The sequence below is a fragment of the Dermacentor andersoni genome, chromosome 7, assembly GCF_023375885.2.
Source record: "Dermacentor andersoni chromosome 7, qqDerAnde1_hic_scaffold, whole genome shotgun sequence".
Taxonomy (NCBI): Eukaryota; Metazoa; Arthropoda; class Arachnida; order Ixodida; family Ixodidae; genus Dermacentor; species Dermacentor andersoni.
This window is the reverse complement of record NC_092820.1, coordinates 135,558,667-135,702,845: the sequence shown is the minus strand read 5'-3', so window position 1 is coordinate 135,702,845 and position 144,179 is coordinate 135,558,667. Positions and strand designations below refer to the sequence as shown.

At 45.4% G+C, this 144,179-nt stretch overlaps 4 protein-coding genes across 10 annotated transcripts; 3 read left to right on the top strand and 1 right to left on the bottom strand.

The window, feature by feature from the left end:
* The first annotated feature begins 43,257 nt into the window (after positions 1 to 43,257).
* On the top strand, positions 43,258 to 45,355 carry LOC126534615 (ubiquitin-conjugating enzyme E2-17 kDa-like). The gene has a single exon (XM_050181887.3). It carries the CDS (start codon positions 43,579 to 43,581, stop codon positions 44,020 to 44,022), a length of 444 nt encoding a protein of 147 aa, XP_050037844.1. The 5' UTR covers positions 43,258 to 43,578; the 3' UTR covers positions 44,023 to 45,355.
* An 11,833-nt stretch (positions 45,356 to 57,188) lies between these two features.
* Positions 57,189 to 59,385, bottom strand: LOC126534558 (KIF-binding protein). Its single transcript, XM_050181820.3, has one exon. It carries the CDS (start codon positions 59,360 to 59,362, stop codon positions 57,593 to 57,595), a length of 1,770 nt encoding a protein of 589 aa, XP_050037777.1. The 5' UTR covers positions 59,363 to 59,385; the 3' UTR covers positions 57,189 to 57,592.
* A 74-nt stretch (positions 59,386 to 59,459) lies between these two features.
* LOC126534566 (cytoplasmic dynein 2 light intermediate chain 1) lies at positions 59,460 to 81,373 on the top strand. Of its 4 annotated transcripts, XM_050181832.3 has the most exons (13): positions 59,460 to 59,584; positions 59,888 to 59,940; positions 60,209 to 60,261; positions 61,250 to 61,354; positions 63,561 to 63,649; positions 65,468 to 65,654; positions 68,474 to 68,542; positions 69,093 to 69,256; positions 70,361 to 70,431; positions 71,209 to 71,245; positions 72,926 to 72,974; positions 76,693 to 76,782; positions 78,854 to 81,373. In XM_050181832.3, exons 1-13 carry the CDS (start codon positions 59,577 to 59,579, stop codon positions 78,920 to 78,922), a joined length of 1,044 nt encoding a protein of 347 aa, XP_050037789.1. In that variant the 5' UTR covers positions 59,460 to 59,576; the 3' UTR covers positions 78,923 to 81,373. The 4 variants fall into 4 exon arrangements, with proteins under 4 accessions (XP_050037789.1, XP_050037791.1, XP_050037790.1 ...); XM_050181834.3 differs by lacking the exon at positions 59,888 to 59,940; XM_050181833.3 differs by lacking the exon at positions 60,209 to 60,261.
* Positions 81,374 to 81,463: 90 nt separating this feature from the next.
* Positions 81,464 to 128,550, top strand: Gnpat (dihydroxyacetone phosphate acyltransferase). Of its 4 annotated transcripts, XM_055072346.2 has the most exons (14): positions 81,464 to 82,287; positions 83,592 to 83,855; positions 88,007 to 88,183; positions 89,682 to 89,811; positions 92,267 to 92,470; positions 95,976 to 96,127; positions 98,368 to 98,498; positions 108,938 to 109,188; positions 111,000 to 111,311; positions 114,852 to 114,931; positions 116,197 to 116,334; positions 116,887 to 117,086; positions 119,223 to 119,284; positions 125,430 to 128,550. In XM_055072346.2, the coding sequence occupies exons 2-14, from the start codon at positions 83,661 to 83,663 to the stop codon at positions 125,492 to 125,494; spliced, it is 2,097 nt and encodes a 698-aa protein (XP_054928321.1). In that variant the 5' UTR covers positions 81,464 to 82,287; positions 83,592 to 83,660; the 3' UTR covers positions 125,495 to 128,550. The 4 variants fall into 4 exon arrangements, with proteins under 4 accessions (XP_054928321.1, XP_054928320.1, XP_054928318.1 ...); XM_055072345.2 differs by lacking the exon at positions 125,430 to 128,550 and having other exon boundaries at positions 83,604 to 83,855; positions 119,223 to 120,159; XM_055072343.2 differs by lacking the exon at positions 125,430 to 128,550 and having other exon boundaries at positions 119,223 to 120,159.
* The last annotated feature ends 15,629 nt before the right edge of the window (positions 128,551 to 144,179 follow it).

Sequence of the window (144,179 nt, the reverse complement as noted above, 5' to 3'; positions counted from 1 at the left end):
ACCGAGCCACAAGGTCGGGATCGAGTGTCACCTGTACAGATGACGGCGCAGAACACTGCGGAAAGCTCACGCTATCTCCAGGTGTCGAATCTTGGGCACAGGTGAGTAAGGGTGCGATCTTGTACGCGTTCCAAAATAGAAGGGAGGCCGTTCGTTCCACCGAGTCAAATACTATTCGTCAATTTGAACCATGCCGAACGCCATGACGTCAATTGTGACGTGATATCTGCTGTCAATCATTCCGTTTCGTCTGCTATCGGACGAGCGGAACGGAACATACCGCCTATTTCGTGACGTAAAGAACGAACCGCCTCCGTTCTATTTTGGAACGCGTACAAGATCGCACCCTAAATGTGCATCTAGAGAGGGACACTTTCTCCGCCCGAGAAAGATAACGGGGAAGTGAGCTGACACACTACTGATTTCAGGCGCAAGAAAAAGTTTTTTTTTTTTTTTGGGCTATAAGTATGGAGCACGGGTCAGAAGAAATGAAGATAGGCAAAATTTCGGGCATTGTTGTTCTCTATAGGCCGGTGCATGCGTTCTAAATATATCCCTTCCTGTACCCGCCTTCTCTTCCTTCGACCATCTGCATTACAATGTGTCGCGTCTGCTAATCGGCAATCAAAACTTGTACTAAAACCGGAATGCCTGTTCGTTTTGAGCCGATGAACCGTCCATTTCCAACCCAAGGATTAGCGTTGCATTGATTCTCGCGATAGGTAGTTTTTGGCGCACAGCACAGCGTTCATGAGGAGAAGTACAGTACACGTAAAGTATGGTGTTTAAAAATCGGGTAGCGCAATCTAAGGCAGTTGTGCACGAGCGATGCAGCAGTCCATGGAATGTTGTTCTAGGACTGTAAAGTTTACTTTAGAGCGTGCCATCGTGCGCAGTCGAGCGGCAATATGTAAATTATGCCGCTACTTCTTTCGCGAGATCGCGCGAAAGTATAACTCAGACCAACCCGTGACGACAGAGTGACTCAGTCCGCTCGTACCATCGCTTCTCTCTCTCTCTCTCTCTGTGTGTGTGTGTGTGTTTGTTTGTTTGTGTGTTCATATCGCGTGCTTGGGAAAGGGGGCAAATACTATTGGCGGAGAGACTATAATCCTCATCAGCATCCTTTATGCCCAATTCGGAAACAAGGCCCCCTCTCCCAGCGATCTCTAGTTTCCGCTTACGTAAGCCAACTGCATCGATGTCTGGAGATTTCCTAATCCGAGCGCACCTCGTAATCATCTGCCGACCTCGACTGCGTGTACTTTCCCTTGGCGCCCATTCTATCGTCGTCTTTCGCATTGGCCACTAACGACACAAAAGCCAACGTACTATTTCTGCGTTATTACTCGCTATCTCGCATTATCTCCCTCTCTTTTTATGTGTGTGCATTTCTTTCCTTTATCTTCGTGTCTCCCCTTACTCCTTCCACAGTGCAGGTTAGCAGGCTGCATATATATCTTCTGGTTAAACTCCCTTCCTTTCACAACTCATTTTGTCTCTCTCTCTCTCTTCTCTTCTGATACGCTGAGTTCGAACCCCTGCACCACTTCTGCCCTTCCCATTCCTCCGCACGAGGTTGGAAGCGTTCCGTTGATGAAATATAGATTATCTCCGAGCACAGAAAATTACCACCACCGTCATATTGACGCATCAAAGCTTTTCGTGGAGAAAGGCGAAACGATGACTGTGTATTGAAACTGTAGCTCCCTTGATTTTAAAGCAAAGCTGCTCCCTGGTTTGGTGCGATGCCTCTTAACGGGACGTACGCGCGCAGGCTGTTTACTTTCCATTTCGCATTGCTTCAGATTAACTATTTTCCTGCAGTAAATAAAATTGCCGCTTTTTCATAAGTTTCAATATTTCCTTTCTCTCTTTTTTTTTTCTCTGTAAAAACCATGTTGCTCTCGAAAGTTTGTGCTATACACAAAACAGTGTATATGCTCTTTCAAGACATAAACAATTAAAGAACGAGTTCCATGCTTCAACGCAAGAACTTTAATTAGCAGCAGCAGGACTTTTCAAGAAGATTGAGCAATACTTGTAAAGAAGATATCTAAAAAAAAATGCGATTTTTCATACAAAAAAAGTTCACATAATACGCGAATGGCCTCTGTCTATTGAAAAGTAAAAATTTTCTCTTGAATAGCACTCCGGCTACAAAACTATAGCTGGAAACGCTAAACGGGGTGATCGCATATTTAAGTTTTACAGAATTCTTAAATATCGCTTGTGGGAGATAGCTTAAGTCTAGTCATGGAGCTGGATTATTCAAAGAAGTGGAGATTACTAGCACGAGAAATCGAAACACATATTAAACTAATTAACAAAAAATCACTATTAACTACTTAACGAATCACTTCACGGCACATATTGCAATTTACGAATTGTTACCCGTGAGTTCGCAAGGCGTATCCACTTAAACAAATTTTCAGGGCGACGCAAGTTTCGATACATTCATTGCCAAAGTATGTTACTTCCAAAGTGTGTGTCGGTTCCAGTTACTTTTGTGCTTCAATGCATAAAAGAGCATTACGTTAAGAAAGTAAGTATAACAAGAGTGCGCTTTTACCGCGACTATGATGGCGCATATATCAAAACCCGTGCCATCCTCAAAATTTGTTTCAAGTAGATATGTCTTGCAAACTCACCGGCTACAATTCGTAAGCTGCAATGTGTGCCGCAAATTAATTAATTAGGAGGTTAACTAGTGTATTTTCGTCAATTAGTTGATTACGCGTGTTGGCTTTTCGTACAAGTAATGTCCGCCTGTTTGAATAATCCAGCTAAAGGACTAGAGTTACGCTATTTGCTACGGACGATATTTAAAAATTCTGTAAAACTTAAAATTGGTCACCTCGTGTATAGTCGGACGTCCCTGCAGCGAACTAGGCTATTGGAGTAAAAACACAGGGGGACGAATTGAGGGCTCGGTTTCTGATGGATTTTGCTGTCGTTGTAGCAGAGAGAGAAACAGAACAATTTTATTTAAAACAAATCCAAGTCCGGGTATTTCTTGCAGTCTGGGTGTGTATCCATTTTAACAGGCTGGCGCTTAACGCCTTGATGTGACAGAGACCCGAAGGTGCAAACGAAACTAACCGGGGCGGGTTCCACTGATGTTCCGGGCTGCTCTCAATTCTTTCTTTCTCTCTTTTTTCTTTAAATTTTTATTATGGGGTTTTACCTGCCAAAAGCGCGATATGATAATGAGGCACGCCGTAGTGGGGGAGCCGTATTAATTATGTCCACCTGGGGTTTAACGTGCACCTAATGCATAAGGTACGCAGGCGTTTTTTTTTTTCTCTTTCTTTTTGCATTTCGCCCCCATTGCCGATCGAGGCCGGGGATTTGAACCCGCGCCCTAGGGTTTCGGGTTGGTTTCCGTCGTCTATGCTCTCCGAGTTGAATGCCCACAAAAAAGGCAGCGTCCTCAAACTCGCGGCTGTTCGAGCCGTCGAAAAAAAAAATGAACCGCAGACGCAGCGGAATCGCGAGGTTTTACGAGTTCTCGAAGCGCGCACGCCACGAAGGAAGGAATTGCGGAAGCGGCCATTTCTCGTTTTCAATTGTGTGATGCAATCCCGCGTCCTCGGTCACTGATTGTTTATAGACTTTCTACGGAAGAAATTCCCCAAAGCAGTAGGCATCCTTCACCGCAAGACGGACCTGTTACGCGACAAAACATGACTGCACCGCTTTTATGCGCAGACCAAATTTAAAGTTCGCGCTGGACTTAGAATGCACCCGCAAGTACCGAGTGCGAGCTGTGGCTACACGAACCCGCTGGAGAAATTCTTTAAGCGCCAATGTATCGCACTTCTTTGTGCATACCACTATCCTCACTATTCTTTCCTTGGCAAGCATTAAATTCCGCCTCAGTCCTTGTGTCAACGCTGAGTCAATGTTTCGCACTGCGAATCCGCCTGAATTGGCGGTAAAATTTCTGCGTAGTACGTGAATGGTGTAGTCCGTAAACTATTCACGAAATTAACGGTGCACCCTTTCCGGTGCATAAACATTGCAAGAAACTTACTTTGCATAGAACTGCAACAAAGACGAGTGAAGGCATCACATTTAGCTTTGTATCATAGTAACGGCTTCAAGAAAGCTCCGTTTCACATATAGAACCCACCATGTTTCAAGTTTCAAGTTTCAAGTTTATTCATCAGCGATGTGAGTTTTACAAAGAATTGTATACAGAATTAGCACTACACAGAGAGTCCCAAAGTTAGAGACTGTCAGGGGGACTCCCATACATGTGCGTTGAATATGAATAATTCTGTATATATAGTCATGTAATTGCAGTTTTTCGCTTTATGTATTAACTTGTACTTATTCGCACTTCACAATTCTCCACATTTATTGGGGCTAGAAATGAATGAGACACGATGCACAGACTTCTGACCTGATCTGTTGCCTGCGCTTAAAATTTTGATAGTTTATATATATATATATATATATATATATATATATATATATATATATATATATATATATAGCAGGGTTAACGTAATGGATGAATGGATGAATAACTTCCTTGAGGTACGTCGGTGCACGTGATTAGTGCACATGCAGCGGGCCGCTCCCACGTCGGGAAAGAGAGGCCATGCCGCTCCGCCGCGCCGCGGGCCCGATGGACAGCCCAGAGCTGTGCTTCAAGGTCCGAGCTGCGTAGAGGTCGATCCCACCCTTCCTTGGTGGTCCTGGCCCCCGGCGCCAGGGGGCAACACCAGAGCATGTGAGCAAGGCTAGCTATATCCTCACAGTAGCGACACGCACTGTGAGGGTGCGCGTCCGGAAAGACCTTGTGCGGGAAGGCCGGGCATGGGTAGGTGCCCGTCTGAAGCCGCCTGTACGTGACTTCTTGTGCTTTATTGAGTGCTTTGTGCGGTAGCGACATGGTTCTCTTGACTAACTTATAGTGCTGGGTGAGATCGTTGTAAGTGATGAGGGGGTCGCGCTCGCTTCCCATCCTGCCGAGAGGGAGTCTGGGCTCGCCAAGGCTCGCATGGTGAGTTAGGTCTCGTACGGCCTCGTGTGCCGTCTCGCTGAGGTTAAGGAGCGGCCCCTCCAATGGTTCCATGTGAGCCGGGTACCAATTGATATAGTGTGGGGTGAGGTGATGAGTACCAAGTATTCTGCTGACTGTCGGGGATATGCTCCCTGTTCCGAAGGACAGGATTGCCCTCTTAGCAGTATATCAAGCTTTTGTCGTCTTCTAGGAGTGCAAGGCTGATGGCCGCCTGCTCGGCCACCTCAGGACGCATAATAAAGGAACGAAATAAAATGTTGTCCACGCGTGACCTTTTGCGTGACGCCGACTGCCGCAGCGTCGCGCGGATTCGAAGCTTTCCCAGCAGTGGTTGCTGGCGCTGCCCGGCTGCGGGTCAACGACTTCAGAAGCACTGCAAGCTCGTAACGATTTGATTTCTGTTGTAATATAGGGGGAGGTCGCCACATAACTTAAACGAGGGCGGAAATAAGCGTGCACATCGTCGGCACAAGTGCTTGTGTCCAGTGTGTCTACATTTTCCCCTATAGTCCGGCCTTCTATAGTACTGACACCGCACGCGCCGGTACGATGGTGCTCGTACCATTTCGACGAGGCTTACGTAATGAGCTCTCGGAAGGGTGGATATGCGAGATTCCCCTGTCTTGTGAAGCGTTGGCCAAAGACCTGCTTGTTTACATACTTTGTGGGGCGCTTCAGTTCGCTAGCGTTATGCGTCGCGCAACTTTCACGGCCTGTAGGCGGCGCGGCTGTACGTCCAACATGGCGGCCGCTGAGGTGATTGTGACGCTGCCAGAACGTGCGCGTTTCGATAGCTCTCTTTCGATTTATGACGTACTGCACGTAGTCCGGGTAGCGATAAGATTTTGTAATAACTGAAGGCATCTTGGGTACACGAATGCACCCACATATAAAGCACGCAGATGCGTTAAATTGTAAATACTGCAAATGCACAGCTGCCTGTCGCATCGCTAGCGCGAAATCATTGATAGGTGTTTGTCACAAAGCGTGAGCTGAACACGCATACGGCTCAGTAAGGTGAAGAAAACCCTCGGAGACGCACTTTACCAGTTACCCGCCGTGGTTGCTCAGTGGCTATGGTGTTAGGCTGCTGAGCACGAGGTCGCGGGATCGAATCCCGGCCACGGCGGCCGCATTTCGATGGGGGCGAAATGCGAAAACACCCGTGTACTTAGATTTAGGCACACGTTAAAGAACCCCAGGTGGTCGAAATTTCCGGAGTCCTCCACTACGGCGTGCCTCATAATCAGAAAGTGGTTTTGGCACGTAAAACCCCATAATTTAATTTTTTAACTTTACCAGTTTTTTTTTTTTTTTGCCTGCACTGTATACTTCGCAGCGCAGCACTTGGTTAGCTTCAGCGTCGGTCGACAGCTAGCCGTCAAACCCGGTACGTTTTGCCGCACTCTGTTAGGAGTTACGGTCGAAGGGAAGATGAAAAGGACGATATGGAGAGTTTTCGCAGGTGTAAAAACACAAAACGCAAACAAAGTAGTCAAGAAACTATGTTTAGCACTTTGCGAATGCACAACAAAAGCGACTTTGGAGGCAGATTCGATTACCGCCTATATGTTTTTATTCCGTTGCCTCGATCGTAAGAACGGGAAGACTCGGACAAGAAGTCAGCCGGCAGCGAACAAAACTAGCGGAAGGTTGAAAATGGTAATCGTAATGGTAATCTTTTCGATTATACGGTCTCAGCAGTCTTTGAGGAATGCAAGGAAAAAGACAATAATGGTCAGGGATGGCATAAAGGGCGCCATAATGGAAAGCAAACCAGACACAGAGGCAGTGGTACAGCGACTGCGGGAGGTGCTACCGGCAAGGATTATAGAAAAGGTACTTTCTAGGCGCTTAGGACTCGGCATAACGCGACGGACGTTTTTAACGCAGACCTTCCCGGCCGCACTTAGTGCCCCCTGCGTATAGCAACCGCGTGCGGCTTTCTTTCAGTCTCACTCTGTCATTGAGAACTCTTTTTTTTTTCGATGATTTAAGGCGTAAACCAACATCTGTTTCCCCTGAATATGCATTCCATGCTTCTTACACTTTACAAAAGGCATTGGTAAGCAAGTTTCCCGCACTTCTTTCTGTGCCTGAAAACGCAGCAGACGCCCATTCCGCCGAGGCCGATCATCGCGTCGCTGGTTCACAAACAAACCGCGTGGTGTCACCACCATCTGTTAAAGTTGCGATCTGCGTCTGGCTTGAAGAGCGTTTGACGTCGGTACCGATGTCGGCAAGGCCACCCTGTGCCTCGTCTGCGAGGTGTACCGCTCACGTTTTCCAAGCGCGTCTTCGAGGGACACCAGCCTCCGACACGTTGGCGGAACAGGAAAAATCGTCTGGCTCGCCAATTCCTGGAGCCTACAGCGCCGAGTCACCGCTTTCCGCTTTTGTTTTTTCTCTCGAAAACCGTGCTGGAGACGGTGCGGGTGCAACCGCAGGATGCGACCGCCCTACAATATGCAATGACCTTGTGAAGTCATTTTACCTCGAAAGCAGAACCTTTCCCACTCCTCATCGCCACTTAAACAGAGCACAGGCGACCACCCTTCGCCTGTTACAGACCAATACATACCACTCCCTCACACGCTATCACATCATATACCCCGACATCTACTCAAGCCACACGTGCAAGATGTATAAAACTCAATCAGCAACACTCCCCCACATGCTATGGGAGTGCAAACATCAATACCAAGAGCTTAATCCCGTGACCCTCTCGTCGAGATGGCACGCCGCCCTGCGCAGCTCCCATCTTGACGACCAACTCTGGGCGACCCAGCAGGCCTACGAAGCGGCGAAGAGGCAAGACCTCGACGTCCCATCGTTGGAGGCCTAGGCCCAGCAGACTAAACTGCTGGTTCTTAATAAAGCTCTCTCTCTCTCTCTCTCTAAAGCCTGACAAATGGCTTCAGAATTGACATCTGCTCTTGATTGGGCCGGCTTCGTGGCGTCAATACTTGACTCTCGCCTCTAACCGAGAGGTTCGAGAGGTATGCTCCACCCACTCATACACATGAACTACTGTATAAATTCCAACTGAATGTGTTAAAATAAAACAAATCAGTATAGTGACAACGTGTCCTTCTTCATTCATGCACGGCCGCTAGAGCGACATCTACTGAACACATGCGCGTTCTTTATAGATGTGCGTTGCTGTAAGATCGCGTACAGAGACATTAGAAAGACATGTTAGCCACTACATTATCCGGCTTACTAAACATATACAGTGCGGGAGGTGAATGCTGAAGCGACACATAAAAGTTCCTTTCTGGACGTGTCATCATTCTTATACCAGACATGCGATTTCAATGGAAATCCGGACCACTGGAATTTTGCTGATCAGGCCATATCGGTCCCGTGGTGTTATTTTGGACAGCGTCGTACAATCCGCCCTATTCGGTTAATCATCTTATAAGCTCCGATTGGCTCGCAGGGCTGCTGCAGCCTCGCTGATTGGCCCAAAACGCCAACATGGCGGAATTGGGCAGTAATCGTAAGGGCGAAATTGGACAGTGTTCTAAATAGGCACCTCGGCCAAGCTTTGTGTTCCAAGCCGTGTACTCACTGCGAATGACCCGTTGACTTAGCCGGACAAAGTCTCGTCCTGCAATGCGCGGTCGCGCGGCCGATAATGACCCCGCCGCTACGACGCGACTGGACGTGTCCCGCATACAGGGGTACTAGCTGATGATGATATGATAATTATGACGATGATAAGGGCACCCCTCGTAAAACTGGGTGGTGCCGCGTGCCACCAAGCCGAAAGTTTTTCTCGTGCGAAGACTGCACAACTTTCCTTAGAGACACTGCATGGCCTCGGTGAGATTGACTTCAGTTTGGTGCGTGTCGGGTATTTTTGGCGTGCAATTTGCATATCGTCCCATCATATCTACAACAGCCAAGAAGTAAGAAATATACAAACAGCACAATATTCACAGGCGCCTGCCGGTGCCAAGACGGGTCAGAACACATTTATAATTTAGTTCTAAGGGCTGGGCTCTCGTGTGGTTTATTGAAGCGTTATTTAAAACACCTCAGTAAAAAAAAAAGTAAAATAAATCGCGTATAAAACGTACACGTTGCGTGTATTGGAATTCGCATTTCCTGTGTCGGATCCTTTTCACAGTGCGCATACATCAAGGCCCTTGAACGCATGCAATATGATCGCAGCAAGGTTTGTTCTGGGCAGATGCGAGCGGCATCCAAGCGTTACGAGAATTTGCAGCGGCGTGAGAATCTGTACCTCAAGCTCTTTAATTTAATATACCATAATAAATCGAGAATTTATCCCATAACGTGCCTTTACCCCCTGCATTACGCTTCATCGTACAAAGAATATGCCTGTAAGGTTAGGTCAGGACAGACCTAGCTGCTTAAATATTTTCCTCGGACCATCGAAGAGTGGAATAACTTCTTGCCGCCATCGGTGGACTGCAAGAATGTTGACTTGCTTCATAAACAGTTGCCAATAATGCCTTAATGGCGCTGCAGGACTCTGAATGAAGAATATCCATCTGCAGTAGTATGCTAGGCAAGCCTCCAGGCACACCTACCTCTCTAGGATTCATTAAGGAGCTCCCTCCTCTCTCTCTGTCTTTTTTTACACACACAATCTTCGTTAGTATGCCATGCATGCTGGTGCTCTACTCGTATGTTAATTTGAAGGGATGTCGAAACAGATTAAGGATTGTGTGTTTCATGAAAACGTTTCTTCACCACGTAGCCTACTGCTCTACGAAATTGCGCGAAACGGCATTCGTGCACCTGCCTTTAATAGATAACTTTGTGAGGTGCGCCCATGCTTTCCTGCTGCGGCTTCTTTGAATCAACGTCATGCCTACTTCAACCTCACATCAGCAAATGACAATGGACGAGGCAACCTCAAGTTTCCGCCAGGCAAAAATTGAACCGACATCGGGATGGGCATGTGTCAGTGCAATGTGATTATTGGGTCAGAAGAACTTCAGTTTGGCCTAGTTGGTATTTACTGCAAATCATATTGACCGCCCGTGCTGTTTATGTGTTTTCTTCCTCTGTCCCCGTCTTTTTTGCGGTCAATATGATTTGCAGTGATTATTGCGGTTGCGAACCATTGTTTAAGGAACGATCCGCGCTGTACAGAAATGCGGATAAAGACACGCGGAAAACTGCGAAAGCGTGGTGCGAGCTCCGTAGCTCTGAGCGGAAGGGAAATGACCTATACCTCCACAGTGCAGGTTCGTGCACGTGCGGTGATCGGTAACATCTGAATCTGTATCGTGGTATTCTGGCGATATATATATATATATATATATATATATATATATATATATATATATATATATATAGAGAGAGAGAGAGAGAGAAATAAAAATCAGTTGAAAGTTATCGCCCGTTCTTGCCGTTCTTCCTTGTCCTCGTCGCGTTCAGCGGTATGGTCCCAATAATTTGTCATCATCATCATCAGCCTGGTTGCGCCCACTGCAGGGCAAAGGCCTCTCCCATACTTCTCCAACAACCCCGGTCATGTACTAATTGTGGCCATGTCGTCCCTGCAAACTTCTTAATCTCATCCGCCCACCTAACTTTCTGTCGGCCTCTGCTACGCTTCCCTTCCCTTGGAATCCAGTCCGTAACCCTTAATGACCATCGGTTATCTTCCCTCCTCATCACATGTCCTGCCCATGCCCATTTCTTTTTCTTGATTTCAACTAAGATATCATTAACTCGCGTTTGTTCCCTCACCCAATCTGTTCTTTTCTTATCCCTTAAGGTTACACCTATCATTCTTCTTTTCATGGCTCGTTGCATCGTTCTCAAATTCAGTAGAACCCTTAGGTAGAGCATCCGCCTCGCGTGCAAGAGGGCCGTGGTTCGAATCCCAGTGCCGCGCAATTTTCCACCGGATTAAAAAAAAATCCGCGTGCTGATAAAATTGCACAAACAGGCTGGAGTGCGGCCTGATCCCGGTGACCAGAACCGGTAATCCACTCCCTCACCAGAGCAGGACTGGCCACCCTGGTGCAGCACTTGGCCACTACCTCCCATATGAACACAACAATCAAACCCAATAATTGTATCAAATCAACTGGCCCAAAAGTCTGTACTCCTAGTATTTTAGCGGAAGGGTAACTGGCCAGCTATTCAAATCGGCGGCGTCTGTCTGAAGCCGCGAAGCAAGCGAACGAGGAAGGCGCCTGGAGGTGAAAAATATCGCGTGCCGGGGAAAGTGCGAAGCAACGCGCTCAGCGCACGGCGAATTAGTGCCGCCTAGAGGAATGTGTATACGTAACGTTGAGTGAAGTGGAGATGGAGAAACAAGGTGAAGCGTCTGGGAGGAGGAAGGTAGGCGGAGGCGCGCTGGGTTGACCTTTAGGTTACCATAGAGCTTCTCACTATACCACCTAGAGGGAAATCTGGTGCCACCGTCTATGGGAGTTTCTTAAGGGGGCACCGTGCCGTCATGGGAATGACGGTATATGTGTCTGCGAGGCTCGTGTTGGCTGGTGTTGTAAGAGGCTTCGTCTAAGACGTGGATATCGCTACACAAATAACACGTTCTCAAAGTAAAATCTGCATAAAATGTTTCCATTCACGCATATTACATCGTTTACTCACCTACAATGCATGACCAAGCGAAGAAAAGCAAGAACAGACGACAAACTCTTTCGAAGCGAGCGCGAACCTTGTCTTCTGTCCTCCAACTTTAGCGGCCCGCTGATACTTTTTACGTAACAGGTATTCGTACAAGCAATAACAAGTTCTCACAGATAAACAAAACCTGTTTTTGCGTAATAATAAAGCCAAAACAGCTTTTCGTGTGTTGTTTTAGTAGAAAATGAATCATTGTGACAGACGGAACGGTGCTTGCCAAGCGCGTCTTCAAGGTGTCCTCTCTCTCCGAGAATGATGCCAATCCGAAGTCACAATATACCGGCATTCCCATGCATACCACAGCGCAGCAGTGCCAGATTTCCCTCTAGGTAATGTAGTGAGAAACTCTATGAGGTTCACCTCCTCCCGCAGTTGCTGTAGGTTTTTTTTTACGATGCGTACGTATCGGGTTCGTCTAGTGATAACATCGTCGTCGCGCGGCGTACGTTGTGTGTGCGAGTGAAGGCGCGTGACGGATCGTCGGCTCAATCTCGCGTGCGCAAGGGGAGGAAGCGTGCCGCATTCCGTCGCGCGCATGCCACCGGAGGAGGGAAGGGAGGGGGGGGGGGGGGGTAGGGCGTTGTACTTCGGTCGCGCGCAGTCGCGCGGGCTTCATCTTGAAGGCGGTTTGTTTTGGGGGCACAGTCAAAGTGGGCCGACGGCTCGTAGCTTTGTGTGCGCTGTGTTCTCACCACCCAGTTTGCGTTGAAGCGATAGACAGCACGAAGGTCATTTCGCTCGATGCTGCTGCCGCGATTCCTCACGACAGCGTTCTGACAGCGAGTGTCCGCGGTCAATGAGTGTGAAGTGTTCATGTTTGCCTGTGCGAGCTGACATTATGCTAGGCAATTTAGATTGTAAGCGAATTCAATTAATGTTCACAACGGGACGTTCTACTCCGGCGGAGGCTGCGTATGGCGCGACAGCGCGAGCCTTGTCTTGAATACAATCTGCGATGCGGACAGTGTAGGTGTCTAGGCGCACCGAGGGTCGATAGCGTCGTGTGCGCTATAGCACCTATACGCTTGCACGTCGCCCGCATTCACGAAGTGAAGCGTCACTGTAAGTATTTTTTTTTGTCAGGCATTGCCACAACCAACAGCCTCTAAATCGCGAAACACCGATACCAGCCCGTGAAACGGCACATTCCAGGGCAATTTGCAGATGGGACAAGCGCGGAGCTGCAAGCAGCGCAGAATCACGCATTTTTCTGCTCGCGTGCCTTCTTTTGACTCCGAGTGTTGTGCGCTAAGTCGAGCGGCCCTCATGCGAACACAACGATACAGTTTAGTAAGCTGCGTACACACGCGTGCGTTCAGGAAAAAGCGAGCTGCAGGACCAGCTGATGAGAAGGCTCATTGTCTTAATTAAGTGCACAAAGCAAAATTTTTGAAACGCCGTCATTGCGATAGCGTGTTTCGGAAGGAATAAAAAGGGCAAATTTTATGGGTGCTTATTCTGAATTCTACCCGCGGTATGCTAGCCTGCGGGGTGGCCGCGTGTCAGAACCGCCCCTGTAGTATAGTTTCCACAATATGCAATTGTGCACTGTTTATTATTATGCACTTTTAATTTACTCTAGTGCCATGAGCGTTTACGTTTCTGCACCAATAAGTGCGCGTATACGCGTCGTCCAAAGAAACGTCATGTATCATTTCTTTAAATAAGCTCTTCACATGCCAAGTGATGCTAAGCGTTTTTAACTACACCAGATCAGAAGTACGAGCTGCTTAACGTTATCATTCTTTTTTTTTTAAACATGCAAGAACGTTATAACCGAACAGCAGAAATTTCTATGATGCAGTTTCTTTGGGCGTGATGAGACGTGTACGGCGTACAAAGCCACTAAATTCGGTTACAAGTTTCACAAAACATCGCGTCCATGTTTCTAAGGCACTCTGGCACAAAAAGAAAGTGATCGCTTGTGTACAGATACGCCTACACAAAAAAATAAATGCCACTCAGCACCCCAGGAACGTTGTTATAGGTTGCTTCATGTCGGAAAGAAGTAACCAGTGCTCATTTTTGTTTCACACATTATTATCCACGGCTGGCTTCTGTCGCTTTGAACTTGCTTCGGAAAGAAATAAACCACTCTTTTTCTTTGTTGTTGTTATTGTTGTTTGTTTGTTTGTTTTTCGTTTCTATATCGCACACGTTTCCGGGCACGGTGAGTTATGTTGCATTGAATTGGCGAGTATAGCGCATCCTCGATGTTTCGGAAGATCTCGTCGCTGCCGTGCGAAACCTACTTGGCTTCTGTAATTGCGTCTCGTGTCCAAATTTTTGTTTGACGCCCAAAATGGCAGGCACAGCTGACGCTAGCCTTTCTCGGTGTTGTGCATTGAGAGACGGCCCCGGGCTAAAGCCCCTAGGGCGCAACTCCAACTTAACTCCAACTCCGGACTGGTAGGTTAATTAGCGGCGTCCAACTCGGATTTCGCAGCACAGGTACGGACCGACCGTCAACTGGGCTTTGGAGATCGCCGAAAGTCAAGGGCTCGCGACCACCTCGCGCCGCCTGGCAGAAGAAATAACCCGGCAATTCACGAATTTCTACGATCCGACGAAAATAAAGCTTTTTTTTTTTTCCTCCTCCTCCTCTCCTGGTGTTCTTGTCGCGAAAGAGGTATTCTGCATCGGTCAGTTTCTAGAAGCCGCACTGTAATTTACACATTGCCATTTCCCAACCAGTCCACGCGCTGGTTTTTCAACATACAGCGCGAGCACCACAAGCGACTAGATGGCAAGCACACAACCGCAATGTAAACATGCCGTCGACGGAGTGCCCTGCGCGACCGCTAAGAATTTTTTTTTTATGGTGGTGCTTTTGGTAAGGCGCAGCAGCGCGGCCTAGCCGAGGTTTTCTAGCCTAGCTCCTTTATTAAGTTATGCGATTGGTCCGATTCCTTTAGTACAGCGACGAATCGGTATCAGTCGGCGTGAACAGTGGCAGCCACGTTGAACAATAAAAAATGATTTTTAAAATACCGGCACTCAGCAAACTTCAGCGATTTCAGAGCTGCGCTTCGTCATGCGATGGCTAAAAAAAGAAGAAAAAAAACCGTGCCTACATGACTGACCTCGTAACGCGTCTCGGGATCCCGATGCTGTATTCACGTATGATGGCTGCAGAAATTTCTGTATCTATGTTTCACTTGAAGCCTTTCAGCCCTTAGCTCTTTTGCAAAAAAAGAAAAAGTTCTACATGCTTATGAAAAAAAAAAATATTTTTCTTTTTTTCTGCGAACATGTCTGTAACAACTGTGTCAGAAGATATTGTCGCTGATGCGTGAAACATACTTGGCTTTTGCAATTGCATAGTGTACTTGGCTTTGGTAATTGCTGCACTTCGCTGGCGCCACGTTTGTTGTACGGCAAGATCATTTTTAAGTTTTCCGGGATTTTCAAAAATCGCCATTGGCAAATAACATAGGTCCAGTCCTTGAGCTGGATTATTCAGAGAGGCGATCATTGCGTTCACGATAAATTGAAACACATACTCAACTGATTAAAGATGTTCACTAATTAATTTCCTAATTATTTACCTTACGGGAAATAGTGGAATTTATGAATTGTAGCCGCTGAGTTCGCGAGGCGTCTTCACTTTGAATTACTTTCTAGACGGACACCAGTTTGGAGATATGCACCATCAAACTCGCCGTAAGCATGCACAGTTGCTTCGCTTACTCTTCTGACAAAACGCATTTTTGTGCATGCAAGCACAAAAGTAACTTGAATTCCCTCGTATTTCGTCCCACACTTTGGCAAATATTATGTCGAAACTGGTGTCATCCTGGAGATTCATTTTAACCTGTATCGTCTTGCAAGTTCAGCGGCTACAATTCGTAAACTGCAATTTGTGCCGTAAAGTAATTAATTTGCAAGTTAATGAGTAATTTTTGTCAATTCGTTAAATATCTGTTTTGATTTCTCGTGCTCGTAATGTCCGCCATTTTGAATTATCCAACTCGAGCGCAAGAATTATCCTGTCTTCCACGAGAAATATTTAAAAATTCCGGAAATTTTTCAATGATCAGCCCTCATAGTACCAAGGGAATGGACCATGAATAAGTAGACCAGTTCTGCGCTTCAAGCAAGCTCTTAACTCGATTTCGTGCTGTTATCTACATTATAGACTGGTGGTTAGCGCAGCTAGCAGAGCGACTGCCTCAGTATGTAGCTGTTGGCGATGGGTCCGATAGTAGGCGGAGCAAGACGAATTTTTCTTGAGCCACAAACCTACGTCAACAAAGGCGGAAAGGAGCTCCGCCCTCGCAAGCTCTCACTCCGCGCATGGCCTCCGAGATCCTCTGCCCATGTCACATGCTTTCTTCGCATTCCTTAGAGGGCGCTGCATGTAGAAACATGACAGAGTTACTAAAACACAAGGATCACAGCTATCCTCTCCGCTCTGCCCAAGTGCCCTGGATGTTGGTTATGTAATATTCTAATCTCTTGTCATTGGAAAAGAAACGAGAGCAAGAAAGGAAGAATCACGTATCTTCACCAATGATGCAGCACGGGCAGAAAATTACAATTTCGCTCTGTGGTGACGTCAAATGCAGCTGTGGCTTCAAATCATAAGAAACATTTGTGCAAAAGGATGGACAGTTGGGCGAGTTGGTACGGTAACATGATTTTGGCTTCTAGCGCGAAGTGAAACACGGACACAGACCTGTCTGCTCCTTTCTGTGTCCGTGTTTCACTTCGCGCTAGAAGCAAAAAAAAAAAAAAAACATTTGTGCCCTGAGGGGTGTTGGCGTCCAGCAGTTGATATGATGCACAAACTGTTATATGTTGTGTTTCGTGACAGAAGCACTCAGAACAATTATTTCAAGGTGTGACGACATCGAGCAAAGAAATACATATTCAGTTGGCTTCACCGTATGGCCCAAATTTGGGCTTCGTGTTCTGTGACAGATGCAAAAAAAAAAAAAAAAGAAGACAAGCATACCGACGATTTCCCAGTGTATAGTGACATAGATTAATTAGCTACATACATGAACTGTTGTTTTCGCTTCACCGCATAGCTCAAATTTGTGCTTTGCGGCAGAAGCACTCAAGACAGAGACGTATGATGTGGAGCAGCCGATAGGATGCATAACCTGTTATGCTGGCTTCACTGCATATTTTGGCTTCACGTAAAAAGCACATGAAATTACTATTACGACGTCTGGTAACGTCGAAAAACTAAAAGCATAACGTTAATGGGTAAAATGATTCGTGCGCAGTGGTGGAAGCATGAGAACCACAGACGTGTAAACCGAACAATTGACAAAAAGGTCTGTTTGCTTCACTGCACGGCAATAATTCGTTCTTGATGCACTGCGGAAAATCACGGGACTCGCACGAAAAAAAAATTACAACGTGTAGTGCAGTGTTAGCGATTGACAAAATACGTAGATTATGTTTGGTTCACCGCATAGCGCGAGCTCGCGCACTGGGGCGGAAGCATGGGAAGGGACACGAATCACTTCACACGAGAAGACCGCCTTCTACGTGGGGCCTTGAAACGGGCTTCACCACTCCTCCCCCCATCTTAACGTACTGGATTCTTCACAAAACAGAAGAGAGAATAAAATAACTAATCGGTACTGTGCCACGCATAATATGATTCTCTCTGTGTCAATTAATATTTGCGTTGCATAATAATAATGATAAACCATTATTTTCAATAACCTAAATGTACTAAATTTTGTCGAGTCCCGAGCATCGTACACATGTGTTTGTCGTAGTATATATATTTGCTGTATGAACAACCGTAGTTTGTAATACTTTATTATTTAACACTTTCGCGGAGGGCGAGTTTATTGCAATGAGCGCGCTATGCGACTCACATTATGCAGGGCGCTTTTTTTTCGTTTTTTAGACCAGATTATTTATAGAAAGCCGACGAATAGCGATTCTCGCAGATTAGTTCATCGGCGATGCGCTTACAACTTGCCGCTAATAACGAGAGCGTCAAAAGAATAATTAACAAACAAAACTTAATTTTTTTTTAAGTCTTAACATCGGGGGCAGTTTTTAAACAGCAAATATTAAACAGACACTCCATTTTAATGCACCTCAGTTTCGTTTAAATATTGAAAATCCCAGCTCATTCCGGAAATTCATCATCAAATTCCAACGCTCAGTAGGCAATATTGAAAACGAAGGAGCCGTGAGAGCTGGAAAGACGACCTCGTGCTAACATCAGACGGAAGCTTGATTGCCCCGTTGCGAAAACTGCGACGAAGTTTGAAACTAAACGTCGAAGCCGACCGCGGCAGATACAAGTTAAAAATAAAATAAAAATAAAAGATAAAAGCTGCCGAGAAGCTGACGCTACGCACTGTATCAGTACATTTCTCAACATGTCATCATTCAATTCATCGTCACATAAACCGTCACGGGGCGTTTCCGTGTGACGTAGCTGCAACATTCCTGTGACGTGCTACAAAGTGGCATAAAAACACACCTTGTATATTTGGAAGAAAAAACAGAAAAGCTACAATGTATTGGATGACATCTTGGCTCCAAGCTTTTGCATGTGGGCGTACGAATATAAATCCAAACTTTTTCACTAGGTCAATAATACAGTAAATAAAGAACCACTCCCCGTATATCGTCTAAGTAGTTGTCCAGCATTTCATTGGATATACATATTTTATACTGGGTATGTGTTTTTATATCATACAGATGTTTTATAGAGAGGCGATGATGCGTAGATAACTTGGCGTTCTTGCAGATAAGTTCCTCGGCGAGGCGGGCGTACTTTTCTGCTAACAACGTAAGTTTCCGAAGTCTAGTGTCGACGCAGTTGACTGCTGAGCCAACGACCAGAGCGTAGCAGCTCCGGCTTGGAGTGGGGGACGCAGACGGCTTGGCGACACGGCCAGATCGAGGTGGCGTTCTGGCCAGGAGGCAGCTGGGTGCAAGTTCGGGACCGTAGCCCGACTGCTCGCACTATACCTGCGGGCGCGGAAGTTCGCCTACCTCGTGTATACCATTCCGTGTTCGGGAAGAGTAGCGGCGCCTGGGAACGGGTTCGCAGGAGGCCCCGGTCGGGTGAACTTCCGGAGGCTCGGGTCCGGAACCCAACGGCCCGTCTTCAGCTCCCAGTCCGGTGGCCGATCTTCAGCCTTAAATGCGTCGCTTCCTGGAACTCTCCCACTCTTCTGCCAGCGCGCCTTGATTTTCAGCCGCTCTGGCCGATTTGTATTTGCCTGATTGGCCCCTTGGAACCCCGTGGGTTTTCCCTATTGGGTCACTTTCCTTTTGGAGTAGTAGTAGTAGTAAACGACTTTATTGGCGCCCTGAGAAGCTATGCAAGGGGCCTGCTAGGTAGGTCCCTACCCAGCCGTTGGCTAGTCCCATGTCAGAACAGAGAGGCCATGCCTCTCCACTCGTTCACGGGCCCTCTGGACAGCCAGGAGCTGGACGTCTTGTTTCGGGTCTGTCATGGTCTTCGTCCAGTCTTCTTCTCGGTTCAAATCCTGTAACACAGGGCACTGCCAGAGCATGTGACTTAATGAGCAAAATTCAGTGCCAGAATCTGGGGAGAGTGGATTGATGTCCGGGTGGCGCATGTTGAGAAAGCCCCTAGACAGGTAGGACCCCGTCTGGAGCATGCGGAGCGTGCTATAGATTGTGGTCTGTTGAAATTACGATGGGGGAAGGAAAAACTCCGCCTACTCCCTCTGTAATGAGATGTGATGTCATGAAAAGTGTTTAGAGGATCACTGTGGGCGAGCTCTCCCGAACTCACCCGAGACACCATCCCGTTGCGGCATATGAAACCTCGCGCACGGTCTTGGGCAATCTCATTGGGATTCAGGTGACCCGGTAATACGTCTGGTTCCATGTGAGCTGGGAACCAGACTATGTGGTGAACAATGTCAGAGGCGGGTTTGCCGTTCAGAATCCTGGCTGCTTCTTTAGCTATAAATCCCGATGCGAATGCTCTAACGGTATACACCGTAGTGCGTTTTGTGTCAAGTAATGCGAGAGCTATAGCAGCCTGTTCCTCCATGTCGACCGAGGAGGTCTTCCTTTTGTATTATATTATTTTTATTCTTATTGCGCGGCGCGTTCTCGTGATAGACGCTCTTCGACGTCGTCGTCTTCCATTCAGCGCGGGACTCGCCTCCGATCATCATCATCATCAAAAACATTTAATGGTATCTGCAGGGTATTTTGTTGTAGCCCGTCAAGGTCTTCTTGGACGGTCTCGACTGGGTTTAGCATGGGTGGCGCCCTTTGTCCAGGGCTCCGACGGCCTCAGCTGCCCTGCGTACTCGTTGCACGGGACCAATTTGGCCCTCGCGGAGGTCGCTGGCGAGCGTGCACTTTTTGTCGTTCTTTTCTTCTACCACGGCACTGTACCGCGCACTTGACACATCACATGGATGGATGGATGCAAAACTTTAACGAAGGTCCTGAGGTACGCGACTCAGCGCGCTGCGGGCTGCTCCCACGTTGGGACAGGCCATGCCCGACCGTCGCATCGTGGGCCCTCTGGACAGCCCATAGTTGCACCCCGGCATCGGGGCTCTTGATAGCGGAGAGCCACTTGTCCTCATTGATTTGTTCTGTGCCTCGTAACGAGGGGCAACGCCACAGCATATGGTCTAGGCTAGCGATGTCATTGCAGTGCCTGCAAGAACCATCACAGTGACAAGGGTATTTAAACGGTGCATTACCGTTCCCCGAGCCCACAGGGGTGTGTGCCATATTTGAGCGTGGACCGTTTCTGCACTGTTACCAGGATCGGCCCACATGATTATTCCTTTTTTGTCAGCATCTTGGAAACATCTTTTTTCTAGATCCTAGCCATAGACATCTTCGCTGTAAAAGTAATCATATCAACACTTGGAGGGCAGTTGTTTAAATGGCAAATGTGGAGAGAGACACATTTTAGTTCGTCACATTAAAAAAAAAAACGAAGAATCTTCACAATCGCACCTAGCTATTTCGAGAAATTCATCATAAACTTTCAACACGAGAACGACCGCGGGCACTTCTATATAGGTGCTAGTTAATTTAACCCGGAGCCACCACTACGACGTCCCTATCACCCACTGTGCAGACTCGGGACATTAAATCCCACAATGCATTATTTTTCAACTGCAACTTCACTGCGCCACAGTGGTGAAATACAGTCGAAACCGAACACAATGAAACCAGAGAAAGCGAATTACTAATTATATGGGACACGGGAAATCAACTCACTGATACTCGTGTAAGATAACGAACTGGACATTGAATCCGTTGAACTCGAGACATCCGCTGCCGTGTGACATAAAGTCCTTGAACATGAGAAGCCGCCTCGCCCGATAATTTAGTTCGCACTTTTCGAAGTGGACTTGCTTGTGCAGGTGACGTGCCGACACTGAGACAAATGAATCGGAACACTCTCGCTCATCGCGGGTGTGCCATATATGCCGAGAAAGTTCAAGGCACAGGCAAAATAACTGCCGACTATATGCGTAGTTTTTTCTTCGTTAAATGTATTCCATCCTTGCTTCTTCTTCCTGCACTGCAGGGATAACAAATGCAATAGTTTAATTAGATGTGTTATACGTAAGTTTGGATACATCAAACTACCTGATATATCGAACCATTTTAGGGCAGGAGCATGATTGTTATAAACTGACTCGAACCGAATACACAACTACACGACCGAGCTTTTCTGGGCAGCTATAGGTTTTGAATCATACGACGCTGAATCTTTTTAATGCGAAGCATTCTTTGGCTCATCCCAGGCACTTTGCAATATGTAGAAAGGTTTCCTATCTGGATTCGTTTCATAAAACAGAAAATTGGAATTCAAAAGGCGTCCGATGGTGGTATGGAACATCAGACGCTCCGAGTACAGCAGCCTGATGCTCTAAGCGTTATAGGCAACGATCGCTTTCTTTTTGCAGTGCTACAACTGTCAACGATGTAATGATGAAATCACATTTTTTACAATTGTTTCATATGTAACATAGGTTTCACGCGGGGTACCTAATCCGTTACACACTTTTATTCTTCATTTTTTTTTCATTTGCAGGAATGAAAAGAGATACTCTTAAAATTAGACTCTTTAGCTGGACAAGCATCAACTTCGGTATGACAAACTGCTTTGCGTGACGCCCACATAATATGTAGAGCCAATGACAAAGTAATATATTGTCACGTGGTAGTGACGGTGAAGAAAAGCAGCAATACGGTGGAATACGAAGTAGCTTTTATTGGGCGAACCTGTGCCCACAAAAACAGGCTACACTTATAGCACAACGATAGCGGCGAACACGGTCGGCGATCGTCGGAAAATCTGATCAGCGAGTCAAGCGCGTCGGCTTTTATACAGCAGTCGTCGAATGTTCCAGACTAATCGTTCGGATCCGCGTACATTCCACAAAGTTCTACACCATTCGCGTCACACGATGAAATCAGATAACACAACGTTCGGCGACAACAGATAGCCGGGTAGAAGTATCGATAACTTTCCAGAAACTTCGGATACAAGCAGGCGCGTCCCGCGCTGTGCGATTACATTTGTTAGGTGGCGAAACGTGGTCGCCCGATAAAGATAAGTACACGTGTCAATACCCCCCTCTTAAGAAAGCATCGACCCGATGCTGCATACAAACGAAATAAGAAAAAACACCCGTAGCAAAGAAAACAACAAAATAAGGAAGTTCGTCAGCGTCCGTAAAAGGGTTTCAGACGCACCACGTGGACCACTTCAGATCGTGCGCGGCGCCGCTGTGAATGCGAAATTCCGTCTGGCACGACCTCATAGTCCAGTGCGCCAATACGTCTAATAACTTTGTAGGGTCCGAAATAGCGGCGCAATAGTTTCTCACTCAGTCCTCGTCGGCGTATCGGTGTCCAAACCCAAACACGGTCGCCGGGCTGGTACTCGACGAAGCGTCGTCGGAGGTTGTAGTGTCGGCTGTCGGTCCTCTGTTGGTTCTTGATCCGCAGGCGGGCGAGCTGTCGGGCTTCTTCGGCGCGCTGGAGATAGCTAGCGACGTCAACATTCTCTTCGTCAGTGACGTGCGGCAGCATGGCGTCGAGCGTCGTCGTCGGGTTCCTGCCGTAAACCAGCTTAAACGGCGTGGTCTGTGTTGTTTCTTGCACCGCCGTGTTGTAAGCGAAGGTTACATACGGCAGGACCGCGTCCCACGTCTTGTGCTCGACGTCGACGTACATTGCTAGCATGTCGGCGAGGGTCTTGTTCAGGCGCTCCGTGAGACCATTCGTCTGCGGATGGTAGGCAGTTGTCCTCCTGTGGCTTGTCTGGCTGTACTGCAGAATGGCCTGGGTGAGCTCTGCTGTAAAAGCCGTTCCTCTGTCGGTGATGAGGACTTCTGGAGCACCATGTCGCAGCAGGATGTTCTCGACGAAAAATTTCGCCACTTCGGCTGCGCTGCCTTTTGGTAGAGCTTTAGTTTCAGCAAAGCGGGTGAGATAGTCTGTCGCCACGACGATCCACTTATTCCCGGATGTTGACATCGGAAACGGCCCCAACAAATCCATCCCAATCTGCTGGAATGGTCGGCGAGGAGGTTCGATCGGCTGTAGTAATCCTGCTGGCCTTGTAGGTGGTGTCTTGCGTCGTTGACAGTCTCGGCATGTCTTGACGTAACGGGCGACGTCGGCGGTCAGACGCGGCCAGTAATACCTTTCCTGTATTCGCGACAGCGTCCGGGAGAACCCGAGGTGCCCAGCGGTTGGATCGTTGTGTAGGGCGTGCAGTATTTCTGGACGCAGCGCTGACGGTACAACAAGAAGGTAGCTGGCGCGGACTGGTGAGAAGTTCTTCTTCACGAGCAGGTTGTTTTGTAGCGTGAACGAAGACAACCCGCGCTTAAATGCCCTAGGGACAACGTCGGTGTTCCCTTCCAAATACTCGACGAGGCCTTTTAGCTCCGGGTCTGCTCGTTGCTGTTTAGTGAAGTCTTCCGCGCTTATTATTCCAAGGAAGGCGTCGTCGTCCTTGTCGTCCTGCGGCGGGGGATCGATGGGGGCGCGTGATAAGCAGTCGGCGTCGGAGTGTTTTCTTCCGGACTTGTATATTACCGTGACGTCATATTCTTGTAGTCTGAGGCTCCACCGCGCCAGCCGTCCTGAAGGGTCCTTTAAGTTAGCTAGCCAACACAACGCGTGGTGGTCGCTGACGACTTTGAATGGACTGCCATAGAGGTAAGGGTGGAATTTAGCTGTAGCCCAAATGATGGCGAGGCATTCCTTTTCAGTCGTAGAATAATTGCTTTCCGCTTTTGACAGCGACCGGCTAGCATACGATATCACCCGTTCAAGTCCTTCTTTCCTCTGGACTAGGACGGCACCGAGGCCTAGGCTACTGGCGTCAGTGTGGATTTCGGTATCGGCGTCCTCGTCGAAGTGTGCAAGTACCGGCGGCGACTGCATGCGTCGTTTGAGTTCTTGAAATGCGTCGGCCTGCGGCGTTTCCCACTTGAACTCGACATCCCATTTGGTTATATGTGTTAGCGGCTCCGCGATGCGTGAAAAGTCCTTGACAAAGCGCCTGCAGTAGGCACACATGCCAAGGAATCTACGCACTGCCTTCTTGTCGATGGGCTGGGGGAACTTTGCGATGGCAGCTGTCTTCTGCGGGTCGGGGCGGACTCCAGATTTGCTGATGACGTGGCCTAGGAACAAAAGCTCATCGTAAGCGAATCGACATTTTTCCGGCTTCAGAGTGAGCCCTGATGACTTGATGGCCTCTAGTACTGTCGCAAGCCGCCTCAGGTGATCGTCGAAATTTCCGGCGAAAACGACGACGTCATCCAAGTAAACGAGACAGGTCTGCCACTTCAATCCTGCTAAAACTGTGTCCATCACGCGCTGGAACGTTGCAGGCGCCGAGCACAGCCCGAATGGCATAACCTTGAACTCGTAGAGGCCGTCTGGGGTGACGAAGGCCGTCTTTTCGCGATCTCTTTCGTCGACTTCTATTTGCCAATAGCCAGACTTGAGGTCCACTGACGAGAAGTATTTAGCGTTGCAGAGCCGATCCAGTGCGTCGTCTATCCGTGGGAGGTGGTATACGTCCTTCTTCGTGATCTTGTTCAGACGAGGATAATCGACGCAGAAAGGCAGGGTTCCGTCCTTCTTTTTCACCAAGACTACAGGAGATGCCCACGGGCTTTTGGACGGCTCGATGATGTCGTCGCGCAGCATTTCGTCGACTTGGTGCCTTATAGCTTCACGTTCTCGCGTCGAAACTCGGTATGGGCTCTGGCGGAGAGGTCTAGCGCCCTCTTCGGTTATTATGCGATGCTTTGCGACTGGGGTTCGTCGAATCCTTGATGACGTCGAAAAGCACTCTTTGTATCGTCGAAGTAGACTTCTGAGCTGTTGTTGCTTAATCGTGGGGAGACTTGGATTTATGTCGAAGTCTGGCTCGGGAACTACGGTCGTCGGGGTAGATGCGGCAGAATCCGAGAGGACAAACGCATTGCTGTTTTCCAGAATTTCCTCGATGTATGCGATCGTCGTGCGCTTGTTGATGTGCTTGAACTCCTGGCTGAAGTTTGTCAGCAACACTTTCGTGTGTCCTCCGTGCAGTCGAGCGATCCCTCTTGCGACGCAAATTTCACGGTCTAGCAGTAGACGTTGGTCGCATTCGATGACGCCCTCTACGTCAGCGGGTGTTTCGGTGCCGACCGAAATAAAAATGCTGGAGCGAGGCGGGATGCTCACTTGATGTTCGAGCACACTCAAGGCGTGGTGACTACGAGGGCTCTCCGGCGGTATCGCATGATCTTCCGACAGCGTTAGTGACTTCGACTTCAGGTCGATGACTGCGCCGTGTTGGTTGAGGAAGTCCATGCCGAGAATGACGTCTCGTGAACACTGTTGGAGGATAACGAAGGTGACAGGGTAAGTCCGGTCGTGGATGGTAATTCTTGCCGTGCACATTCCTGTCGGCGTAATCAGGTGTCCTCCAGCGGTCCGAATTTGAGGGCCTTCCCATGCAGTCTTAACCTTCTTCAACTGGACGGCGATGTGTCCACTCATGACTGAGTAATCGGCGCCTGTGTCGACTAAGGCGGTGACTGCGTGGCCGTCTAGAAGCACGTCGAGGTCGGTGGTTCTTTGTCTTGCGTTGCAGTTGGGTCTTGGCGTCGGATCACGACTGCGTCGTGTTGAACTGAAGCTGGTATGTCACGTCGTCAAGTCGTCTTTCTTCGGTGTAGTCTTGGCTTCCTGACTTCCTCGGGACAGCGGCGTGTCGTTATTATGTCGTCGAGATGGTTTCTTCGGCGTCTTCGTCGGCGGCGGAGGATCTTCGTCAGTTCGACGAACAGCAACCGCACCTCCATCGGTTGCTGCTTTTAGTTTTCCGGATATGGGCTCGCTGACCAGCCCCGGGCTGGGCCAGTGTATGGTCGGCGCTGCGGCGAGAGGTAGCGGCCTGGTGATGGCGAACGCGACGGTCGTCGAGAGCTCCACTGAGTAGTGGTGAGGTAGTCGGCGATGTCACGAGGGCGTTCACCTTCCCGAGGGCGCGGTGCATCGACAGCGAACCCTCGCAATCCCAGGTTGCGGTATGGGCATCGGCGGTATACATGGCCGGCTTCGCCGCAGTGGTAACAGAGCGGGCGGTGGTCGGGGGCTCGCCAAATGTCCGTCTTCCTCGCGTAGCTGCGCTGGGCGACGGGTGGGCGTGCTGGAGGCGGGCGTGGTGGACGACGGAATTGCGGCGTTACAGGGCTCTGGCGCGGTCGTGGAGGAGGACCTTGACGGCGTACGACGGCGGCGTAGGTCATCGCTTCGGGCTGGGGTTGCGGTAATTGAGGTTGCACCTCCGGAACTCCAAGCGACCGCTGAACCTCATCTTTGACGATGTCAGCGATCGAGGCCACTCGAGGCTGCGAGGACGGGAAGATCTTCTGAAGCTCTTCTCGTACGACTGCTCTGATAGTCTCGCGTAGATCGTCGGTAGCCAGTGATTGAACTCCGGCGTAGTTTGTAGAGCTCGTGCGGCGATCGAATTGCCGGTTTCGGATCTCGAGTGTCTTCTCAATGTTCGTCGCCTCACGAAGAAACTCTTTGACGGTCTTCGGTGGGCTTCTTACCATCCCGGCGAAAAGTTCCTCCTTTACACCACGCATCAGTAGGCGGACTTTCTTCTCCTCGGCCATATCCGGGTCGGCGTGGCGGAACAAACGGCTCATTTCTTCCGTGAAGATAGCAACGTTCTCGTTTGGTAGCTGCACTCGGGCGTCCAGCATAGCTTCAGCCCTTTCCTTGCGCACGACGCTTGTAAAGGTGCGTAGGAAGCCGGTACGGAACAGGTCCCACGTTGTCAAGGTTGATTCCCTGTTCTCAAACCAAGTTCTGGCGGTGTCTTCTAAGGCGAAGTAGACATGCTTCTCGTCGCAGTACCAGTTGTTGAATGTTGCGATTCGTTCGTAGGTCTCCAGCCATGATTCCGGGTCTTCAGTCGCTGCTCCATGGAAGGTTCGTGGGTCCCGAGGTTGTTGTAAGATAACGGGGGGCACTGGGGCAGCCATTGGGGTTGTCTTGATTACGATCTTCTTTGTCGTCTCAGGTAGAAGTCCGTGCTCTGGGGGCAGTCCTTGCAGTCTGCGGCTAGCACGCTGGTCTTGGGCGATGTTGGTTCTGTCCTCGGGCTTCGGGCTTGGATCGCGGCTTTGCGGGGGCGTTCGGTACATGAACGCACAAGCACCTCCACCAGATGTCACGTGGTAGTGACGGTGAAGAAAAGCAGCAATACGGTGGAATACAAACTAGCTTTTATTGGGCGAACCTGTGCCCACAAAAACAGGCTACACTTATAGCACAACTATAGCGGCGAACACGGTCGGCGATCGTCGGAAAATCTGATCAGCGAGTCAAGCGCGTCGGCTTTTATACAGCAGTCGTCGAATGTTCCAGACTAATCGTTCGGATCCGCGTACCTTCCACAAAGTTCTACACCATTCGCGTCACACGATGAAATCAGATAACACAACGTTCGGCGACAACAGATAGCCGGGTAGAAGTATCGATAACTTTCCAGAAACTTCGGATACAAGCAGGCGCGTCCCGCGCTGTGCGATTACATTTGTTAGGTGGCGAAACGTGGTCGCCCGATAAAGATAAGTACACGTGTCAATATGAAAATACATCCTCGTTAACCGCGAGGTGGTCAAAATGAATAAGGAGCCCTTCACTACGTCGTGCCTCATAGCCCTGCAGTTCATTTAGGGCGTTGAAACCTACGAATGAATAAGTAAATCGATCAACTAAAATAGAATAATTTGAAAGCCGCCTGCTCCTTGGCCGAGCCTCGCAGTGAATAGACGTGGTTGCTTGGGTACAGGAACAGCGCTAGCTATTTCGCCGACTTTAAGGACGGGATTTCTTTTTCCTTCCTGACGTTCTTTCTCTGGGATCCTCTTGGACAGTTTGAATGATGTTTGCGCAACACTTAAGGAGAGGGACGATGAGCAAAACGTGAACAAGGTGAATGCAGGAGCCAACGTTTCGACAAGTGGACTTGTCTTCTTCAAGATAAGATAAGAAAGAAAAGGATAACCAGGGGCGCTATAACGTAAAGCTATTCTAAACTTTTCTGTTGCAACTCTGCAATCGGCCCTCCGCGATTGGTCAAAAGCTTTTTTTTGGACCACCCCCACTTCACCTGTCTGTCACGGGACGTCACGAAAACCGCGATAGCTCCCCGTATGATATGACGTGTCCACACTGATTATGCATGATTGGACCGAATGCAAGAAAAACGGTTATTTCTGATTCGATGCTTTTCGCCATAAGCCCTCTTCTATCGGTCAAATGTTTTCGGGCTGCAGCCATTTCACCTGCCTGTCACGCGACGTCACAAGACCGCGAAAAGCTCACCACATCAAAGTGAAGAGCACGCGTTAAAGATGCATTAGTTTGGCGAGCAAAACTTAATTTTTTCTGAATAGCCGCAGGCTGCCCCGTTCCGAAAGGAATAAAAGATGGCTGCTGCCGATCGCTCAGGCACTGGCTAATTGCACGTGCCGGAGAGCATGCACGGACTTATTTGCGCATAATAAAGCTTCTTGCGTGGCCGTGTAATGTTTTCGAGCAGTTTCGGCACGTTTACGACCTCGCTCGGCCAACACTTCTTTGCTGAGGATCCGTTTTAGCGGCATTGTTAGGCTTCCGTTGCACGCCGCCGCCATTTTCGACGAGTCACCGCAAGCTAAGTAAGGGGAAGCGGACCAATCGCAGACGCCGGCACCACCCTCTTCCTCCGGCTATCTATATTTAGCGCGCTGGCTCGGCCCCATCGAAACCCTCTCCACTTGAGCTTGCTCCTCGCCTCCTGGTAGCCAATTACAAGCGAAAAACTGCTCAATGTAGGCAATGTTAATTTTAAAAGCAAAGTGACTTCCTATAAACTAGGAGAGTGTTTGATTGGGCTGTTCAGGCAACGCTGCGGGTCACTGCCTGATGCTTGCGTCGGCGGTTACGCCAATTTGACATCAGGAGATTGGAATAATAGTTTTACGTCATAGGGCCCCAGACGGAGGTCCGGTCTGCTACCCCGTACTGGGGAAAGGTGATAGAGGCACGAAAAGATATATATATATATATATATATTATAATACCGAGACCGATCAAGTTGTCCAGCGCTGTTTATTCCACCAAAGGCAACGCCCCCAGCTCACGCGCGAAGAAGTCGAAGAACAGTGAAGATGATGATGGCTATGTACAAATGAAAACGACGAAGTACGTTAATAGTGCTTACACTAACTTCCCCCCGTCATGGAAGCGGCCAGCCTGGCCGCAGATTAGAGATTATCTAAACGGGGAGTGAAGGGCTTCATCCGCGAGACGTGAACAATTTCAGCATTCCGGCGGCGCCTGTCAGTGACGGAGTGTACTGGGCGAACGAGATAGTTCACTGCAGATGTTTGCTGCACAACGGTGTATGGGCCAATGTAGCGTGGAAGGAACTTCTCACAGAGGCCTGGGGTGCGGACTGGAGTCCAAAGCAGGACTTGGTCTCCAGGGTGAAAACGTAGGTCACGGCGTTTGTTGTCGCAGTAACGCTTGCGCTCAGCTTGGGTAGCTTCTGTGCTTTGCCGGGCGATTTGACGGCAATGTGCAACTCGGGCAGCGAAATCTTCCGGAAGCGACGCGTTAGGCGAAGAAGGTGCGAAAAATAGTTCTCTGTCGAATATGGTGGAAGGAGATCGTCCATACACAAGGAAGAAAGGGCTGTAGCCGGTAGTTCGTTGAATAGCAGTGTTATATGCGAATGTCACAAAAGGAAGAATTTTATCCCAGTCAGTGTGGTCAGGACGGATGTACATGGAAATCATGTCAGACAGCGTACGGTGGAAGCGCTCAGTAAGGCCATTGGTTTGCGGATGATAAGTGGACGTAGATTTGTGGACGGTATTAGTGGCTCGAAGAACTTCCTCGAGGACTTGTGAAATGAACGCCTTGCCACGGTCACTGAGAAGAACGCGAGGAGCCCCATGGCGCAAGACGATGGCGCGCAAGAAAAAGTCGGCGACCTCAGAAGCGGTGCCGGATCGCAGAGGGGCAGTCTCGGCATATCTTGTTAAATGGTCGACCGAAGTGACAATCCAACGGTGACCGGAGGGTGTCAACGGCAAGGGACCATATAAATCAATGCCAACAAATTCAAAAGGTGCGTCCGGGCAAGGGAGAGGTTGTAGTAAACCGGCAGGAGGGGATGTCGAGCGTTTGCGGTGCTGACATGACGCACAAGAGGCAATGTATTTGGCCACCGTTGAGGATAGGCCAGGCCAGAAGCAGCGGGTCTTTATGCGGTCGTAAGTCTTGTGGAAGCCTAAGTGGCCAGCCGATACATCGTCGTGAAGTGCCTCTAATACCCGCAAACGAAGGCAGCGAGGTAGAACTGGGACCCACCGGTGACCTGTTGGGTGGTAAATGTAGCGGTGTAGCACGCCACCTTGAAGGCGGAATTGTCGAAGTTGGCGTCGCAAGCGGCTGTTGGGCGGTTCGGCGAACCCACTAAGGCGATCCATGAGAGCTCGACAGTAGGAGTCGGCCCGCTGAAGCGAGACGAAATCAGAGCGTGATGAAAGCGTAACTTGGTCCAGGGATGTTATCGAGAGTTGGTGAGAGGCAGGCGTAGCATCGGAACGACGTGGTTGGGAAGACGACGGCGCGTTACCTGGAGAGAGTGAGAGTGGGCAGCGAGACAATGCGTCTGCATCATGGTGGTGTTTTCCAGACTTGTACGTTATAGTGAAGTCATATTCCTGCAAGCGGAGTATCCAGCGTCCTAAGCGTCCTGACATGTTTTTCATTGATGACAGCCAACACAGAGCATGATGGTCGGTGACGATGGTGAAGTGGCGGCCGTAAAGGTATGGGCGAAATTTCTGAATCGACCAAACGATAGCCAGGCACTCTTGCTCTGTAATGGTGTAGTTCCGCTCAGCTGGAGAAAGTGTTCGGCTGGCATATGCTATGACTTGCTCTTTAGATGCTGTATTACGTTGCAGAAGTACTGCGCCAATACCTTGTGCGCTTGCGTCAGTATGGAGTATGGTGGGGGCACGATTATCGAAGTGGCGAAGCACTGGTCCGGAAGTAAGATGCCGCTTAAGAGCTTGAAAAGCCGACTCGCAGTCGCTAGTCCACGTGAAAGAGGCACCGGTAACCAGTAGCTTGTGTAGAGGAGCTGCTATTGCTGCGAAGTTGCGTATAAACCTACGAAAATATGACGCCAAGCCGAGGAAACTACGTAGATCTTTCTGTTGCTGGGGGCGAGGAAACTGAAGAACGGCACTAATCTTGTCGGGGTCAGGCTGGATGCCATCTTTTGAGACGACGTGACCCAATACTTTTATTGTTTTGGTTGCAAATTTGCATTTTTTTGTATTGATCTGGAGACCAGCATTCGCAAGGCACTTGAGAACTTCGTCTAATCGTTGAAGATGTTGGCTGAAGTCAGACGAAAAGATGACAATATCGTCCAGATAACAGAGGCATGTCTTCCATTTTAGACCACGAAGTACGTTGTCTATCATGCGCTCAAATGTGGCAGGAGCATTGCAAAGGCCAAAAGGCATCACGTTAAATTCATAAAGGCCATCCGGTGTAGCGAATGCGGTCTTTTCTTTGTCAGTCTCGTTCATCGGAATTTGCCAATATCCTGATCGAAGATCAATGCTGGAGAAATACTCCGCCCCTTGTAGTGTGTCCAAAGCGTCGTCAATTCGAGGTATTGGATATACGTCCTTGCGTGTGATCTTATTGAGCGCTCGATAATCCACGCAAAAGCGAACTGAGCCATCTTTCTTCTTTACCAGGACCACGGGAGACGCCCATGGGCTAGATGAAGGTCGTATTATCTTCCGCGCAAGCATGTCAGCGACCTGTTGTTCAATGACCTTTCGTTCGGACGGCGATACACGATAGGGGCGTCGTCGTATTATAGCGGAACCTTCGGTTTCGAACGGTGTGTAGCCGCAGGAGTTTGGCTCAACACAGAGGAACAGCTATCGAAACAGGCTTTGTGTTTTGCCAAGACCACCATTAAGGCTTCGGACTGCGCGGCTGTTAGGTCAGAACCAAGAACGGCTGGAGGAGGGAAAGAATCATCCAAACCTGAGGTTGGTGCTGGCGATGAAGAAGGGCAAAGCGTGACTAGAGAGATTGGTTGAGTGTCGGCGAGGGTTGCCACAGTCATCCCTTTGGGCAGCATCACAGGATCTGGGGTCGTGTTGCAAGCAGACAGAAGGGCGCGGCCGCGTGAAAACCGGACGAGACAGGTGGCAATGAGAATTCCGCGAGAAGTACAGCGGGAAGAAGGGGCGACTAGGGCGTCTCCGTCGGCGATCTGACTGGACGTTACGGCTACAACGTCTTCGTGACCAGGACGCAGGACGTAGTCTGAAGCGAGGACCAAGTTCACGCATGAAAGTGAAGAGTCCGCAACAGGTTCAAGCTCTGTATCTGTGATGTGGACAACTTCTTCTCTACATGAAATGACGGCTGAAGCAGAATGTAGGAAGTCCCAACCAAGTATAAGTTCATGGATACACGTTGGAAGGATGATAAACTCGATGTGGTGGCTTATGCCGTCGATGAGAACACGAGCAGTACACTGTCCGTCAGGGTGAATGAATGCATTATTAGCGCCACGCAAAATAGGTCCAAGATAAGGCGTTTTTACTTTACGGAGCCGGGAACACAGATCACTCCGAAGAACAGAAACGGCGGCACCGGTATCGATGAGAGCTGATGCGGGAACACCTTCGACAGTCACAGAAAGCATGTTGGCCGGGCGAACAGGAGGAATTTTTGAAGACCGATAAGAAGCAGTTTCCCCTCCAAAAACTGCAACAGTTAGTTTTCCGAGTGCTGGTCGACAAAATGGGAAGTGGGACGAAGTGGTGATGTAGAGCGCCGGTAAGGGGATGGAGAACGACGTCTGGCCGAACGGGAACTATGAGGCAGATTGGGAGCAGCTGGTGGAGACGGAGAACGCTGTTGAGGGAATGAGTGCGGTCCGGGATAGTAGTCGTCTGATCGGCGAGTGCGGTCTCTTTCGTGCTCAGCATAGCCTCGCCTTTCATCCTGCTGGCGCCGGCGGCAGAAGCGAGATATATGGCCGCGTATGCCACAGTAAAAACAAACCGGACGAGGTGGACGCCACTGAGGGTACGATGGCGCAGCAAGTGCTCTGGTTCCCATCGAAGCCAAATGGTCATAGGAAACGCCAGTAGGCACGGAAGTCACGGTAGGGGTGGGTAGCGAAACAACATCCGCGTAGGTAGGGGTGGAGCGCGCTACCGGAGCAAGATGCGTCGTGGGTGTAGTCATCGCTGTCAACTCCTGCTTTACGACCTCGCGCAAGTCGAAGGTGGGGGTTGGTGCGCAGGCAGCAGGGGGACGCTTTAGGTCTTGTAGTTGAAGCTCCTCGCGGATGATGGTGCGGATAAGAGCACGTAGATGTAGAGAATGAGCAACCTGAGGATCGCTGCTGTCATGTGGAAGACGAATAGACTGCAGCTCGTCGAGGCGTTGACACGTTGAAGTGATGTCTTGGACAGAAGCCGGATTTTGCACGATTAAGGCGTTGAACGCGACAGGCCCAATGCCTTTTAAGATGTGGTGAACGCGTTCGGCTTCCGTCATGCTAGGATTCGCACGGCGGCACAGAGCCAAGACATCCTCTATGTATGAGGTGTAAGACTCTTGGGGAAGTTGGCGGCGCGTTCCCAGCTTCTGTTTGGCGACTTCTGCACGGCCAGACGAGGAAGCGAAGATTTGCCGCAGCTTCGAGGTAAACGTGGACCAATCCGCGATGTCGGATTCGTGGTTGAAATACCACGTCTTTGCAACACCGGTCAAGTAGAAGGCGACGTGCCTCAATTTCTGGGTGTCGTTCCACTTGTTACAAGAACTCACGCGGTCGTAGTGGTCGATCCAATCGTCTACGTCATCACCGCGGAGTCCCGCAAAGACAGGGGGATCGCGCTGAGGGCTCGTCACAGTCCAAGAGGGCGCCGCAGGTGGGGTCGTCTGTGTGGTAGGGTTTGAGGCGCCGGAAGGGCCGGGGTCGGAAGTGTCCATTGTTGTAGGGGTAGTTGGGTGCAGGCGGCGACCGGAACGGAGCTCCAGGGAGGACGGGAACGCGAGAGGACGTCGGGATCTTGACGTACCTCCACCACTTTATAATACCGAGACCGATCAAGTTGTCCAGCGCTGTTTATTCCACCAAAGGCAACGCCCCCAGCTCACGCGCGAAGAAGTCGAAGAACAGTGAAGATGATGATGGCTATGTACAAATGAAAACGACGAAGTACGTTAATAGTGCTTACAATATATATATATATATATATATATAGAGAGAGAGAGAGAGAGAGAGAGAGAGAGAGAAAGAGAGAGAGAGCACTAGTCGCGCGCATACATACGGGAAGATGCGAAGCAAGTCTGTAAATGCTGTCATTGATTTCTGCGCCAGCTAAGCGCGCGGCCACTGTTCGAGGATTTGGCTTCACGGAAACGGTAGCCGTTAGGCAATTTTCATTTGTCTCAAGGTGGTCTTCTCGCTACATTCTTACGCATTTCGTTGTTTTCTATATTCCTTTGATAAAGTTCACCGAATGGTTCAGTTGCTTCCTGGACACTGCAAAGTGTCGAATTCCGTACGATTTTTTTTTACCAATCCTCGACAGTGAAACTAAAACAAAAAGTGATAACATGTGGTAGGTAGGGTTGTCCAAATAAACGATTTTGAGCAATATTGTTATAAAGACAAGAAGGACACTTTCGAAATTACGATAGTTGATAGTTGATAGTCGTTTTCTGCCGTGTAAGAGTAGTGTAACTCCATGAGATCCTTAGGCAATCCCACATAGTGGGTACGATCAATTTTTAGAGGGAAACTAAACCGAACAAAACCAAACAAACTAAACAATAAACGAAACCAGAGTGTCAGCCACCAAAAAATTGATAACAGGGAGTACGGGATTTCGACATAAGTTTACCCGGTGTTAGAAATCCCGTATACGTTACAGCGGGGGCGTAATTTCTCGATACGTCTTCCATTCTTCTATTTGAGCATTGTCTCCTTTCGGGCATTCTGAAAAAAAGAAAGATAGAAAGAGGCACCAAAAGTAGCTTCGCAACACTTATCGGTCGACTGAATCGTGCTATCTTCAGAGTGCATTCATCCGAAAGCTTTGCTTCTCTGCGACTTTTTTTTTTTGTAGAAGGAACGGACAAAGAAAGCAAGGTACATGACGCACGAAGCACTTTCTGTGTCGTGCACCCTCTTTTCTTTGTCTGCGTCTGCACAACCAACACGCCCAAATCACCATTTCGATGTGCTTCATTATCATCACCGTGACGCAGTTGGAAGCTGCTTGAGTAATAAATTCGATTGGTTGAACCAATGTACTTACTTGGCTTACTTAAGGTATGACTAAAGGGAGCGCAAGGCTGGATCAGCCTTCAGCTAGCAACATCCTCCTCCTTAAAAGAATAAAGAGGAGCAACTTTTGAAAAATCCTTTTAAAATTAAATTCAAGGGATTGCGGTGCTACCGGAAATTGCGCAAAGTGAAACTAGCCTCCTTCGATTAAACTTATTCTAAGGTGCCACTGAAATTCCGCAATGAGGCCGTGACTATAGATCAAAACCAGTTCTGAAACTGTATGATTGTCAGGCGCAGACAAAGTGGTTAGTATTTAGTTATCATAGACCAAGTATATGTTTCATAGACCAAGTATGATGACCGCAGTCAACTTGCACCTCCACCCGCCGTGGTGGAGCGGCTAAGGTGTTGCGCTGCTAAGCACGAGGTCGCAGGACCGAATCCCGGCCACAGCGGCCGCATTTCTATGGGGACGAAATGCAAGCACGCCCTTGACCCGTCCGCTGGGGGGCACGTAAGATCCCCTGGTGGCCAGAATTAATCCTGAGTCCGCCACTATGGCGCGCCTCATAATCAAATCGGGGTTTTGGCACGTAAAACCTCAGAATTCAATTCAACTTGGACCTCCAACCTCGAACCTGTTACTTTTGTTGTTGTTAAAGTCCTTATTAACCAAACTTCTATGCAATGGCTTAGTGACAACTAATTTGTTAATCGTGACGTTATTGACAGTACCAGTGTGTCGATCTGCCTTTAAAGCTGCATCTTTAAACATTGGACAATGCATGCAAGCTGCGAACCTGTGTAATGTCCAAAAGCAACATCTGCGATATACGTACGACATATGCAAAATAATGCCTGCCTGCGGGGTTAATTAACAACGGCCCAGCTAATTACGTCGGTATGAAGAAAAATATATTTAGGTGCTTTTGTAGGCCCTAAATCATAACTGAAGGTTCTCCGTTAAATATGTGACCCACAAAGCCCTTCGTACCCTGCGTCAAAATTATGCCGTAACCTTTCTAAACGGGCCCTTAGAAGTCAAACTTTCCCCTTTGAGATAGTAAACGAACGATAAGGATGAATTTTAAGTTAAACTCTATTACTAAACTATATGATCTTGCAATAGATAAGGGGCGCGTGTCTGACTGTAATAAGAGGCTTCGCATATGCCAGAAAAGATGTAAGAATGAGTCACAAGGGGCAACGCCACCGTGAAGTCACCAGTTCACAGTGACGTCAGGCGGGTCGGATTATCTTTTCTTTTTTTTCTTTACTTTGGAAGCCTGCCTTTGGGCATAATAAATACGTGCACGTTAAAGGTACAGGTAGTCCAATATAGGCAACATCGTTCTGTGTCGGGAGGGCATCCTGGACGAAGGCCTGTCCCACGGAGATGGCGAAGACGGAGTTGATGAAGTTATGCGACATCACTATTGAAAACTTTAATGTCTCATTAATTGTTGATCGGCAAATAACGACTGCAGCGCGTTCCAAATTCAACAATCAAAGACTGAACATATATAGCAAGTTTAGAGAAGCATTTCTCTGCCAAATCCGCCCAAGTAAAAGAAAATATCTTGAAATCCGTAACGTCCCAATAACATATACTGTCACTGAGAATCCGACGCTAAATTCGGGAGAAGGAATGTGGCCTTAATTTTCTCCAGCAATATTCGATGCACTTTGCCGCCGAATAAAAGAACGATGGCGTTTTGAGAGGATAATTTATGCCAGTCTCAACTGCGTTAGTATCCCATAACATTTCTAAAAGAAATAATAAAGAAACTATAAATGATATGCTCACTTCCTTATTTCAGATAGTAGATTTTTTTTTTAGTACGAGACATTTTTTTTTTTAATTGAACGGAGCATAGTGCGATCTATTGAGGTGCATGGGTCACCTGAAGAAGCGGACATCACACATGAGAGACAAATGGAAATGTTCATGTAGCAGATCAAAAAGATTCCCTAATTAACTTTCTAGTTAACCATTTTAACGCACACGTTCCAATTGCAAAATTTGAGCCGAGCAGCAGTGAAGTCATGTCTTCCTGCAGAACTTTTTGTTGGGCTAGTTGGTGCATGTTACTGAAGTACTATAGCGCCAAACAGACGACACAGCGCTCGTCCGTGTCTCTTCTTGTGTCGTCTGTTTGGCGCTATACTACTTCAGTAAGTCATGTCTTCCTGGCAGAAACTGTAATACTATAGCACCACTTTCCAGATATCTGCCTCCAAAATCTGCTAACAAAATACAGCAGACTACACCAGCCGCGGTGACTTAGAAGCGAGATTGTCTTGGAGCATTCAAGGAAACTGTAGACAAACTGCAGTAGGGAAAAAAGGTTACGATCAGAACTGCCGCTGTGGCACTCTAACGCCTAAAATCTTTAAACTCTATAGGCTCTAAATGACAAACTAAAGCTTATGTAACCGTAATGTTTACCGGGAAACGCTGGCGGCGAACGCTGAGGTCGCGGGATCGAATCCCGGCCGTGACAGCCGCATATCGATGAGGGCGAAATGACAAAAAAAAAAAAAAAAAAAACGCCCATGTCCCATGTATAGGGGGCACGTTAAAGATCCCCTGGTGGTCAAAATTATTCCATCCCCCACTACGACGTGCCTTATAATGACACCATGGTTTTGGAACGTAAATTAACGCCATAATTCATTGTTTCAAGAGAGCACAGTTGTCTGAGGGGGCAGAATTACAATCCCAGTCCCAGCAAAGAGCATTTGCAATGTGAATTTCAGTCGCCTGCTATTAAACCGCATATAGGTCACCTGAACATGATTCGCCCGTTGGAAACCTTGCCCACATATAGCACGTCCGAGCACTTGCTTAAATATTTTTTTTAATACAAAGGCTGTTTGTGATCTACACATACATTTAACACCGCGGATTCAAATCTATCCCTGTGTTTGTCCAATTTCTCATACATCTGATCTCCGTGACATCTATAGTTCTCCCAGGGCATCGGGATAAATTCTTTGTCCTGTAAAACAGACTTATCGCGGGGCGCATGCATATAGGTAATTTACTACAAATTGCGTAATTAATTCACACGCTTTGAACTTCGCCTACGTCTCGCCCATAGCGTGTCCTTAATTTGAACCAAACGTTAACAAAGTACCGATAGCTTAGTTAAGAACATTGGGGAAACGTGTACAGCAAACAACGTATATAACGCGTGAAAGTATAGATAAAAACTAGAGTCTAGTAATTATTTCCAAAGTTGCCAATTCATCAGCAAACGTTTCAGTTTCGCCACACATTGTACACCCACAACATACCCCCCATTTTCTCTAAATGCGGCCTTTGTGTGACAGTGAGAAACGTATAGAAAATAATGGAAGCGCTCGAAAGCACTCCTTATAACGAACGCTTGCTATAGATGAATTATTTACAAAGGCTGTACCCAGACATATCTAAATGTGTGACGACACTGCGCTTTGTATTCCACTGTTATTCGCTAAATCTGGCCTCGTTGGCAAATATACAGGTCTCCGAGGACAGCGGTACAAATTCTGTGCCGTTCGTTAAAACCCCTAACGCTCCGGAGCGCTTGCATGGGTGTAATTTATCGCGACGCCTGCAATTAACCAAGACACGCTGAACTTCGCTTGCGCGATACCTCGTAGCTTGCCTCTTGTCTTAAATACACTTAAACATCATCACCCTTAAACACATTTACACAACACGCCTCGTTTGTTTCGCAGAAAACACCACTGCATGGGGGAAACCAACTATATATATATATATGCGAGATATTGCATGAAAACAAGGGAAAGAACGAGGGTTCAGTAATTGTTCGCAGCAAGCATAGTTAAACTATAAACGTTAACTTTTCACGGCGTGAACAGCATTTCCACTTACTGTGAACTCGGCATCTCGTGTACGGTATCTCCTGGGACTATGTGGGAGACATTGCGAATGCAGCATGCATAATTAGCGCTTTCAAGCACACTTAACGCATTCTTCGCAAGGCGCCTAATTGATTGACGGTCTTCAAACTGCACGAACACGTCACGTCGTCCATAATATGCCCCCTTATATATTCCCTAAAAATTTTAAATTTCTGGCACGTTGAGTTCTCAGGACCATGGGTAGACTTACTACGTGGTTCGTAAGATACGCTTTTAAATCTCTAGAATGCCTTTATCACTAATGTCCTGCAAGGGATTTAATTACTGTCCACAGTTTAATCTATTATCGTACATCAGCCACAAAATTCTTCCTATTCCAACGAAATATAAACAAAGTGCGTCGTTTAGAGAGAGAGAGAGAGAGAGATATGCAAATGAGAGAAAGGCAGGGAGGTTACCAGAGAAAGTAACAACATGCCTTGTATATCGCCCGAAGATGGAGATAAAACGAGAATTCAATAGTTATTTTAAAAGCACATAATTAACCTATACATGCTTCAAGCTTTCAGTGCAGGTCACCCTTGTCGTGGTTGCCATTCTGACTAAATGCGAAATTGCTGCCATCGTCGGTTCTCCAAGGGCAGCGAGGAAGCTTTGTAAACATCTCATAACATGCTTCCAAACAAGCAACAATGAGGGCGCTTTAGCGCGGTTTTAATTCAGCCGATAATTGACCCACGCAGTTCGAAATTTGCCTGCAAATCACTCCTAGCATGCGCCTCATTTCCTCTAGATGTAATACTTTGGGAACTCTATAGTTATTTTTTTTTTTTCTTTCGGGACACCGTGAAATCAGTCAGATAACGTTTTTCGAACGCTTCTAGTCACACTAACAGCTTTGCTGTGAAATTTGTTAGCGTCACAAGGGAAACTGTTAGCTGAAACGCCCATGCATTTCGTAGCAGACTTTCAGGCCGGGTATTTCGAAAGTGATGCTAGTCTAATGAGTTTGCTAAGCGAACATGACTTCACCAATGCGCTGCTTCAGGGCCCGTATTCACAAAAAAGTTCTTACGCTATAAGCGTTCGTGCCAGCCAATAGCGATGTAAGCGAAGGTGATCAGCCAATGAAAAACAGCACTTACTTATGAACGAAAAGCTTTGCGAATTAGGCCCCAGCTTCGCAATTGCAACATGCGACCCAAAGTGAATAACTCAGCACTTAATTAGCAAATATTTTGTATTAGCTACTTGAACAGTGTAATTTGTAGCCCAGGTAACGTCCGCATAAATGCACATGAAAACGCGGAACAACAGTATCTGTTACAGGGGATATTTTTCGGAACATTTATTCGAAAAAAAAATAAAGAAGAAGGAACAGGTGGTAATATATCGCACGTGATAAGGAAGAAGGCGCTGGAGCAGTAGAGCAATCCACTACGACTGAGCAGAGCACATCGCACGCACACAGCATGGCACTCGCGGGGCGAGCGCTCAGTACCAAAGTCACACGATGAACTTTCAGTCGCGATCGACCACGATCGGATATCTCGCTCGCGGTTGGTTCCCTTCCTCAGCCTGCGCAAAGGAGTGAATCGCGATTGAGAAATTCGATGCCTATTTTGCTCGATCGCGTTCGGAAAAGTTCTGTGCGACGCCGGTACAACAGACGCCTCTCGAACGCCTATAAGACGCAGCCAAACGCGACAGAAGACGCAGCCACAGCGCGTTCCTTCAGCGTGCCCGAGACCGACAATGGACGACCGCAACGCGACAGACGCACCATGGTGATGACAAGGCGCATTTGCCCACGCACAGCAACGCGAAAAACGTGCGCTTCAGCTGCCTCCACTTCAAGTTAGCTGGCGAAATACATCTCATTTGTATGCTATCCCAAAAGATATAAATCTAACCTAACCTAATATAACGAGCAATCTAACCTCGAAGAAAAGCACGAACTATCATCTTTCCTTATTTGTGGAATGCCCACTTGCGATTGCTCAAGGAATTTATCGTGATCTCAGTTTTCAGCGATACGTCGCGTCGCATAGAAGGACAAATACTGCTTTACCATAGAGGAAAGATCGCCTCATACGCAATGCTGTAATCAGAGGAACGGAAGCACAATAGTGAAGCGGAGCTTTCTCTGCCTCTTCCTTCGACTTTTGTGTTGCTGCTGCTGTTGCTGTCTTGCATGCCGCGTCGGGAGGTGATTCAGAGCGTGTGGCAGAGAGGAAAGTCGACGCGAGAAACTCGTTTGAACCTTTCCGTCCCGTCGAATGTGCACAGTGCACCTCTGCAGCTCCCTGGGCGTTGCCACATTAGCTTCTTGACGGCTTTAATTTGAAAGAGCGTAGATTAGGGCGTGTTGGTATTCCATAACTGAGGTTTTTAGCGCACGAAAAGGGACGAGAGACAGAGGCAAGACGGGGACACAGCGCTGTCCGCATAGCGCTGTGTCCGCATCTCGACTCTGTCTCTCGTCCCTTTTCGTGGGCTAAAAACCTCAGCTGTAATTATCCGCGACCCCCACCAAAAGCATTGCAGGAATTTCAACGCTTGCCTTTCTACTAACGTGCAAGTCCATAGGGAAGCTAGATAGAATGGTAGAGATGAGGGGGGAGAGGAGGCAGTGAGTGGGTAGAAGCGATGGCAGTCGCGAAACGAGTGAACAGAAGCACTGCCACTCTCGCAGCTCCCATGTGGAGGGAGAGGGAAAAGATGACGTGGAAGGCAAGTAAACAACGGCTGCGAGCAAACTGAAGGTAGGGTACGCTTCTATTTCTGAAAAATAAACACCATGCAAATTTGTCAAACGTACAACTGACGCAGGGCGTGCAGTCGGAAAACCGCATTAAAACACTGTAGGGTCTAGGCGACACTACGGAAGCGGTCGCAGGTCAAATCAACACTTCTGTGCCCGTCGCGGTAGCTTGACGGCTATGGCAGATATTACTCGAGGTCGCGGCTTCAATGTCGACCGTGGCAGCCGCTTTTCGACAGCAGCGAAATACAAAAGCGCTAGTGCACTTAGATTTAGGAGCACGTTAAAGCACACCAGGGCGAAAAAATTGATCCGGAGTCCGCCACCATGGTGTGCCTCATAATCGCATCATGGTTTTGACACGTACAACCCCACAATTCAATTAAAGTTTAACACTTTTGTCACGATGTGATGTGCCATATGTGAGGCGATGATAATGCTAAACCCTCTCAGAGATTATGAAAAGTGGCGCACAACACGTCTCTCTGTGTATTCTGCGTACTACACAGACAGCAGTGGTAACGCAAAGTAACGTTTAACATCGACTCAGCCCTTCAACGCTGAAGAAATTACACATTCGCCGTCAACTTCATCGCTAATTAACATCAGTCAAAGCAAACAGCACAGGAAGGTTCGCTTACATCAATTTTCACAGTGCATGGGACCCACATAATTTTTTCACTACATAAACGAACACCCGGGTGCAGAAAAACGTAACGCTACACGATAGCAGGAAAATGCGGCGTTTCGGTTTCGTTTCGCCCGGCAGTGCCAGCTGGAAAATTGTAGGTTGCCGACCTCACTTCGTAAACTCCTGTTAGTCGGAGCTTGAAAAGTGAAGTCAAAGAACAAATAGCAGCATGGCCCTCCGCAGAAAACAGTCTCATTCAGTGACGACGTGTGCTTGTGAAACAGAATGCTCGTATTATAATACAAAAACGCGAAAACGGAACGCGTTGCGAAACGTTTTGACGACAGCGGTCAGGTTACAACAGCGCCTGGTGGTGATGACGACGACGGCGATGACGTCATCCTTTCGAACGAGAGGAGGAGGTCAGGCAACAGATCGCAACGCCGCGAGGTGGCGACGAGGCGACGCAGGTATTTTCTCTGTGGCGAGTGCTAAGACTTTTTTGTCGGGAGTGCAGTGTGGTGCCGGGGGGGCTCAGTGAGCAGCAAGAAAAAAAAGAAGAGTCGTGCTCTCCCGCTATCTTTGGCGATTCGTCGCGCCCCAGCAGGCAAGCAAGCGCCCCATCTACAGCCAAGTGGACAGCGGCGACCCGGCGGCCCGAGCGACCGACTCCCCCGCCCGCGCACACAGGCTCGCCGACCGTAGCAGCGAACCGGAGCGATACCGCGTCGCAGTAAGCAGCAGATATGGCCCTGAAAAGAATAAAAAAGGAACTCGAAGACCTCAAGCGCGACCCGCCGGCGCAGTGCTCGGCCGGCCCCGTGAACGACGACCTCTTCCACTGGCAGGCGACGATCATGGGACCGCCAGACAGTCCGTACCAGGGCGGCGTTTTCTTTCTGACGATCCACTTCCCGACGGACTACCCGTTCAAGCCGCCCAAGGTGGCGTTCACGACGCGCATCTACCACCCGAACATCAACAGCAACGGCAGCATCTGCCTCGACATCCTGCGTTCGCAGTGGTCGCCGGCGCTGACCATCTCCAAAGTGCTGCTGTCCATCTGCTCCCTACTCTGCGACCCGAACCCGGACGACCCACTGGTGCCGGAGATTGCCCGCTCGTACAAGACCGACCGCGAGAAGTACAACGAACTGGCTCGGGAGTGGACACGCAAATATGCCATGTGACCCGCCGATCTGCTTGCTGGCTATGCTGCTCAGAGAAGAGAGAGAGACTTTGTACAAAAAACCCGACGAGGGGGGCGATGCAACGACGACGGGAAGGCGAGCGCTTTTTGAGAGGAACCTATCGAGAAAAGAAGCTGGATGGAAAAGCAGCAGCAGCAGCAGAGCAGTGGCTTTGTAGGAAGGGTTGGGCAGGGCGAGGAAATATATACACACACAGAAAGATGAAGAAAAAAAAAAGTGATGAAATCGCGGGCAGAAAAAAGCGAGACGCCGCTGCCAGCGCTGTTAGGCCTAACTCAAATTTAGCACTCCCCTTCTTCAGCTGCTCGTAATATTATTTTTCTTCTCTCTTTCCCTCACTCTTTGTCGGGTCGTCACACTCTCTGAGAGAAGAAAAAAAAGTCACCTCCGCAAAACAGCCCCTTAGAAGTCGAAGCCCATCCTTTTATCTTCATTTTTTTTTTCTCTTGTTCCTTGGCTTCCCACATGCGCTCTTTCTCTTTTCCTATCATCCAACCGCGTCGAACTCCCATCTTCGCATGTTTTTTCGGGGGTTGGTTTATTTTAACATCCAAAACATTGCAGTTGTACCGTTATGCACGATTTTCTTTCGGTCGCATAACTGCCCACATTTTTAAAGCATAATGAGTTGATTGACGCCGCCTTAACAATTATCACCGAACGAGTCGCCCTAGTTTTTCTTTTTTCGCCTTGTACTCCGTGAATTTAATTTCCCAATGTTTTCCTAGGACATGTGCCCTGTGCTTTTTCTCTCCTCCCCCCCCCCCCCCCCCCTTTTGCGCGTGTGCCCCTTGAAGACATGTTTTATTCTCTGTTCTCTTAGGACATTTTTTATGCTCATTTGTTTTGTGTGCATGTACTTCACGCTGCCCGACCTTCTCGGGCATCCTCCCTAGGATTTCTTCTTTAGAAGTGATACCGAGCCCTGTGTCCAACATTACCGGCGAGTGCAACAGTGGCGGTGCTTTGCCTGTGCTGCTTTGGAAAGAAAGGGTGTCAAGATTGAAGTAGTGTGTCGCCGCCCTCTTGCAGTGAAGCTTCTTTGCCTCTGTCAACGCACCTCCGCTTGTCAAAACGTGTTAACTTCTCGGAACCCCAGCCGTTTTCCCGGTCTGCCACTCGACAACCCTTTCCGAACCCAGCCGTCCCGTATGACCTCTTCCCTCACCACTGACCGCATCATCGATTTGGCAATGCTTGTTTACTTCCCCTCTGGATGCTTCGAAGCAGTCCGAAACCTGTTCTCTTGTCTTTTTTTTTTTTTTTTACTTGCATAAGTGCTGGATTATTAAAGTATTTCGTGTGTGAGGTACGGGATGGCGTTGGAGTGTGTGCTATCGTCAGTGGGTGAAAAAAGGGGGGGGGACTGTCGCATTGCGATATATAGGTGCTGCTTCCTTGAAGTGGTGCCTGGCGCATGCTACGGGACAGGCCAATTTTTGAACCTCTTAGTGCGGTACAATTGATAAGTGCAGCCACAACGATTACCATGGTTTTGGTGTCGTGTAATGTGATGTGCAGCATATTCAGTCACTGTAGCAACAGGCACACCTTGGTGTCGAAACGTGCCTACAGGTCGTGCTGTTTGGGTGCTCAGCAGGCACCGACTGGAAGTATTCATGCCAGAAGGTTAATTTGATGAAACGACAGTCGTGTGCAGAAAAGGGGTTTAAGTGACCTGCAACTCCCGTTTGGTAACCCCCAACTTTGTCCGCCCGTTTTGAAATGCTTGAGCCGACATGGTTTGGTGGTTAGTGCACATTACCATACCCACTTTTGGTTAATTTGTTGCGTAGGCATTGTCACATTGCAAGAGAAAATGGCATGATTTTGCATTTCACTGTCTTGCCTTCTGTAACCTTGCAGGATTCCTTGCGTTCAAGTCCTTTAGGAAACGTGGAGACACTATTGAATGTCCAAAGTAGCAGGGCCACTCTGCCCCCAAAGGGAACAGTTGCTTAAATGCACGCAAGGAGGCGCTGTGCAACTTTCAACGCTGCCGAGGCATGCAAAGATTGAGAGGTATAGTTATCACTCCATTCGGCTTCAAAGTGCCAGCAGGGCCTGCGTGCTCCATGAAGGGGCCCAGAAATGGTCCTCGCCGCATGCGTGGCGTCGGTGAAACTTTTCGCTGCGACTGCACATTGCCGTGCACTGAAACAAGTGAAGTGCAAATTCATGCCTGCTTGTGTGTCACTTAGAAAAGCGGTTTACTTAATTACTTGCAATTGTGTGTCATTTCAACTGTGAGCTACTCGTAAGATTTTTAACAGCTTGCGAGTGGTCTGTTGCTTCAAAGCTAATTGGGTACCTCAGCCTATGGGTAAAGAGCAATGGGAATAGTGTTTACAATAAGTGTGTGCCATGACACTCTTGTTGGAGGTCGTGCAGAAAATTGTCAGCAGTGAATGCTAGTCTCGGTGTACTCGGTTAATGAAAAGTGGCAGGCTTGCAATAGGACTTGAAGCAGGCGACAAACACGAGCACTCGCTTTTTATTTTCTGCTTTATGTACCAAGTGCCCTAAATGGGCATTCCCCAAAGTACCCAAGCTGTTATAAGCGAAAGCCACAATGCTCTCGGTACAATACCTAAGTAGCAAAATAGTTAAGATTGAAGTTTTCTGAACAAACAACTGTGATTGATGTGATGAATCTCATTTTGCAAGTGCTGCCACTGTGTATGTTTATAGTATAGATAATTTTTTTCTTAGGTTTATTGTGCAGCGATTGCAGTAAACCTGGGCACATGCTTGTCAATGGTCGGGCTTGTCGAGTTAATTGGGCTTAATGACTTTCAGGGAGTTGACAATTTTCCTGGTCGTTTTCATGAAAGACTTGCGATGCTAGCAGCTTGGTTTTCTTGATGTGGTTCTCTGCAGAGTTATACTAGTCCTTGAAATGCTTGCTACAGATGCTGCAACAGGCTCTGTAACTCTACTGTTGAGGCTGAAGTTGGGGGTTCAATTCGTTTCCGTGGTGGCTGCAACATTATGATGGAATACGATGCAGAAACTTGCCATGGCTATTAGTGCAAGACACTCAGCCCCTTCTGGTCATTAAACAATTAGCACTCAATACTCTGATGGCATCTCATAGGTTGAGTGTAGAGGTGGAGTGCGAACCCCTGCCGATCGGACTTTCTCCCGGCACTGAACAGCGAGGCACAGTTTTCACGACGCACAGTTCAGCAAACGGCTTATTTTGTGTGTTTAGGGGGGAACAGGCTAATACACTATTAGTGTAGTCGTGAGCTAATTTCAGATGCCATTGGGTTCGTGATGTAACTATATCACAGCGTAAACGTGCAGACACAGATCGGGGGGCACAGTGTGCATGTGCACGTTTTGAACAGTGCAATGCATATTCCGAATCCAGGTGGTACCATGAGAAATTATAAATGTTTAGGTGCTGCCCCATTCTTGCTACCCTTGTTCGCAATAAAGTGTCTCTGCCCAACGCTGCCGTTCTGCCGCCTGCCAACAATTTTGCATCCACGGTGCTTACCACATATGTGCAGTTGGGAGGAAGCAGTAACAATAGAATGGTCTTGCTATGCTAAAACGCTCTAATGGCACTTCACAAATTGAGGTTCCCATATTGGAGCCTGTTGAGCGCACTTGGAAGCTACTAGATTTGGCTGCGGGGCCACGGTTGGCATTATGAAACTATGTACGAAAATGCCCGTGCACTACATTGCTTTGCATGTAGTAAAACGTGGAGGCTGCTTGTGCCGAAACTTTAAAACCTGCCATCTTGACCTGTGTATAAGTAATCCCTGCTGCTGCATTTGTGACCTGAAAGTAGCAGGGGAAACGAATTATAATTTTATGCTGACAAGCTACACTTGCGTGGAGGAACAAATGAAATTATCTGAACACAAGGCATTGAAGTGTTCTCTAGATATCTCTGAATGGAGGCCTAGGATAGTTGAGACTCATAATTGGACACTGCAGTTCCTTTTCACAAGAACATTTGGGAAAAATTAAGTGCTAAAGAATTTACCCCATGTATGCAGGTTAAGCTGTCACTTCTTAATTCTGCATCTTGTACGGTACTCTGCTTTTATTTGTGTAAGTAAACATGCTGGACGCACTAAGTATTCTTGTAGCCATAAATGCTGTGTCGTATGTAGATGTACTGTATCAAAACTGTGAAGAGTTGGTGCTCTGATCCTATAGTAGATTGGACAAAATTGCATGCACACACGTGCACGTGTCTCCAGGTATTCTAATGGCATATTCAGTGGGTTGTTTCAGAGCTCTGTCGAAGCATGGACATCATTCCATGCAATGATAACGACGCTGTATTACACTGGCAAGTGACTTTAGTAGCATAGTTCTGGCATTGTTAACGCTGTAAGAGCATGTTTGTTGCCAAGGTTAAGCTTAGTTTCTTCATAGTATTACCCTTTCAAGATTCGCAGGAACGCTCGGAAACAGCCGAACGAATGTGTCGTAAGCGGCGGACTTTGAAAGGAGCCATGGCACTGCTGGTTTGTCTGCTGTTCTATTCCTCTAGCTTTTTACGAAAGAGCTCCTCAGTTGTGCCAGTTGCCATTTATCTTTCAGCATTTACAAGTTCTTCACTTCACCAATGCCCTTCCCATGGGCCTGCAATGATGTTTCCAATGAGGTGTCAACCGGAATGCCAGCATTGGTATTTGTTGTATAGCTGTCTTATCTGGGGCTCGTGGAAACGGGCTTTCAGACTTGCAATCTTATCTGCCCGGGCAGGGCAGGACGAAGTGCCTGGATACTTGCGCATCCACTCCTGTGCTTGCACACATTACTTTAATACTTGCCACAGGGGCTTGCTGGCTATGTCATTCTGCTTTTGGGCGCCAGGTCGCAGATTCATTTTCTTTGGTCATGAGTGACTGCGTTTAACAGGGAGGAAATACAAAAATGCTCCTCGATTTAGATATGGGTGCACGTTGAAGAAGTTCAAAGTTAATCCGGAGCCCACGACTACGATGTTTTTCAGTGCTCCAGTGTTGCTTTTGGGTATTTAGCCCCATGAACCATTGCTATCAATCCATTAATCAGCCATTACTTTAAATTAGCAGTGATGGCCTTGTTTTTTTGGTCACCATGGCAGGCAAGGCATCTGGTCATCATTTTAAGAAACTTGTTGCTGTAACATTCATACTTAAAATTGAATTCTGGGGTTTTTAAAACCACAATTGCAATATAATTGTGAGGCAAGCCATAGTGGGGGACTCTGGATTAATTTTGACCACCTGGGGGTTTCTTAATTTGCATCCAATGCATGTTACATGAGCATTTATGCATTTTGCCCCACCACTGTGTGGCCACTATGGCCACGTTGATATTTATAGCTTTGTTTTTTAACACCTCAACGATAAGCACAAGGATAAGTACATTAGCTAGAAGTTCTCAATTTAATGTTGAGATCTCCTTTGATAAGTTGGGATTTAACTGTAAGACTTCGTCAGCTTGCTGGCTCTTCTTGATGCTACATTTTCTGTTCACATTATTTGGTATACGGTGTTTAGTGTTCTTTCTCAAAAAACTTTTGATGCCAGGCTGGGAACGGTTTGGCTAGCAGACGCCAAGATAAAAAAAAAAAAAGATTATAGATAAAAGTGATAGCTTATAAATCAGTCAAGTTGCATTGTCTAAAGACAAACACCAGGTGGTCATTTTGGGCTAAAGCAGTGTTGTGCTCAAATATTGATTTCCAGTACCTGGCCCCCTTTAGTACACCACATATATAATGACCCCCCTTCTGAAAATTTGCTTCTTTCAGTTATGCAGATACATCAACATTTTAATATATTTAAAAGGCACAACCACAGCAGTGAGAGCTACCAAAAATGCTTGTCAATGTTTTTTGGCAAGGATTGATTTAATCTTGTATTCTAATGACAAGGATGTAGTTTAGCCTTGAGGGACAGACCTGAAGTGCGACAGCACTTGTTTGCCTGCTTTCCAGGCGAAGTTTTGTTGTCTCGCATTCATAAACGAAGAAGCGCAATGAGGGTTGTGGATAGCTTGAAGCTTGACGTCAAAAGTTGGCAAAAGTCATTGAGGTTATTCGTGATAGCGATAGTTAGACCCTCCATGGCCCTTTGAAAAGGGCTCATTAGCCATTTGGGAGTCGTGACCTGCAGTTTGAGAAACGCTGGGCTAAAGGTTACATTAGTCGCTTGATGTAGCCCAAAAAGACATTGCAAGGCAAGAGCAGAATAGCGTAAAAAAATGAAACTGTATATGCCACAAAAGTTCAAGATTAGAAGCATTGGAATTCAAAAACACTGTTTTTATATGATAGAATGCAACAGTAGGGGCAGGATGACTTTGAAACATTTTCAACAACAAATTCATGTGCAGGAAAGTAGAGGGAGAAGCAGAATGCACGGGCTCAAGGATTCAGTGATGCTAAGCAGAAGTGGGACACGGCTAACAAAGAGAGAAGCAGTATTGGAATGCTCTCAAGAGACAGAGTAAGCTTTTTATTGGAGAGCTTGCTCATTATGTGCACATTACAGTGCTTAGAGCAGGCACTGGGTCACGGAACAGCCTTATAGTTTCAACACAGCTTTCTTTGCCAAGGAGGCTGCCAACGTTTGTATGTGTTTGGAAATTAACTAGTAGAAGACCCCATTAGCTTGGACGGAAAAGAAAATTTTAAGAAGAAATGAAAATAAGGTGAACATGGTATTAGTTGCATGCAAGACAATGAAAACAAAAATAGTGAACATTGTTCACGTACTTCTGCAACTTGGACGCAAATATGTTCTAGAGCTTGTTGCAAAAGTGTTAGGCCAACAACAACAAAATGTGATTAAAAAAATTCGGGGCATGATGACAGCGAGTTGACGGATGAGGCATGGGAACAAACATTACTTTTCGGTGTTAATGGGTGCCGAGTAAATATGTCCATCTGAACTTGATAGAGAGTTTCTTTTTATCTACATAAGCAGCGTGCTCCAACAGAACATGTTCGGTCTTTTCAGCCACAGTGCATCACATAATTGGGTGTGTGAAACTGCCAGGGCTGTCAAATACTATGGAATTCCTGATACAAGTGTGTTCAGAGTGTACAATTCATGTTCTAGTGCAGGTGTGACTTTCATTATTACCATGACGTTAACGTCGTAAACCTGCGTAGTACCACATGTAGGAGGCACCTAACTGTGACATTTTCACCTTTCAGGCGCTGTGTACACAATTGTGTAGACCAAGTGTGCGCATCAACAGCAACATTATGAAAGTAACGATATTTAACACGTGCGAGATCCATCTTAAAAGATTTTTGATTGGAATTGTGTTGGCAAGATTGAATAACGTGCAAAAGGTTTTAGTAAGACGAGTGGGAATGTAGAGTTTGGTATTTTTGTTCTGTGTGGGTGTGTCGTTGTATGCAAGCGGGTTCACTTTGTTCATTGCTTTTCACCATATGTAGCACCAGGCGTAATTTTCAAGTGGCTGGAACAGCACCTCTAAAGCCTGCTAGACATGAAATGGTTGACATCCTTGTACGTGACGTTCTTGTCACGAGTTTTCGCCCGGAGTCTACATTCTGTAAACTTGACAAAACTCACAGAAAAATTGGAAATTCTTAGTCTGTTCTGCAGCTGTACACTTATGTTTCTGAAGATGTAAGAAATGCGGTGGAAACAAGTTTTAAATCAACATAATTGATGCCTCAAAAGGATAAAAACTCGACTGCTCAACACCCATCAAAGATGCAGTTGGCTCCCATTGGCAGCCTTTCTATTTATGAAGGACGGGAAGTTAAATAGGTAGAAGTTTACTCTTTAGGATTACTAAACATATTTATCTATATATAAAAGTTATTTCCTCTGTGTTTTTCTTTGCTTCAGTGTCTGTTTGCATTATATGGTTATTGACTAATTGAACTCGATCGTCTCTCATGCTAAAAACACATCTCCTACTGATAAAGCACCGAGCCAGATTCGAATTGATACAAAGTATTAAAAATAACATAATCTGCAGCTAAAAATGACAAAGAATAAAGCCCCTAGAAGCTGCCCATATAATGCCAAGACATATGAGTAAAAGCTGTGCCTGAAGTCATTACTCATACGTGTTGCACACACATAAACAAGGCAATCGTTCTAAACTTATATGAAATTTAAACAAATTCTCTTTGGCAGACAGCATAATTCTTGTGCCTGAGCTGGATTATTCGAAGAGGCAGACATAACTAGCATGAGAAATCGAAACACATCCAACTAATCTCCAGAAATCCATAAATTATCTTTTGAATTAGTTACTTTATGCACATATTGCAATTTACGAATTGTAGCTGCCGAGTTTGCATATATATATATATATATATATATATTACACACACAGGGTGTCCCACGTAACTTGAGCCAAACATCTGAATGTTTTTCCGAGAGTGAAATAAGCCCTTGAATACACGCAAAGAGCCTTGAGCGGATAGTTGCGTGGCAATTTCACTTGTATTTGTGGTCTTCTTTGACTCAGTGGAGTCAACGAAATTTTTGAAGCAAGTTTGTGAGCGTGGTTTCAATATTGTTCAAGCACTATGGTCCATAAGCTCCCCATCTTACAAACGGACTAGGATAGCGAGACTCTTCTGAACATTTTTCGCATGGTCAAGAGCGGGAAATACACATTTGAGTCAGTGCGCCTTCCTCCAAGGATGACCTAAACGTCCCCTACAGGGAATGATGGTTGTTTGTTGTATTAGTGTTAAAGAAGTTCTTGCTGCTCTGCCGTGCAAAAATTATAATTAAGATTACCATGCTATAGATGAATATGGCCTTGTCACAGGTGTTGAAATTGCTTGGTACACCAGAGCTAGCAGCAATTCCTACCGATAACCTTGCATGCATCTTTGATCCATGCTCTAATCATAAGCAGTGCAAGCTTTAGCACGACTTGTCCTACTGCACACTGATAGATGTTCACTATATGCATGCTAGCCTTTACGAAAATACTGTTATTTAATAATAATTATGCTTACCCCGTTTTCAACACGACCTCGTAAACTGCAAGCCCTCTGCTGTTGTTTTACAATCTTAAACGCATATCACGTCTTCTTTTATCATTTAGTTCACTATTTTAGAATGGATTGATTTCTTGGGCAACTGAGCCACCTTTCCCTTATTTACGACTTTAGGCCCTAATGCAGAAAACAAAATAAAAGTGATTTCATGTACGTAAGGAAGCCAACAGAACGGGTAAACAAAGAAATCTACAAGGTTTCTTTCTTTTTTTTATTGCACAACATCGGCACACACTGAAAGGCACCGTAGTGGTGACGATAATGAGGAAGAAAGCTGCATTTTAGCAGCTTGACCAGCCGCGCCACCCCCAGGTGACAAAAGCAGCAATGAAACGGATGGGCAAGAGAATTCTTACATCATGGGTAACGGAACACACATAAGATAAATATTTCTGTCCCAAAGATACAAAAACAAGCACTACAGAACACATTCAAGACATGATTTCTAATGTAGCTTTCTTGAATAATAGATGCAAGCTGTCGTTCGTCAGTTTGAATTTGTGCAGTATGCTGGGTAGATTATAATGCAAAAGTTACAGACTCTAGATGAGGACAAAAAGAAATAAAGAAACGCATGGGACAGGCAAACTGCCCTCATCTAAGTTTGCACTAATTATTATTTTGCCAATATGAAGAAACTAGCCCAGCAATGCAGCTCATTTAACTGGCAGAACTTAGTCGTCCACCTTTGAGGTAGTGAATTAACTACAGTCGCGAGGTGTTCGTGTTGCCTTCTTAGTGGCTTTTGGGCTCCTTAAGAGGAAATCATTTACTTTTAGAGAATTCAGAATAAATGCTGGTAATATTTGAAATAAACACTAAAACACTTGCCCAATGTCTGTTATCTTCTGAATGATTTAATATAACTTTGCAGAAAAAGAAAAAAAAACCAACTCTGATTTTGTACTCATGTAGGCACTGCTATATGTGTGTTCCAGAATCACAATGAAGCCACTTCTGCAGGTCATATTAAAAATATTGTAAGGTGCATTTTTCAAGAGGATATTCACTTTTTGTTTCAAAAGGCTAAGCATTATTCTGCCAATATAAACAATTATGAACATACGTTAACATTTCATGTGCCTTTGATGTCTCTCTACAATGTGCTATTGTACAGTTGTACATCGTACAGTGTGCTGGAATGTGCATGGCTGCTGATAACACCATATGGTACTTGATTCGTACATTTCATTTCATTTTATTTCCTGCTTCAAAGAGCAGTGGACCTAGGGAAAAAAAGTCGTAGCTTGACAAGCTTCTGCATTACCAAACAAAAAACACCATGTAAGACAGCAGTATAAGATACACACACAAAACAACAAATAAAATACAAAATTAAGGGCTTGAAGATCGCAACTTTAGAAGAATATATACAGGGATAACGGCACTAATTTCATTTTTGTAGCAAATACATTGGCTGTAAGGTTAGGTAAAAAGAAAGAAAGTGATGACAAGGTTTTATATACACAAGTGTAAAAAACGGAGACAGTATACAAAAGCATAAAGAGACACTCTCAGCTCGTCCTGCATTTCAATGCAGCCTGAGTTGTAAGCACACATGATGAAGATAGGATGTTTACCTACTGAAACAGTAGGAAGCAAAATAATGTGAGCACAAATAATCAAGATATGATGTTTACTCACAGGAAGGTTTCACTACATATTTCCGCAAGCTACATATTTCTCTTTTAACCGGTACTTCCGCAACGATCAGCCAAACCATACACAAAATGAGAAAAACACTCATCAAGAGAACGCTCGGAGCTCGGCATTGCTGCACCTGTTAATATCAAGGGACGCATCATAGAGGCGGTTCAATAATGCTGGACGATAATCGTTAAGCGTCTGTTGTCCATAGTTAGTCTGTGGTGTGTTAAGAGCGTAGTGCCTTGGATGGCGTAACAGGTATGCCAGCAATAGCACTAGATTAGCCAATTCTGACAGAGTTGGAACGTTGTCCCGAATTTCCTGTTTGTAGCGTAAGCACAGACGTATATCAAAAAGACTGAATATTCGCGGTATATTGCTGTCGTCTAAGAGGTCTGCAGAGGGGTGACCATAAGGTTGTTTGAAGGCAATTCTTAAAGCCTTCTTCTGAAGGATGTAGACTTTTTGAAGAGTGGTGTATGGAGCAGTTCCCCACACTAGGCTACAGTAATGCAGATTTGGGTTTGAAACAAAAGCAGTTTAATTTTAGGCGAGGAAAAATGACCATACCGAGGGAGTATGCCGACCACACAAGCAACCTTAAGAAATACGTGATCTACATGGGTATCCCAGAGCAGTTTTTCCATAAACCAGATTCCTAAAGATTTAAAACTCTTAACGATCTCTATTGTACTCGAGGCCAATAGTTTCTTCATATTGGCAATGATCTCATATCAATTTTATTTTTCTTGTAGAAAGTAACATTTAACGGATTGTACATAACTTAAATGTAGCTTTAAAAGAAACCTTGCAAGAAAGAATTGCAATGTGGCCATGCCTGCGCTGCATATCAATGGTGTTGGAAGACCATTACCACGGTGAAAAAGTCTGTACTGCTGATCTCCAGTAATGATGTTCCAACATGGCATTGGCGACACCACTTGCAGGCCATCCATAAGTAAACTGCAAAGGCGAAGCTGTACTAACAGAAAATGTTTGTCTCGTTTTTGTGTCTCTATTGGATAGCTGTCGACCCAGTAGTTACATTATGGAGCCCCCGATTCCTTGAGAGAGCGATAAGTAATTAATTGCATTAAATTTGAGTCTGACCACTTCAAAATGTGCACCAGGCGCAGTGCCATGTTGGACATGAAATAGGAGACTATTTATTACATTGTTGAAGCCTGGTGCGACAGCCACGTGGTACCAGACTCTGCTGACATGTAGACACACTATGATCGTGTTGCTTAAAGCCAAGTCCATTCATCACTTGACGAGACAAGAGGGACACGAGGGCTTCCCCATTTCCAAGACAAGCCCACAGATGAAAGGGCCAATTCGGCAGCTTTTGGCAACACGGTCATTGTTTGGCCTCTAACCACCGCGCTGTGCCGACTGGCGCGCTCTTAAAATTTGATACTATGCGACTGGCCACCTCTGCTTTTGGTGATGTGAACAGTCTCCTTTCTGACGTCCAAAGCTGTGTTGTGCTTGGCATGCATTATGAATTGTGGCGCTCTGAAGGAATTGAGGTTTTGTATTGTAATTACGGAGTTGACAGCTACCTCAAAACAAGCCGCAAAAACTTGAAGTCATTATCCTTCAAAGGCCAACTACAACAAAATTTCGGTTTGGCTGAATTAGTTGTAGTGTGTGTTTACATGATATACTCTGTGTTTACATTATCAGAAATGAAGCTTATTATGTGGCCCAAAATTACATGCATTCAGCATGCACCAAGGAATCGATGAAGCTTCTCATGCAATTCGCTAAAGCTATGAGGTGAGGACTGTGATGGCTTAGAACCAATTGTGAGTCACTGGAGACTCAGTAACAGCATATGCAAAGTGTTAAGTCTCAACTCGGCCAAGGGCATTACTTAGACGTTTTACCATGAGGCAATCCCCCATTCATCAGTGCCTGTCCCGAAGTCAACACAGCTTTGATGCCGACTGTTCATATGTCAACAAAAGGTCCCTGTACCAGAACCTGACAACCTGAACTAATGATGAAAAGGGCCAATGTCGAATGATACCGTGGGAACTGCTTCGACTTTGGATTCCCAGTTGCTAAATACGCAGGCAAATGTGCAGCATCAGAGGCCGAGTTTTGCGGAATGGTGCGATATCATGGGCAGGACATTGCGACTGATTCGACGACTGTGATTGGTTGCAACATAGCCATCAGATTCCCTAGTCTAGTCACCTAGGGAAGACAGTGGTATTAGAAGTGAATACCTTTCGTGCAGTGAGAGAGGTTGGGCTGATGTGAACTCAGACGTTTAATATGCTCCAGCATGGAGTGGACTTCCGTATCTGGAGCCAGTGTAAACAATGTAAAATAAACTGTTTTTCCTTCATTCCTACAACTGGACATTATTGTCGACGGGCTTGGTGGATTCCTGGCCCAAACACCACCTCGAGTCGCCACAAAGAGCACATCAAACTGAACACTAAAACAAACACATTTTCAGTGAGATCAAAGAGTGGAGGATTTATTACACACACATAAAAAGGAAAACCACGCAGCAGTATAAATAAATAGGGTGCTCATCAAATGCTCTAATATAGAGCAGAATTTCAAGCGTACATTGTGTTGATCATGAGCGAGCAAAAGGATACTCTCGTATGGTTTCTGTGGCAACATCACTGCACACTGAGTTGCCACAGCTTTTAGCAGCAAGGCTGCAGCATTGCAGAAAAGCAATGAAAGGTCATATTCAACAGTGACTCCATGGTGATGTGATACAAGATGTGATGCTAGAGTACTCATATATTTGAGAATGACACTGGCCTCTAATAGGAAGTCCTACTGATTACAACATTGCACAAGCTAACAAGAGGAAGCAAACTTATGTGATCCAAAAAATAAATTAGATCAGTAAAGGGTTGTGCTCATCATCTGCTGTAGCTTCCCAGGAATGAGCTTCAAGAGTTCAGCCATGATCTGAAGCTCGTCCTTCATCAGGTGTTCATGTTCCGGAACCCTCTTGCAGTAGTCCTGGACAAACTCGTAGTGCTCCTTTGTCTTCTCAAAGTTTTCGAACTGCTCTCTGGGCTCCTGCGCTATTATGCTAGAGTAAAGCCTGCCAATGTAGAAGTGTGCTACCAGAACAGGACGTGCAAGGTCCTCTGGGAGCTTCTCCGGATACTTGCCATTGGGATCCTTGACTGTATCAAGGAATGATAAGTAGTGTCGAATGGCTTTGTCGATTATGGAGTTGACCTTCTTCACGGCTGGCGAGTGTGGATTGACGGCCGAAGGCAACGTGGCGAGCTTCAGGCTCATCATTTCGCTGTAGACCTCGCCGAGCTCAAACATGATCTGGCGGCAGACTCCGAGGTAGTACCGTGGGTTGACTTCCTTCAGAACCTCTTCGTGCATGTCGATGCGCCTCTTGTGCATCTTGCACTTCCTGTCGGGCGCGGGCTCGAAAGTGGCGAGCTCCCTGTACAGCTTGCTCATCTCCTGGACGATCTCGATGTAATCGGTCGCGTGGTCCTTGAGCGTGTAGTACTGCTTCGCATCTTCGAGCCACTTTTGCGACTTGAGGAAGACAGGCCGTGCCCCTTCGAAATCCGTGACCAGCTTGTCGGTGATGCTGTCTTCAATCTGGCTCACCTCCGGCGACTTGATCAGGACGTGAGGCTTGCTGTCCGTGCCCAAACCATTCTGTCTGCCACTCGTCGTCTTTGTATCTGTCAGCTCCTCCCGCGACGCTATCAAGAGGAAGAGGCCGTACTTAGCCCAACAGCGAGCCACATCTGCAAACCTATGCCGCAGTTTGTCCTCTTTTTCCGCTTTCTCCTCGGGTGTCAACGCCTCGGCGTCCAGCTTTTTCTGGTACACGTCGAGAATGTGCTTGGAGCAGGCTAGGAGATGTCTTCCCGCTCCGAAATCTCCCCTGGCGATGAAAAACTGGGACAGCGTTGCGGCGTTGATGGACCAGTCGATGCTGTCGAAATTCTCCAGGGTCAGTTCCTTCTTCAGAGTGCTGTGACAGTACATCGCGGCCTTGGCATTCTCGCCCAAGTTTTCATAGACCTGCGCCAAGTAGTACAGTGTGTGGGCGTTCGCCAGCTCGAAGTTTGGATTACAGCTTCCAGGTTGTGTCGCCTCGGCTCGATCCGCCGCATCGTCGGGAACAAAGAGGTCTGTCAGGTTCACGGTCCTCACGATCTCCTCGGGCGAAGCGCTCACCTTGGCGTATATGGCCTCGGCTTTCTTCAAGTACTCCAGCGCTTTGGGCGCGTCTCCTCGCCTGACGTGAACGATGCCGAGCTGATTGAGCGCGGCCACCACCACCAATCGGCTTTCGGGATCCGCGTACCGCTCTTCGCCGACAATCCTCAGACATTCTTCCAGGTATTCTTGACCGAGCGAAACTTCTTCGGTGTCCGTGGCGATGACCCCGAGTTCGTACTTCGCGACGGCTCGGATGAAGTCCTTGCGCGGCGAGTCGTACTCGACTCGCCCCAGGTCTTCGAGCAGCTCCTTGAGGATGCGTCTGGCCTCGTACTTAGACCTATACGGTTCCGTCGCAGGGTCAGAGCCGCTGTCGACGTCGATTAACTTTCGGACGCGCTCGTACTGCGACCGATATTCGGCGAGCTTCGCCGTCCACGCCGCGGCATCGGAGGTCGCCATGACGGTTTTGGATTTCAGCCAGCTATGGGCTACGGCACGTGAAGCGGCCAGCGGCTTGCTGTCTTGTTTGTCGCCATGGCGACCGCTGAAGCCGCGGCGTGGTGGTTCGCGTGCCTTGTGCTTGTCAAGAGTTGCGCGTCTTGCGAATGCACACATTTCATCTCTGTCCTGAACGCTCGAGAGGCGTTGAACTCCGTTAACCCAGGCGCTTGACATGCCGACGTAAGTCGTCGTTACATCTTCGCGCCGTTGCATAACAGCGGAAGATTTATTTTTAGCTGACGGAGAAGGCTAGTGTGCGGCCGGGCGGCCGCTCCATTGCCTTTATAAGTCGCGGTCCGGAGAAACACCTGACCCCGCTTCGCCGACTCTGTCTCGTTTACCGCGTGTTGATGTTTTCTTCACCTGATTCGATACTCCTGCCGTGTGCATAATTGCGGGAATATCAACTCGGCTGTCCATTTGCTCACGTGCGATCGGGTTATTGTAGTGCGTTTACAATTGATACATGGAAATTGTTTTCAGGGAAACCATTTGGGATGCTGCAGTGCGACTCAGTAAGGAGGCCGAGAGAAATGGTAACTGTTGGTGTATCTCGCTGTAACTTAGGTTGTTCAAACTTCTTTCACAATCACTTTTTTTTTTTCATTCTAAGCACATGTGGCGCGCACACGTAACATACAAACTTCCAAGATTTATTTTGCGCCGTACTCTTCCTATTATGCACGTTAGAGGAATCTAGATTTATTTACAGAAAGGCAGAGATGTCTGTAAAATGCACCTCTTGTAGAAGTGGGCAATTCAAGAATGAAATTAAATTGCTTGTGCGTTTCTAATATTGTGCAGGTACCTCAAAGAATATTGAGACCACACTTCTTGTAGTTGGCAATAAGCAGAGTGTAAGTATATTGTTTTGTACTTATGTAATTACATATATAATTGCTAGGTTTCATGTGCGTGCAAAATTTACTGGTTTTTTTTTTTTTTCATTTCACATGTCAAATTACACGAGCCGTATAGCATTGAAAAAGAGTTATGAAAACTAGAGCAACAGAGCAGGCATATTGGTAATGTCACAGAATATCACATACCGTACAATTAAGCAATTCAGCCCTGCAATAAAACCTATTGCTATACATAGCTGTGGCAAAATATTTATCCATGTAAATTGAAGAAATGAGACAAGCATACATTCTGCTGTTCATTGTACGTAGCACAAACGTGTTGAAGGTACTCACAGTGTGAGGAAAAGTACTTTGTTTTCAACATTCGTGTATAGATTGTTTCCACTTGATATCTGGAGTGGGGCCCAAGAAATGGAACGAGCTGTTGTCTCAAGCAGACCTTGCACATTCCTAATGACTTGTGTTCCGAAGTATATTAACTGGGCTTAAGAAGTCGAGCCTCCGGACCTCATTACAATAAAAGTTTTCACACACACACGCACATGGTCATAACGTACAGTCCAATTTTACATTCTTTGGAACATATCTTGTCCCTCAATCAACAACATGTTTGTTATTAACTTTGTGTACACTTTGTTTATTTAACACTCTAAATCCTCTACTTTGCTATTAAGAAAGCTATGTCATGTTGATGTGTGCATGCCATTTGGGACCTGAAAGCACTGGGTGCACAGCGTCAAGGAAAGGTAGTACATGAAACATAGCTGATTATTACTGTAGGGGGACAACAGAGGGCACAATTATTTCTTACAGTGTCTGTACATTGCAACCAGAGGTGTTATCATCACCATTCTTTAATATGTATCGCACTTTAGCATTTGGTGACAGAAATACTTGCATCCTGCATTTTTTTTTTGTGCAACCATTTTGCTGTCTCTTACCCATATGTCCTTTGTTTTTTTCTTCGTGTCATATGATCCAGGGGAAGACAACACTTCTGCACCGTTTCTTGGACAAGACAGACACGCCCAAGCCATCGCTAGCTCTCGAGTACATGTTTGGGCGACGGTCACATGGTGCTGGTGTGGTATGGTTTCTACGTGACTTGCACAATGATAGTCGCATAATGCATTGTGGAAACATGCACAGCCTTGCCCAATCAAAACAATGTGATATGACACAAGTAAAACAGGGAACAGGTGCTGCACGGTACACCTGTACTTTGTATTCACGCGTCTGTGAATAGTCTGTGTGTGTGTGTGTATGCAGGTTATTATATACACTGTTTCAAATATAGCAGGCAATGCTACGAACTCTAGAGAGCTCACATTTGCAGCCAAAAGAAAAAGTGTGTCCTGTATGAAAGAAAGATATAGGTAAACATAATGTGAAATTTGGCATAAAATTGATGTCTGATGCTTTTATGTCACAAAATATTATATATATATAGATATATTACATAAAAGGCATTGCACATCTGAACCTATCTGCCACCAAACAAGCACAATGACACATTTCTCCAACCAATGGCAAAAGTGCGCTGCTTGCGTTCATGGCCGCAAGATAGTCCATTGTGTAATGGAAGCAGAAATGTGAACAAATGCTATATGATTTGATGTAACCTTACATGCTTAGGTTGTAGTTGTAATATGTGAAGTAGCTATACTGTAGAAAGCGTCACAGATCAAGAAGGAACTGTGCTGCGAGACAGATCGAGTGAGACATCTATTATCGTACTATTTGCTTAACGTTTGCAGCATTGCCTGCATGCAATGAAGTATAACGCATGTGGCCTCGAAATTTCTTGTTAGTTGCTTCTACTGTGAAAGAAAAACAAAAGCACATTCTCTGCAATACACAGTACATCCCCAGTAGTAGCTGCAACAGTAATGTCTGCATGTTTGCCAGCTCAATCGAATTTAGTCCTCTCACTTGTCTTCTGCAAGCTTCCCACAGTATGTGACATCACAGAGATAAGTTCCTACCATTGCCTACTTCGACAGATATGTCATGAAGTGGTTCTTTGTTTGCCCTAAGCTTCTTACTGCAATTAAAAAAGCTGCAGGTAGTTGTGTCCAAATAGTATTAGTGCAGTGGTATTGCTCTATGCCACTGGGTGGCACAACCACCTTAACAGCCAGCTTGGTGGCGCAACCCACCGCCCCGTTCCAAAAGGGACGCTCATAACGTCCATCCATTATGGGATTTCTTTGTTCGTGTCCCTCATGTCATCTTGCTTATCGTACCACCACATAGTAAGCAATAAGTGCATATTGGTGCTTCACAATAAGCAGGAAAGGTGGCGGGATATTGAAGGGTTGAAGGTGAAAGGAAGCATTCGCATTCTTTTTGAACGATAATGTTTGTGAGCATTTGGAATAACATTTGATGGAGGCTTTCATGAGAGCGCTGAATGTTTGACATCTGGGCCTCATTGCTTACAATGTTCAAGAAGAGTTGCAGGATGTGCTAAAGGACTTGCCATTATCTTTTCGCACATGGCCTGGATGGACACCAGGGTAGCCTTTAAAGGGGCCCTGAGACACTTTTGCAACTAATCACAGAATTGGCTCATAATTAAAGGACGTTGCCTCATGGATCTCCTGGAAAATGCTTCAAATCCTTCAAGTGGAGTTAGACGTAGTTATTGCACCAATAAGCGGCTTTCTCTCTCCTTTCATCTACACTAATGCGCTGGAAGTTGCACAGGGGAGGTGGCTAGGCGGCAAGGCGGCACCCGAAAGTTGAGTGTCTCACCGGCAAGAGGGCTTGTTGTGGCATATATATACATATATATTTCATTTCTCTACCTGAAAATTAACAACAAAAGTATAACTGACAATGCTCTCGTCATCACAAAATCAGCTAATAGCTGTTGGTGGGCTTCGCTGACGACATTGCGAAGGCGAGAACAAGCAATTTTTCACCGTTTTTGACACGAGATCGTAAGTTTCCTGCTGCACGCAGTGCAACAATACTTGGCCGACATGTTCACAGGAGCCACAGATCGGCAGCATTTTCTTACTATGTCCAAAAAGTGTTTCAGGGCCCCTCTAAGATGTGGCCCTAATCAAAGAACGCAGAAAAAAAAAAAGAGGAAGTGGGGGTAAGGAAGAGGGGGATCGCTGCATGCTCAATACTGTCAGTCGCTTGTCTTGAGGAGATGCGTCTGGATCCATCAGTGGCAGACAATTAGCATTTTTTTGTTTATAAATGAAGGATCTGTGCCCTTTCACTGATGAGTGGTGAGCATCCCGCATGAGTGCCTACTAGATGCGGATGCTTAATTCCAGCTCAAGGACATCTGCCACATGTGGGAGCTGGCTGGAGGTGCATTTGCCACAGACCTGTTAGAAATCCCGATTACCATGGAAACGCTGCAGTGAGTATTGAGGCATGCCTGTGTAGGCAGCTCATGGCAGGTGTTGGTTCTAAAGGTGCTCTTAGCCGCCTACTTTACGTTGTGCTTGCAGTCTTGCCATTTGGAGGATCGCACTTTTATGTTTACGTGCATGTTGTGACAGACCTGTTCACAGCCAACCCAACTGCATACAACCTTCTTTACTTTTTAATTGAAGGGGACTGCCTTAAGACATAGATAGTAATAAACAAGCATCTAATAAATGATGCACCCCTGCTTCATGCATAAACTTCAGTAATGCATTGTGATGGGTGTCTTGTTGAACCTGTGTGCTGAAGTCGGCATGCTGGCCACTGCGACAGTTGTTCTTCATCGTCTAGTATGATCAGCTCACAATGATTCAAACTCTTAGAGAACACGAATTTTTGTCTCAATTGTCCTACAGTTAACAGTGCTTCATGTGGTACGAAACAGAGTTATCTACGTGATGGTGGATAATTCTTGTGTTATCATGTGGGCAACAGAGGTTAAAGGGACTGAGAACCGCCCGGAACATGTCATGAGAATTTTGATGAAAATGAGAAGAACAGAATTTACAGGGACAGAAATGAGTGTGCTGCTCGGGGTTTGAGTAGAAATTGTAATCCTAAGTTGCCACAGAAAGTCATAAAAAATATTATGTTGTGCCACTTTATGGCTAAACCTTGGTTCTAGAGGTGGATGCTGGCCACGGGACTGCATGTTACTATGTGTAATTTGGCTGTTATTAAGGGCACCACATCTATTGTTTAAAATTGATTATAGGGCATATGCGCTTTATTGTATGTGTATTACTAGCTAAGAAGTAAGTTCATGCTAACAAGTGGTGCTGCCTATGTGGCAGCGAGTGGAACTGCAGAACCACCGTGAGTCGTGCCATCTGCCATTGCATGACGGCATGCACATGAGTGCTTTTGTATGCGTGCGAGTTGGTGAGTGAGCACCTCAGGTTCTGTGGTCTTCTCCTTCAGATACAAAATGCCATAGCATGAACATCAGCTTGATAAACAAAATATTAATTTCTTGCAGCTAGGGCTGCACTTTTCTGCTTCCCATCAGTGCCGGAGTAGAATTACTGTCTTGCTCACCTACCATTGTTTCCAGCATGTCTGCAGCGTACGACTTCATAAACACGGTTGCAGCTGCAATAAATGATTCTGATGAAAAATGTTCCACAGCATTTTCTTTGTTACCACTGTGGAAATGGACACTGTGACTAGTAAGCTTTACATTGCATAAAAAAAATGGCTACCATAGAAATTTGTTGTTGGTGACTTTAAACAAACATTAACTGCTCTGTCATGCAGGTGTGTAGAGAATGGGCAGTAAAGATAAGGAAATTCCTCAGCCTTATTATTCTTTTTCAAAGCCAGCATGGCTTTTGTCAAGGCAAAGGCAACTCACTTCTTGATTAGATTTAGTGTATGTTTCTATTCACAAATGCATGTCAGGCGTTGCGCTGTATATGACTGGAGGTATGTCACAGACCCTGTCAAGCCATCATAATTTAGTTTTTTGTCTGTGCTCCCAACACCTGAGGTGTTCAATAAAAATTGATTTGATTTGAAGAAGGAGTTTGGCCGAGTGCCCTTGCAGCTAATTTCTAGAAGCATCTGTTTCCAGGTTTTTTTTTTGTTGTTGTTAGGACATACTATATAGGCATGATAATTTGCATAGTAGCTCTTTTAAAGCCCTTAGCAGCCTAAATGCACTATTTACTACACATGAACTTACTCAGATATGAGTGATTGCTGTACTGCTGCTTCCTGTCTGTTCTCTTGTTATTTATCAAAATCACAGGTCTTTGTCCGTGGTCATGGTGTTAGACCTGTCTGCCCCTGAGGTCCTATGCATCCTGTTCGAGACTTTACTCAAGGCGCTGCAGTCCCGAATTGACCGAGTTCTCGACACCACTCTGAAGAATGACGCGAGTATAAACGAAGCAATCCATGAAGCCACCTTGTCTCGGCTACCAGATGAGCACCCCGTAAGCCACTTGTGCCTTCATTTCTTTTTTTACTTCATTTTATGTTTTATGGAGGCTTAGTTTTCATCACTTCTGTTTGTAAACATAAAGTTTAATATGTTGATTCATTTGGTTGTTTTGAGTACTCGCACCAGCTCTTTGAACACATGGCTAAGCAGACTGAAGCACTCGAAAGATAGGTTTTTAAGTAGACACAAATTGGAACTTAGGCACCTCATAACAAAAAAAAGTAATAATAATCTAGCCAAGCATCATGGTGCTATATCGTCAAATACCCACATGCTCTCTTTTATTCTTAGGTTGGGCCACTTATTATTTGGATGCACTGGGTGTTTTTTTAAGCATTAGCAGAATTTGTTCAATTTGCCTGTGACATTATAGTGCATATCTACTCATTGATCTGGATTACTCAAAGAGCGTTTCTTCGTCGTTGTGTCGTCTTTTCACCGTGTGTTTGTCCTTTTTAGCGCTACCTTCAGTTTTAAAGAATGCTCAAAGAGGCAGGCATTATTTGCACAACGAATAAAAATACATAATTGACAAATTAACACCATTTCACTGATTACTGTAGAACACATATCAGCAATTTATGAATTCAAACCAGTAATATAAAAAGTCGTGTCCACTGGGACCAACTTCACAAGTAATACCAGTATGTATTCAGATGAGCAGCATCAAATATGCGGTAAAAGTTTACTGTGTCCCCACTTATTTTTTTAACAATATACCTTTTTAAGCATTGAAACTCAAAATTAATAGGAATGCCAGTTCACTTAACTGGACATTTTGGAAACACATATCTTGAATCTGGTGTCATCCTCAGGATTCATTCTGAGTTGACTTGTGAACACACTGGCTACAATTTGTTGAATACAATATGTGCCGTAAAGCAAGTAGTCTAAAAATTAATTACCCACTCATTGTAATTAGTAAAGTATTCGTTTTAATTTTCTCATGAAAATAATGTCCGCCTCTTAGAGTAACCCAGCTCGAGAAGCAGGATTGTGATAGATGCCATGGGCAGTGTTTAAGAATTTGGTTAACATTAAAAGATAAAACACCCTGTATCGTGTACCCTATGCTTCTGTAGCTTGTTGCAAGCTTTATTACAGGCCATGCTGCACATGACCCGTTTCTCCATTACTCACTGTACTTATTTGACAGAGCAGCAGTGTGTGCTACCATATGGCAGACAACGAAGAGAGGCCACGTACAACATGGCCTCATGTGTACATGCACTAGTGCCAATCTTGGAGGCTATGCTGCAAGTAACTTCTTTTCGTTGCTTACTGTTTGGCAGTACGCACAGAGAATCTTCCCAGCAGATGTAGCAAGCAGCATCAAGAGGTCATTAAAGACAATGACAGCCCATAATTTATTGCCCCACAATTCATTTTTTTCTTAGCTGAGCTGTGCACCTTAAGCCTATTCTGCTTCATTCTTACGTGTGTATTTTGTCGCCTTATTCTCTTCGAAAGTTTTGCATATCTTTTCATGCGAAAGGCTGTTATAAATGGCACATCACTGTGCTTTGTGAGTTAAAGTTATTTGGTGATCTCTGTTGAGGAATTTTTATTTTCTCATACGTGCAGGAAATTTTGGAAAAGGAAATGCTTTTGTTGAAGCAGTACTTTGCTGGCATTTAGTGTATTTGGCACTGTTACTGTTACTGAAAAAGCGCCAAACAGATGACACAAGAAGAGACATGGACGAGCGCTTACTAACAACTGATGCTTTATTGACAGAAACACACAATATATATGCAAATCTGGCAGCACAAATCACACGTTGTCAAAATCAGTTTTAACTTTAGTACTGGAGTCCCTGCTCTGGAAGATAAAAGGTAAAGGAAAAAAAAATGCGCAAGAACAAACCAGGAGATTAAGACCCGTAGTCATACCATACTCTCACCCTGTAGCTCACGTCAAAAAGGTCACGAGTAAAATCAAAGTCCCAATAGTTTTCTCAGCACTTTGAAAACCTGCTGCATTGTGCACTCGCATTAACAACCAAAAAACAGAACGCATGACCTGGGGAACCCAGCACACCGATCCACTTGTCAATTGCAAGGAAGGGGTGGTTTATCAAATTCTGCTATCATGCAAAAAGGTTTACATTTGACAAACGGGGCGATGTTTAAATGAAAGGCTAAAAGAACATGAACGCTCACAGGGAGGAGGGACTGGTTCCAGTATGGCCATCCATTGCAAAGAGTGTGGGTACAAGCCTTTCCTAAGAGACAGCATTGTTCTGGACAGAAGTCGAGACAGTGTTGCTTGTGAGCTGAAGGAAGCCTTCCACAATAAAAGGAAGGGCCTGGAATGCGTCAACGAACCATCAAAAATACTGTGTAAAAGTGAAATGTCCTTTTTAGAAGCCCTTAGTTAGAACTTAGCACGTTGGGGAGAAACCTTAATCTTTTAGTTTCTACTGGGGTACAGTAGCGTAACCATTATCATTTGTGGTCCTTTGGCCCTATACACCACGTGTCATTGTCACGAACGTCATCTTTAACTCGACTTTCGTCATTCTTTACCATCGTTTTATCGCCTTTTGCCTGGTTACCATGTGATTTTTGACAACGTGTGAGCTGTGCTGCCAGATATGCACATATATTGTGTGTTTCTGTCAATAAAGCATTAGTTGTTAGTAAGCGCTCGTCCGTGTCTCTTCTTGTGTTGTCTGTTTGGCACTTTAGTACTTGAGTAACATGCACCAACTAGTGAAACAAAAAGTTCTGCTTGTCAAGACTTTGCTGTGCTGTTCTCTCCCGAGATCAAATCTGAACTTTTGAATTGACACAATGCCATGGTTTTCAGGACAAGAAGGCAATGACACCATTCCCTGTACCACTACTGATTCTTGGCTCCAAGTACGACATCTTTCAGGTATGTGTTGCATGTATTTTGGATCCTCAGAGCACATTGGACCTTCTTTCTGCTAAGTGTGGTCAAACTTGTGCTTCTGCTATTATCTACCGTGCTTATTTTTATGCAATGTCTTTACTGTGAACAATAAAATGGAATGCAAAGCTGGCTTGCAAAAAGGGCTCTAAATAGAATATTTGTCCCTATTTTGTACAGTGTGCAAAAATGAAGTGACGAGTCTCGCTTTGCAAGGGGTCAGAGTTGTAAAAGCCGACATTATGCAGTGTGGAGTGGTTATACACAGCAGCGGAAAGTACACTGAAAACGTGAATCAACAATGAACGATTGTTCTAGGCTCCCAGTTTTAACGCGCATGGGTTAAATTTACTGTTATGTGCTTGTGTTTTGGTGTCTTTTCGTGTACGCATTTCCTCTGTGGTGCAGTTTGTAAGAAATAAATTTAATCACCAGTGTTAGCGTAAGCGTTGTCATGTGGTACCCGAAATACCTTCCTTTGACTCAGTCCGATACGACACAATAGTGCGTGCACTGTTCATTATCGTTGCCCCAGAACTATGAGCCCGAGAAGAGGAAAGTGACCTGCCGCTACCTCCGGCACGTAGCCCACGCCAACGGGGCATCCCTCCTATTTACAAGCTCCAAGAACGAGGCCCTCATCTCGAGGCTCAAGACGAGCCTCGCGTACCTGGCTTTTGGTTCCGGCTCGGGCCCCAGGTGAGCACTCACACTTCCACATCATCTGTTGAACGTAGAGTGTCGCGTAACCGACGAAAGGAAAGGATTACATGGTGACACAACGGATATTTATTGAGGTCCGAGAACCTGTCAGCCCTCGCAAGGCTGCAAGCTAAGCCAATCATTCCAAAGCTCGTGTGCTCACGCCTAGCTCCCTGTTGATGGTAGCGGTCAGCGTTGTGGTGATGGTGATAATGCACACTGCTCTGTTCGTGTGTTTACATACAACATAAATTTACCATCCACCTTGGATTCTGCCAGCCTGTCCCAGATTTTACTAAGGGCTCCAGAGTCCCAACACGGCCTTGTCAGGGCAGCCAATTGTCCGCAATTTCTGTGTCCAGATGGGTTCTGAGTGAGGGTGTGCTATGAACCAGTACATATTGAACAAAATGCATCTCACGCAGCTCCCCAAACATCCTGAAACTTGACAATGCACTCTCACACTATTTTGTTATGTTTTGTTTAGAGGGCTATAGAACACCGGAATTTTGTTAAACATGGTTCAACTGCGTTTATTAAGCATCTGGGGTATTAGAAGGAGTGTGACTACATGCCGATATAAATGTAGCGTGTGTAGAGACCGGAGGGCTTGGGGGCCATATGCAACTTTATATTTCATCTGCTTGAAGTTCACGGGAGAGGAGAAGGGTTGGAGAGACAAATGAAGGGAATAATTCAGAAGGAGTGCTCGACCAGCGTGTAACATTGCATGGTATGGGGGCACTGTCTCTCGATCCTTTTTGTTGTGCACACTGCAAAGCTTGCCATTTATGTTTTACATTTATAAATTTGTGACATACCAACAAAGACACCACTACAGTGAAGAAGAGAGGGAACGCACGAACTTGCAACTGGCATACTGTTCATGCTATCCATGATTTATGTTTAGCGCACACTTTACTTACTATAAGTGGTGTACTATCGATTAAGTGGGTCCTTCTCGCCAACATTGACCCTTGGTGCCATTGCACCATATGGCACTGCGTTGCTTCAGAAGGCAAATCCTGCTGGTCGATCTGGAGGAAACCTTTTATTTGCTTTATTTCTAATTTGTTTTCAATCATTTGCCACTCTTTTCAGTAAGGCATCACATACGGATTATAACAAGCCCCTGCACATTACGTTTGGGGAAGATTCTTCTGAGAAGATTGGTGAGTATAAAGTTCAAGTGCATTGCTTTGGTAGGAGTGAACAGCTTGCAAGCAGTCTTTTAGAAAGTCAACAAAAGTAGTATAGCTTATTTTATTAAAAAGGACAAGAGGGAGGAATGAAATAAAGGGACATGGACGTTATAACTGCTTCACTTGCCAGTGGACACCTCAACTGTCCTGCGGTCGTGGGAAGGCTACAGGGTAAAATTATATATAGGGGAGAGGAAAGCTACGATAAAATAGATGTAAAGAAAATTCGGGAGCCTAAGTGAAACGTGGACATAACTAGAAATACTAATCAGTAAATAAATTATTAACAAGAACCAGTAATCATGCCTACAATGCTCCCACTGCCACGACTCATGCGCACATTCACTCCCACACACACATGCACACTCACATGCATACAGGCATGTACATGCAACTGCAATGCCCATCACAGTGCTGTACACTGTGTACTAGTATGCCAATTTGGTTGAACAATTTCCTTTTCTTTGAGCAGTGTCTAAATCTGAACTAAGTTGCCACTGTTTGTGTAATGTGGTTCAGAGTTCTTTTGCCATGCTAAATGCACTGATGCTTACAGATACCATCAAATGTCATTGTAATGAAGTCGCATCTAACGGGAAGATACCCTGCTTACATCTCAGATCTCAGATTTACCTTGTTATACCCGATAATTGATTATGTCCGTGTCAGTTATATCGAGGCTCATCTGTACCATCTTTTTAAGTCCTAATTTGTTCACAACACTCTGATGCCTTCCTTTGTCTCTAGACGGTTCCACACCAGCCAGCTCGACTCAGGTTTCAAAGTGAGTACATGTATAGTAGCTGTATTGTCGTTTTTTTTTTTTTTTGTAATTGTCTGGCACACGAATTTGTGAGCAGCTCTCACCCCCGTATTCTAGGATGCCCCTCCACTCAACACTCCACCTCGGCCCAACAAAGTTGATAGCAGCGCCACCCTTTAACAGAAGGGATCACTGCATTTCATTGATTTACCACGGCAATTCTTGAGAAGAGTAGTGCCTTCTTCAGCCAAGGGATGGCGCTGTGCTCTACTCGGTGGAACACAGCGAGTAGAGCACAATTTATGATAACTCAAAGGGAAGCTCATTACTTTTCGAAGCGAGATTGGGATGCCTTAGAACACGCACCTACAAAGCGAGATATAAGAAGGAAGAAGAAGCATGTGCTTGCTGCGGTAAAGCTAGGGAAACTGTGGAGCATGTTTTATTAGAATGTGAAGATGTCCTCCCAGTGTTGCGACACGATTAAAAAAAAAAGTGTTAAATTCTTGTGTATACCACCAGCTGCACAATTTGTCTAAATTAATAACTGCTAGAAGAAAAATAAATGCGTATGTTTTATTTATTTCATTAACAACTGTTATACGATTGTGGTGTCGGGGAATTTTTCACTGTCAGGTGATAACTGCCTTGGTTAAAGCACCAGTCAGAGCGCACACGTCTCTGGCCACTGTAATAGTAATTACTTCATTTTGTTTGCATTTGGTGTGCTTTCAGCAGTTCTTATATTAAAGAATAGTGTGGCTGGTGGTGTTCACATGGATGCACAACTTTTGCATTCTCCTGCAACACTGCAGTAGGGAAGGTTACACAGCCTTCCCCAGCCATTGGCTACGTGCCTTGTAACTGATGCTGCATCATGTTGTGGCCACTTTGGGTGGCGTATGACGCTTTCCCATAGAAGTTTCGTGATGAGAAAAAAAGAAAACTTATAATATGACTCAAGTTTTAGTTAGCTGTGGGATGTGGAAGTAATTGCAATGTTGCTTTTTGATGTCGTCCTCATTGCTGAAGCAATGACTCTTGCCATGCACTCTGAAGAAACTCCCAGTGGTCTCATGATGTGTATCTATTATTTATTTATTTATTTATTTATTTATTTTTTAAATACTGTAAGCTTTATAGTATAGTCTTATATAGCAGAGGGCGTGTGAAAATGTGAATTTCTAGGTACAATATTACAAGGGAAAGAAAGAAACCTTGAGAATTAGAACAAAATGACAATTGAATCACAGTGGTGCATTCTTGGGGAAAAGTGTACATGAAATTCTGCATTGCTATATTAACATTCCAGTAATGGCTGGAAAGTATCAAAACTGAATAAGAAAGAGTGCACTGATAATAAACTAAAAGTGTAATGAAACTGGAAAAAGAATGAGTACACTGAAAAATTGTGTATTGCCAGATGAAAAAAAAAAAAAAAGAAACAACAGAAAAACATTTTACATGGGTACCATCATAAGCTTCATCCTCAAAGTATAATCCTTGAACATATCTCTCCCAGTCTGTCCCCAGAAATATTGTACAGAAATATGTTTCAGCACTATTGTAGAGCTGTGAAAGATGGTGTCATCTTTGTGCAAATCACACAACATTCCTCATTTACCTCTGAAATGTATTAATAGTGCATGCAGAAATGTGCTTTGCCTTTGTTTCAAGATGCTGCATCATGTCATTTTGCAGCTGCTACGCTGTAGTGAAGAAGGCGTTTACAGAGATCTTCCCACAAGTGGTAAGTATGAGCGCGTACCTAATCTCACCTAGTGTAGACCGTGCTTGAACGTTTGTTTTCTTATTACTCTCGTCATTAACAATGACACTCTCACAGTAATATTTGTGTCAGAAGTGTAACCTTCTCAATTATCACAATGTTGGCTGTAATGTACGAGTGCATGGCAAAAGTTTATGAAGTGAAGGCGGTACGAGTACAAATGAATTTTCTCTCAGCATGCATGTACAGTGCTCACGGAAGGAAACGCGACAGGGAGCATTTAGTAGAATCCTGCATATGTGCAAAGTACTTGGGAATACCATGTCATGTCGCTAGGAATCTGGTCACCAAAGGTGACGTGGACTACTATCTAAGTGTACACACCAAGATTACGTCAATGAGTCACGAACTGCAGCCGGTGCAAACGAAAGTATACGCGTTAGTTAACCCTAAATTGACGCATTTCATTCTGTGAGCACTGTGCAACTATAGGATTAGAGGGGTTCTAAGTAGGCGTGCTACACACAATTAAGTGCACCTTCATCTGAAAAATGTGATACTTAAAGCACATGACTCAATTTAGAGTGGTGCATGTCCTACAAAGTGCGTTGTGTGTGTGCTTCAAATGGTGACTTGCATAGTACTGCTTCAAGTATGAAGCACATTGTATTGGGCTGATAAGCTACCTTCTGTGGTGCCTCAGTGACTATGACATTTTTTTGCTCTGCATGAGGTCACGGGGTTTGATCCCCAGCCACGGCTTGTGCATAGTGATGAAGGCTAGGAAGGAACTAGGATTTATTTCTTAGATACATGCAGTATATGCTGCAAGAGTTGATGTGCCAGAGGTGTTCCTCCCTGATGTAATTTTTTTTCTTCTCTGATTACACCACATAGATATTCTACAGAATCTAACAATGAACACCAGCTGATAGTATGGGGGTGTGAACATTTGAAACTTTTCAGTAATGGATCGAACATTGTTCTTTTTGATTCGTTCCTTGAATTGAAGAATGCTATGTGCAAATTTGGAATATTTTTCAAATAGTTTTCACTTACGTCTCATTGTCAGCTTTGCTTAATCAAACATAAAATTCTTTTTTTTTCTCCGTCATTGCTATAGAAAATTACTATGTCGTCTTGACGGTGCACACAGATGCTAACTGGGTCACAGGACTGCCTTTCTAAGCTTCATTCATCGCCATGCTGTGAAGCGCCCTCAGTATGCAAACAAACTGGCCATTTGTTCCACTCCATTTATATAAATGCTGCCCAGGAAAGCATTTGTCCTGACAAGAAGAAGTTCCCTTCTCGACAAATTGGTTTCTGACTGAGGTTTCCCTTACCGGACCATTGTTCATCACTTCAAGTCGTCTTCCTGTGTCCACACTTTGTCATATCTGTGATGCTCCATTCTCACTTTTAATAAACCATGCTTCACGATGTGCAGCGTGATGACAGAAATTGTCCCGCTTTAGTCATTTTAGATAAACAAGGTGAAAAAAGAAAGTGGCGCTTCTAATACAGTTGGACCTGGACATAACAAACCGGGATAAAGCGAATTAGTCTGTATATTGAATGTGTGAAACTTACTGACCGAAGCTCATGTAGAATGACTCACTGGTGATGAACTGGACAATGGTTATATCTAAATCGTGGTGTCTGCTGCCAGCGTACTAGCGTCACTTGCATCCAGAGAGTGCAGTGTATGGGGGGTGGGTTGTAACGCTTTTGTTTTGAGTGGGCATGTGAGAACGCTCAGAAGCATGCACCAAGCGCTTGCGCGTGTGTTGCTGCAATGCTTGCACTTTTACTGCAGTAGTTAGTAGGGTTTATGCAAATACATGGTAATTTGCGAGATAAAATCGAGTATCAAATACTTTTTTGAATAACGGAACAGCCATTATCTGCGTTACTGTAAAACAATCTTCACATCCTAGTAAGCAAGTTGATGTCATTAAATTGCATATTATTAAGCATTGTTTATTAAAAGCATAACTGAAGCTTTAGAAGCAAATAAGCAGTTTATTCGCATACTTGGGACTCGGCAAATAATAGCTGCTCAGGTGGAAAAATCTGGCTCTCTGAGTGATGCGGCATGTTCCACTGCATAACTTTTCATGTTTTAAGACTAGTGTGGTCACCAGGATGAAATTCATTGCATCTTGTTCCAATTTTATGCTTGGTTGCACACATTTGGCGATCTTCAAATATTGAAAAACTTACTGACAAACTTTCGAAGACTAATTTGAATAAGGCAACATTTACTTTGTTGTTCAAAAGTTTTGAATATTCACACATGCCTACAGTAATTAGGCAGCTTATTGAAGAATTAATGCCTACTGCGCGTAATTTTGTTTTCAGTAAATGAATTCGTTCGTTCTTATCTGCACTGTGGATAACAAATCCATATCTAATGAACACATCACAGATGGTTAAGTTTGTTACAGCTGCATTTGGCTGTAGGGTACTGCTTGTCATAAAGAAAATTGACAAAGGAGTTTAGCCCCCTCCATCCTTATGTGGGCGTATAAGGACGGAAGCCAAAGATGACTTTGCCACAAAAGGAAACCACAAATGTAGAGAGCATGCCTTATTCCTCAACCAAAGTTGTTTGTGAATAGATGAAACGTGCACATCATCTAGGCACAGCACCCTTGTGCCATCCCACTGATCTGTCATTTGCGCACGGAGGACGCCACAAGCCAACTAATGGCGCTGAAAGAGCATATAAAAAATGTAGCTATGTAGGAAAGTCAACAGAAGTGTTCAAGCTGCGTCTGCTATCATTTTTAAGTGCAATATAATTTGCATTTTGCTTATGAGTTGTTGACACACAACTGAAGTCATTACCAGGACAAGTTGCTATCATGACGGTATGCATCAATGGAACATGGTTTCATGTTTAAGAACTTGCTGGTGCCGCTGCACTGTCATGTTTACATAATGTTTAAAAAGAATTATGGAATTTTCACTCTCAGCAATAGTGGCACTTTTCTGGCTTTGTTTTCTTTTACATGAACTTAGCACCGCTAAACTTTTACGTTTAGTATTTCTCCAACACAAACGTGGCCTGTGCCCTGTTTCATTTGCTTTAATTGCAAAGATGGTTCATAAAGTGAAGTATATTTGTGTGTTTAATAGCCATTGCCTCCAAATAATCTATTGGATGCTCTTTGCCACGAAGAAGATTTATTAACGCTATAGTCCTAAGGGCCCCGTATTGCAGAATATCCGATGTCGGGGTCCCACGTCCCGTATTGACCATCTCGCGAGCGAAAAATCATTCCGAACCATGCATAGCCAACCATGCAGAGCCTCTGTGTAGCGCAGAGGCATAACTGAACTAATTGAATTTCTCAAAGTAAAATGCATCAGAAAAACCGTGAAGTATGACTTACACACAACCTACAGACATGGTAGCGTTGGATGGTAATTTGAATATCCAAGAAAGCATAATGCTGTTACGTGGAAACTCAAACACAAGCCCCTTTTCCAGCATTTCTGCCACTTATAGAGCGGTGCACCCGGTTCCTAGCAGCGCCATCCAGATGGCGCTCGCCTCTGCGCACGCTTGGCTCACGCAAGAGGCCACTTAAGCGTCCTGCAAATTTTTTCCATTAACTAAGGATAAAAGTGCTAGCAATAGCTGTGTATGTGTCATGCATGAATTAAGACAGTGCATGTACCCTGCTGTTGGCTAAAATTTACCTCCTTCACTCTCGCTTTTTTTTTACAGGAACAGAAAATGACCATTCCAGAAGACCCCAGCCGTGACCCAAAGTTCAAGGAAAAGGACATTGATGTCATGAAGGCACAGAAGGAAGCTGTAAGTTTATGGAGTGTTCTTGTGTGTGCAGTCAACTTGTGATTAAATGTAATACATAATCGATTGGAGCAAATGCTAATCATTGATGTTGATTTACGGAATGCATAACTGCAGCAGTGCCAGAAAGGATACACAGTACAAGAAAGAATGCCTGTTCATGAACAAAGGAAAGACCCATAATTAAATTTTTGCTTTATATTAGTATTCCTTGCTACTAAGTAGAACCTCATTGGCACGATGCCGTTTCGTACGATTTCCTGGCGCCTATGTTCGTGATCAAGAACATAAAAAAATGACCCAATACAGTGATGGCTCTTCTTTACTGGTTATTATGTTCCTGGAAAACACGGCCTTTCGACGCCAACATTCACCAAACTGCAATCACACGATACGTGTTCCAGCCGCTAAATACCATGTGAACAAGAAAAGGCTCGAGGCACATGTGATCGAGAGCGGTAAGCGCTTGCCACGGCTGCTTGGCCATGGTACTCGTGCGTAAAAATGCCAGCATGCTCTCGGTTTCCTGTTGTAGTACCAGCGGATCTCCTCATGGGTTGTCACGCGTCGTATTCACAGCTATGCGATAAGCATCTTTACCTGTTTCACGGTGCTTGTGGTAGTGCCATAGGAAGCATACTGCATGCTTTTGATAGGCGATAACCCAAATGCAAATTTGCATTTGTGTTACATGTTCCCTGTTGCTGTTGGCGAGAAGGGAGCGTCATCTTTCGCTCTGGTGGCTTCGTATTCCGGCGCAGCTAATCAGCTAAATTCCATTTCAGTTTCCCGTTGTTGTTTCAAAACATTACAGAATAGGAAACCGACGATGCGTGTCTCGGGCTTCGTGCGTGTCGAAGTCTCGTGCTGCAACGATTTGTGCGCAACATATTGCATTACGTAGAATTAAGTCCACTACAGTTGAGTCTGCCAAATGTTTTATTGACTTGGGATCGTGCGTTTTCCCAGTTAGTACCTGCATTCCTCGTGTTTTTTTCTAGAAGGTATGAACGAAGTTCTACTGCAGTTCAGTTTGGTGTTGTGATAGCGATGCTCCATTACTGCACAAGAAATGGAACCCGAAAATACAAGTTTGGGTAAGGTAAAAGTTCAGTTCATTCAAACAACTTCAAAAATTTTATTTGTCCTCCTACATTCTTTTTAATTCAGATGTGGCTTCTGGCTGGCACATGTAGGCTTAATTCTTTGCTTCCCTGAGTAATGCAGTACTGGAACAATGCAGGTTTTACAAAACCTAATGTGACTAAGAAAAGATCTTCATAGCAAATTAAACATGCACCAGCGTACTACTTGCAAAAAAAGAAATAAAGGGAAAAGAAAGAGAAAAGCATGCTGAAATAGTGTCTTTGGAAATATTTTTGAAAGTTCAGTTAACTAATTTGGCCGAGGTGTTGACTGCTTTATGACGAATCTGTTCGGTAGAGTTTTTGCTATACATTGACATGCATGAACCTAATTTTACTAAGGGTTCTGTGGAACAAGACCAGAAGTGCACCTTACATGTGTGTCTGTTCAAGGTCTGTGGAATTCTTGTGCTTGTCTGTCCCCTTCTTTCCTTGTGTCCAGTCTTGTTGCGCAGTTTGTATCAATGCATCCATACCAACTAGCTCATCTAGCAACACTGTTACTGTAGTATTCTGAGTCACTGCTCACCTCTGAGGCAGTGTACACTCCTCTCTTCTTGCAAAATGCTAATTTATTTACGTGTGTTGAGCAATTGCTGTCATGTCACTTTCTTCTTGTCTCCTTGTTCATAGCACTGCTTCAGCATAGTGAACAGCCAACATACTTCAACATCAGCTGCAGGCGTCTATATTTTGCCCTGTGATCCTTATGTGCTTTCCCTGTTCCTGTGTACATAATAGGTGCTGGCTAACTGTAGCTTTTATCATGTTGAAAGACACAGTGCAGAAAAAAAAAGGAAAAGATTTCCTACCTGCTTTACATTTTCTAAAAATAATAACATTGTCTTCAAATATCTGTTTTGCTCATCCTTTATTTGATTCTTTTCTTGGGCTCTCATATGTGATTGTATTGTGTGCTGCCATTTCAGGAGTTGGCCGAACTCCGCAAGAGGCGCCAGGAAGAAGAAAGGGCAAAGGAACTTCCCGACTTTGACTAGACAGACTCTGTGGGTGACCAGGGGTCATATTGTGCAATTAACCGTGTCGTTTTCCATTCTTTTATTAACCATCATGCCAAGAGATCCATCGCAGTGACTCGATCAGTGGCTATGGGGGTTGTACTGCTGAGTGTGAGGTTGCAGGTTCGATTCCCAGCTGAGACAGTTGCATTCCAATGGAAGAGGAATTCAAGAACACTTGTTTACTGTGATTTGTGTGCACGTTAAAGAGCTCCCTGTTGGTCAAAGTAAATCTGGAGCTCCACTTGCTAGTCCATTGCGGCTGGTTCCTCATGGGTTGTAGACAACTATTTATTTATTTATATTTTTGTGTCAAAGAAGAAGAGCACAGTGCCTGTGCTTGGAGCAATATGCAAAGGCAGATGTTCAAGCTTAATGCATTGCTTTTTAATGCTGCTCTGCCCATTGCCATCCCCTTTTTACATAAAACATTTTATTTATATTTACACTGTTTGTGTTTTGTCATGTTTATTTTGAAGAATGTGAAACTGCACTACCAGACATATAAAGAGAACATCTCTTCTTTCTCTTTTTGCTCACACAAATATAAACTTACGCGTGGATGTTTGTTTTCCTCATTTTCTTTTTCTCTGCAATCATTTACCTTTTTTCATTATCGGCTCTCATCATATAGGTTGCTGACTGACATCATTTCTCTTGTCGTCGCTTAGAAGAGCAAAGAATGCGGCGCAAGTTGCTATGACATCTCGAAAACTGAATGTGCTAAGTATTTCAAGACACACACGAAGACTAAAGAGCATGCACGCATACGATGAGCACAGCTAGCCATATTATTCCTCGAGCAAAATCCTCTGTACCTTCTGTGCCCTGTCATGCTTGTAGGACTCATTCATTTAGATTGACCCTGTTTTTTGAGAAGTTGCCCAGTTGTATTTTTCCTTGCGCCTCTAGTACTGTCTGAAGCCGCCTCAGGTGGTCTTCGAAATTCGTGGCTAAGACTGAAACGTCATCCAAGTAGACAAGACAACTGTGCCACTTCAGTCCAGCCAAAACTGTGTCTATCACACGCTGGAACGTTGCAGGCGCTGAGCAAAGTCCAAATGGCATCGCCTTGAACTCAATGGCTGTGGAATTGGCAGACCTGCCATGGTGGCTCCATGGTTATGGCGTCCTGCTGTTGCGCGTGACTGCGGTGGTGTGATTGCCAACCACCGTGGCTGCTTTTCACTGGGGGGCCGAATTCATATATGCTCCAAGCTTTGGGTGCAGGGGTGTAGCCAGAGGCAGGTGCACATTAAAGAACCCCACGTGGGCAAAATTCGTGCATACTTCACCGCTGTGTATCTCTTATGGTCATTGTGTTGCTTGAGGATGTTAAAATCAATAACTAAATTAATCGACCAAGAATTTCGGAGTTAGTCGAAGTTCTCTATTTTTGTCGTGATTCAGAATGCATTATGATGTAGCACCAACAAAGTGGGTGTCCTGTCTTCTTTAATATTTTTACTTTGTATTTGGCCGATTCAATTAATGAGGGGGTGTGAGGGGACTATCGAAAACAGATGACGCTTAAATGGTGTCCTGTGCGTGGGCTTTAACTGCTACAGTCACTCGAGACACAGTACATTCTTGAAGTTCTTGAAGTAAGTAGCTTTTATTGGACGGCAGTAGTCTGCGTGCAGCTGGGATCACTTCAAAGAATATAATTAATATATAAAGGGAGAGGTCCTTCATGGCTGACAAGTGCCCATTTAATTATTATTTTTTAAAATTTCTGCCAACTGTCAGAGAAATAGTATGTGTTTTCCATTTACTCAAATGTGATTCTTACAGATTTTATCGTTTTTCAGCTTGCATGGGTAAAGCACATTTGTGTTAGTGAGACAAAGTGAATGTGCTAGCTGCTGCCACTTGTACTAATAGAAAAAAAAAATAACGTGATCCCACTAGGGGAATGCCAAGTCCAAAGGGTCAATGAGAAGATGAGTTCCATACATTTCGTTCATGTTTTCTCATATTTCCTGTCAGTCATGGCCATCATATCGCATGTGTAGTTGTAGCGTACTACATCTGTGATGACAGATGCACAATATTTATATATCTTTGAGTGTGCACAATGGGTTCACTAATAGCAGAACCTTGGAAATGTCGAGTGAAACCGCTTTTAGACGCATTTGTGCCCGAATATGACTAAAGCTGGCAATTTTTTATGCCTTTTTTGTTGTTACGATGCAATGGATTTCCTAAAAATTATGTGGTTGAACAACTGTTGAAGTCCCACTGTTGAACAGCAGTGGGACTTAACAGAGAGTCCGAACAGGAGGCTTTACTCTTGCTCTTTGTGTAAATCTACTGGTGTGCTTGCTTGATTGCTTACGTCACCTATCTCGTGGACATTCTTCATCATTGTCATGTCTTGTGCTTAGTGTCTTTTGAATGGAATAAAACAGTGCACAATTCTGTTGTTCATTTGGTGTACATCTTCAGCCGACTTTCAAGCGGTCCATGCTTTCATTAAGAATACCTAAAGACATTCGTACTAGCAGGCGAGACAAAACAGCTGTTGCGTGTACTGTGGAAGTCTTGTATTAAAAAGAAAAAAAAAGATTCCCCCCCTCTTTTTATTCGTTTTACAGAAAGGAGGCATTGGTTTTACATTTGGGTCACTTGTAAGTGAACGCGATGCTCCCAATGTACACGAAGGAAGTTGTGTGTTGCCGATTCAGATTATGATACAGTTCAATTCTTCTTGCTCCGTAATCGGCGTTGACACCATTGTGCACCTTGTCTCGCAAACGTGAGAATATCGACGGCACATAAAAAAACAATATATATGCATGTACATATATATATAGACAGTGTATATAACCAGCTAAAACTCTGGGGAAATCAATCGCGCGCATTGCATGGTTTCGGTTTTGGTCTTCCTTTCAGTTTTGTTCGAACTAATGCACGGTAAATATTTAGACGAACGGTTTTCAAGTAATCACACGGACAAAAAATAATAGACGTATACGGTACTGTAATCTCAACGAAGTCTTGCGCCTTAGCAGCGAACACAAGCACGGAAACGGGCCTCCACGGAAACGAAGCGAGCGGCTCGGCCAGGCTCGGCTATTGAGTGGCGTGATGATCGCCGACCAATCCGGTAGCAGCACAACACTCCAAAAAGAAAAGAAAAAAAGAATCAACAAAAAGAAAGGGCGAAATGCAAAACAGAAACGAGAACCGCGCCTGTCTACCGGCTTGCCCGATACATCAGCGCTTTGCCAATGATCCTGGCGCCGGGCGTACGCTCATTTGAGCGTTAATCGACTCGATTGAAGGAAAAAAAACCTGAATTCCTACACCGCTATGTCGTCGATGCCGATGCCGACGTAAAGGTGACTGGTTTCTCTGGCTATCAAATGCACATGCACCCGTGCATGCAGTTTTCCTCGATGCCTGCGGCGTTTTGAAAGCGTGTGGCTTTCCAGCTCAATAGTGTGGTTTTTACAGAGGTCTTGGCGACTTCTTTTTATTCTATGGCCTGCGCACTTCAGTGATCGACGTTTGGTAGTGTTCTCGCTCGAGTTAAATATTTTCGTGAATTGCCCGTGGTCACCTTGCTTGCACGCTTTTTCTGTGTTTACCGGCGCACTTTCTGGAACGTTAGTGCTTTATCCGGAGATATCAGCAAAAAGTTTGTGCCATTATACCCCCGAGCTTCGGAACGGCCCTTTCTGGTACCTTGTTTTCACTCTATATTCTTGGAGACGGTCAGACCCGTATCGCACGACCGCGCTGTAACCTCTATCGCTCGGGCGCCCTGTCTACCTACTGATTTCAGTGTTTGCGGCAAACTATGCGCAGGCATTGCAAACATTTGGGTGTTTTACGAAGTCGGAACGTCGAAAGCGGGGGAGTGTTGTTTTGTTAGTTGAAATTTGTGCCTGATGTAACAAACATACGGCATGCAGTTTCTGATTGTCGAGAACATTTCGTGCGTGTGATTGTACAGTTATATTAGTGACACCAAGGACAATGTCACAAATGTAAAAAAAAGAAATCGCAACAAACGCGGCGTGCATCCGCGTGTTTTGAAAGGCGTAAACATGAATTCTGTTTTACCTTGTTGCGCGTTCAATATTCTGATACTTCAGCCTGGTGTAACCGTTGAAAATAATTATTTGAAAAAAACTGAGAATGCATTTGACTCTTCCCCTTTTCCCTGCTTGCTATTCCATAGGCTATGTATAAATGGCGAGAGTATGCATGATGTACAGTACAGTTTCGTCTTATGACGTAATGATGTAGCTTATGACGTCTCGCCCCATACTTCTCCTACCTTACATACTGCTTCCCTTAAAGAGTGGATGAAATAAATCTGCCATCACAGAATATTTCAAGTAGCAGTTGTGTTGAAATGCTCACTTAATAGTGCTCATTGATTGGCACTGTTAAAATAGGCAGAGATTTCATTTATACACCTTTCACATTATTATGGTTTCCTCTCAAGCTTCGATGACAGTCCACTTTTTGACACAAGCTTAGTTGACAGTTATCAGTAGTAAGAAAAGATGTCTTTGTCACACGTGAACTAAATCCAACACCTTCTGCGTAAATTTGTTTTGGTGAAAGCTGCCCAGACTTTAAAGCGTGTGCACATTGGCCCTACCAATTTCTCTCTCATGTCACATTCTTCAAGTCACCTTTGCAGAAACCAGACGAGAGGAGTCTGGAACTGAAGTGAGGCAAGCACAACTCCTTTGCCACCATGAGCACCGGCTACATCACGCTGAATGGCGAGCGGTTCGACGACATTCTCGCCGACCGGCGCACGGTGGGAGACCTGTCGTGGTGCACGCGGGAATGGAGCTGCCCCAAGTACCGCTTCTTTGGCAACCGGACGCCGCAGCAGATCAAGCAGGAGGTGCTGGGCAGTGCGCGTGTGCAGACAGCAATTGCCAAGGTAACAGGCTTGAGCTGCTGAACCATGAGTTTATGGAGCATGAAACCTCTACAATGTCTGCTGCAACCAGTGCGCTCCCGCCTTCTCAGACACCATATTTTGCAAAGAATAACCCGTTGAAGTTTTCGATGTTTCTTTATTTTCTTGCACCATGGCTGATCTGAAAAGTTTACCAAAGCTTTTTTAATCCCTGTTCCTGCTTAGTGAACTGAAAGCCCTTGGTTAACTCTTCATGCTGCTTTGTGCGGTGCCAGCTAAGAGCAAGAAGTATAGGGCGATCCGAGGGGCTCGCACACCTTTCTTTGTGCCCACAATACTTGCATTACCCCCTCACTAGCTTGCGTCAAATTTTATTTTTCTTTATAAGTGTGGCTAGCCCTTGAGGGAGCAGACACGTGAAGCAGCCATTTGGACTGAGCAGCCAACCTGGCCGACAAGAAGAATTCTTGTGTCGTGCTCCCTCTTGGAATCTTCGGAACTCTCAGTACCACGCGCTGTAATGTTGTGACTCTGAGTTCCAGCAGTGTGTTGTAATCACTGTTTTTTGATAACTTGACAGAATATGTACATCGCTAAGTTATGCGAACAAAATAAGCTTAAGGAACTTGAAGAAGGAGGTTTCAAACAGACTGAAATGCAGCATCAAACATACAGTTGAGGTGGAGAGGTTTTGGACATAAATAGAGCAACAGCACGTGGGACAGGAGATACAAGAGTAAATGGGTGACGGGCTATTAGCCCTGTGCTGTCCTGTCCTGTTTGTTATGTGCTGTTACTCGATACAGTCAACTCTCATTTAATTCGACCCTTGTGGGACTGCAAATTACGATCGAATTCCATGAAAGGTCGAATTAACAAACGGCAGCAAAAGGAATGCATAAAAATCTTTTTTTTTATTGCAGTGTGACCCGACACAAAAAGTAGAGGCAGTGGACTGCTTCACAGGTGGAAAGAGCGTTGACACTAAAAATGATATGTGTGTATATATATATATATATATACATATAAAACACACCTTCAAGCCTAGGGATGCAGTACCATTGTCTGCTAAATTTCTTGGGTTTTCAAGCTTATATGCTTATATAGTGCGTGCCTCTTAAGGTGCCGGTGCAGTTCGGTGGGGAATGAATTAACCGAAATGGCATGCTTTTGAGTTGGCCTAAATGAGTTTTGCTTACACAGCAATACACAATTTCTGGCCGGGACTATTCCGTGGGTACGCGAAAAGTCCAGTTAACCGAGGTTGAATTAACAGAAGTTGACTGTATTTAGCAACACGTACCACGTAGCCCGCATTACCACTCTTTTTCCATGAGATAAAATCTGACTGCAGATTTCTTGCAGTGGGCACAACTGCCTGTCTGCAACCTTTGTGGATGTTAGTGTTTTTTTTTTCTTTTTTCTTTTTTTTATTACATACTGCAAGCTGTTGTCAAGCCCAAGCAGGAGTGAAGAAGTAAACATAGAATACAATGAGCGGCATGTTAAGCATATAAGAGAAATGTATCACAGAAAGGCTGGCTTTAATTACCTAATTGCAAATTGCAAATACAAATTGTGTGTTCGGTAGTGACATGCTATGGGCAGTGTACATATTGACACATGTACTTGTTTATCGGGTGACCACGTTTCACCGCCTAACAAATGTTATCGCACAGCGCAGGACATGCCTGCATGTATCGGAAGTTTCTGTAATGTTATCGATGGTTCCATCCACTGTCTGTCACTGAACCTTGTGTAATCTGATTGCATGTATGCGTGACGCGAATACTGTAGAACTTTGTGGAGGACACGCTGATTCCAGCGATTACTCTGGAACATTCGATGACTGCTGTATAAAATCTGACACGGCTGACCTGCTGAGCAGATTTTCGCCGATCGCCGACTGTGTTCGTCGCCATCGTTGTGCTTTAAGTGCAACTTGTATTTGAGGGCACAAGTTCGCCCAATTATGATTTAGTTTCTCCATCTACAGTTTTGCTACTGTGTTCATCACAGTCACTACCACGTGACAATATTGAAGTTGATGTCTGCATTAACGTTAACGAAAGAGTCAACCGGTGCAGAGGGGAATTACTAACTCTGGTAGCTTGTTTCTGTAGCCTCTTGTGGCTGAAAACAAGTCATATTTCTGAGAGTCAGTGTTACTTTTGGTTTCTTTCACAATTTTATGCTGTGAACCCACATGGAGTGAATGCCCTCTGAGGTCGTGTAGGCTTTTCTTTCGTGGAGCCCGTATGGGTTTCCTTTGTAGCAATTGCTTTGATTGGGTGGATGTCTCATTTTCACTTTATTAAATAAAGCACATACATAAATTTCCACCTCGACGAGCCAGTGGCTGAAGTTCAGCTTTCATAATTAACTGGCTAACACTGGTCCACCTTGAATAATCTGAAAAGACTAAGCAGACTGATAACTGCTGTATTTGTTTTAGTTTTTATGTTATAAATATTTCTGATGTGGGCTCCAAACTATATCATTGTATTGTAAGATGGGTCTTACAAGAGATTTCTCAGCTTTGAATTTAATGGCAATCTTTTTCTGTGCAGTTTTCTTTTCAGTTGTGATAATTTACCTTGAGCTTCGTAACAAATTTTATTATGTGGGCTTCCTAACTAAAAAGCTGTTTGTTACAGTTACCCAAAGATACTTTTTATACAAAGTTCTGGTTACTGGAGTATCGTCTAATGTGCACACGAAGTCAAGCAGGTGTTTGTGTTTAATGTTCGAGGAACTGGTGGGGCTGGCCAGTGAAGGTGACACCCCCCCGGTGATGTACCCAACACTTAACAGAAAAGCAGAAAATACTATAATCTGCAATGTGCGACAAGTTAAAACATGTTTATCTCAACTACTACTTGTTCATTTCAAGCACAAACCATTCTTTTCACTCACTTATGTGTTTGGATTTTGTCCAACATTGCACGTTGTTTACTTCTGTTTCACGAACAATCATAACTTAAAGTATGCAATCATTAATTTTTTTTTTCCATTCGCTGATCCGTTAATCCTCTGTGCTCTTACAGAAGCGAGTTAGTGCTCGGTACATCATGCTGTAGCGTGGCACCAATTGCACAATTTAAAACATTTTTATAAGCATGCCAAGAGAGATATAGAGATAAGTGGTCCCCGTGATTTGGCTGCACTTGCTGCAGTAATTCAGGGAGCGCAGCACATTTGACCTCGCTTTGATGGTGCACTGCATGCTCCATTGCACTATGCTCGTTGATACGACTTGGTGCAGGAGCCACTTCAGAAGGTGTTGACGTTTCCTCCTGCACTCGCTAATTTGGAAGTGTAAGCGACGGGCAAGCTCTTGGCAGCAGACAACACTGCAGGGCTAATTGATTTGCACTGCGTGCATGCAAATATCTCCCACTTAGGTTGCAACAATCACGCCAGCTTGTATGCGAAGTGAGGTACAACTTCGATGCATGGCTTGTTGCCCGGGCACACTTGTAAGGGCATGTAATGTGTTAAATTGCTTTCTTTCGAGTGCCTTTCTGTCTGGACATATTTTCTGACAAAAGAAGAAATAGTTGCATCCATGGTCACCATTATGTTGCTGATGGTCGTGAACTACTACCATGATCGAGATTATTTTGATAATATAAACTCATTACTTTCCTTATTCGTATGTGTGCTTTTGTTGAAAAGGCTTAACTGCCCTCAATAACGCATGCTGGGTGCTGGACAGCGCTCGCATTGCATGAACTTGTGTGTTGCGCTGTGTACCGCACTCAGGAGAACTGGCTCAGGTAGTGCAGCCACATTGAAGAGGCTTAAGGCTTGACATAGAGTCAGAAGAACTGAAGGTGAGATTTGAAAAATTTCAAGATCGCAGGGTGATCAGACTAGTGGCAATTAATTGCTGAAAATGGGCTCATTCGAGGGCAACTAAAGTGCGGTCACTCGCAGTGTGGCTTTCAGTGCCACAGTCAGTCTCGGTGTTCCTCTCGCAAAGACTTCGCTGCCGTTGCTCTTCACCTGGCTTTTCGCTGTCTTAGGTGTCAGCCGATGAAGTGCCGTCATGTCGTCAGGCCCATCATGCTGCTTCATGTGGTAAATAACTTAAGTGTGCCGAAGGTTGAGAGGATGTCCTCCCCTATTTTTGACCGTGCATGACACTGAGCTGTCATTGCCCGTTGCAGGTGAGCGCCGAGCAGAAGCGACCGGTCGCGGAGGTGTCGGAGGAGGCACGCCGCATTCTCGAGCAAATGGGCCACAACATGCGCATGGGCAACATCCGCTTCCTCGGCTACCTGTTCAGCAAGTCATACAAGAGCATGTACCGGGCAATCTATGTTCACTCTGAGGGCATGGAACGGGTAAGAAGGGAGTTGGGGGTCCCGACCCCAAGAAATTAGTCATCTTCATGATCCTAATTTATATGCACTGAAGGACGAAGGGTCCTCCCTGCGATCTCTAATTCTGTCTGCTTACTGCATTGTTATGCTTGCAGATCTCCCGATTCTATCAAAATATCTTATGTTCTTCTCCAACCCTCGACTGCATTTCCCTTCCCTAGGCACCAGATCTGTAACAGACTGCTGGTTATCTGCCCTGCGCATTAATGGAATGCCCAGCTCAGTTTCTGTCTCTTAATCTCAACTGGAATATTGGCTACCCCTGTTTGCTCTTTTTATCTATGCCGCTGTCTTCCTCTGCTGTAACGTTAGACTTAGGATTTTTTGTTGCATTGCTCATTGCGGTGCCTCTGGCTTATCTCAAGCTTCATGAATCTTTTCTGTCCCATGTATATTGGTACAGGTAGAATGAAAGGACTAGTGGCTGGTTAGCGTGTGAGTTATTTGGGGAACTTCTGCAGGAAAGTGTTTGTTGGGCTGGTTAGTACATACATATTCATTAAAACAACAGATGATGCTCAATAGGACTTCTTGGGCAAGTTGGAGGGGTGTGCTAAACATTGTTTTGGGGAGAACTTTTTGTTGGGCTAGTTGGTGCATATTTACTGAAGTACTATAGCGCCAAACAGATGACACAAGAAGAAGAGACACGGACGAGCGCTTATACAAAGAGACATACAAAGGAAAAACATAGAGACACAAATTGCGTGTGTGTGTGTGTCCTTCTAGTGTGTGTACTTAAAGTGACACACACTTTAAGTAGATGCGTGTTCACTTTAAGTAGCATTTGAATGCAATTAGGAAGGGAGCACCACATATTTGTCTGGCTTGGATCTGAAAGGTTTATGTGTTATGCATGTAGCAAAACAAGCCTACAAGGTAATAGAGGGAACCAAGGTGTGATCAAAAGAGGATTTTGATTCAACTTTTGGGGATAACATCTATAATAATAATACTAATGATGTCTAGTTCTTTCTTGCTTTGGAAGTACCTGCTCTGGAAGTGTACACCTTGTTCAATATTGTCCAATTGCATATCAGAATTTTGTTTTAAGTATTCGTGTTTCTCACTTTTGTTTTCGGTTTTGTTCTTTTCATACCTTTCTAGTTCAGAATATTCTGAATAAATCGTTATAACTTTTTGTCTTATTGCCCTGCGTTGTGTGCCTGCACTTGTCAGAGTAACCTTGAATTTGTGTTCCTGATTACATCTGTATTCTTTTTCTTTATATATCTTCGGAAAATTATCTTGAGCTGGCCAATTTCTTGCAGGCTCTACGTCTTTGATAAAAGTGTTTCAGCTACTAGCAGCTCTCTCTCTCTTTTTTGTTCGGTGACTTCTCACTTTTCCTTTGTCTCGCCAACTTCTCCTGCCATTGATTAGTTGGAGCTGGAGTTTGTCACATGAAGCTCGGCAAGAGATGTTTTAAGAATGTTCCTTTCACATGCCTATCTTGCAGTACCGGAAAGCTGCTGCTGAAAACCCAGTGCTGCTGTTGCCAACACATCGCAGCTACAATGACTTCCTGCTCATGTCTTATGTGTGCTTCTACTACAATGTGCCCCTACCCGTTATTGCAGCGGGAATGGGTATGTACCCGTCGAGTTAAAATTTGCCTTGTGTTGCGAATGTCGCATTTGCTCGTGTAATTCATGCCCCTGTGTAAGGCGACCGAAGTGACCCCCACATTTCAGCCCAAGGATTTGGCAAAAATAGTCCCACAAAGTGTCATGCTTGTACTTTGTGCATGGCTGGGCAGGCAGTTGAAATAAGAAAGATAGAAAGGAATAATAGATAAGAAACAAAAGAATAACAAAGGTGGGGATGTGCTTCTGAAACAAACATGTGCATGTTCTGATTCAGAGAGTGGAATTTATTTTTAGCGGGCTTTGTTTTCACTGTATCCAAGCGGTGGGAAATGTACTCGCTGCAGTCATTCAAATGCGAACAGTGCAGTGCGAGATTTTCGTGCGACATAGTGAAAGCCAAAGAGAGTGAACATGCATGACCAACTGTGGTATGTCACGAGCGGTGTTCGTGACACATCAGGGTTTATCAGATGGCTGTGCACTCCTTGTTGTTTTGCTAGTTTGTACAAAAACGACATACTTCGCTGCTTGCACTTGAACGACTGCAGACAGTACAGCACATGCTTCCATTTTTTGATATATCACGGTCTAAACAAGTGAAGTTGATGGTTGGGGTAACATCTCATCTGTCTAGGTAGTAAAGTTACATCAAAACAAAAGCAAGGTGCCTACCAAAAATGGCATTAACAGATGCCAACAAAGGCACCTTGACTTTCATGTAAAGTAAAAAATTGCCCTTGGTTGTATGCCATTTTTTGTTTTGATGTCAGTGAAAATCAGGTGCACTGCCATTGGGCTCTGACATAGTGCTAAATGTTTGCGTCAAGGGAAAACTGAAGCAACTTGGTGCAAAATGCTTGAGAAGTAAAGAAACACAGCAGTAAAGCACCTATACATTTTGTTCCATCTTTTGCTGACAATGCCGCTGAAACTGCCCATTTGAGGGTGTTATAGAACTGCATCGCTCTGCGCGTTTTGCAATGAACTGGCGTTTAATTTGTGGCGTCTTATTCTGAACAACTTCGTACTGTCACGGCTACTCAAGACCATTGCGATGCCCTTCAAGAAGCCATGAAGATGACTACTATGTTGGTCTGACTGAACGCTTGAGTTTCTCTGAAGCCTGTGCTTCTGTGCTGTATAGATTGCTGATTTCCGGCCAGCGACTGTCGTCTGAATACTCCCTTTGACATCTTTTGGTGGAGCAGTTGAGACTAAGGTTGTGTCCAATTGCACATTGTTTGTGTACACTTCTTGCTTGCAGTATGTGATGCACTATGCTCTTGTTGCAAATGTGGGTGGTGTATGTTGGGGAGGCTGTGCAAAGAGTGCTCTAGTACCTGCATGTCGTTCAGCTCATTCTGCAGTGAATAGGCCCGGAGGTGTGATGCCATGGAAGTAATAATTTCTTCCTAACCGTAGCTCTAACTCATAGGCAACATTACGCCAGATTACGTTACAGGTATATATTTCTGGATTTTATGTGGCATGGTAGCTCATTGGCTGTGGCGTTGCGCTGCGTTAGGTTGTGACTTTGGCTGCCACAGTCTGACGGGGGCTGAATGCAAAAGTGCTTCTGTACCCTGAATTGGGTAGCTGGCGCTTCTAGGTGGCCAACGTTTATCGCTACGAAATGCTCCACGACCCACTGTGCGGCTTAAATTTAATTATTTATGTGGCATGCACTATATTGTGGTTGCGAATGCAGATGGCATGAAAAGTTGTTCTAGCCTCCACAGTATTACGTTTGCCATGCATGACACAGAATACTATAGAGTCCTTAGAAGAAAAAAAAAGAAATTATAAAGCAAAATTATAAAGCAATGGAGGACATTCCCATCAACTACGCCGTAATATTGCAACATTACCGACTGGAAAGAAGACAATATCCTCCACCTCATCCAAAATTAAGCAAGGAAGAAGCCACCGCCCTCCGCAGACTACAAACAAATACGTATGTACATGGAATTATCATGCACCGAATGCACCCCACCAAATTCTCATACCTATGCCGGTATTGTGACGTACCAGACACGCTCCCACACATGGTGTTGGTGTGCCCGCACCGCGAGAAAAACAGTGAAGATGATGCCTCAGAACCGCTACAAGCGATCGAAGAAACGTGGGAGGCAATGTTAAAGGCACAGAGCCTGGAAGATCAGCGTAGTCTGGTGGACCAGGCCCGGGCTGCAGCATTAGCCAACGGCTTTCTGGACTAAGAGAGCCGCCCACCTAGGGCGAAGAAAGGACACTTTCTCGCTGTTTCTTACAATAAACGTTCATTCCTCCTCCTTGACAGTTCAAGGGAAGGTGTCACATTATCATTTCTAGCACTTGTCGGGAGCAGCAGAGAGTTTTCTCCGGTGGTCGTACAGAGACGGGATTGACATTGAAAACATGGTGCATACAGGTTCCTTGTTTATGCCTAACCTTAGCGCGCTTTCTGTCCTTGCAGACTTTCTGGGCATGCCCGCAGTCACGATGTTGCTGCGAAACGGTGGTGCCTTCTTCATCCGGCGCACGTTCGGCACGGACCAACTGTACTGGGAGGTGTTCCGTCAGTACATCCACTCCCTCATTGCCGGCTCGGAGCACGCCCTCGAGTTCTTCGTCGAGGGCACGCGGAGTCGCACAGCCAAGTCGCTCTGTCCACGAACTGGTGAGTGATGGCGCACTGTGTTTATCGATCTGGAGTAATGGTGTGTTATATTTATTGATCTGGTGCAGTTGTCAGTGTTGCCACCTTTATGTAAAGAGAAAGCCGGCATCGAGAAGGGGGGAAGGGAGTGCCATATTGTTGTTGTAAGACTTATTGTGCGCAATAAATACAGACAAAACGAAAACAAGATAAAGCAGTGATACACCAAGTTTAAACATTGCATGACTGAAAGTTATTCAAAGACCTTACATAAAATGTGGTACACTTGTGAGATCTTCGTGCTGGTGTTGTTGGAAATAATTGATAGCCTACGAACAACACAGCAATACATACACTTGAACCTCACTATAATGAAGTTGAAAGAGGAGCCAAAATTACTTTGTTATATCCATTACATACAGTCAAACTTGAATATACAGAATCTGAAGGGAATCACAAGAAAGTTCAAAATGTGGGTAACTTAATATATAAAATAAAAATTTTCTACAAATTTTCTTACAGCTGTTTGATACACACAATAATTCGTCACATGTGTGTTCACTATATCCGGGTTTGACTGTATCCATTATGGCCATTTATTGCAATATACGCCCAATGTAAAGATGGAAATAAAAATACAGCTTTGCGGCCAGCAGAACTGCTACACGGCCACGCGTGAAATGATATTTGAATAAAACAACAGAGGAATCTTCGGTATGTGCAACACGCATCTTCTTAGCACCTGAAGCAATAGCCTTGAGATAGCTGCCTTCCGTTCCATTGTGAGGCTCTTTCTGTTCCGCTTTCCACTTGGCTCATCATGGTCGAGCAGCAAACAGCACAAAACACAGTGCTCCGCTGTGTGATCGAGGAGGCAAGTGAACTTCGCCATGCCAGCTTGGCTTGGTTTGGATGGCTTGGCTTGGCCAGCTTGTGGCCTTTGAGGTTGCACCGGTGCCACTGTGATTTGGGAGGCCACGTCCAGCTGTTAACCTACGCTGCGCACTGGAAGGAGAGAGAGAAGTGAATGCACAAATATTTTGCACTGCCACGGATAGCGGCGTATTGTGGCGCGGCTCACTCAGGCAGGTGGGCAGGCGCAGGCATAACCTGGGTTTGTGTTAGCGAGATCTCGGAGGCCAGGTCCAGCTGCGGCTGCCTCCGCGCTCTCCCGCAGAGGAAGAGAGAAGTGAATGCAGTAATTTTTTGCAATACTTCGCATAGCCGTGCAGGCTTGAGCAGGCTCTTTCTGTTCCACTTTCTACTTGGCTCATCATGGTCAAGCAGCACATAGCGCAAAACACAGTGCTCCGCATTGGAGTGCTCGGGGGTCACATTGCTGTGACCCCCGAGATCGTGCCGAGGAGGAGCGCTGGACAGTGGCTGTTGTCAGGTTGGCAGAGCGGATGCGTCGGCCACATTTCTGTTGCCAGGGTGACCTACGTCACTCTGCCTTGACTGCCCCATCCCCATTTAAAAAAAAAAGAAGAAAAAGAAGAAAAGCAGACAGACTTTGCTTTATACACTGTCATGCAACTTTGTCCATTTACAAACACTTTGTAACTTTATAAGGAGCTGGCAATGACACATGGCTTGGCTGCACCACGTCTGCAAGATTGGCAGCATTCACTTCCGTGGGTAGCCTTATCTCTGTGGTACACACCTTCCATCGTCTTCGACGCCCAATAACAATTCGAAGCTTTTCTACATTTGCGCCCCTCAGATCACACGATACAAAGTAGCTTTTCCACTGCAAATAAAAGCAAACAGATTCCCCTATCTTGTGCAAATCATGTCCTTATCAACGTGATGCAGCAGCTGGGGTGCTGCAACAAAAGAAGCTGTATATAGCCTTACAGATTTTGAAATGTTGGCCTTGGAACATGCGAAGTGCACAGCTCGCTGCTGCCAAAATGTGTGCGAAACAAGTGTGCCAGTGGTTCAAATTCGTGTCAGCAAATCATTCAGGGAGCACGTAACGTGCTCCCTGCGTTTTACGTGACTGCAGTAACAAATCGCGACACTAGTTTCCCCTTTTCAGGCAGGCATTTGTTGCTTTTATTTTTGCATTAGAGATACATCACTACAGCTACCTGGATCTCTCATGTTTACGGCGTTACTGAGATGGGCTGCGCTGGGTCAGCAGAAAGCTGTACTTGCGTGATCAGTGGTGCGGTAGCCCCTCCCGAAGCCCGACTTCTTCCTGTTTTCGAAGTAAACACACTAATAAAGTGCAATTTTGTCAAATTCTGCTCTCTAATTCTTCAGCATATTTTGCCATGAGAAAAAGGAATGTCTTAGGATTGCAGAAAAAAAAAAAAAAAAGAAATGAAGAACTTAAAGCAAGTCGCCATTCAGTTTTTTTTTTTTTTTAGATTGTATGAATTAGGGTGATACGAATTTTTTGCCATCCTGAGAGATTGGTATCATGGAGATTCCTCTGTAGGTGCTTATCATGTTGCAAAGCGTCAACAGGATGGTAACATTTTCTCCGCGAGCATATTACGGAAAGTGCTCGCGCTAGTTAAGCTATTCCGAAGATGATTTTAATGTTGAGGAGGAATGTATCCTCCATTGGCCATGGCCTTGCGAGGTCATTTTGCATGTTCCATGAAGTGAGCGTTTGCCCATTATTCTACGAGTCCTGTTCACACGCCATGGAAGCAGGCGAGCAGGATTTGAAGCCAAGGCATTGGATTTTTGAGTCTCCCCGTGGATTCTACATGCAAGGTTGTGTTGCGGCAGAAGATTATGACTGGGGAAGTAAGAAAACAAGACAAAACTAAAGACAAGAGAATCCAGACTCCAGTGATTCTTTCGCACCTTTAACTTAATGACTGCGAACGAGAGTCGTGAGCCAGAGTCGTGAATAGGTTTAGGAGACCCCTACCTGGTCACTGCTTTAGATGTCGGTCAATACAGTGTCATCGTCAAGCCTCTGTCATTGTTGTCCTGGTTGTCGCCCACCCACTGTCATCATTATGCCGCAGCGATTGTCATACCCCTGTTGTCATCATGCCACCGTGTTTGTCTCGCTGTCGCTGTAACTGCTGTGACACCACCATTGTCACACCACTGTCTCTGCCATCGTCGTGCCATCGCCAGCATACTGCAGATGTATTCACCGGTGTTGCACCCTCGCCATTGTCGCTGCACCATTAACTGCTTTGTTGGTGTATATTTATGTGCCTTGCATGAACAAAAGCAGGATGAACGGGCAAATGAGAGTGGCTTATTTCTTAGCTCTAAGCTTCTGCTCAGTATAGGAGGCTGAAGCAGATTGCATTAGGCAAGCACTAGAGGCATCCAGTTGAAAAGGTGTGCTGCATCCTTGTCGTCCTTTGTCCTAGCTCTTTTGTGCATTGTTGATGATAAATCCATTCAAACTTGGACAACTTGCAATTGTTCTGAAAAAATATACTTGTGTAGGTGGCAACTATCCCCTGCGTGTGTTGCATGGTTTCTGAAGGTTTGCGCAGGACGTAACTGATGTTTCGCTTCGTGCATGGTGCGTGCTTCTTTTCAGGTCTGCTGCAGACGGTGCTGGAGATGTTCTTCACCTCGCAAGTGTCGGACATCACTGTCATCCCAATCACCATCACCTACGACCGCACGCTCGAGGAGAAGCTGTATGCCTTCGAGCTGCTGGGTGTGCCCAAGCCCAAGGAATCCACGTCGGTGAGCAGCAGTACTGGGGTTATGCGGCAGCTGTGCGCTAGAACCTGGATCAGGGCAGCGGGCACATGCAGCTGTTTGCATCTGGAAAACAGCATCACTTGACACACACACACAGGACAGAGAGTCTGTAAACACCTGGAGCCGGATTCTACTCTGCTGCTATGTGTTTTCAGCCATGTCTTCGAGAAGAGCAGCATTTGCCCAAATGTAACAGACGTATGCGTATATGCATTTTTAAAAATTTTTGTTACGTTGTGCGGAATTTATCACGGTGCAGGAATGAGCAGCGTCAGTGTTTTTGCAAGTCTAGAACCGGTTATGAACTCCTCGGATGACGGGCTTGAAGTTTTGCATAAGGATCAGTCGTCGGACTCAGTTGCAAGCACGCCGTTTCATCACAGTGGCAGTGACGCAGCTGCCCATTACACACAGACGAGTCCAATGGCGAGTCACACGAAAGTGATCGAACGAGGATATTACTGGCACCATTTTGGAAAGGCTCCCTAAGGTCTATGGGCAGCCAGCAGGCCTCTATTTTGAGTATTTCACTTATCTCAAAGGTTCGCTTATCTAGAAGTTTTCTAACGTGAAAGCATGAAAGGGTTCTCACGTGGTGAAAAATCCGGCTTTGTCAGCGTGACCACACAATGACAAAAGAAGGCTGCGAACCATAGACCTTTGGTGGGAGTCGAGCCCATGACCTTTGGTGTTAATTAAGATGGAGTTAATGAAGGTAGAATTAATTAGGATATAGTTAGTTAAGGCACTCGAACCCACGACCTTTGGTAGGAGTTGAACCCACGACATTTGGTGTTAAATTAAGGCAAACTTAATGAAAGCACAGTTGATTAAGGCACTGGAACCTATGACCTTTGATGGGAGTCGAATCCTCAACATTTGGTGGGAGTCGAACCCACGATCTTGCATTGTGGCGTAATGTCTAAGCATTGCGTGGTGGTCGTAATGCTTTCGCACTCATCCACCTAGGAATAACAAAGGGCCCTTGAATTTTTCTGGTTTTTATAGCCTTGAGTTATCAGGATTTTGCTGTACTTAGATCTATAATGCATGGAGCTAATGTTACGTAAAACCATGCATTGTACTATGTATACCTTTTTCTTTCACCATGAATACCTGGCAACTCATCAGAACTTTATGTTATGTTTACAAATTTGGGTTCATTCTACGATTCTGCGTAGGGTGTGTCAAGTTTTACAAAATAAATTCTGTTCACGAAAAAGTTGTTAAGATGTTGAAAGGTGAGCAGGTGCAATAATTGCAAAAAAAAAGCTGCATGCAAGAAAAAGATATTGTGACGGTACCTCTTGTGGCTGCGGACAATGCTGACTATAAGAGGGGTACCTGCTTCAAGCATTTTTATTCGCACAAGTTGTTGAAGCAGACGAAACGAGCAACAGCACAGCTGTCCAAAAAGTCACTCTGATCTAAAAACAGTGTGTAGTTCCAAGTGTGCTGCCACTTTCGTGCTGCGTCTAAAAGAAGTTTGCATGTATCCCACAATAGGTGTGTGTTCAGGGCAGACATTTAAAAAAATGTCTGCTATCGACACTCCCTGCGGTGTCCTGGGCTAGGATGAGGTAAAGCTACCCAATCTGTTTTTATTCTAGATCCGCCATAGCCTTTTGCGATAGGTCAAATTGGCTCTAGTGAGCCATTTCAATCATTTTCATCTATCATGGAGGGCTAATGGCAGATTTGGAATAACAAGAGGTTAGGATGGTTTTACGTTCTCCTGGCCCTGTCCGTGGGCTCTGCACCTATGTTAAGGTTCACAGGTTGGCAGGTGTGACCATGTGTTGCACTACTGTATGTTATCGTGACAAATGGCAGGTGGTGCGCTGTGTGAAGCCGTGCGATGACTGTGCTCCTAGGAACATGTCGCTCCCGCTGTTCAGTGGTTAATAGGTTAAACATTTCTGATGTCATCTATGTACCGATTGCTGTATTGCTGTGGCTCTTATGATGTCAACGTTGTGCCAAATTACATGGTGCAGTCTTTTCTCTTGCTGTTGTATAGCGTGTGCCGTATTTTGGCTGCAAATACAGGTAGTGTGAAAGGTTGCCCTAGCCGGCACAACATTGCCTGCTATGTGTGAAACAGTCTTGCGGCATATACCTATAAGATCTGTGCACTAGTTATGCAAATTTGATAGATTTACACCAACAAAGACATCTTGTGACTTATAGTATCTTGTTTCTGCTCTCGCAATTCTGTGTAGGGCTTAGTGAAGGCCCGGGGCATCCTGAACGATGACTACGGCAACATCTTCATCAAATTTGGCTCCCCCATGTCGGTCCGGCAGTTTTGCGGTCGCTCGGTCGACCGGTCTGTTCACAGCATGCACCCAAGGTGGGTGGCTTTAAGCGTTTTGCGTCACATCTCATAAAGGGTGTCCAAAGTCATTGCTGCTAATGTCCTTTCATTGTGCTGGGTTTCGTTGCTCACTATTTGGAGACCTTCATGCCGTCCTATAGAGAGAGACGGCGAAGATGTTAGAGCAAGCTAGTGTCTGAGCTTCAGCAGCTGATTTGGGCATCTTTAACCTGCCATGGTTGTGCAGTGGCTACGGAACTCTGCTGCTGATCATGAGGCTGAGGGTTCGATTCTCTGTTGCGGCAGCCAATTTATATTAGGTACCAGAATGCAAGTGCACTCACATACTTAGATTAAAGTGCATGTTAATGTACCCCAGGTGCTCAAAGTTAATCCAGATCCACCACGGCATCTTTCACGGTCCCACTGTTTCTTCGGCTTTTAAAGCTCCTCGATCAGTCTGTCATTTCAAGTCATGCAAGCTGTGTTGGATATTTTGAGTTGTTTTGCTGATTAACACTTTCCTGTGCATGGGAAAATAGGCAGTCTTTGGGTAGTCTAGTAAATGATTTTGATGAAAGGGTTAAAGGGCCACTAAAGGCAAATATTAAGTCAATGTGGGCTGTTATAATACCATTCCAGAAACCTTGCAGTGCTTGTTTCTTGTCAAGAAATAGCTTACGTTGAAAAGCAAATTGCATTTGAAGGGGTCCGCATGCCCCTAGTGCAATTTGATTCGCCCGCCCCCGAATGGGGAGTCATGATGTTGCATACGCCATCACCGCCCTTTACTGCCATTTGTACGTAAAATGGCACCCGACAGCCAGCACTATGGTTTCTTGCTCAAAACGCAAAAGTGCGGCAAGAAGCCGAGCTAAGACAGAGCTGATGGTGCAAAAAAGGAAGGTAAAGCGGGAGTCGAGTCATAACACAATATTTGACGCTTGTTGCGATGGGCCTCATTCTCTGATACTTGCAATTTGTGCAAGTTTTGTGAGCCAGCAAAACGAGTGCTGCAAAACGATAATGAAACTACCAAAACGTGAAAGCGCAGGCAGTGCAAAGTCAAGCGAAAACAAAACCTTTTGACCGCCCGTGTCATTGTCAAAGGTAGCGTCAAAAATTTTTTTTCTTTTTTTCAAGGAATTGAATAGAAGTAATCAAGTAGGGTTTTGTTCCAGCTCATAATGCAATGCTATCTTTTTATTACGAATGGTTGGTTCACTACTAGTGACAGTTATGAGGAGTGCCTACATTAGCGGGCTAGTACGTCACTGTCCCGAGCGAGTCTCAAGTCATATCTTGCATTTAACCTCAATTCCTTGATTACTGAAGCTCTGCTCTCGATCGTATAGACACTTAGGTGTTATCTAGCATTAATTCATCACTTCAGCTTGACTTAATGCTTTAGTGTGTTCTTTTAAGATCTGGCATGTCTGTTAGTACATTGCAGTGCACTTATGACGATACCACATATAAGGACCTATCAGGTATAACAATGAACCGAATTAAGAGTTTCAACTTATGCATCAGGGCTATGAGAAAAAAAATCCCATATATAGCAATATGTTATGACCTCAAGCCGGATACAATAATAAAAATTTTGCCTTCTGGACGGCGTTTTTCATGCAGACTGAGCTTGAAATTTTGCGTTGCTAAGTTCTCCTAAACGACCGAGGCCGAGGTGGTGCGATAAGTTTGGCTACGCGAGTTCGTATCTGCAGCCATTACTACGCAGTGCATCCCGCTCACGCGCCGATTACAAAAGCCACGGTGAGCGTCGCTCTGCTGGCTAGAGGAACGGGTGTGCCGACCGAGCGTAGTTCACCACTTCTCTGCTTCATGATGCGAAAATGGTGCGGCTGTCAGCAGAATGTTGCTGTGGCGCACATCGATGTGCGTTGCGCGTATGCGGTGCAGACAAGAGGTGCGTTTGAGGATATCGCTCCCGTTGATGTCAGCTGCGGTGTGATGTGCGCTTCTAAGGCCGTCTTGAGCAGCGCAACCAAAGATGAATGGGAAATTCAGTTTTTGTCAGAAAACACGAAATGCTGCATTTGTTTTTCTAGCTTATGTGCAACCTGGCACTGCTGTTTTAATGGTTTCGAACAAGTGCAGTGGTATTTTGCAGTTTTAGACTGTGAACTAGCACGCAGCTTTTTTCATGAATTCGGTGCAGTTAAGTATCGTTTGAATCAAATAAGTAATGTGGCTCAACGTCCAGAAGCAATTAACACGTGGGCTATGAGAGAAGCCGCAGTGAGAAATTTTGGAATACTCATTGGCCGGCTGTGGTTATTTAACATGCACATAAAGCTTACTACACGAGTGTTTTGCATTCTGATTTATCAGGATGTAACCGCCATGGTAAGTATTCGAACCCGTGACCTCGTCCTCAGCAGCACAATGATAATCACTGAGCGATCATTCCCGGTAAGAACCGTTTGGAGCAATTAAGGATGTTGCCTATGGAGCTGCACTTACTGCTCTCATGCATATAAGTCTTGATGTCATTTGCCTTTCCTAAAACATGAAAACTATTCACTGCTTTTTATGCCATATAACTGGCAACATTTTGTCTATTTCAGCAATGAACGAGCTTACCTTTCCTGCAGACTTATGGTGCAGCTATCGGTTCCTTGCATAGACACTCACACGCTTCCAATTGAACTTTATTGAGGGTGGTGTTGTAGTGTAATTTCGCACAAAAAGAAAATGCGGCAGATGTAGAATCTTTGGCTGCCGGATCTAGTGTGCCTGGGGCAACACGTACACGCTGAAAAGATTCGCAAGTGCCGGTGCAGAAATAGTGAAGTCGTCGCAATTTGTGCAGGCTTCATTCACAGCTCGTTGCTGTGATCTCTCCATGCGTTTGCAGTCTTAATCACGTTTTGTGATTACATTCCAAAAGAATGTGTTGCTATTCATTTCTCGGGTCTCATATTATAGAGATGAGTGAAAGCAACATATTAGTGCATCTTTGGTAAACTTTGTCTAAGTCTATCACATATGGGTAAAATTGCGCTTGAGGAACTTTTCTTACAAGTGTCGTTCACATATAAGTAGTGTCTGCTGTCCCTCTTGTTGGTGCTGAGAACAGTGCTGCTTTAGATCCCATGACTTAGTTCAGAGCGAAGAAATAAGTGTGCATGTCTATCTTCTTGATGTGATAACTTTATTTGGAATCCGGCGATTGGGAGGCCCGGGCCTGGGGCCGCCTAGATGGCCACTGGGAGCTGCTGCTCCCGTGCGGCTTCCTTGGCTCGCTGGACGGCCCAAAGTTGGTCTTGGAGTTCTGAGCTGAGCAGCACGGCCGACCACCGCGCCCGTAGATTTTCTGGGGAGACTGCCATTTTATTTTGGTATATTTCACAACCCCACAACATGTGTTGAAGGGTGGCTCTAACAGACTTGCAGAGCTTGCACATATCGCTCTCGTATATATCGGGGTAGAAAGTTTTTAGTTGCACGGGACTCGTATAAGTTTCTGTTTGTAGTCGCCTCCAAGTAACGGACTCAGCTCTGTTCAGTTTAGTGTGAGGCGGTGGTAATACTCGCCTCCGATTTTGATAGAATTTGGTAATATCGCTAAATCTTGTTAATATATCTTTTTCTCTCCAGATTTCCTCCTCCGCGTTCTCCTGACCGATGGAAGTCACTCTTTGCTCAGCTCGGCGAGTGAGACCTCGAGCTTCGCGGTGTGCTACCTCGTTGAGGTTGATTGCGGGAATGTCTAAAGTCGTATGCGCTGGGAACCAGAGCAATTGCCTGCCGTTCTTCTCTGCATTGGAGAACTTTGCTTCATTGACTCTGATGATGTGCCATGCCTCAGGAGAGATCCTACCTTTTGCATAATTTCTAATGGCCGCTTGAGAATCACTAATGATGTACTGAGCATTCGTGGAGACCAATGCTAGTGCAATGGCTACCTCCTCTGCGGTCTCGGAATGTTTGGTATTAACTGATACGCTTGTAAGGAGTTTTTGGGTGTGATCTACGATTACTGCTACATAGCTATTTCTGTCTGGGTATTCAGCAGCGTCTACGAAGGTTGCTCTGTCGTCTGACCCAAAGCTTCGGATAATTTTCTCTGCTCTACTCTTGCGTCTGCCGTCGTTGTAACCTGGATGCATGTTCTTGGGTATATTTGGTACTCGGAGTTTGTCACGAATTTCTCTCGTTATCGTCCTCTTTTCCCCGTATAAATTGTGGTAATTCATTCCTAGTTTGCTTAGTATATGCCGTCCCGTTTTGGTTTTGGTTAGTCGCTCTGCTTGAGATGTTTGTTGTGCTTCTATGAGTTCGTCCAGTGTGTTGTGGAGTCCTAACCTTAGCAAGAGATCCGTGCTCGTACTGATGGGAATACCTAGTGCTAGTTTGTATGCTTTTTTTATCATGTTTTTAATTTTACGCTTTTCAGCTGCAAACCAATTGTGGAAGGCTGCTATGTATGTGATCTGACTGATTACGAATGATTGTATCAGCCGTATGATACTTTCTTCCTTCATGCCTTGGTGCTTGTTAGTAATTCGTTTGATTAATCTCATGGTGTTTGTTACCTTTGTGTCTAACTTCTTTACGGTTTCCCTATTTGTGCCTTTGTTCTCGATTACCAGACCCAGCACTTTGAGCTGGTTGACTATTGGGATATGCCGCCCGTTCTTGGTGTGTAGCTTGATTTCCTCATGAGCCTTGTTTCTGTCGTATCCTTTGGGAGGCCTGCCTCTAAGTGTGAGGCGGTACAATAGAAGTTCAGATTTCTCTGCAGAGCATGTGAGGCCTGTTCCTATGAGGTGTTCCTCTACTGTGTTAATTGCAGTCTGGAGTCGTTGTTCTATTGATCCGTCGCTGCCATCACAGGTCCAGATAGTAATATCGTCCGCGTAGATTGTGTGATTCAGGGACTCTATGTGATTTAATTTTTCGGGGAGTCCCATCAAGACGAGATTAAACAGCATCGGCGAGATAACGGCGCCTTGCGGCGTGTTGGCCCCCCCTATGTCGATCTCGGGCGACTTGAGCCCTCCGACGGAGATGACTGCTTTCCTATCTGATAGGAAGCTCTTGATGTAGTTATACGTCGGTTGCCCTAGTCCTATTCGTTCGATGTTTTCCAATATGGTTGCGTGGTCGGCATTATCGAAAGCTTTTTTAAGATCAAGGCCCAAGATGGCCCTTGTCGAGCGCGTTTTATAATCGATTATCTGATGCTTAAGTTGGAGCATAGCATCTTGTGTCGAAAGATTTTTGCGAAATCCTATCATTGTATCTGGGTATATGTTATTATCCTCTAAGAAGTTGTCTACTCTGTTTAAAATTACATGTTCCATTAATTTTCCGACGCAGGATGTTAGGGAGATTGGTCTGAGGTTGTCGATCTCAAGCTTCTTACCAGGTTTTGGAATAAGCGTTATCGTCGCTTTCTTCCATTGAGCTGGCACTTCTCCCTTTACCCAACACTCGTTTATGTATTCTGTTAGTTTGGCTATCGATTCATCATCGAGGTTCCTGAGAGTCTTGTTGGTTATACCGTCCGGGCCTGGGGCGGATTTGGTGTTTAACTTTTGTAGGGCCGCGCGGATTTCTGCCTCCGTGAGTTCCTCGTCTAATTTTGCGTTTGTATTCCCGTTGTAGCTAGGATAGATGCAAGGGGGTGCCTGGTTTAAGTATTTCTGCTGTAATTCATTGAGAAATTCCTCTTCTGTACCCTCATATGTGTGTATTAACTTATTAATGGCTTGCATGTGATTTTTCTTGTTATTGTCATGGTCAAGCAGGAACCTGAGCAGGTGCCAGGTTTTGCCGGTGCTTAATTGTCCGTCCATGGAATTACATATCTCGTCCCATTGTTGTTTGGTCAATTGCTTAGCATGTTCTTCTATTTTTTTGTTGAGGAGTGCTATGCGCTTTCTTAACTTTCTGTTATGCTTCTGACCGCTAAGTCTATTCTGAAGCGAGTGCTTAGCTTCCCACATGTGGAGAAGTCTGCTGTCGCATTTATCCAAGTTAGATTCAGGTGGTGCTATTTTTGTGGCAGCTTTGACGTCATCACTGAGCTCCTTAGTCCATTGTTCTATGTCTGCGATTGATCGTTGCTGTTTCGTCTCTCGCGTTCTACGAAATAGTTCCCAGTCTACTAATTTTATCTGTCGTTCCTTGGGTCTATTCGGCCCTTCTCTGACGTGTAACTCCAATATGCGGTGGTCACTACCCAAATCTTCCAGTGTGTTGTGCCACGTCGCCTTTTCAATATTCCTGGTAAAGGTTAGGTCTGGGGTTGTGTCCCTGTTTAGCGCCGTGCCTACTCTGGTCGGAGTGGCGGGGTCTGTGACGAGCGTGAGGCCTAATTCTTGCGAGTCGTTCCATAAGTCCCTTCCTTTTGCTCTGGTATATAAGTATCCCCACGTGGTGTGCGGGGCATTAAAGTCTCCTCCTATAACTACCGGATTTTCTCCAGCAAGTCTGAGTGTTTTCTGGAATAGGTTCTTGAATTTGTGTTTATGTAGCATGGGGTTGCTATAAATGTTGAGAATAAATAAGCTACGTCCTGTCTTTTTTTGTGGGATGAGTTCCAATAGAATATTGTCAATGTGCGTTATGCCTGTGTTGTGCTGCACGCAAGTTATGTTTCTTTTTACCAGCGTAGTTAATGCCCTGGTGTCCCCTTCGGCATAGCCAAAAGATCTGTATCCTGCTAGCTTTGCAATACCGTGTGTTTCCTGCAGAATTATGACGTCTGGTGTATCCTTGTCTTTTAAATACTGCTGCAAAACTGACTTTTTGTTTTCGTAACTTCTACAATTCCACTGCCATATCCTGAACCCTTTTTTAGCGCGCTTCATTTCGGGTGCGACCATGGGAGGGAGACGGGAGGTTGCAGAGAAGCTGATCTTATATAGTTATGTGGTTGTGAAGTGGGTAATGATTGTGATGGTTCGGAGGCAACGGAGGGGAGTCCGTTACCTGGTGACTGGTTTGCCTCTAGGATGTCTAATCTACTCATAATTGCTGCTATTGCCTTAGCCATTTGATTCATCAATTCATCCCGTTTTTCATTTGACTTTTGTATTTCTGCTAGGGTCTTTTGAATATCGGCTAATGCTTTATCTACCACTGCGGTATCTTGTTTATCACTGATGGCTTGGGCCTTGCGTTTGAGTGGAGGGGGGTCATCCCCTTCGTCCATCTTATTGTCCGGGATTTCAGATGGCTCTTTCGTGCTCGCGTGTGGAGTGGGAGTTACCGGATTTATTTGGCTTTTTCCTTCCTTCAGAATTTTGATTTCATCGCTCATACGTGCTAGCAAAATCCTCAACTGCACGTTCTCGTGTTTTAGTTGCTTGATCTCGTTATTAATGGCAGTCTCCCCACCAGCACCCGGGCGCACGCCATCGACCACGTCTGCCCAGCTCACCGTGTTAGTCTGGTTTGCTGAAGAGGATGGCCTAGTTCTGGACCTGGATCGGGATCGTGTCCCCGGTTGCCTGGAGCCGGACCGGGATAATGATCTGGTGGTGGATGGAGACCTTGTTCTCGATCTGGAGCGTCGTTCCCTGGCGTTTAGGAGGCCAGGCGTTCCGCGAGACTCTGCTCTGTCTTCTGTTGAGATAGCGGCTTCATGTTCTTCTTGTCGTTCTCGTTGCAGTCTGTGCCATTGTCTCTGTTTAACGATGAAGGGTTTTTTGAATTTGGCTTTGCACGTCTTGTCTGCGGTCGGATGGTCCTCGCCGCATAACTGACATTTAGGTTGGCACCTGTGGTCTTTATCTGGGTTTGATGTTCCACATCCCGCACAAATCTTGTTGTCAGGGTTGGGACATACATCTCCTCTGTGTCCAAGTCTGTTGCACTGATGACAGAAATCCACTTGTTTCCTGTACAGGGAGCAAGGGAGTAGCGCTGCCCTGTATCGGACGTACGCGGGCACTTTGTGTCCTTCAAAGAGCACAATCACTGTGGTAGTATTACTCAGTCTCTTTGCTGCTATCGCCGTTGGGTTTTTACTCGTAACCACCGCTGCTGTGATGTCTCTTGGGCCCTCGTCGAGTGGGATTCCTCTGATGACTCCTTTGGCCGTCATGTCAGGCGCTGTCTCGTAAGCATTGGCCTCGTAAAACGTGTCTTGAATCTTGATACGTGCTACTTCCTGATATTTGTTTGCACGCTCTTGATCCGATGTACTGACGATGAGGATATTTTGATAATTGTTGGGGCAGACAATGTCCTCCTCCCTTTCGTCTCGAGGAATGCCTGCCGCATCTTGTACCGCAACTGTGAGGGGAACTATACCGTGCTCGGATATCTTGAGTCCTCCACGCGGTCTGATCACAATCTTGTAATCCCCTCTTGGCAAATGTGGCATTCTGCTTGCCTTGCGTATTTGCTCTAGCCTGCCTTTCCATGGGTTATTGTTGCGCTTGTCGAGCCGCGTCGGCGACAAGGTGCTCTCGCGATGTTGGGAGGTTCGCCGGTCTGATCTTCTGTGTCTGACCTCCTTCCATCCCTTGCTTGTATCCACTTCTTCCTGGGATATGCTGCACCCCTCTACGGTGACTTCCATCATTGAGAAAATGATCGGCAATTGTTGAGGAAGCCGGCTCCGGCGCGTGGCCTCGCGGCTCTCCCGCTACGAGGTCCGGCCAAAATATTGTCGTAGAGGCTTGAAAAATGGGAATCCCACCTGGTTTTCGGTATCCACTTGTTCCTGGGAACGAGCTGAGTCCGTTGGCGTGCAATAGCGGGTGGCTTTTTGGCGATTTGCGCTACAAGAACATTTGTGGAATACGGAGCCGACGTGATGTGCATCCGCTCCCTCCGGCTTCTTCTTCTTCTTCCGTCTATCTTCTTGAGACAAAAATACTGCCACTAATCGGTGCAGTCTCCAGTAATTCAGCCTTTGAGACGAGCTTGTGCTAATGCCGCCACTCATTTTTTTTTTCATCAAGGGATGCCACACCATTTCAAACACTTCTGAATGCGCAATAACTGAGACCAGTAGCTCCTCACTGCGCAAACTGATGGCTACAGATGACAACTTTTCACTCGGTGTGCTTTACTTGTTGCGCGCTGTCTGCCACAAGTACCAGATGACACGTACCGCTCAACACCGTTCTACTGACTGCAGTGACATTTTTTGCGTCATGACGCAGACAAGTGGTGGACTACGTTCCAGATGGGTCGGTCGGCGTAGCTACTCATCTAGCCACCATAGCGTCGCAATTTGGTGCAGCACGTCACAAGATGGTGCCAGCTGCTTTGCATCCACGTTGCCCACAATCGTGCGCTTTACGCATCCCGAGAGAGATAGAGAGAGGGAAAAAAAAGCAAAGCAGGGTGGTGGTGGCCATCTTTTCTGCAATCTCTCTCTTTCGCAGCAAGTGTGGAAACTATGCCAAAAATGTGCCACGGAAGTAGTCCCCCAGCAGCTGACAACCCATTTTGTAGATGATGACGTTGACAAAACGCAAAGCTATGTCGCTTGAGACGAAACTAAATTTTTCAGAACTTAAAGAAGTATGAGCTCACACAGTTGACAATACGGATGATTCTGAAAAACAGGAGTGCCTCAATTGTGAAGGCTGGAACCAGTGGCCATGCTTATCAATGGAAAAGGTGGACTTTGTTTACCAATGCAAAACCCCCATGATAGACAAACTAACACTGTGGAAGCCTTTGACATTATTGAGCTCTGGGAGCACGTTGCTACTGAAGGTGAAACAGGTGGCATTTGGATGGAAGAGTTTCTGAGCGCAGATAGTGCTGCCTTGTTCTGCTTACGGATCTCCGACGAGGCGATCAATGTCGCAACAGACGACGTTGTGCGACGGAGGTAATGACAGCAGCACCAGTGATGACGAGATGGTTGACAATGGCCCATCTTTGACCTTGACCCTGATGTTCACACAAAGTGCGCTTTCGTCGATCGAGTCGTGCACGCCAAAGGTTTGCCACCAGTGTTTGCGCAGCAGCTGAATGTATTGCACATTGCGGTTGTAAACCTGAAACTGCAGCAAAAGCAGGTGACCATTTCTATTTCAGCACACTAATGCTTGACACGTTATTTAGAGCTATTAATAAATGCTGCGTTTTTCACGACCCACTTTCTACATCTATTCTTTAGTGCAAATGGCAAATTTGGGTTCAGAGCTACAGGGGTATGTCTGGCAGATTTTTTTGTGGCAGTCCAGATATAGCGTGTATCGCTTATAACAATCGAATTTTTCGTTCTTTTTGATATCTCTATAAGTTGACTGCGCTGCACTACGCTGTTAATGGTTCACGTAAGAAATAGGTGAGAGCCTTGTCAAACTGCCCAATGGCAGATTCTTTTTCCCCTCACTTGTGCTCTCATCAGCACAAGAGCTAAACAATCAAAGTTGTGCTAACTTACTGTGTTACTACAGTCTCGAGTCTACAGTCGTTCATTTGTTAAGCAGTTTCTCCATCGTTGCACATTTCTTCTTTGCCTGCCCCAGATTCGAGACCCACGTGACCGCCGAGGAGACCGCAGTCTGCACCCGCCTTGCCCACTGGGTGGTCCGGGCCCACCACCGGTCCCTGGCCCTGTCGGCCTTTCCCCTAGTCTGCCTCTGCTACCAGGCACGTGTGAGTTGGCAACGCAGCCGGGGGCTATCGCAACCTCGGGTCATGCTTCACGATCTGGCTGATGAGGTGCTCTGGCTGCGGGAACTGGTTCAGCGCCTGGGTGCTCTGGTCCATCTCAAAGGTTGGTGCTCTGGGTGTCGTGAGAGGGGGTTCAACCAAGTGCCTGTGCTTGTTCAACTGCCATGGAAAGGGTGTGAATCTAGAAGAAGAGGAAGCCGATTGTTGGTGCCAAGCAAAACCAACACACTGCGAAGCCAAGAAAATTAACTTCACTAGAGTTTGCCGTTGGACTAGATGCCAAGAAAAGCACAGTGGAAGTTAACGCTTCTTACAATGACAGCTGCTGTGGGCTCGCTTCCCTGGTCGTTTTGATGTACACCATTGCTGACTGCTGTCTATCGCTGGAATTCCTTGTGAGCAAGTTACAAAGAAAAAAAAAAAAAAGAAAAGTTCTGATTGTGTCATGAGGATTTGAACTTGCGACCAACAGATTGGCAGTCCAGAGTGTGTGTATTCCAGAGTGTGTGTGTGAGTGAGGTATTCTGTAAGTGTCCACCTAGTGGGCTGTTCATTTCAGCTCCTGCTGAAGTGCTGATTGGTTTGGCTGCGATACAAGCGAGAACAAAGCAGGTGCTACCCAGCCCACCTCCTTCTCGTTCGTACTGCTCCAGCAAATCAGCAGCAGCTGAAATGGACAGTCCACTAGATCGGCACTTACGGAATACCCCATGAAGATTCTACCTCTAAGCCACTCTGGCCATGCTACGCCCGGCTAACGCCTGCTCAACATCTGCGTACTAGACAGAGCTGGCATCCATGCCTTTTTCATGTTCTGGTGTGCCGCCCTCCCAGTTGTGGAGGCAGTCATAAGTTTTCTTCTTCAACATGTAATGGTAATAGGTAATTGAGCATGACTGCTCTCTCTTCATTCGTCTTCTTCCAGCACTCAACTTCTTGTCATGTCATGGTGGTGCTGATGTTGTCTTGTTTTCTTCAAGGACAGCGTGAGGCTTGTTAATGGAGTAGCTGAAATATTGAGCAGCAGGCGACTGATCCAAGACTGTGACTTTTTGACCAAAGCGGCCATTTGCGATCAACTCGGCCGTGTGACCTCTGTAGTAATGAGCCCTAAGGCTTAGTGCACATTGAACTTTGCCATCTATTGCATCACTGCTTTGCGTTATGGGCGAAACTACAACTAAAGAAAAAATGATATATAGAAGTAATAATTAAAAGGGAAATGAATATGCATAAAGACACAACTTCCTTCAGGTTACAGTCCAACCCACATCTTGCGCCTTCGCATCATGTATGCAATGGTCTGCCAATATAGTGGTGGCCATCCACTTGGGGCCATGGCAGCAGATGTGGAACATCCTTTTGTTGTGCTGTGAATTTTGGCTTGGATCCTTTGTGGTTTTCAATTCTATATGTTGCCTACCAACATCGTACATGCTGATAGCACTAGTGTTTTTGTGGGTGTAAACCTGATGAACTCTTGCTGTTCGTCTGGGTCCACTTTAGCCTCCTTATGTACTTTCCGCAACACCAGCCTGCAATTTGACACCTTTAAGCTGTAGTGTGAGCTTAGGGGCAGGCAGCTGGCCTTGGATGCATGAATAAAGCCTTGGATGCTACATAGCATCAAGCTCCTTTGGTCCCCTTATTCCTCTTGTTCAGGTCTGTTACAAAATGACACAAGGCTCAATAAGTGCTGGATGAGCCACTGCAACCAACTATTTAGTGGATTCACACGGGAATGCTGCCCCGTCCAGTGACTAAGCTCAGCAACTTTATGCAGCAACTGTCTCCTTCTACAGGGAATGTGAAATGATCAGATCAGCCTGGTGATTTTTTGTTCTCTCTTACACTTTCTTTTACTCTATGCAAAAGTGGAGTTCCTTAGTGCTGCTGCTGCATCTGGTTTTCCAGGAGGAAACAGCAACCAGACAAACCCGGTGACTTGGCTTCGTCGCGAGGTCCGTCTGCACTCGAACGTGTTCCGGCTCACGCCAGAAGGCACCATCGAATTAGCACCGGCCGACACAAAGGCAATGCTTCCAGTGGGAGCTGAAGCCAGTGCCGAGCCAACCGGTGCTTTGCTGCGGATAGAGGCCGACACGGTGAAGACAGCCGTGCCCGAGATGATGCTCTATCACTATGGGAACCAGGCACTCCAAGTGGTGGCACCGGTGTGCATGGCGTCACTCGCACTTCTGGCCACTCCCCCTCCTAGGTCACAAGGTAAGGCATCTCCTACATTCCTTGCAGCCTTATTGAGGTCCTATGAAGCAAATTATGCATGACACCACCGAATTACACCTTCACCAAATTAGTATGCTAGCTTTGATAACAACTCAAATCGTGTACGAATGTCTGGAAACTATTTTTTAGTGATAGAATGTATGTTGAATAGAATAACGTGCTTTCTTCCCTCTGAAACTGTTTGCTCGTTTGCGGCCATCTGATGTCTGTGTAAATGCGTCTGCAGCCATGGGCTCAGTGCACCACTCACATAATATTTTCGAACCCTCCATGTAAATCCAAGGCTAGTCTTGTGACAGGCTGCTCGAAGCTACGAAAATACACCATTGCATGCCTACAAACTGCAAATGGCCGAACATGCGCTGAGCGGCCATGTTCCCGTTCGCTTCAGCGAACTCTATAGCTGCGTGTGGTTTGAGAGGTGCGGTTGGAAGCAGCCACTTCTAATTCAACCATTTGACCATCTGCGTCCATGGTAGTTACCATTTATTGTCTCAGTATTCCTTCATGGCGGCAGTGAAATTTCGTTATATTGTAAATGTGTATAGACACACTTCGTTATATTGAGGTTCTAAATACGTGGTGTTCTAGGGACAAGAAGTTATAAAAAGGTAAATACATTGTTCTATAGAGATTTGTGTTATATTGAAGTTCGTTATATCAATGTTTAGCTGTATTCGAGATATTCGGTGTAGAGACCCATGCAGTGTCACATGTTGCTTGCGCAGCTGCTGCCCAAGGGAGCGTTTCACTTCATTTTTGATGCAAAAGGAGGACCGAGTGCGGGCGGATGGGCCGCCTCTGTTGGTGCAAGGTTTGTCCCGATCGACAAGAACAATCCAAATGATAACGCAATGTGGACAGAGGGTGCAGCAACAGAAGCTGCACGTATTTCGTAAGGTGCGAGCATGTGCGAAGATTGGGCTGATTAGCCACTGATGGGCACCTAGATTGTGTTGGATACGCAGCCATGAACTTCATGCTGCTCGTCAATCTAACCCACGCATGTGATTTCGGAACCGATCACTGATGAATGTTCACGGCCGCCATCGTTGCAACGCACCGTATGGTGACTTCTCGTTCCCGACGCCGTTTATAGACACACATTGGTCTCTTATTGTAGCTTCGAGCAACCCTTCACTAGACTAGCTTTGGATTTACACGGCGGCCGACAAAGTGTCATGACCTGGTAGCGTGTGTTTATAGACACACATTGGTCTCTTATTGTAGCTTCGAGCAACCCTTCACTAGACTAGCTTTGGATTTACACAGCAGCTGACAAAGTGTCATGACCTGTTAGTGTGTGTTTATAGACACACATTGGTCTCTTATTGTAGCTTCGAGAAACCCTTCACTAGACTAGCTTTGGATTTACACAGCAGCTGACAAAGTGTCATGACCTGGTAGCGTGTGTTTATAGACACACATTGGTCTCTTATTGTAGCTTCGAGCAACCCTTCACTAGACTAGCTTTGGATTTACACAGCAGCTGACAAAGTGTCATGACCTGTTAGTGTGTGTTTATAGACACACATTGGTCTCTTATTGTAGCTTCGAGCAACCCTTCACTAGACTAGCTTTGGATTTACACGGCGGCCGACAAAGTGTCATGACCTGGTAGCGTGTGTTTATAGACACACATTGGTCTCTTATTGTAGCTTCGAGCAACCCTTCACTAGACTAGCTTTGGATTTACACAGCAGCTGACAAAGTGTCATGACCTGTTAGTGTGTGTTTATAGACACACATTGGTCTCTTATTGTAGCTTCGAGAAACCCTTCACTAGACTAGCTTTGGATTTACACAGCAGCTGACAAAGTGTCATGACCTGGTAGCGTGTGTTTATAGACACACATTGGTCTCTTATTGTAGCTTCGAGCAACCCTTCACTAGACTAGCTTTGGATTTACACAGCAGCTGACAAAGTGTCATGACCTGTTAGCGTGTGTTTATAGACACACATTGGTCTCTTATTGTAGCTTCGAGCAACCCTTCACTAGACTAGCTTTGGATTTACACGGCGGCCGACAAAGTGTCATGACCTGGTAGCGTGTGTTTATAGACACACATTGGTCTCTTATTGTAGCTTCGAGCAACCCTTCACTAGACTAGCTTTGGATTTACACAGCAGCTGACAAAGTGTCATGACCTGTTAGTGTGTGTTTATAGACACACATTGGTCTCTTATTGTAGCTTCGAGCAACCCTTCACTAGACTAGCTTTGGATTTACACGGCGGCCGACAAAGTGTCATGACCTGGTAGCGTGTGTTTATAGACACACATTGGTCTCTTATTGTAGCTTCGAGCAACCCTTCACTAGACTAGCTTTGGATTTACACAGCAGCCGACAAAGTGTCATGACCTGTTAGTGTGTGTTTATAGACACACATTGGTCTCTTATTGTAGCTTCGAGCAACCCTTCACTAGACTAGCTTTGGATTTACATGGCAGCTGACAAAGTGTCATGACCTGTTAGCGTGTGTTTATAGACACACATTGGTCTCTTATTGTAGCTTCGAGAAACCCTTCACTAGACTAGCTTTGGATTTACACGGCGGCCGACAAAGTGTCATGACCTGTTAGCGTGCATTTGCGCTGACGGCGAATGAACAATGGAAGAGGGAAGGCGGGGGGGAGCGAGCGTCGCATGAACTTTTCATGACCGTCCAGATTTCAGCATCATTGGCAGGTTGCAAGTAACACCAAATCTGACAATAAAACGGCACAATGGCACCTGCTTTTGCTGTCGGTGCTGCAGCTATGTATGGAGTGGTGATCAAGTCACGTGATGTGGGGTTCTTCCGTCTGTCGCGCAGATTGGCCTTACAGTAAACCACCTGCCGTAAAGTTAGGATAGCCCCTCTGTTATTTGGAGAAAAAACAAAAAAACTGAAAGGCAAGGCTTTCTATGCAATAAATAAATAAATGCTGAAAACACAAGTCCACTATTAAACTGAGAACCTGATTGATATAGAGTACAACAGAACATCACTAATTCATTAGTTTCAGAGGAAAAAAAACACTGCAGTAGATCGAAAGAGTTGTAATCTATATACAGCGAAACTTTGTTGACAAATAAATTTCGTTAAAAATTCTGATATTCAATATTTGATTTAAACGAGAAGAGAGGGGGTTAAAATAACTTAAAGAAAGGGGGGTTAATATAAATGAATAGGTGTCGTGGGAAAGGAGTGCAATAGAGGACAGCAGAGGATTAGGGGGTTCAATTAGAGAATTTGTAGGCATGGTATGGCATCAGCTACCGCAACTTAGGTGCAATTTCAGACTGTGGGGAGTGGCCTTAGTCCTGCAGTGGACACAGATAAGGCTGATGATTATGATGTGGTGATGATGAGGATGATTGTGATAGTAGAAATGAAAAGAGCACAAGGATTATTTACACATGTGGGCAGTTAGTGCTACATTTTATACTTGATTCTTTTGTGGCTTCCATAACGTGGCAAACAACACCTTTGGGCAGTAGCCCACTTGGTTTACATTGCCCTCTCCGCTTTCAGGTTCCGTGTACGAGAACTTCAAGAAGCTACAGAGCTTGCTCCAGCGAGAGTTTGTTTTTGAGGTGGACAAACTGGAAGAGGTGAGTGGTATCTTTTTGGGCTGTGCGCTTGTGCTGTGTGCTTGTGCTGTGCTGTCTACTGTCTGTCCACCTGTAAAGTGCACTTCCCAGCTTTTTAAAATTTCATTTATTTATTCATTCACATACCTGCATATCGCCCAAGTTAGCATTGCAGTAGAGTGAGGGGAGGAATTGGCTCTTAACATCCAGTGTGCACCATACATTGTGCACTATACATCGCACTGTGCACCATACAATAAGATGGGGAGAGAGAGAGAAGCATGTGGTGAATGTACAGAAGTTGAGCGACCGGGATGTACGAGCGCTATGGGTGAACAATGAGGCCATCTTTGAAAACCTTAATCAAGCTAAATTGGCTGGTGTATCTATACCACCTGTGTTGTTTTAGTTAGAACAGAACAGATTTTTGAATGATCGTCTGTGACTGGCATCGTTCTGCCTTTCGGGGTGCATATATAGAAGAGGCAGACGTTACTTGTATGACAAATTTCAATGTCTAGGCAGCTTATTAACACCATTGAGTAATTAACTTTTTAATGATTCACTTGCAAAGTTGAAGCCGTACAGTACGTATGTGAAGTCATGTTTCCTTTGCAGAAATCCTAAGCATAGCACCACTTTTGAGATGTCCGGCCTTAATGTGTGCTATGAAATATGCGTTTGAGCTAACGTTTCCCAAAAGCTTGCGTCAAGCAGTTCGGGGTGATCTTAACTGTAAAGCCAGTTCACTTTTTAGCGGTTCTTGTAGACTGATATCTAGAAAGTGGCCCTGGGCTTAAGATAGGTGCTGAGAAAACACAACTTCCTTACCGTTTGTCTTCAATTTTGCAATAAGAACAAGTGTCCTGAAGGGAATAATTAAGAAGGAAATAATTAATTTTTATAATTAGCCACGCAGACAATATTTGCCACTGTATTTGCGACTACCTACTACAGTTCTGTCTAACACTTAAAAGTTGGATGCGATAGGTTTGTGCTGCTGACCTCAAGGTCGCAAGTTCGACTTCAGCCATGGTGGCCACATTTCGGTGGGGACGGTATGCAAAAACACTCAAGCACTTGGATTTAGGTGCGTGTTAGAGACCTCCAGGTTGTCAAAATTAATCCAGAGTTCCCCCTCTATGGTGTGCCTCACAATGAGATTGTTGTTTAGGCGTGTAGAACCCCAGAATGTAATCTCAAAGATTTTTGAAGTGGCCAGCTTTTTTTCTCCAGCAATTCAGTCTCGCTGATGAGCCATGGCATCCTCTTCCCGTCTGTTGCAGAGCTTCCTGGAAGCAACGTATGCCCTGCAGAGTCTCAATGTGCTTGCCGTCCTCAGGCTAGAGCCAGCTTCCCCGGAGAGCACAAACAGCTTGCATTTCCTCGCTAGTCACATGGCACCATTCCTTGAAGGGCTTCAGGTGAGCAGCTGCCTGAGGTAGTGTCGGCATTGCTTCTTCGTTTCTGAATGAACCAGTGCCCCTTCGTTTAAGTTGATTGATTGATTGATTCATCCATTTATTCATTCAAATTCATTCTTGTTCAAGTTGCTGCATGCTGCCCAGGAGCATCACAGTAAGGGACACTGCAACAATAACATCTGTATCTTTTCTGGAGACACAGTACAATCTATAGCACAATGTAATAAACTATACCTTCTCTGGTTGGCTACAACATATCAATTACAGATATGTTGCATCATCCTAGGTTGTGGCATGCTTCAAGAGTGGTAACACCAATCCCGTTTCACAATTACGTCGTCTTCTCACTTACAAAGGTTCTGTTCTCAACAAAACAACGCTTCAGCTGCCTAGGGTCTCTTGTCAGCCATTTTACCGTGACCTAATGTTTGCATTTATTGCCCCTTAAGCAGGACGATGTTGGGAATGGTGATGATAGACCTGAGGTTACTCACGACGACCACGTTGGCTTGCACTAACGATGCTGTCCTTCCGATTCCTTGTCCTGCACAGACGGTGTGCGACTTCCTGCGCGATCAGCCCAGTGACGTGGTGGAGGTGCCCCTGCCCGAGCTAGTGCGGAAGTGCCAGTGTGCCGCGGAGAAGTCTCTGCGCCAGGGCCAGCTCACGGACTACCGGGTGCTCTCTCTCGACATGCTCAACAACTGCCTCATCTGCCTGTGCAACCTGGGGGCGGCTCACAAGGAGAAGCGGTACGGAGCCCCTTTCCAAGGCGCGAAAGCACAGGCCTGTTGGCATTGTATGAATTTCGCAGAAGTGGGAGGGACACAGCATCGATGTAGTTTGTTCATCTGCTCTCATTTTTCTTTGCCTGTACTGAAAGGTGTGAAAGACTCTTGCAGCTAGACCATTGGCTCATTTGCACACGGGTGGCATTTAGCAGCGTGCATTGCTTGACACCACGTTTGATGCAATGGGCAGGAGTTTTTTTTTTCACTCAGAATAAATGGGAGGTTTCTGTCATTTGTGGCAGAGCCAGACAAGCGTAGACTTTCTCAGTGACAACATGGCGGCGCCAGCTGCACTGTTAGGGCAAAACCCTGCACTCCATGCTGTGCCGTAAATCGGGACAAATGGTGTCTCTGTCCCTCTCGCTCGAACAGTGACGTTTTCTGTATCGCACCACTAAAGGTTACCCGTAGTTGTTGTGACTTGTTCTGCACGAAAACAGGCAACTGGCTGCATCCAAACATGGTGTTAAAGCAAAAATGCACCGTGAAATGCCGTCTCTGTGTGAAATGTGAACGTTAATGAGCCACCCGTTCAGCCACAATAGCTGCCCATACATGGCTTCTTAATTTAGCTCGAGCATATCTGTTTTAATTCTGTTACTGCAGAATGACAGAGTGGGAAAAGTTGGCAAGGTTCCTTCTTATAACCACAGCACAGCCTAGCATGAAAAGAAATGCAACACAAGCTCCATGCTGTTGTATTCTGGATGACCGTGCTTTTTAAACCTTGTTGACATTGTGTGCTCCTTACTGATCATAAACACCCGAAAATAGCACACAAGGATAACCAAGAAATGTAACCAACCGTTCGCAATAGAAAAATAACAAAACAGACATCAGCTGATGAGGGTAACCCGAGTCTAGAGGCATCATTTCTGCATCAAGTAGGGCCACTGAAAACTGGCTTACACACAAGATTCTTCCCTTTCATCCTCCTATTTAGTTTATTTTTCTGGTGCAACGTGATAAAAAATATAGTAATAAATAAATGATAAGCTTTCCGTTCTGTCCACTTTGCTTTCTTTTCACTTCTTTCATTCACTTGTCTCTGCATACAGTACATGTATCGGCATAAATCTTCGGCCCTAGAAACAGGATTCATATTATGAAGACCAATGTGAAGTTATCAAAATTATGTATAAAAATTAGCAAAAATATAGTGAGGACCATTATGACAGTTGTGCGGGCCTGAGCCTCCCTGTTTTTTTGTCAGCAATAAAATACTATCCTGAAAGACTGGTTTGAAATGAGCGACAAGGATTAAAGGAACTGTGAGGGGCTTAATTTCTAGTCGCAGTTAAGTGAACTCTGAAAAACAAGCCAAGGAAAGTACTGGAGAAATTAACTTTTCAACAGAATCGAGCTGCATAATTAATTACAGCTGAAAATTAATTTTATTATTAACTCTGTACCCTTAAAAAAAGTAAAATGAAAAATAAAGAGGAGACAAGTTGCAACCAGCACAAGCCAAACCCACAGCCTCTCTGTGTGTCGTAGCGGTCGAAAGTAGAGTTGACACGCATTCTGTGGTTTTCACGTGCCAAAGCCATGACCTGATTGTGGGGCCTCCTCAAAATTCCGGCCCCATCGTTCCCGGGCTCATCAAAATGCAGCTGCTGCAGTCGGAATGGAACACGTGACCTTGATCTCAGCAGCTTGACGCCATAGCCACTGAGCTAGAGCTTGGCTTGCACTGGTGGCAAGTTCTCCTTTCACTCACTTTCATTTCCATTTTTTTTCTTTTTTTGAATCAAGCTGAGGGCTCAGTTACAGCGGTTCATAGTCAGGAACGAACACAGAAATTTGTTTCCAATTTTGGAGGTCACGTGCTGGGCAGCTGCAGCCACGTCCTAAGGAGGAGCTCGTGCATGCACCGGTCATAACCAGATGTTCAAAAGTAACACCTTGGTTGAGTGCAAACAAAGATGAAGCTACGCTGATGCATTTTAAGTAAGGAACGCGCCTTTTTACGCGTGGTTCTTTGGGCTCAGTTCTATTGAAGTGTCGTACGCCAACTTTTTTTGAGAACAGGTTAGGTGTTGCTTGTGATGATTTTGTTGCAGCGCTTGCGAAACATTCTTTTGAATTGTATTGCAGGAACGGTGCCGCCGTCTTAGTCCCGGATTCTGACACCATTGTCAAGGTCCTGGAGAGCATTGGTGAGAGAAGCTGCACTTGTAAAGGCTGCCTTTGCATTATTTTATTTTATTCTTATTTTTTTTTATTTATGCCGGAAAATTTGGCTAGAAGTGCACCCAACATTGTTGGACCCTATAGTCATCATGGCTAGTGGTGGGCCCATTTAACAAAATGCATTTTTTTCATTTGCAGAAAGCTAACATACAGCGCGTAGGCTTAACGCTGCCACGGTGCTGGCTGCGGCTGGCAGTTAATAGGCATGCGAGAGCGCTGGTTCGAGGCTGTGAGATAATCAAAATGGCAGTGGTGGTGGCTTCAATTAATGCCGTTTCGGACTTGCCGTCACGGCAAAATATCAGAAAAATCAGACGGCAAAGGGTTTCTGTGTCCGCAGTTTCAGATGTTCTATACACTGGCTCCATGGGGTACCCGGCGGCACTGCGAAGACGTCCGAATTGTTGGGGAAAAATCAAGCATCCGAAACATTGGTCATTGACTGTATATCAAGACTGTCAGAAAAGCAATCAAGATATCGCAGATACCTTGACTGCATGTTTTTTTGCTGCAGCACCTTATTCGGGGATATCATGGAGGAAGGAAAAAATTGAGGAGGGGCCCTGACATCACTCTTTGTGAAGCTAAGTGAAGCCGGAAGCTGGCGTTGCTCCGCCATCATGTCGGGCTAGTTCTCCTCTCTTGTTTACATTTATTGCGAAACCATGCCACAGTGCGTGCAACCGGGCTGCTCGGACGCGTGCGCCCCACAGCAATACTAAACAAAAAGATGTAATCGTGATGTCTCATCGCATTACCATTGCCGAAGTCATGTTAAAAGAAATTCATAATGAACTTCGCAAATTGGACCGTGAGGTTGAATCGCCTGCTTTTACCGGTTTTTATGAAAACAAACGTGCTTTATTAGCCCAGCCAACTGAACTGTTCTCATCAACTGCAGGTACCTGCCGCTGCCCAGTTCTTGCGTGTTTTTAAAAAAGGTTACCTTTATCGCTCCTTTCTACTTGATTTTCTCTGCTTGGACTTCCTGGGGCTCCCAGACGGACTTGCGAGCTAGACATCTGATGATACGAAAAAAATGTATGCATTCTCACGACACTGCAAGAATGCACTGGAGACACGTACGACACACTGACCCATTTGTGATCCATCTGGAGTTTATGAGCACAAACACATATTCTAACTGTGGCTTGAGGAATCGTCGAGCTTTATTGAACAAATTTCGGGTGGCTGCGCATCATTACGGCCGCGTGCTGGCAAGGAGGCAGAATGTAATTTCTGACTCAGTGTTTAATTCAGTGACTGCGGCCAGAGGTGCCTTCTTCCCACTGTAAGTGAAGCTTCACGGAACCAAATTTTTGTGATAGTCAGTGCGCGATGCAGAACAGTGCGCACGTAGACCTGGCCTAGATGCGACCGTGGAACAGCCGTTTGATGTGTTTGCAGGCGTAGGTTCTGTGGGGCCTTGCTCACTCTTGCAGCGCATCCGCTAACATTCACTTTCCTGCGTTTATTGCACGCACAGATAAGATACGCCTGCGGTAAGGAGGATTCGTTCCTTAAGTCTAAGCAGCCGCTTCTTCCCCATCTTCCCGGATAAGGCGTCGACTGGCCGGCAGACGGTGCCGAGGGCAGCAAAATGCGCATATTCTGCGTAACACTCTATCAGCACGTGTGTTGTGGTACACCTGCGCAGGTGTGAACATTCAAAGTGCTCTGCTTAAAAGAGTTCGTGCTGTTGAGAGTACTACAAGAAACAAGCAACAGTTGAGCTACATGTGTTTTAATATGCACAAAAGCAAGTTGTTACTGAATGCGAAGTTCTAAAACCAGGATTACACTGTCTTGAATAACGTACATTCTAAGTGCTGCAAATGCACCATGCCCTGCCAAAAGCAGGAATCACTGACCTGCAAGGCATTCATTGTACAGATTCTGAAACGCATTGCTTTCGGCCTGCAATCGCATGTTAGCATGATTGTGCCGAAGAGGGCAAAATTTCCCGCGGATATTCCTTCATCCGTTGCTGTTGCCATGGCGTGGTACATTGCGTACAGCGTTGCATGCGCGTTCAATTCACAAACTTTAGTTCCTCTTGTCCCACCTGGTTACAGCACCATCCGGGAGAGCACTGTCCAGATAACACAGTGCAACAAAACATGGAGACTAATGCAAACCTGCCTACACGATGCCTTTGCCACAGTACGAAACCTACGGAGCAACATGTGTGAGCACACAGAACCATAACAAAGCTGCCATTGTGGCCCGACAGCATGGCCGCTACAGCAAAAGAAAGAAAAGAGAAAGCAAAAAGAAGAGAACCTACAACGTCACTTCCTCCACACTTTTCTCCTAGCGTGCGGAGGGGGTAGGACCTCTCCTTAGTTTTTTCCTTCCTCCATGGGGGATATACTGTTGCAAACTGATATTTCAGACATCGTATTTTTTTTAACATGCTTGATTGTGCTGACTGTCTCACAGTACCGCAACATGCCCCATTGAGTAGGTGTGCAGTGGTGATAGAAATTTTGAATGCTGTATGGTGCTTAACTCGATTTATCAGAAATTTGTGTAGCAGCCAAGTTGTGAATACAGTAGAATCTTGTTCATGCGTTGGGGGACAAAAACTGCGAGAAAATATGTACAGCAGAACCTTGTTTATTCGACCCTCGTTTATTTGGAAAATCTGATAATTCGGACTCGTCCTTTGGGCCCGGGAGGCGTATTCATTATTTAATGCAATAAAACCCTAGTTAATTTGGACTTATTTGGCCGCACGTAAGTTAATTTGGATAACTCTCGGAGTTCGGCGAATGCCGGAGCGCCGTAAATGTGCGCCGCAAAAGAGCGAAAATGGCGTTAGCGTCCACTGAAACGAAGCGGCAGAGTCTGTGTCGCCATAGTCATCAGTGGAAATCACGCGTGAATGACAAAAGTGCCAGAAAGCTTCATGCCTATTTGTGCCTCTAAAGCCTTTACCCCACTACGCACAGCACGACATTGGCTGCGTGCCTTCATGACTGCATAGTCGCCATCCATGGTCGCATCATCAGTGACTGCGGTTTTTTCTGCAGTTGCAGCAAACGGTAGTTGAATTTTGACTCAATGCTTGCATCAGCCCGCGCCTTCGAAACTGCAAGGTCGCCGTCCACGATCGCATCGACAGCGGTCCGTGGCGGTTGTGCCGAACAGTAGTTTTGTTTTCACAAGCTTTCAAGGATGAAGAGCACCGGCTACATCGCGACAGACAGCGACCAGCTCACTGGCGAAAAAATAATTGGGACGGCTGTGTAATAGTAAAAAGTCTGTCCCGGATGAAGACGCATGTCGCGGCCGCGCTGTGAAGGAAATCTCGAGCCCTTTGCCACTGTGAGTGATAATCAGCCATGAGATGACGAGAATTGCAGCTTCAGCATTGCTTTTGTGCAATATAGAGACAAGATTGGCTCATTCATTCAGTAAATAAAAGCGCATTCATTTGGTAAACATTTGTTTATTGCTTTCTTTACACCCTCAATAATTCGACATTTGGTTCATCCGGACATTCTTTTTTCGGTTCCGTGAAATCCAAATTAACGAGGGTTTACTATGCTACTAACGATGAAAAAGAACGATCAGAAGTCACTAAAAATTTGGCAGACTCAACTGTAGTTGACATCTATAATCTGTTTCAGTAGTTTCTTGCAGCAGAGTCAAGGCTACATGACCTTTAAGTGCAGATTCTTGTGCAGTGAGATGTAATGCAACAGTTCGGAAACTGTTGCATGACTAAATGGCTTTGACAATTGTAAGTGATCTTGTAGGCAGGTACATGGTTACTTGGAAGCTCTTGTGCAGGTCGTAGGGTGGTTTAATGCACGATTTTGCTTTGTTTTTAATCAAATATTTATTGAGGCTCTATGATACTGAAGATAGAGTTCTCCATATGTTAGAATGAAAATGCAAAGAACAAAGAAATTAATGCAGTGCTGCCGTATAGACAAAAATGTACATTTCAAAAGTACAAACTAATAATTGCTTTGACATTGGCTAAATTCATACGTGTAGTTGGCACTGCCACAACACCGCTCCAAGCTTAAAAAAAATATTTTGCATGTACCTTACAAATAAAGTGCTTTTAAGGATATTGTTTGGTCGTGTCAAGATACATAGAATTATTTAGGCAAATAAAAAAGAATCAGTATTTTTGCATTATTTTTGGCTGAGAAACTTCGTAGGGAAAGGGTTAAAAGCACTTCCAACGGTAATATGCTGCACACACTGTGAAACAAATAGGTGAATATGCTTATTGCAGTAGGGTGGGTGGCGATAGCTGGAAATGTGGCGCGTGACAACATGGGAGGAGATTTGCTGCTACTGGAATAGGAAACTGAGTGCCTGCCAGTGCTTTTACATGAGACAGGCAGGTGAGTACTGAGAGGTAGCTGCTACGGCGAGCAGCTCTTGTTCTCAATTACGCGCATCTCGTGCCTTTTCTCGTTGACATGGGATCTTATCACTTGGGATCTTATCACTTGTTATCATGGGATCTAAAATTTATCATATGCTGCCGTTTGGTGATGTACTGAATGCTGGTGCTGAAGGATTGAGTTTTCCAGGAACATATGAACCGGTAAAGAAGAAGCGTAACTGTATTGTGTAACAGTTTGTGTTGACGATCGCGAATGTTGGTGCAAGGAAATTGCACGAAGCGGGATCATGTCAACGAGGTTGTACTGTGTCTTGGCACAAACAAAATTTCACTTACGCTTTTGCCTTGGCTAGGAAATTTCTTGCCTTCTTGCAGGCCGTTTTGCTGCTGAGCCTATACTCTGTTTCATACTGAGCAGGCAATCTGCAGAAACTGTGCAGGTAGGGGAGTCACAGAAGTTCCGCTCTGCATTTTTCGCAGCGCAATTGTTTTTGATCTGCGATGCTTTCTACAGAATAGCTACATCACGTGTTACAACAACCCGCATTTTGTGCACATTCGTGCGTCCAGTCTTGTCTTGGTCGCGAGCGTGAACAGTGCGCTGTAGCCGCAAGTTGCAGTAGTGTGCCACTGCACAAGTGTTAAACACCGTCGACTCCTGCTAATTTGACCCTCGTGAGACCGCAGGGTTCGGTCGGTTTATCCGTGCGGTCGAATTAACAAACTGTGCCAAAATCGACTGATTCAAATCTTCTTTTTTTTATTGCTTGAACTAGTCTGTAATTTCGTATTGTTTCTTGTTCTTAAAGCTCAACTCAACCGGCATGCTATGAAGTATGCCGACATGTTTAAATGCTGCCTCCGCATTGGACATGACATGAAACAGGCAGGCAAAAATGGATGGTTTCATGGGCGAAAGAAGCGGCGGCGCTAAAAGTTATAGATCAAGCAGCTTCACACCTAGGGAAGCAGTCGTGGCGTGTGCTTATTTCTTCTGTTTTGAAGCTTTTAGTGGCCACTGCATTCATGAGGTAGTGCCGGTGGGTGTCGGGTTATGAAAATGGCGTACCTTTGTGTTTGAATGACTGTGTTTTCCTTCCATAGGGATGTACAGTTTCCCGCTGAGACTTGCCAGTGCATTCAAATTAAGCCAGAAGTTGTAATAACTGAGATACGATTATTAGCAATCGACTGGAGGTTCATGTGTGTGGCACTACCACGTAATCATTATGTTGTACTTTGTGACGTAGTATAATGTTGCAAATTGCATCAGTTACTGTACATGATTCATACCAACATCTTTTTGTCATATGGTACACTATCCTTTCAATTGTGAATGTGAACAGTGAAAGAAACTTCCTAGCCTTCATACCATTGCCTACTAACTATGAAATGCACTATGATAGCAAGTGTTTTGCTTCACTGAGCATTGAACAGTTGACGTTCAATTGGTGATTTGCCCGGTGCAATAGTGAAGCTTGCTGCAAAACTGTGGCTTAGATTATGCTGTCATTAAGTGGTCCTACAACACTTCATGAACATGGTAACAGCATGCCTAATCACTGGGCGATACTTTCACCAACATCTGAGCCAGTTGTTATCCCTGTACATGCAGCAGGGAGCTCAGAACATGTAAATTGTCAACTTTACTGTTTGGAAAAATCAAATAACGCATTGTTGCATTCAGTGCACGCAGAGATGATACTGGGAATAGCTCATGGCCTTTTGCTTCCATGCAGATGTTTTCCTTTCCGTGGCCTCGAGGTCGTCAAGAAACGCGGAGCTCTGCCAAGCCAAGCTGTAGCCAGGAGAAGCTGCAGCCTATTTATTTCCTTCCTGTAGAGACAAGGGGCATTGTGATATATGAACACCTAGGCATCATGCACTGCAGTCAGTCTGTATAGCCCAAATATGAGCATCTTTACGAGTCACAGGATGTAATTTTGCACTCTTTGTGCGCCTTTTGCACAGTTGCACTGTTAGTGTTGACTGCACTTATACATTTGTTTTTATGTGTCTTCTCTTTCATTTCTACATTGAGATTTAACGATGTGGGGCTTTTGCTTCATTGTTATGTTTTGATGACATTTAGTGGCACTTAAGTGCGACATTATGTGTAATGCAACATAACATGATTTTTGTGACAGCGTGATGGGGTGATTTCCCAGTAGTCTGCAACTAAAAATGTCCTTGTATTCATTCCATGTTAATGGCTTAAGACCACTGTCTTCTGCATATTGAATACCACTGTGGCATTATTTGGTGTTGTGTCAGTGGGCGGTGAGTGTTTAATGTGGTGTGTTCACTTAATTTAAGCTGCTTTGACTAATCAGTTTGCATGCACATTATGCAAGGCCACTGGTTTCGCTGCTGTACGTTTAAGAGTATTGCTGACCGAGCCCTAATGTTTGTATGCAGAGAATGAAGGCACAAAGTATTGAGCAGTAGAAAAATTTTCAGGGATAGCTAAGAGTGCTGGCACTGTTTGAGGTGGTACCAATCTTAGAAGAACCATAATAAAGATGCGCACCTCATAAAGACCGGGTCTTGCCTCGGTGTGTTGAGGTCACACTGATTACAACATGCACTTTCCGCATTGAAGCAATTGCGAATGTTTGTCATTTACAAAATACTTGTGACGAAGTGCTGCCTGTGTTTTTAACTTTATTTTGCAAAGATAGAATGCTTTCTTTGTTTGACAGTTGTCCTTTTTCACATTTGTGCCAAGCAACAAGCATGACTTATCACACTGTTTGCCGCAATACAGCTGACTTGCAATAATTCAAGCTTGAATAATCTAAAATTTAGGCAATTCATACCAAATAATATATATTGGTTGGCCTCCAACGTTCTCATGGCATATTACAATCACATCATTACGTCGAAGCTTTCAACTTGAACGTTAATGTGTTCCCATTACAGAGGAAAAGTGCCAAGACAGCTGATGAAAGGACATTCGTACGGGATGAATTTGTCAAAATAATGCCCACATCTGTCGATCAGGCAGCTGTTTATGTGGACATATGTTACTATGAGATCTTGTAGTGCAATCAGACCCACTTAAAACAGTATTAAAGTGCCAAGAAAATCTGATTGTTATAACTGATAATTCTTACTACTGGGTTGCACGAAAAAGAGAAGGGGGACAAGCATCCAAACATTTTAATCAGACAGACATAAAGTACAGTTGAACCCACCTATAGCACGGCCGGCTTTACTGGGCTCCTCACTAGTCCACATAGCAAATTTTGGTTATACGCTGGAAATGTCTGCGTGTTCACTAAAGAGTGTTCTACCCGAAGAATTTTTCAAAATACTTCATTAATAGCAGAGAAAGTATTTGAGGTACAGCAAACCCATGATTTCAGGAAGCGAGCATCACCACCAACCTAGACACTCTCTCCACTTGCCCCGTCTAGCCTCCACAAGCAAAATTCCTTCCCTGCGTTCTCCCATGCTGGAGCCGGAGGATCGCGTGACGAATACGTCACGGGCCCCGCCTTCTCTTTTTTTTTCTCGTGTTTTTGCTGCCTGGTGCACTTTCGGTGATGGTCTCACGCACGAGCTGTCGTATTTGTCTCGTTTCGCGCAGCAAACGATTTTGCACGCTCAGCGCGGTAACACCTGATTGGCAGTATAAGTCAGTGGCACAATCGCGAGCACTGAGGCAGGTGCGAGAGGATGAAAGAGCATGATCGTGGTGCTGGAACAGGGTAGAAAATGACTGTAGTTCCGTTCTCTGCACATGCGACTGCACGACGTGGGAATAAGCTGACGAAATGGAAAGACCTCTCTCTTGTTACAGTACCAAGCAAAACAAAAACACACAGACAGTCTGTTTGTATGTTTTATTATTTCTGTAAACCTTAAGTCGCGTATTGAAACAAATAACTGATGTTGTCTTGAATAATTCTTGAATAAGTCATGTCACTGTGAGTGACGCCACAGCACGGCCATATATGTAGGCGCGCTTGTGCGATTGATGTTGACTCTCTGGCTGGAAGTACGGCGCCCACGAGCAGAAGTGCAAACGGCGTTTGGTTTGTAATTTAAGCTCTTTCCATGGCGTGTAGGTATGTAATACTTAGCATGCATAATCGTTAGCCTGCATTGTATGAACTGTGCTTGTCAGCTCAATATGGCCAGACCTGGTGAGGGGCCTTTTAACAATACTCGTATTTAACAATGAGCAGCTTTTGTGTGCTCTATGATGAAATAAACCACTTGCTACAGTGCTCCCACGCTGCATTATCGGTTATAACAGTTAAATCTGGCGACTGGATGTGTGTTCAGAAAGGAAAAATAGTTGGCATGAGGACCATGTTATGGTTAAACCGATTTAACCGTAACAAAATGGTAAAAAACGATCAAAACCAGTTTTTATACATGGGCTCGACTGTACTATGTTTCTGTTGCCTGCAATGTGTGCTATCCGTAGAAGCAGAACTGTGTGCATTTTTTGTTCATGGCAGTATAATAACTCCCAATTCGGTTTGGGGCCGTACTTTATTCATCTTTATGTAATTCAAATTTCTCATAATTCAGATGATAACGTATAGTCCCGGTGAGTTTGAATTATCGATACTTGACTTGTAAGTGGCGTCACATGCTTTTGTTATGCATTCAAATTGGCCTTTGTTAAAACGCCACAAATTAAGGTGTTGTTGTCTGCCTAGTTACATCACTATGAAGTTTCAATTTGGATGTGTCCTTGTAATGCAATTTTGGTGTTTTTGTGTAGCCAGCAAAGGAAGCATTTCATTAGTGACAGTCTTTCATTGTCCTGTGGTGTGGTTGTTGTCCTTGTGAAAGTGCATAGACAACATTAAATGGGTCCCTAGTGGCCGCTGTTGTTTTGTTTCCTGCGTTATGAATAACCTCATTTAGTGAGTGAGTGAGTATTGACCTCACAGGGTGTTTAATATACCTGCTTATGAAATGTGCTTGTCATTTATGACTTTGAACAGACAGAACTGGTTAGCCTAGCAGGAGAACATTTGGTGAGCAGGATGCTAGGATTATTCTGGCTGCAAACACAGTGTGCGTTCAAGAAAGTTCAGCGAGTCTGTTGAGGAGAGCTCCGTGATGGTTTTTGTGCTGCGTGAGAGCCAGCTTGTGACAGCGTGATCAGTGTCAAATATAAATGCAGTGCAATGTGTCAGAGCGCCGAATTTGCATTGAAATGTAATGATTAATGATTTTAAAATAACAGTTATCGTGTATATATCTAATTCAAATAGACAAGTTATATGCACCGTATTTTTGACCAGTAATTTGTCATTTATTTCTCGTGTCACATTATGCTATCCCCCCACGTAGGAGGTCAGCTAGGTGTTTCTGTGGCTGCGACAGTGAAAGGCGACATTGTGGTGAGCAGAATGCAGCAGCAACTGCTGCTGCATTCTAGCGAGGCCCTGAGCAAGCAAATGGATTCCTAGTACTTCCAAGAACTCGCATGTACAACTTCACTGTCTCTGAAGAATTAATTGTCAGGTTGGCATACGTCTGGGAAGTTCTTTTTGTTTGTTTTGTTGAGATGGCGAAGAGCTTAATTAAGCTAAGGGGTTAGAAATGAATGCCACACCATAGCTGCCATCGCGCAAAACTTTCTTGATTCACTTCCATGAGGTCAGCAGTTGCGATACATGACAGTTGGTTTCACATTAATTACATTTGCCCATGTATTTAATCCACGTGCTCTTAAGCAGAAGCTTTACCTCGGGTCCAACTCTGACGCGGCCTATCCGAATACATGTGAAACGCTAATATGTTTTTCTGGTATAACCCCTGGACTGATTTTAGGTAATTTTGTTGCATTTGAGAGAGAAAGTTAAATTCTAGTGACTGTTAGAAGGGTAATTTTGACTTAGGGCCTGAATGTTGTTAAAATAATTTGAAAGAATTCACAAGCTCGCAAAAAATAGACGCTCAAAGTTTATGAATTAATAGCTCTGCATCAAGAACAGATATCGCGGTTCTGTAAATGGCATCCATTAGATCATTCAAAGTGGACAAATTCGATATGTCTATTTATATCTTACGTGAATTTGTTACGTTGTACCCGCCATAGACTCGCACACATATTTGCCATAGTGGTCCGTCTGTTATTACTAAGTCTGATTTGCATGGAATTTGGAATTGTGGAGGGCTGCATGATAAATTTATTCGGCGCTCGTAAAACTCGCTGATACACGCTTCCGAGCTCTGGAATATGTAATTAATTGAAGAAGCCGTGATTAAACCTAACACTTTGAATTTAGCCTGTGCATACCCAATAAGATGCACCTTATTTGAGTCAAATATAAACTTCGTGTAACATAGAGTTCCCTCGTGGCACTGAGAAATGTTGCGTTTTTTGCAATATGTGTTCAAGCACTTGACAAAGGAATGTTTTACAAAATCTGTATCTAATACACAAGTGTACAACTTGGCGCACCAATTTGCCATAGAGTTCCTCCCATGTTCACTAAATTTCATTTTTGTGGGATGTGTGGTTATAGCGGGGCAGTGGACGACCTTTCACTCCTCTCGTAAGACACTTATAACGCTCGAAAGCACCTGAATAAGTAATGCATTGCTCACGTCGTAATTGACCGAAACACTTTTAATTTTGTCTACATATACGTGATAACGTGTCTCTTATTCTTGCCAGATGTAAACTTCGTGAAGTGAGCAGTTTCCTCGGGACACTGGAAAACAGCAAGGAATGACCATGCAACCCTTTCGAGCGCTTGCCAAAATAATTTTTCACAGAAGCTGTATTTGATCCACATGCATTTAGCATTGTACACTAGTTGCAATAGCGTTCCCCCTATGGTTGCTGAGTTTGATCTTGGTGGCATTTCGTAGTTCTGCGAGGGCAGGAGGCTAAATTCTGTGCCGCTCATAAAACAGACTCGTAAAACTCCAGAGTACTTGCATACGCAATTAATTGCAATAGCTACAATAAACCCACACACTTTAAACTTTGTCTATGTTTTACCCATAATGTACCCCTTATTATCGCTATATGTTAACAAGCGGTATTGTTTAGTTCACCAAGAACACTGGAAAAACCAGCTACACGCCTTGTATAACACATGAAATTAGGGATACAGTAATACAGTAAACGAGTATACAGTAATTGTTCGCAACACTTCTATTCAGACAGAAACGTAAAAGTTTAATTGAATTGTAAGCTTATTGACACTTTACAAGACAAGATTGTCTTCTTGGGGTGGCCTTATGACTCTGGAGAGGAGTGCGGATAACATCGGTATGACAGTCTGGTACGTTTGTGTAAGGAACTTTCCACAAATGCTGCAATTAACGTACACAGATTAAACATTTATTGTTGATAACTGAACATGCTTTTATATCAACGATATATAAACAACATGCACATAGAAGACGTTTAACCTCTTAAAGGGCCCCTCACCAGGCCCCATGGCAAATTTTGGTTATACGCTGGAAGTTGTTACGTGTCCTCCAGGGAGCGTTCTGCTGCAATAATTTTTCAAATCGGCTCGTTAATAGCTGCGGAAATATTTCAGTGCCGTGAACCCATGATTTCAGCAGGCGGGCTCCACTGCCAAGCAAGACGCTCTCTTCACTCGCCCTGTCTATCCTACGCAAGCGAAATTCCTTCCCTGCGTTCTCCCATACCCCGGACCTCGAGGATTGCGTGACGCATACGCCACAGCAGTTAACTTTTTTTTTCCTCGTCGCTTTTTTTTTTTCGGTGCTACGCACTTCCGTCGACGATGTCGCGTGCCAGCTGTTGTCTTGTTCGCGCAGCGTACGATTTTGCGCGCTGTGCACAAGGAAACATGACGCGGTATAATTCAGTGTACACGAATACTGAGGCAGAACAAGTGGATCGCAGAGCATGATCACGCGTTGGAACACGGTAGAAAATGGCGCAGTTTCGGTACCTGCGCACGTAACCGCACGACTGTGGGAACAAGCAGACTAAGCGGAAGTACATTTCTCTTGCTTCGGTGCGAAGTAAAACAAAAAACACTCGGACATTCCGTTTGCGTGTTTTATTATTTTCCTAAACTTCAATTCGTCAATTCAAGCTACAGATATTGCACAGATAACAGATGTCTTGAATAGTTCTCGAAGTCGCGTGTCAACACGAGCGACGTCGCACTGCGGACACGACTACGTAGGCGCAGGGGCACAACTACGTCACCGTCCGGCTTGGAGCGCGGCAGCCGCGTGGAGAAGGAAAGCGGCGTTCGGTTTTAAATTTCAGATTTTTCCGCCATGCGTAGCGATGTAATACTTTGCAGACACGATCGTTATCGCGCAATATATGCTTTGCGCTTGTCAGCTCAAAATGGCCAGACCTGGTGAGGGGCCCTTTAAAGGGACACTAAAGGCAAATACTAAGTCATCGTGGACTGTTTAAATACCATTCTAGAAACCTCGCAACGCTTGTTTCGTACAAAGACTTACTTTACGAGAAAATTGCATCTGGCGGGTTTGAATATCTCTTTCGAAATTCAAATCTCCCGCCACCCAGCCGAGGAGTGGTGACATCACATACGCCATCACCACTCTTTGCTGCCTGCCGTCGGTGAGTAAAACGGGGCCCGACAGACGGCGGTACCGAGCCGCTTCAGCTGCTTCTATGTCAAGTTGAGTAGGCCTTTCGGGCATCTCGTGACATGACACGAAAGTTGAATTCTTCGCTACTTGCAGTTTGTGCGAGTTTCATGAGCCAGCAAAACGAGCGCAGCACTACGCGATAACGAAACTATTGAAAGGCGAAAACGTGGGCAGCGCGGAGTCCAGAAAAACGAAACCTTTCGATCACCCGCGTCGTTGTCAAGAGTAATTTCAAGTTCTTTTTTCTAAAAATGAAATAGAACTGGACATGTAGCATTTTATTTCGTCTTACAATAAAAGGATGCTTTTCGCGAGGAGTAGTTGCGTAATAGTGACAGAATTTAACTGAGGAGTGGTTTCGTCATCGGGCTAGTACTTGAATAACCTGCGGGAGTCTCTGATCGTGCCCTGCATTTACCTCCATTTCTCGATTACTAAGGCTCTGTTCGCGATAATATTGGTGCCGTAGAGTTCCTCGAGCACTAATCTATCACTTTAGCTTGACTTAATATTTGCCTTTAGTGTCCCTTTAACGTACATGAGACACATATGTTCCTGAATGTAAACCACGTCTCGATAAATACTGTCACGAGCTCTGTCATGAACCACGGCTGTCGCGCAGACAACCAGGTGGAAGAAAGAAGAGGACGATGTTAGCCAAGCTGCTTTGGGTGCAGAATTACTTAGGAATGCTGGAAACATGGCTAGAGGGGTTATGCATGTCGTTAAATATTAGCAAAAGTGCGGTATTAGTATTCCCATTAGCTGCACAGATGCATATATCTTTACAATACCGACAGGAAATCATTCCTCAAGTTGAGGAAGTCGAGTAACTTGGTGTCATTTACGATGGCAAACTCACCTGGCGCAGTCACATTGAACACATTAAAACAAAGGCAGAACGAGCCGTAGCTACGCTCCGCCGGCTCAGCCACCGTCGCTCTGGACTACGCAGGGATACCTTATTGATGATCTATAAAATGTATGTTCGGCCCATATTAGAATTCGGCTGCGTGATACTTTCCGGTGGCCCCGCCTACAAAATAAAACCTCTCATACTTTTAGAAAGAGAAGCTCTACGGCCATGCCTTGGGCTACCTAGATTTGTTGTCAACGCTGTTTTATATCGGGAAGCTCATATACCCACCCTAGATTGCAGATTCCGCATACTTACGGTTCAGACATTTTTAAAAATTTATGACTATTTAAAAAGACGTACGCAATATGCTTTTATCACCGAACCTGCTGAGTTTTTCTAAGTATCGTGGTCGAGATTCCACAGTCCTCAGATTGTATTCGTGCAAGCACAGTTACAAAAATTGGATGTATCCATACGCCAAGTTTACCTTTCAGATGATGCCCTTACAGACCTCAAAATTGAGTTCGAGGACATATTTCCTAATCATGCTAAACTATTACCAAGGCGAGATTTAATTAATATCTTACACGGCCATCTACACCAGCTAACCACTGATAACGTAATAGCTACTGACGCTTCTGTTTGCAATGAGAAGGCAGGAGTGGGGATCTTCTCTGAATCTCTTCAATGGTCCTACTCCCTTCGCCTTCCCGACTTCACACCTATATTTCAGGCAGAATTATTAGCGATTATATTGGCATTACGAAAACTCCCCCAAAAAGACCCATTAGCTGTTATCGTGACCGACTCGCTATCTGTATGCACAGCACTAACTGCATCTTTAAATTCAGCAATTCAAAGAACATTTCGTTCGATGGTGCCTCCGTACTTACGAAAAGTATGTTTGTTTTGGGTACCGGGACATCATGGGTTGCACTTGAATGAAATGGCCGATTCACTCGCACGAGCATCCCTGAACGGCCCTATCATATCTGTTTTGCCGACATCAGCTTATGTCACCGCGGCTAGGTACAGAAATTTCGCTATATTTCAAAATTCCGGAATATCCATGCTAACACCGTGTTCTGAATTCCACCATCTTGGCTTCCCATGGAATATTAATTGGTGTCCTTCAAGGCAATTGGAAGTATCTTTTACAAAATTGAGATGTCGTATACCTCCTCTAAATTTGTACTTACACAGGTCTGGTCTCGCTATGTCCCCTCTATGTTCTTTTTGCAGTGTACCTGAAACTATCGAACATTATTTTCTCTCATGCCGCCACTTTCTAAGACAAAGAAATATATTAGAATACTCATTTACCAAACTTGGCCTATCGCTAACCTCGACAAGCATTCTTTCTTTTGGGGAGACTTCACTGGGATCCAGCCACAGGGATGCTTTTCTTGCAGTTTACAATTTTATTAGAGAGACAAAAAGAGTACCTTGCTGAAATTTGTACAATTATCCACAGTTTCTATTATTTCATTTCTTTGTGTTAAACTATTTTATCAAAATTCTCAACAATATTTTCATTGCAAGTCTAAATTACAGTTCTATCGTCCCACGCTCCACTATTCAAATCTAGCTTCTCTATACTTCTAACCTTACGGAAAACCGCCTGCTTCTTGGCCAATCCCCCATAGTGGGTACGCGCCACTGTCTGGGACACAAGACAAGACAAGACCGCGCTCGAAACGCGCCTATCAACCAGATTCTTCTGCAGGTTTTCCCGCTTAGTTTAATCGAAACGCCATTGAAAATAATCCAGGTGCCAGCCAATTTAATCTGAGCGCCAGCATTTTTAATCCCAGTGCCAATAATTTAATCCAGGCGCCACCACATTTAATCCCAGCGCCATCCGAATTAATCCGCGTGCCAACTCATTTAATCCTTGCGCCAGCCATTTTAATCCAAGTGCCACACATTTTAATCCCAGTGCCAGTCAATTTAATCCTGTTGGAAATTGATTGAGAAACAAATAATTCTTGCAGAAGAGCTCGTAACAGGCGTCATGAATGCCGTCTATTCATTGATGTGATCACTATATTGGCGTCAGCACTGCAGAAGCACAGTTTCCCCGCTACCGGTGTTGTCATGGTTGCTTCAGAAACACTTACTTGTGTTATACCGCTCGCTCATTTCCTCCTTTTCGAGTCGCATTTCCGAGTGACAAGAGACATGAGCGAGGCAGTATCGTGACGGATATTACGCGACTTGTGTTGCGATCATGACATGCGATTTCCTTCCCTATCGCCTTGCATATCGATCGACATAGTTCGCAAGGGTAAAAACTTGCTCACCATTACTCAGGCAGTTGGCGTGATCACTAAGCGATTCCATATAGCTCACTAATTTTCTATTTATGCATGCACTCTTACGCTTCCGACATGCATATAAAATGAAATGGTTCTGAGAATGTAACAGCTTGTTCTTGAGTGACATGATTAGGTCACTATAGTGACCTACTCGACTTCACCGCCGTCGCACCTCTCCTAACCTGCCTTCAAACATATCAAAGGAAATCGCTTTCAAAGCTTAAAAACCTGCTGCCTATCACTGACTCAAGTGACGTGGTCACTATAGTGACTCGCGTGACGTCACCACGCTTCTCACGCATGCACTATCCTAAACTGCCGGCATGCCTATCAAACGAAGTGGCTTATAAAGGGTAATAACCGGCTCACTATCAGCCAGCCAATGACATGATCACTAGTGACTCCCATGACGTCATCATGGTTCTCACCCAACCATGCACTCTCCTAACCTGCCGACATGCATATCAAACGAAATTACTTTTGAAGAGCAAGAACCTCCTCATTATCACAAAGTCGAATGAGGTGATCACTAGTGACGTCAAAAAGGCGAAACCGAACGTCGGCTTTTCGAACGCGTACAAGATAGCGGCCACACCACCGGCAGTCGTGCTTGCCGAATCATGATTGAATCAAAAGTACACGAAGAAACGAAATAGAAGTGTTGCCGATCTATCACCGGCCACAGAGGCGCTTGCATTTTCGCGCGTGATCGCACTTTGCGCTGCCACTGAGCCCCGTGCAACCGGCGCACCCAAAGAGGTTTAAAAATAGTCTAGTAAAGACAGTATTATTTAGCGAGTTCCCTGCGCGGCTGTTACACGTCAATTCCAGGCAGGTAACACCACCTGCCAGATATATGCAACCTCAATGTTTGCTGTTTCATCATAACTCGCCGTAGCTGTCGGTGTAATGTGACATTGTTGTCGATGTTTTTTTCTGTACTTCAAATCAAGTCCATATGTGTTTTTGTGATTGAGTTTGATGAACTAAACCAAGCGAACAGGCTGGCTTCAGGAAGGGATACTCTACAATGCATCACAATGCATGTCATTAATCCGGTTATCGAGAAATCCGCAGAGTACAATAAGCCTCTCTATATGGCTTTCTTAGATTACGAAAAGGCATTTGATTCAGCAGAGATACCAGCAGTCATAGAGGCATTACGTAATCAAGGAGTAGAGACCGCTTACGTAAATACCTTGGAAAATGTCTACAGAGGTTCCAGAGCTGCCTTAATTCTAAACAAGAAAAGCAGGAAGATACTTATAAAGAAAGGGGTCAGACAGGGAGGCACAATCTACGGAGACCACTGGTCGCCGCGATGTTCCAAATATACATCGATATGTGTATTATAACACATATAATCATAACATATTAATAAATACACACACATAAAATTGGACGACAGTAGGGTTCAAACAGGGGACCCCTAGCACAGCAGCCCGGTGCTATAATCGTTAGAAGAAGGACGCATGTCCCAGCAGGCGGTAAGCATTTTTCGAGTGCAGCCAGTGCTTTGAGGCCCGTGGAGCGTTTCCTTTATTTAATCCATAGATTTCTTATGCAAGGTGTTTCACGTAACTTGAACCAATGATTTTAAAAAGTGGTTTACCGCAAGTGAATGAAACCAACGACATTTGGTTTGCCGTCATGTGACGCTCCTTAGCGTATCGAGCTTTATTATTTAATTAACTAAGATCAATTATGCAAGAAAAGTAATATTCACTTTAGGGTCAAGTGCGTTTCGTTAAGTTGTAGAGGACATTCGAAAACGACCGATCCAATTTTTTATGGCAACGTACATGCAGCGTAGTGTTTTTTTCCGGCGTTTAACGAAATGCCGTGAAATATTAATGAAATTTTGACCGATTCTAATGAAATTTGTTGCATTAGAGGAAAAGTTAAACTCTAATCATTGTTGGAAGCGGAATTTCAATTTATGACTTGAATTTTGTTAAAAAGATTTTCAAAAATTCGGACATTTGAAAAAAATAGAAGCAGAAAGTTTAGAAATCAATAACTCTGCATCAAGAATAGACATCGCGGTTCTGTAAACGGCATCCACTAGATCATTGAAAGCGGACAAATTTATTATGTCATTAGAGACTTTTAGTGTGTCCGCTATTCCGGCAAACTGGGGCGGTTTGGGCGGATTACCGGAAACATGGGCGGCCGGAGTGGTGAAGCCGCCTGGTGGTGTAGAGCTCAATCAGACAAACACAAAGCTAAAATTGAAGTAACCTATTTTATTCTGCTTCGCTGCTGGTGCAAATTTCGGCAGTGGCGCAATTGTGTTCACAATTACGCCGCTGTCGAAAACTTACACCCCAGCTAAGAAGAATATAGTAATTGGCTCTGTGTTTAGGTGGTTGAGCTTTGCGCCACCAGCTGGCGCCACAAATCTGGCCGCACACGTTTACGCCCCCGACCATCCGGTAATCCGCCCAAACCGCCCCAGTTTGCCGGAATAGCGGACACGCTAAAAGTCTCTATTTTGTATATTACGTGAATTTGTTACGTTGTGTACAAGATTTCAGCAAAAGCTGTGTTTTCATATCACTTAATTTATTGAGATTAATATGTAACATATCAATTTCGTCCGCTTTAGATGCACTATTAGACGCAATTCACAGAATTGTGATATCGTTTCTCTTTGCTGAGTTACGCAGTTGTAAACTTGATAGTTTCGTTTTCTGAAAATTTTCGATTTTTGCCACTTTTTAATAAAAAGATTGCAATCTAAATGAAAAATTCGAAACCAACCGTCACTAGATTTTAAGTTTTTCTTTTAAATGCAACAAACCTCGTCAAATTTGGTGCAGTGGTTGCCGAGGAAAACGAATTCTCCGTTTGAATTCGTTTTGAATTAAAAACCAATTGGTAGAGCATAGCACGCGAAATGCGCAGGATGTGGGATCGTTCCCCACCTGCGGCAAGTTGTTTTTTCATCCACTTTCAATTCCATTAATTTATAGTTTCTTTATTTCAATTTGTAAGTTCAAGTTGTTTCCCCTCTGTTGTCCTTGGTGTCTGGTTGTTGGCTTCTTGTGATATGATTAATAAAAAAATCGGGCCCCTCGGATGACCCCGTTTCTTCTCGTTCAGTGGCACATAGGTCACATAGTGCAACATATAAGGTATCAAAAATATGTTTGTGAAAAGTGTGCCATTATATTTTGGAAGGCCAAAATAACGAAAAAAAGATACAATGCATTGATAATTTCTCGGCTCATTGGCTCACGTACCTGAGGGGGTTAAAAAGCACGCCTCGTGTAACACGTAAAAATTATGAGAAGACGAGTAGCCTGTAATTATTTTCAAAGCACTTAATTGACCAACACACTTCAAGTTTGGGTACACGTAACAACTAACGTGTCCTCCATTTTTTCAAAAAATGAAATTCCTGCCGTTTTGACCTCCTTCCAGAGAATCGGAGAAACGTTTGAAGCGTTTTATTTACCGTTGCTGAACGGGCCGGAAACGAGGAATTTTAACAATATTAATTCGTAATGGACACACAGATTTCAAAATTTGCCTGCGAATAGCCCCTGACATCCCCCGCATTTTTTAAAGTATATAAACTTCGCGAGTGATATAGTTTTTTTTTTAATTTATAACTGGGCACGTAGCGTCTTCGAGCACTTCTAGCGGCATGACGAGCTTCGCTATAAAATGGTTAATCCGAGAAAAACTACCTCCTAATATCGAACCAAATATAGAATATTTCCTGATTTCTAAAAAAGAAAGTGAAATATAAAGTTTGCATGCCCTCGATGTGGTTACAAAAGCTATATCATTGACATTATTTGGCACGTGTCTGAAAGGCCGTTCGCGAAGGGACGCTGGGTCGAAGAGCTGCTTTGAATTTGGAAAGATTGGATGCGCTTTGCAGACGATCAACAGGAAGAAGACGGGACAGGCGCAAACTAACAACTGAGGTTTATTCGAGGGAAATGCACACTGAGCGATTAGCTGAGTCACGCCATTAGGTTTTCCTGATTTTGTGTTTTTTTCTCCTCTTATCTGCTGCTGATACCCTGATGCGCCTGCGCTGCAGCATGAACTGATATTTAAGTGTTTCCCTCGAATAAAGCCCAGTTGTTGGTTTGCGCCCGTCCCGTCTTCTTCCTTGTGATCGTCTACAAAGCGCATCCAATCTTTACAAATGCAATAAACCAACTTGCCCAACAACGCATCCTGCTGAGCTGCTTTGAGTTGCCTGATGCACATTTTCAATTAATAGAAATGAAACAAGGGCATGACATGCCGCCGGATGCGCGTAGAGTATTGTGTTCGTTGAAGGAGACAAGTTCAAATGTAGTGAGACTGGGCAAATAATGAATTGCCTTGCCTGAATTGACACAATAAATTCGCATATAGGTGGCCTCAAAGTATGGAATTATCCAGTGGCTGGAAATTAGGGAACAGAAGTTATCTGCCCAACGCGTTCGCGTAGGAGCTGATGTTTCTGCGCAACGACCGCGGCTCTCATGCAGCCGGAATTTTTCTTAAATGGCATCACATGCATCTGTCTCTCTGCCTCGAGACTGTCCCTTACGCTCGAACAGAAGAAATATTCGACAATCCGGATAGTGAACTGTATACCAATGGAATTCTGACTCAAAGGGAATCTAATACGGATCGAACACAAATGAAATAGTAGAAGCCATTTGATTCGCATTCAAACTTTCGAACGTTTGCACGCCGGTAAGCTCCGTACCTTCCAGAGTCAGTCACTGGTTAAGACGTGGAGTGGAGACTGGAGAACACAATACTCGCTTCGCGCGTGCAACCTGACTAGACATGCTTGTCTCACTATTGAAGCTGCTAGTACGTTCACGATGTTTAGGATGCAGTAAGCGTGCCTTGTACGAGAGCAATGCACTCATAGAAGCGGCAATTCGTCAAAAGCGGTCACTCGCAAACAGCAGAGCAGTGGGTTCGTGGCAGCATTAGCTTCATTCCGATGTCCTGAAATGCTATTTGGTTCTTTTGTGTTCTTTTGCGTCCCTTTTGTCCTAACTAACGGACAAATAAATATTTTCTTGCATTGTAGCAGCACCTTATATTCTTACGTTATGATTTGCGAAGGAGTTTCTGTATACAGTCTCCTGGTAAGATCTTGATGAGGGCTAGTTGGTTGATATTTAGAACTGAGGTTAAACAGCGCGAATAAAACAAGGACACAAGGAAACAAATACCAGCGCTTGTCTGTGGTATTTGTTTCCTTTTGTCCTTGTTTCATTCGCGCTGTTTGACCTCAGTTATAAACAGTCTCTTACTTCGAGACATCCTTGTGTTTATGATTTCATTATAACACATATTAACCTTAGTAAGCCGTATTCCTATAACACAAAGCACTGGCGGCATTGGCACAGAATTGCATTCAGCATAACTGTCGTGAGTGTATATTGATACTCATACTGTCTTGCAAACTTTCTCCAAGGCGTCGGGTAAACCAGCCATGGACACACTGAATTACATTGAGGACGGGCTCTACCTTACGGCATACCTCTCGTGGATGCCCTATAGCTAGTCTACACTGCCCCTAACTTCACTTGCACCGTTCTGCCACTGATGAATGCATGCACGAATCGGAGAAGGTGCCCTGCAGTCATTCACATAGTCATAAGGCGAGTATCTATAGAACATTGGAGCACACACAGTCGTACGCTTTGGAAACACCAAGATATATGGCTAGCGTTGAAAAGGAATATATGCGCCGGCGTTCTGCATGGCTTACCAACTCGATGACAGTGTCCAGGGCATCCAAGGGCTGTCGAAAGCCACTCACACATGCCAGAAGATTCTCATGATTGTCATCGTTAGTGGGACAAAGGCATGCTTCTCCATCAATTTCACTACGTACGAAGATCAGGGATGCCGGTCGATATGATTTCAGGTCTGTACCGTCTTTTCCAGGCTTCAGCATCGACACAATTCAGTCTACCTTCCATGATGAAGGTATATGTTTCCTGTCTCCCAGACATGATTGAAATAGGCGAGACCGTTGCCTCTCAGTTCTTCATGCAAACTGGAAATCATTCGGTTGGTGATGCCATCACGTTCCAGGGGCGCAACGCGGATGGAGAGGGCTTATGGCTGACCTGCAGTTCTTTTAGCGTAAAGGGTGGGTTCATAGCAGATAAAGTCGGAAGCGGAAGGAAGAAAAGGGGTTCCATTTTATTATTTGAGTAAGTAGACATCCGCAAAGTCTTCATGTTTCAGTGGTGGCTAAAGCTGCGTTCTATGTCTTCTTGCTGTTGTATCACTGCGGTAGCTTTTGGAAAGACGAATTCGTTCCGTCTCGCCCGTATATAAATATTTATGTAGTGCTTTTTGGATTGTGAAGTCCCCCAATATACAACAAATTCGCGATGGACCATTGCCGTAGGCTCGGTCAAACAACTTTTCGCCAATAAAGTTGTTGACTCTATCACTCGAATTTGTCCCGCAGTATACCGAAGTGTATTCGTTGTCCATTACGCACGTTCGGGGCATGAGCGTAGCCCTATAACCTTTCTGGTTTTGCTCGTAACGCAACTCGCACCAGAGTGACACGACGGCTTTCACAGTTGAGCACATATGTATTGGTCGCAAACGGCAAGCGCGTTCACAAAACACCACGTGCCGGCCCATGCAACTTCTGAAGGCCTTATAGCGACGAGCTAACGCGTATGAGAGAGAAGTGTTGGACGCGGTTGCTGGTCCAAACCAGCATGCGTGTTGCCGATTTGGCTCGGGCGAACCATCAGGCAGGGGGACGCAGAATGACCTTAAGGTTTGAAGAAATCCTGTCATTGTTCTAACAACCACGATGCTGCGGTTCAGGGGCTGCTGTACCATGTAACGAATTACACGTTACGCGTTATAGACGAACTGCGTAACGGGACAGATTACCGTCACTGCGTGACTCGGCCAGAGTGTTCTCGATTATGCCCCGAATGAAATGTTACGGGGAATGAGGCTCTATGTCATTACGACCGGCAGGTATCATTTCCTGAAGTTATTGGGCTGCTGCGAATCAAAATCTGCTAAAAAACGATCTAGTCGAAAAAAAAATAACACTTGGCCAAAATTTACCACCGCTAGCTCTAAAAGTAAGCTATAGCATATACTTAGATTGTAATATCTCAACATCTGCACTCACGTGCTTCATGGGTGGCCTTGCACACTTTCATTTGTCGAAGTGACATTCCTATACGCATCGTATATCTTACAAACTTGCGATTTCTCAACACACCTCGAGTTTTCCGTTAAATACCAGCAAAGTGGGTGAACTCGGCCGATAATGCTATAAATGCATGACAGATGGTGGGATCAAACCTCTTCGTCTTTCAACACAGCTGCCCGATATTCTAAGCGTTAGCCCACGATCGCACACGCTTGATTATTTCGTATCCAAGCCGCTCTTTGAAACGTCTGTCGCGTGCGTCATGTGCCACTTTTTTGCATTCGTCCCCCATGACAGCCAGCGCTTTGAAAGATGCGTTAGACTGCACTGCGTTCGTTATCGGTCCATATTTTCTGTTAGGTACCGCCAAAATAGGTGATGGATGGATGCATGAATAACTTTATTGAGGTCCCTCGGTGCGCACGATTAGCGCGCAGCGGGCCGCTCCAACGTCGGGACTGAGAGCGAGGCCATGCCCCTCCGCTGCGTCGCGGGCCCGATGGACAACCCAGAGCTGTGCTTCAAGGCCCGAACTGCGTAGAGCTCGGTCCCACTCTTCCTTGGTGGTCCTGGCCCCCGGTGCCAGGGGGCAACCCTAGAGCATGTGAGCAAGGCTAGCTATATCTTTACAAAAGCGACACGCATTGTGAGGGTGCGCATCCGGAAAGATTTTGTGCGGGAAGGCCGGGCACGGGTAGGTGCCCGTCTGAAGCCACCTGTACGTGACTTCTTGCGCTTTATTTAGTGCTTTGTGCAGTAGCGGCATGGTTCTCTTGACTAAGTTAGAGTGCTGGATGAGGAGCAGGAAAGAACTTTATTTTGCAAAGGAATTCGGGACCTCCCAGGCCCCCTGGGTGCCCGCACTACCCCACTGCACTGAAACGTTCATGTTTAACATGTCCATGACGCTGGCAGCCCGGCTAGCGGCGTTCTTCTGCCTTGCCGGGTCCGTGGAGCGTAGTGAGATCTCCCAGTCCTCCCAGGTTTGGAGTGGTACCGGTCCACTGGGGGGGGGGGGGGAGGAGAAGCCGGGCAGGCCAGGTGTATATGGGTGAGGTTTGCTTTCGGCAAATTGCACACAGGGCAACAAGGTGGGATGGGTCGGTAGTGGGATAGGAGGGATGGAGTAGGTAGCGTGCGCCTTTGCAGGCGGCGCCATAAGTGTTGATCCCTGGTAGTGAGGGAAGAGTGAAGGGGGGGGGGGTATATTTGCCTCTTGGCAGGAGCATTCACGATGAGGTTAGCTTAGGTGCACGCACGCTCCCTCGAGAAACCCCCCTGAGGTCCGCCTGTGCCCGGTTTCTCGACCCTCGGGCTAAAGAATCGGCGGCCTCATTGCCGTTGTTTCGCGAGTGCGCGGGCACCCAGATGAAGCTTAGAACGACAGAAAGCTGAGCTAGTTGGTAAGGATTCATTATGCAAAAAAGAGGTGCGGCTTGCGGACAGGAAACAAGAGTAGAGAGTCCACTTCTCTACTCTTGTCTCCTGTCCGCACGCCTCACCTCTTTTTTTGCATAATGCACCTAGATCATTGAGTGTGGGT

What these genes read in the sequence shown, in the direction of transcription:
- LOC126534615 (XM_050181887.3), top strand. Translation starts at nt 43,579, where the DNA reads ATGGCCCTGAAAAGAATAAAAAAGGAACTCGAAGACCTCAAGCGCGAC.
- LOC126534558 (XM_050181820.3), bottom strand. Translation starts at nt 59,362, where the DNA reads ATGGCGACCTCCGATGCCGCGGCGTGGACGGCGAAGCTCGCCGAATAT.
- LOC126534566 (XM_050181832.3), top strand. An exon ending in AGCTCGACTCAGGTTTCAAA is followed by an intron (nt 71,246 to 72,925) that starts GTGAGTACATGT and finishes GTCATTTTGCAG; the next exon opens with CTGCTACGCTGTAGTGAAGA. An exon ending in CAGAGATCTTCCCACAAGTG is followed by an intron (nt 72,975 to 76,692) that starts GTAAGTATGAGC and finishes TTTTTTTTACAG; the next exon opens with GAACAGAAAATGACCATTCC.
- Gnpat (XM_055072345.2), top strand. Translation starts at nt 83,661, where the DNA reads ATGAGCACCGGCTACATCACGCTGAATGGCGAGCGGTTCGACGACATT. An exon ending in ACTCTGAGGGCATGGAACGG is followed by an intron (nt 88,184 to 89,681) that starts GTAAGAAGGGAG and finishes CCTATCTTGCAG; the next exon opens with TACCGGAAAGCTGCTGCTGA. An exon ending in CATTCCTTGAAGGGCTTCAG is followed by an intron (nt 116,335 to 116,886) that starts GTGAGCAGCTGC and finishes TGTCCTGCACAG; the next exon opens with ACGGTGTGCGACTTCCTGCG.